Source organism: Vulpes lagopus, chromosome 1 (assembly GCF_018345385.1).
Source record: "Vulpes lagopus strain Blue_001 chromosome 1, ASM1834538v1, whole genome shotgun sequence".
Taxonomy (NCBI): Eukaryota; Metazoa; Chordata; class Mammalia; order Carnivora; family Canidae; genus Vulpes; species Vulpes lagopus.
Window position 1 is genome coordinate 15757786 of NC_054824.1, and position 144179 is coordinate 15901964.

The following is a 144179-nucleotide window of genomic DNA, read 5'->3' on the forward strand; positions in this document are numbered from 1 at the left end:
TGTGAGCTGCTCTAGATAATTGATTGACCCCAAAGAGGGGGTTGTTGGAATTGGCCATCTATAGCCACTTGGTCAGAAGCAAAGGTGACAGGGGCACTTGGGTGGCTCAGTGGTTGAGTGCCTTTGGCTCAGGTCATGGTCCTGCGGTTCTGGGATGGAGTCCTGCATCGGGCTTCCCACAGGGAGCCTGCTTCTCCCTCTGCCTCTCTCTCTGTGTCTCTCATGAATAAATAAATAAAATCTTTAAAAAAAAAAAAAAAGAAGCAGTGCAGGAGACAGCCTGGACTTGCAACTAGTGTCTGAAGGGGCAGGGGTGGGGGAGAGAAGGAGAGTATATTCTTGTGGGACTACTACCTTTAACCTGTGGGCTCTGGGATTGGATATTATCTCCAGGTAGATAGTGTTAGCATTGAGTTAAATTATAGGATAGCCAGCTAGTGTCACAGAGAATTTCTTGCTTTTGTGGGGAAAAATCTCGACACATTTGATGACCTGAAGTGTCCAGAAGTGAAGTGTTCTATGTGAGTAGTAAAGGAGACTCCCAAGGGAAGGCACTGGGTTTTTCTCTATTTAAGATGGTAGAAAACCGAGTTTCTCCAGTGCATTGTTGAACTGTGTTTCATCTTTGTTGATCTTATTCTTGGACTTGAACTCTTCTTGTGGTTGTAAGCTGGCTACCAATTGCCCTTGGGGAATAGTCTTCATGGCTCACGCCTACCAGGGAAGTATGAGAATATTTGTTCCAGCATTTTCATTAAAAGTCGTGACATTAACTCTGATTGGACCAAGTGAGGTCATGAACCCACCTCTGAACCAATCACTGTAGTCATGAAATTTGATCTATTGATTAGTTTAGTCCTGAGTTTACCCCCTCGGGCCAGGAGAGGTCTCATCTGTCCTCTGATAATAAAAACTAAAAGTAGAGAAGAGATGCATCATTAATCAAAAATTATCCAAGCAGTGGATACACGTCTACTCTGTCTTTCTGGCTACTTTCATTTGCAATGATCAAGAGAATATTTACTGAAGCCACAATGTTGATAGCTGTCTTATGACTCTCTCAGCATATGCCTGAATTAACTTTTCTGTGTTAGTGACTATGATTTTTGTCATGAAGAGTTTTAAATGTGTGGTTTTTAAAAAAGATTTTATTTATTTATTCATGAGAGACACACAGAGAGAGGCAGAGACACAGGCAGAGGGAGAAGTGGGCTCCGCATGGGGAGCCTGATATGGAACTTAATCCCAGGACCCTGGGATGACGACCAGAGCCAAAGGCAGATGCTCAACCACTGAGCCACCAAAGCACCACTAAATGTAATTTTATTTTCTAGAAATTTCTTATTGTTTAGTGTGTAGCATCTTGAGTCCCTGTTGCAGGTTTTTGTTTTTTTTTTTCTATAAGCCTTCAAAAATGGAACACATATATGGTCAGTCTACTTTTTTCAGAGGGTTAATTAACAATGATAATTAACAATGGTAATAAACTCTTCACAATCCAACAATGACTTTTCTATCCTACATATATCTTCTTATAAATCATGATAGAAATTTTAGGTCACATTTGGCATATTTAGCTAAAAGTTTTGACAAGAGAAGGAAATGCCCAACTTATTCAGATATCAAATTTAATGAGGTTAATGCTTAGAAAAATCAGCATATGTACTCTAGATGCTTCTAGAAGTGAATTTTTAAAAACAGCAATTCATTAAAGTGCATGTAGGGCCTTGTAAACCATGGAGACCTGCTAAATCAACTTTTGATAGACCTATAATGTGAGATTGAACATGCACACAGGCCATGGCCAAGCCATACGTAAAAATATAACTCTGACCCACAATGTGCAGCAACCAGCCCAGGCAGTGCATCCATCACCCACAGTAACTAGCCTAGGAAGTTAATCTGCCCTAAATCAGACTTGTGGAAAGTCAGACCACTCCCCTTAGCAACCTATCCAGGAAACCAAACAATCATGTCTGTAACAAAGTGGCTGGGACTTGATTAATAACTGATAGCTTCCCTAATTTTTGTCTCTGCTCCCAACTAAAGGCCAACCAGAGAAAACCAAATATGCACTATAAACAACTCCCTTAGGATGTTCCACTTCTAGTTTGCCTATAGCTTCCCGATGTTAACAGCCTCCAGTTAGAGCACACCCAGAAGTTCTCTTCTTTCTACTATGGCATTTTCCCACTCTTTTGCTTGCCTTTGAGTCTCTGCCACAATGCAAGTGATGGTGGCTGACTCCCTTGTGATAGCAAGTTCTGAATCGAGAGCCCCTGTTTGTTTTCATTTGGGTGGTCTTTGGTTTTTTTTCCATAACAGTTACTGGAGAAGTCACCTGATTGTCTAATATGCTAATGCATGTATCCTATCATGTTTTCTATGCATGCTGAAAACTGTAATTATGTTCACTTAACTTATATTTTTCAGTTGCATGATATCAGATGTTCTTAAAATATTAATTAATTCTACCAGGATCCTTATACAGGTATCTCTATTTTACAAATGGAGCAACCTAAAACCACTAAATTGAGTAACCTGTAATAAATGAAAGGCAGAGTTAGAATTCAAACTTGACATTTCCGTTTCACAACTGATCTTTAAACAAACATGTAATAGGAATTGTAAGAGAAAAATATAGCTAGAACTGGATTTCATTTTTCTTAAATCAAAGTCTGAGGAGAGACAAGATTGAAGTTTATAAAATAAAGAAAAGTCTGTTTACCATGGGCATCCTCTGATATTTGAAAGGCAACATAAGGACAAATGAAAGAAATTGCTATTTTATTTGACTGCTTATAAAACATATTTCTTAGTTGCTGTGTTCTTTGGACTGGTAAAGCATAATAGGCAAGTGGAAAAATTCTGTAGTTAAGTAAAAATCAAAGACCTAAATCCTGTCCCAGGACTGATCATATCTGCCTGAATAACCATGGTCATGAAACTTCACCTCTCTGGACCTCAATTTCCTTGGCTTCTAAAATGAGACTTATAACCTCTATCTGCGAGGCTACTGTAGGAATTAAATGAGATAATGTGTAGCTTCTAATGTATAGTGGTTCTTCTTTCCTCTCTATTCAGAGTGCTCTGTCATTCTCAGAATCATAGCTGTATACAGATCCTAGAGTATCACTGTTATTGATTTGCCAGCCATTTTCTCTCCAGATCGAACCCTTCCAGGATAGTGATAAAGTCTCACTCATGCTTGTGTACCCAGTTATACTTAACTGCAAAGGCTATTTAAATATAGATGAACGATTTCAAACTTTAGGAAGCACATACTCTATGAGAAAAGCGTAACATGCATGATGCAATAAAGGCATGACACAAGATAGCAAATACTCAAGGGATAAAATGTGTGGCCCTCAGTGAATGAACCAAAATAGGTAAGTGAATTTAAGGAAAACATCACCAAGGATAGATGAACCAAGAGGTAGACCTTAGCGAAGGGGAGGATTTTGCTATCGGAATAAAGGTACAAAATGTGGTGCCATGTGGAATGTACAAAGGCATAGAGGTAGAAGTAGACAGGAATGGTTTAGCAGGATGGTGCAAATAGAGCTTAACAAGCAGAAAACTCATTTGGGAGATGAGAGAGTGAAGAAAAGTTTGCATAGGAATCAAAGGTCAATTATAGTTTGGAGTTGTCAACAGGTATTTCAGAGTACCTATCCATGCTTATGCTTGCAACAGCCTACATTTTCTGCTAAACCCCCTAAAACCTCCCTCCTTGCTGCTTCTGGAACATTCTAGGCAGCACTCAGTCTTAGGGCCTTTCCCTCTTCCTGTTCCCTCTGGCTGGAATGCTCTTTTTCTCAGTTATCTTTCTGGTTATTTCCCTCACCTCCTTCAGGTCTATTCCTCTGTAGCCTACTCTATACTTTTCTTGTTCTCAGAGAACTAATCACCTCCTCACATACCATAGATATGCTATTATGCTTATAATTTTATATCCCCACTCAAGCATAAGCTTTATGAGTGAAAGGTCTTAGTTTTTAGTTACTGAAGTATCCCTAATACTGGGCGCACAGTATGCCTGAAAAAGGAGTTATTGAATGAATAAATGAAGAGGTGGAAAATATTCAGTTTTACTCAAATGAAAACAACATTGAGGTCTCAAATTTAAGTAAACCCTCTGTCGGCCAGTGTTGGGATGATTGACATTTTACCTTCCCAGTTTATGACTCTGACCATTTTGGCAATATCTACTAAAATCTAAACACAATCTAGACTTGTATTTATTCACCTGAAAGTCAGTTGAACTTTATAGAGGTCAGAGGAAAAAAGAGAAAGCAATGGATAAAGAGTGACAGACTTCACACTGACACTGGGTGAAGCTGAGGAGCCAAATGCAGAACAGAAAGCTCTCAATCAATGAGCTTAGTTTCAAATGTGTATTAAGAAAGCTTGAAGTCTTAATTTCTTTTCTCAGAGATGTAGAAAGGTCAGGAACCTTTGTGACAGAATTTTGTTTGATCTCCCAGCTGAAGTTTCCAAATGTTTTTCAGATATTTAAATGTGGATAAAAGGTCAAGCATCTCCAACCAGAAGTTACAATCAGGCTTTAAAACTTGATGCTTTAAATGGTTACACAAACTAAATCCCCATTCATCAGGGAGCAAGAGTAACCTAGAAACAAAAGCTATGGCACTTAAACATCATCAGCCCAAACAGGAATTTGGCAATCAGCTCAGTTCTGGGCAAGAAAACTTTTTTTCCCAATGGGGATAATGGTTGTAAGTATAATGAGACTTTTCTGCCAAATGGAGAGAAATGATTTAGCCATACAACAAAATTCAAATTGAAGTTTCTTATTGGAATTAATAATATCATTCATCCACGGGACTCCAGTCATGTAACTTTGCTGCTTTGCCAGGAATTAAAAGTTGGAAGTGTGACTCATCCTCACTGCCCCCCACCCCCCTTATACATTGTATTCTACTAATCAATCATCAGAACTTATGGATCTTTCTTTTGAAAGTTCAGAAGTGCTTATGCCTTCTCTTTCTGTCACACCCGAATCAGGGGCTCTCAAGTTTTGATTTCACCTCTCTCTGGGGTCTGGGACTTAACTGCTTTCAGAATAATTTTCCTAAAATTCCTCTTCCAACAATCAATAAAGATGTCATTAATCCCTCCTATGTGTTGTCCACCATGCAGATGTTACACCTTCCTGTGTATTCCCTCCTGGAAACCCGAGACTAAAGCATTCTCTGTCTTTCTCTCATCTAACCCAGAATGTGGCCATTATGCTAGATGCTTTCCTGCACATCAGTTTTACTCTCTGAATATCTCTCCTCCAAACTCCTCTCCACTCCTACGGTTACTGTCTTTGTTCAGTGCTCAGTGTTGGCCTTAATTAATGCAGCAACCTCCTAAATTGGTATCCACTCCTGTCTCCCTCCATCCTCATTGTGTTCAGAGCAATATTTTAAAAATATAAACCTTAGTCTGCTGTGGCCCATGTAAATTCCTCCAATAACTTCTCACTAACTCCAGGATAAATCCAACGTCCTTAAAATGACACACACTATTTTTCTTGGCCTGGCCTTGTCTAACCTAAAATATCGAGGGTGGGCCTTAAGGGGTCATTAAGAGTGGCATCATTCTCAGCCCCAACCAAACTTTTGTGTCCCGAACCCAAATATTCTGGTTCTGAGACAGATGGGGTATTGTCAACCTAGAGTACATGCTTCTTCGTTCAGCAGGGTCAAATCCTACTTGGCCTTGCAAAGGATCTAAGGTAGTCTAGTTCAAGATTAATATTTTGATTAGTTCCAAAGAAAGAATTGAGAGCGGGTTGTTTTTTTCTAACCAGATGGATCTTTTCACAAGAACTCCAACTCACCAATTCCCAATCAAACCCAGGCAAGCTTCTTTATGGCTTCCCTGGGCCAAGGGGATGAGGAGGGGTTGCATTTCTAGCCCAGAGGAGAGTAGAGGGCTTCATTTTGTATCTCTCCCAGCAGGGTACAGTGCTAACTAGAAGTAAGGATGAGTTGGGGGAGTTGGAGTGATGCCACCCCAGGAATAATGAAAAAACCTAGTATGAGCAGAGAAGGGTCAGCATTTTAGCCACTGGACGTTTCCTGTTACTTCAGACTGCCTGGGAGAAAGAGTGCTCTTTTGCTTCTCATACTACTTGGTTGTAGGCCAGGTACTTACCAGAGCAGCTGGGTGCTCAGGACTTGAGCTATGGGAGCAGAAAAGAGTTAACTCAGCAGACCTCATGGTTCAAACTCCGCACATTCCAAAACCAGAGCTGTCTTCAGGGCTGGCCCTTGGCTAACTGCTGGGAGATAAACTCTGACACCTTAGAATAGTCTACCTAATTGGAGTGTTTTTTGCATGCCCAAGGCCTTGGGCCATGCTCTACCTGTTTGACCAAATAAGGTTCCTCTAAAAGTGTGATTCCTATAAGGACCTACAGGAACTCTCATTCCTTGCTGGTGGGAAAGCAAAACCAAACAGCCATTTTGAAGATGGTTTGGCAATTTCTTACAAAACTATACATATTCTTGCCGTGCAATCCAGCAATTGTGCTCCTTGGTATTTACCCAAAGGAATGGAACACATTTCCACAGAAAAACCTATACGTGGATGTTTATCACTGCTTTTTTCATCATTGACAACACTTTGAAGGAATCAAGATGTCCTTCAGGAGGTGAATGGATAAATACACTGTGGATCATCCAGATGATGGAATATTATTCAGTGCTTCAAATAAATGAACATGCCACTAAAAGGTATGGAGGGAAGTTAAATGCATATTATCAAGTAAAAGAAGCCAATTTGGAAAGGATAAAGCCAAATGGTTCCAACTATGTGACATTCTGGAAAAGTCAGAACTATGGAGACAAGTATAAAGATCAAAAGTTTCCAGGGGTTAGGGAGACAGAGGGATGAATAGGCTGGAAACAAAATCTTTAAGGCAGTGAAACTACTCTGTATGATACTATAATGGTGAATACTTGTTATTACACATTTTTCCAAACCCATAGAGTGTACAACACGAAGAACACATCCTAGTGTAAACTATGGACTTCTAGTGTTAATGGTATGTCAATATAGATTCGTCAATTGTAACAAAGGTACCACTGTGCTGGGGGGGGTCTATGCACATGTGGGGCAGGAAGTATATGGGAAATATTTACACCTTCTATGCAATATTGCTATGCTTCTAAAATAGCTCTAAAAAGGGGTGTCTGGGTGGCTCAGTTGGTTAAGCGTCCTGCATGCCTACATGACTGACCTCCAGTAAAGACACTGGACACCAAAACTCCGTTGAGTTGTTTACTTGAGAACACTTCGTAGGTGCTGTCAAACATTGTTGCTGAGAGCATTGCATGTGTCCCTGTGCAGTTCCACTGGAAGGGGACACTTGGAAGCTTGTGTCTGGTGTCTCCCAGACTTTACCTTACGCTCATGTTCATCTTTATCTTCTCACTGTAGTAAACCACGGCCATGGGTATAAAAGCTTTCTTGAGTCCTGTGTGTCCTTTCAACAAATTGTTCAGCCTGACAGTGGTCTTGGGACTCTTGAAATAGCTGCTTCTGCATGCAAACCACGAAAGTGTATATAAATATAAATATAAATATAAATATAAATATATATGTATATATACATATATATTTAAAGATTTATTTATTTGTGTGTGTGTGTGTGTGTGTGTGTGAGAGAGAGAGAGAGAGAGAGAGAGAGAGAGCAAGGGGAGGGGCAGAGGGAAAGGGAGACCAGCAGATTCCCCACTGGGTAGGAAGCTGGCCACGGGCTGGATCCCAGGATGCCAAGATCATGACCTGAGCTGAAATCAAGAGTCAGGCTGCTTAACTGATTGAGCCATTTAGGCATCCTTCAAAGTGTAATTTTTAAAAATTGTATTTATTTATTCATGAGAGACAGAGAGAGGCAGAAATACAGGCAGAGGAGAAGCAAGCTCTCTGCGGGGAACCTGATGCGGGACTTGATCCCAGGACCCTGGGATCACAACCTGAGCCAAAGGTAGACGCTCACCACTGAGCCACCCAGGTGCCTCCCAAAGTGTATTTTTAAAAGGTAATCACGTGCTTAGATTTCAAGCATCATCTTGTCACTTCGATTTATATTCATTGCATTATAAACAATTTTAATCCTCTACTATTAGTTTAATGCCTGCAGGCTCCACTCTAAGGCTGCCTTTGCTTCTTATACCGTCCCCTTCCCCTGTCAGCCGCTGCTAGAGTGGCAGGTGGCTTTTCACCTGAAGCCGGAGGCACATCTCATCCCAGTGCTTGAAGAACGAAAAAAACAAAAACAAAAACAAAAAAACAAAGCAGTTCAAGAGACTCTCCTTAGGAAGTGGCCGTGTACCTGCAGGCCCCAAGGTCTTCAGCACATCCCTTTCTCTTTACCTTACAAATTCTATGATGAACTGAATTAGAAATAAATATCCCAAACTAACACGCAGGCCTAGTGTGGTTCCAGGGGTGGCTAAGGTAATGATTTTTGTCCTGCCACACTTTGGATGCTCTTCTTATACTGAGCAGGATCAATGCCTTTTTTTCCATGTCCCACTGTTCAGGTCCTCTCTCACCTACGCTAAGGGATCACCTCTTCACACCAGAACTGTAATGTCAGTTCCAGAGGATGAACAGTTCTTGCATTGGCATTTGCTCCATCAGTTGTATGTCTCCCTGACAACATGCTCATTAAAATGCCTGCCGATCTTCCTGCTTTCCCCGAGTGGGGTTTTTCTATGTGGCCGGTGTTCTGTGCTCCCTGCATCATCTATACCCACTGTGCTCCAGGGCAGTGCTGTGCAAGGGACTTTACCTTTCAGTTTCCATTTCTGGGAGGAGAGAGTTAGAGTTGGACTGAAACAGCCTCCTCCCCTGCACAGAATATATGAAGTTTATGATACCTGGTGACATCTCAGGGCATCTCCCTTAACTATTTCATACCCATTTTAAGAGCAGGTGATAATTATGCCAAGCATGGAGTATCTGTGCATTTTCTAAGTTCAAGTTTATAAAAATAAATGCCTCTTCTTTTTTTTTTTTTCAAGTACAGGATAATAATATGATTTTCCTTTTGATCTATTAATATATTTTCCACTATTGAACTATCCTTGCATTTTTGAAATTAACTTTGTGGGGTCATTCCTTAACATTTAAAACATTTAACGTAAATGGGTTTATCTTTCACTTGGGAGTTTTGTGTCAGTTCCTTCAAGGGCGATTGGTCTGAAGTTTGTGCTCTCCTTGTTAAATGGATGCTAACTTCATATAAGGAAAAGAAACAGTTTCTTTCTTTATCTATGTTCTGGACCAGTTTATATAACATAGAAACAATTTGTTCCTGGAAAGTTTGAAATAATTCATCTGTAAAACCATCTGGGTCCTGCACATTTTTAAGTAGTAGTTCTGTGACAACTTTATTTTTTTCCATGAAAATTGATTTATTTAGATTTACTACCTCTTCAAGGGCCAATTTTGGAAATTTATATTTTCTTAGACTACTGTTCATTTCTTTTAGGTTTTATTATTATAGAGCTGTGCAAAGTATTTTCTTGGTGTTCTTTTAATATCTTCTTTGTTCTCTTTTTCATTTCTAACTTTGTGTATAGGGCACTTCTGACAGCATAATTGGTTCTTATATGATTGCTAGAAGTCGAGTCATTCTTAGACAAATTCTTTTCATCTTATAGATCTAACATTACAAATCAGAGCTCTAGTCCTCTTTATACTATAAAAATACCACTGTTAATCATAGAAGTAAACACCAGGAAAATACAAAATATAGTTGTTAACTAGAAGCAAATATTTATAAATTTAAAAAACAAATATTTAGAATAAAATATAGGTTGGAAACATCCCTTTTGGAGGATGTTTTCCCTGTGGAATTATACGAGGTAAACTTCCTTTTCTTTCTGGAGTCCAATGCAGGGCTTGAAGTCAGTCTCTGAGATCAAGACCCAAGCCAAGTTCAAGAGTAGGACACTTAACACTAGGTAAACTTTCTTTAAAAGAATAGAGAAAGTTTTTTTGGCATAGTTTCTTTTTTGTTCTTTGAAGCCGATAGAGATGGTCTTTGTTGATTAGGTTAAAATCTTCTGCCTTAAAAGTTCCATTGTGCCAAGGTTTTGAATGATAAATTCTGTGAGGGGGGGGGATTATTTCATGATAAATCCGTATGACTGATAATAGGGTACGAGGGGTAGAGATGAATCTGGAGAAAGAAGCAGTGAATACATCACAATATGTCATATATGCTGTGTACTATCTATAGAATTTTGGGCTAGATCCTATAGATCATGAAGAGCCACTGAAGAGTCTTAACCATTTGTGCAATACACTCATATTGCATTTTACAAATGTAATTCTGGTAGCAATGGGTTAGGAGGGAGAAAGCATGAAGGCAGAGAAATCAGTTATAAAGGCAGGGAAATGAGTTAGGAGGCAGAAGGGATGGATTAGAATAATATTTACAAGGTAAAATGGCGACTCTTAGAGATCAATTAAATGTAAGGGGTAAGAAGAGACATTTAGGTTGGTTTCCAGATCACCCATGGCCTGAATGATTGGGTACATGATGGTATCATTAGTTACAGTAATTGGGAAAGGAACAGGTGTTAGTGGGAAGATGATAAATTGCTTGGCACACAGTGAATGTTCAATGAGTGTTGTGTAGAACATTCAAGAAGAGCTGTATTTGGGACCCAGCTATATATACTAAAGCTCAGCAGAGAGCTCTGAGCTGGATTATGAATTTTGACATGATTAGAATGTGCTAACCATAGCCACAAGATGGGTTTATACAGAGGGATTGTTTGGGGGAAGAAATGCAGAGGGCTCATGACCAAATCCTGGGAAATATCAAAGTTTAAAAAACATTTATATTTAAATAAAGCATTTTCATTATTTCCTTCCCAAATAGAGTTCTCTCTTCTGAAAAATGTCTTTTTTTTAAAAGATTTTATTTATTTATTCATGAGACACACACACACACACACACACACACACACACACAGAGAGAGAGAGAGAGAGAGAGAGAGAGAGAGAGAGGCAGAGACACAGGCAGAGGGAGAAGCAGGCTTCATGTAGGGAGCCTGATGCCAGGATCACACCCTAGGCTGAAGATGGCACTAAACCGCTGAGCCACCTGGGTTGTCCTCTTCTGAACAATTTCTTTTCAAGTACTCAGGCTCAAACTTTGGGGTCAGAGTCCTCACTCTCCTTTTGTGTACAGTTTTCAGTTAATATTGAGTTTCCTTCTATTAAGTCTCTTTTTAAAAAAATTTTTTAAATTTATTTATGATAGTCACAGAGAGAGAGAGAGAGAGGCAGAGACACAGGCAGAGGGAGAAGCAGGCTCCATGCACCAGAAGCCCGACGTGGGATTCGATCCCAGGTCTCCAGGATCACACCCTGGGCCAAAGGCAGGCGCCAAACTGCTGCGCCACCCAGGGATCCCCTCTATTAAGTCTCTTATCTTACTTTCCATTTTCCCTGCCTCTGCCGTAGACTCCTAGCATCCCTCACCTGGCAAGAGCCCTCCAGATGGAGAAGGATCTCTTATCTCAGATCATTGGGACTAATGGCTTGTCAACGTTGTTTATAAGTCTGTTTCAGCAAAGAATTATAAAAAAAATGATACACTTATACCTTGTGAACATATGATAATGTAGCCATAGCATTTTCCTGAATTGATCCATTTACTGGTGTTCTGCTTTTATTTTTTAATTTTTAATAGATTTTATTTATGAGAGACAGAGAGCCAGAAAGAGAGAGGGAGAGCAGGAGCAGAGGGAGAATCAGACTCTCCCCTGAGCCAGACACCTGTTGTAAGGCTCATTTGCAGGATCCTGGTGCCATGATATGAGCCAAAGGCAGACACTTAATCCACTGAGCCACCAAGGCGCCCCTGCATTGTCCTTCTTTTAAAAGTCATATTCACAGTGCATAATAATAATTAATAATAATAGCCTTCTTTAATGCTTTCTATATAGTGGATATTCTTTTATGCACTTTATTAATTTTAACTCTATTAATCCTCATACAAACTATGAGATAGGTACTATTAGTAATTCTGTTTTATAGATAAGGAAACTTATCTATATACAAAAAAAGGCATATACAAAAAAAAAAAAAGAAAACTGAGGCATATAAAAGTTAAGTAAATTGCCCAAAATCATATAGATAGTAGATGATAGAATTGGAACTGGTTTCACTAAATTTAGCTTTATGGGCTCTTAACCACTGTGCTATACTGTACCATCTACTCTGAAAGACCAAGACTGGCTATAGAATCTTTCCAGGTTTTCATTTTTCACCTCAATTTTTTACCTTTGCTCCATCTACCCTTAGTCCTACAGTAATTAGTAAACCCTTTTTTAGTCTTTCCCAAAGCAGATAGTTTGGTTTTCACAGAACAACAACCTTCCTTCCTTTCACACCTATCATTACATTTGTTTTAAAATATTTAATTAAATTATGTAATTGAAATTAAAGCTCATAAACAGATTTGGGAACAAACACCCTGACTCTTGGTAAGCAAGCAACTCATCTGGAAGGAGTAGGAATACAAAGGAGTGTTAGGGTATGTCTTACTGGTCTCAGCATCCAGAGTGTCCTGCAAATCAGTCCATGGGTTTTGGAGACAGCATTGAGAACTAGAATCAGTTAGGCATTTCTGTTAAGAGGAGGTCAGTTAAGGGGCACCTGGGTGGCTCAGTGGTTGGGCATCTGCCTTCAGCTCAGGTTGTGATCCTGGGGTCCTGGGATTGAGTCCCACATCAGGCTCCCTACAGGGAGCCTGCTTCTCCCTCTGCCTATGTCTCTGCCTCTCTCTCTGTGTCTCTCATGAATAAATAAATAAAAATTAAAAAAAAAAAGAGGAGGTCAGTTAAAAGAATTTCTGTTTTATTTTGGTGTGGTCCCAACAGTTTAATTTTGCTTTTGTTTCCCTTGCCAGAGAAGACATATCTAGAAAAATGTTTCTATGACCACTGTCAAATAAATTATCGCTCTGTTTTCTTCTAGGAATTTTATGGTTTCAGGTCTCACATTTAGGTCTTTAATTCACCTTGAGATTTTTTTTTCTGTGTGTATGGTGTGAGAAAGTGGTCTAGTTGTATGCTTTGGCATGTAGCTGTCCAGTTTTCCCAAGAAGACATACAGATGGCCAACAGACATATGAAAGGATGCTCAGCATCATCACCCATCACCAGGGAAGTGCAAATCAAAACCACAGTGGGATATCATTTCACACCTATCTGAATGGCTAAAATCAGAAACACAGGAAACAACAGGTGTTGGCAAGGCTGTGGAGAAAAAGGAATACTTATGCACCGGTAGTGGGAAGATAAGTCAGTGCAGCCACCATGGAAAACAGTACGGATATTCTTCAAAAAATTAAAAATAGAATTACCATGTGTTCCAATCATTCCACTCCTGGGTATTTGCCCAATGGAAACAAAACACTAATTTGAACAGATATAAGCACTCCTATGTTTATTGCAGCATTATTTACAATAGCCAATATATGGAAGCAAACCAAACGTCTATCCAAGGATGAATGGATAAAGAAGATGTGGCTATACACCAAAATAGAATATTACTCAGCTATAAAAAAGAATGAGATCTTGCCATTTGCAACAACATGGATGGATCTAGAGAATGCAATGCTAAGTGAAATAAGACCGTCAGAGAAAGACACTGTATGATTTCACTCATATGTGTATTGAAGAAATAAAACAAACAAATAAAGAAAAAAAGACACAAACAAAAAACCAGACTCTTAAATATAAAGAACAAACTGGTAGTTGCCAGAGGGGAGGTGGGGGGGATGGGTGAAATAGGTGAAGGAGATTAAGGGCACACTTATCATGATGAGCACTCAGTAAGGTACAGAATTGTTGAATCACTATATTGTACACCTGAAACTAATACAACACTGTACTAATTATACTTGAATTAAAAAAAGAGAGCTTCTGTTTTCTCTCAGTTTCTAATTTCTTGCCATCCTGCCCGAAGCCTTAAGAATGTCTCATTTTCCTAAATGATTATGTCACTCACCTGATCCAAACTCTGCAGTCAGTTCTCCACTGCCACAAAACAAAGTCCCAAGTCCAGTGTAAAACCTAAATTCTCAGCATGACATTTAAAGTTCTCAATGATTTATCCCAAGCCACCTCTTCAGATACTTTTATCCTTCCCATGCTCCAGGAATATTAATCTATATTGAGTTTGAATTTTGAAAACTCATAATAAGCTAATAACCCATAATTCTCCTAAGCAGCATTATTAATCCTCTGTCTCTCTCTTCATTTAAGAAACCACCAACAGTTACAAAGGTATAAGAGAGGGAAAGAGAGGGATGGGCAACAGTATTTGTTCTATGAGCTCTGTAGGGCCCTGTGGCAGATCGTATCTTCCAAATATGACTATAGCAGTGTTTCTGGTTTGACATGCTCTTCAGAACCTTGCCATTCTTCCTCCCAAGAGGTGGTGTCTCTGTTTTCTCACTTTGGATTTGGGCAGGAGCTTGCAACCACTTCCACAGGTAGCATCACAGAAGTGATGCTATATGACTTGCAAAGCTAGGGCGCATTAAGGACATGTGGCCATATGTGGCTCTGTCCCTTAGGATGCTTGCCCTTTAAACTCTGCCACCATATTGTGATGAAGCCAAACGAGCTTTTTTACAGACACCACAGGTGGAGAGGAACTGTCCGGCCAACAGCCTGCGTAAATGCAAGCTATTTGAGAGAATGAGCCTTCAGCTGATCCAGTTAGTCCTCTGCTTTCAAGTCTTCCAGCTGAGGCCCAGATAGTATAGAGCAGAGGCAAGCTAATGTCAAAAACTTGACCCACAGAATCTGCGAACATAATAGCTATTTTTCTCCATGAAGTTTTAGAGTAACTTGTTTTACAGTCACAGTAAGTGGACTAGGCCCTTTGAGCAAATAAGTCAATAAATAGTATGTTTGAGGGTTTTCTTCCCAGAATCTTGAGTTAGAAATGGTTGAAGAAACACCTTGGTTTCAGCAATATTTGCTCCATGCCATCCCAAACTCCCAGTCCCCTTGACCACAGGGCTTCAACTGGAGTATGAATTGATACTTGGTGCCTGGACTTGTGTCTCAGTTGGCAGATTCTCATCCAGTGGCCTCTTAGGCTTTGCCGGTCATCTTCTCTGTGCACTGGGTTGGTCACATGGTTGCCAACATCATATTATCAGATGATTCTTTTTTCCTTTTGGGTACTCCCTAGGCCCCCATGAATGTTTACGTTAGGTAATGCCATCCTCAGTTGTCTTTGGCGATTCAGAGCAGTGAAATTATTGTGTATGTTCTCCCTGGGAAATCACTTTCTGCTATAGAATTTCTTCACATATCAATCTGTATTCAAAACCAATTCTTCACAGCATTGATGAAAAGGAGGTAAGATTATCACAAAGTGCTCTGTGTAGAAAAGAAGTAGGAGATACCTGGATAGTCTTTGCAACTCTCTCTCATCACCAACCCCAAAACACTTCTTGCTTTTTTTTCCCCCTGCAAGCTTTTTTTTTCATGTTGTTCTCTTTGCCTGGAAATCCCCGGAATTGTTTTGTTTTTTTTTTTTTTAGCCCAGTTAACATGCCAACTCCTTTAAGCAGCCATGCTTAGTGACAGTTTTGTTCAACTTTATGCTCACACAGAATTTTGTTTATACTGCTTCTAAGCTGTCCTCTTGTGATTAAGATATTTGTACACATGGATATTTGTACATCTAGATAGTGAGGTCCTTGCTGGTTTTTATTTCCTCCACAACATTTAGCAGAGTGCTTTACACATTATAGATTGTGATATTATAATGTCACAATATGATATTATTGAATTAATTTCTTTTTTTTTTTTTTTTAAGAAATTTCCTACGAATGTCTCCTCTGCAAACCATATTTTCTTTTTATTTTCTGTTGGTCTTTATTTCTTTTTTTTTTTTTTAAATTTTATTTATTTATGATAGGCACACAGTGAGAGAGAGAGAAGCAGAGACACAGGCAGAGGGAGAAGCAGGCTCCATGCACCGGGAGCCCGACGTGGGATTCGATCCCGGGTCTCCAGGATCGCGCCCCTGGCCAAAGGCAGGCGCCAAACCGCTGCGCCACCCAGGGATCCCCTTATTGAATTAATTTCTAAATGAAAAGGAATGGCAAAATATACATATATAATGAAAAGCTTCAGAAATGTAAAACTGATTAAAGGCCTCAACTTGAGTCCAGGCTGTGTGTGTGTGTGTGTGTACACTTATATATAGGAATACATATACATACATATATATGTACATGTGATATAAACTGATATCTCACTCAGAATTTCTATAAATTATTGTTCCCACTATTTGGGTTTACTTTTGCATATAAAATCAAAAAGGGTTCTGAGATACCTACCTGAAATAACTAAGGGATTTTAGTGATGGCAAGCTATCACACACATCTAGTAGTATTTTATCCGTATAGTTAGTGAAGTGTACTCTAATTATCCAGTTCTGATCAGGAATTAATAAGACTGACAGTGATGATGTGAAAATTTGAACACAGGAAGTGATAGAAAACACAGTAAGAAAGGGTGAGGAAGACATTTCAGTGTTTCAACATAGTTTTTGCTTTAAGTTAAAAATATGCTAGCATAATTCCATTTCAAAATATTTCCTAGATACATTGAATAGCTTGTATTTTGGAAGTGAGATGAACTACATAAAATAATTGTTTAGAATGAGCACATGTGAATGAATTATTTCTTACTAACAATATGATATACATTTTCCATTCAAAGATATTAATATCAATCCTTTCATTATGCAAGATTTTTTCCAGCTACAGCATTCCAATTAACATACCCATCTATTTCCATATGAACAGGGATCTGTGCTAATTTTACACTAATTCCTAAGATGAATAATTGAGATATTGGAGTCAATGCCTCAAAAAACTGAATCTTGTTTGGTGTTTGAAGTAACAAGTCCTGAGCCATGAGTTAATCAAGAAAACTATACATAGGTCTTCATTAACATACTAAGAATCAGCCTACCAATAAAGAAATCACTGAACATGCACATTTAATGGTATAAAATTCAATCAAACTCAACTCAGCCTGAAAATATCAGTATCTTAATAATTCCTTATATTTATATAGACTAGAACCTTTCCTGTGGAGAGAGCAAAGTTCTTTTGCATATCTTCTTTGATTAACCACATTTAAGAGGAGATGCTATTATCCACACTTGACAAAATATCAAAAAGGTGAAGTAACTCAGCCAAGGTCACATTGCCAGAGAGAAATCTAAATCAGCTCTAGACGTCTTGGCTGCAATTAGCACTCTCCTGAATCTAGAAATAAACAGGACAAAATATATTTCTATCCTTGGATGCTTCCAAGATATTATAAGGTCTCATTTGGTCTCACCAACCTCTGCTTCCCTCCCAGTGCTGTTTGTGATGAATGAGGAAGTGTGAAAAGAGATGAAGGAGGCACCTGACAGGAGTTTTTGATTCTGGAAAAGGAATTAACTGGAAACCAGAGATTTATCTATGTGTCCAACTATTGTGAGCTGTGGCTTGGTCATAAATATTTTATAGTATGGTTCAAAGGTTGCTGTAACATAATCATTCGGGCACAAAGCACCCATAGTAATATGGACACCTTTGGAAATGCTAGAGGACAAAGGCTGCTGTGGAAGTGGTTCTGAGGAGCCCCAGGTGCTTGGTTAATAATGGAATAAGTAGTAGAAGAAGTTTGAAGGGAAGGTGAAATTGATAGAGTTGTCTTAGGCTCTTGATATGACCCTAATCCTTCCTCAGATCTAATTTTGAGGTCTGGTTGGTACTTGTATCTAGGTAGAGAGTGTCAGATAAAGAAGAAAGAAAGAAAAGAAAAGAAAAAAAAAACAAGAGAAGGGAAGCACGGACTAGAAGTTAGGGTTGTTACTAGTTCTCTATCAGAAAATAAAAGGCATATCTGCTTTCGTTCCTCTGTCCTATGACACTAGAAGTGAAATCTATGTGATCCTGGACTAGATGCTCTTTAGAAATCCTTCTAGTTATATCATCATCTTATCCTGCTTAAGTAAAGAGCTTTAAAAAATGATAGAACAAAATTTATTTCCCACATGCTATATTCTGTTAATTACCCTCCCTGAATGCCCAGAAGTGCGCTTTTTTCTTAAGTGATAACTTAAGGCAAGTGAAGTACTACAAAGTCATCTCAGCAGCAACAGGTAAAAGGGCAAGATGTCCTCTATTTAGATATGTCAACAGCAAAGCTCACGGAGAACGTGAACTGACTGATTCAACACGTCTCCAGAAGATGAAGGTATATTAAAATCCTGAAGAAAACAAGGCTGAGAAAACTTTGCCCATAAATCAGCAATTACTGGTAGTTAGTCAATATCACAGGTTTGATAAAGTGCCAGAGCCCACTAATGGTATGAGAACATTAAGTCTTTGGTCACAAAGTCACAGCAAGACCTTGCTCAGATTTACTTTGAAGCTGTCTGGGCTTGGAGCTGTTGCTGTGAATAACAAATCTGATGTTTTTCTTATGCCCTCATTTCCCTGCTGCACTTGAGCTGGGTGAAAACAAAGGCACGGTGGAGCAGAACAGCAGCTGGAGACATGACATTACTGGTGGACAACTTTGACGTATAAAAAGTTAAATTGGTCAAGCTCATGCAGTGTTGGCATATGTCAGAATTTTACCCCCAAACTGTTCTATTATTGGCTGTTGGATTTCTCAATTACCCTGTAAGATGGGCTCACCACAGTCTTCTGAGCCTAAAGGGATGCCCGCTTATGGCAACACTTCATAGATTTTTCTCTTGAACCTTACTTTTCAGTAAAACAGAAAGAGAATATGGATCACCTGTCCCTATTCCCAAGGAAATCTAAAACCATCTAAAGGAGTCAACACAAATGTTTAACAAGATTCTATCCATTTACTTTATTTGAGTCTCCAGTTGAAGTTGAGGTATTGCTTTGTAATCTTAGTACCTATTCATGGTAAGTCTTCACAGTTCAGATATAATCCTCTGCAGGTGAAATGGCCTAAAGCTTTCTACTGAAAGTGTATGGCATGTTTCAGTAGCATCTGGATCATCTGGGAGCTTGTTATAAGTTTAGAACTCATGCTCCATCCAATGAGAATCATATGATTCTCAGGAGATTCATATGCACATTTAAGGGTTTTTTTTTTTTTTAATGGATGAATTGGATATGTAACATTGTGTGAGTTTAAGGTATACAACGTGTTGACACATTTATATATTGTAACAGGATTGCCAGTGTAGCAATATTTATGGCATTACATAATTATGGTATAACACTATTATCTGTATTCATGATACTGTGCATTAGATCTCTATGGTTTATTTACTACCTGTTAAAAGTTTGTTCTCTTAAACGTCAGCATTTTAATCCTTCCCATTCCATTCCCTGGTAACCAATATTTTGCTTTTTTTTTTTTTTTTTACAGGTTTAACTTTTTAAAATTCCACATGTAAATGGGATGATAGTCCTTGTCTTTCTTTCTCTGTCTGACTTATCTCACTCAGCATAATGTGCTCAAGATCCTTTCACGTTGTTACAAATCAAAGAATATCTTCCTTTCTCATAGCTGAATAATATTCCATTGCACATTAAAGTTTTAGAAGTATTGACATATAGGACCATTTTTACCTAAATTGTATTTGTCAAGTATTCCATGGAAAAGAATGCTTGCTTAGATTTCTGTTTGTAATTGGAGGCACAGACAAAATTGGAATAGAAAAAAACATCAAGTACAATTCATATGTGAATTCCAACTCTCAGTCTAAATGAACATAAATTATTTGAAGAATGAAAACTAATATTGCTCATAGAAATATTAAGGTGCCTCCTCCCATCCTCAAAATATGACCTTCAAAGGAAGTAGCTCAAAGACCCACTCTTCTAAATTTCAAATACTTGTGTTGGTTCTCTGAAGAGGTACTTTTGAGCAATTGCATTAAGCTTGTTTACCAGCTGCACTACAGGCTATGGAAAAATATTCATTATTAGGGAAAGAGGACATGCAAATATGAAATTAGCTCAAGATATCTTATCCTATAAAATAGCCCAACACTATATGAATAGCAATCTACTTAGTAAATAGTAAATAAAGTGCCCAGTTCCATAACAGATCGATCCCAACTGACCATCGTTAAATCTCATCTGGCCCATCTCCAAGTTGTTTGTGTTGTGCTGGCAGCCACAAGCATTCTCAGGGGGCAGGAGGCCAGGAGGCGAGCGGAAGGGGGGAACACTGCCAGCAGGCCATCCTGGCTTCTCACCCTCTTCTCTCAGTGACTTGCTTTATGACTCATTTGATTTAGAGGAAAAGACCCCTACTCAAAAGCAATCAAATTTCTCACCATTAGAGGCTGAAATGATAAGCAAGAAAAAAAAATAGCTAGAGAATAGTATATATTAGGGAGCTTTATCTGAAGTAACATTCTGAGAAACCTATTAAGGAAAAGTCAATTTCTCCTGGAAATTCTGGAAACCTTCTACCAATTTATAATGGGGGTTGGGGGGGGGGGGGTTGGGGAAGGCAAGCCTTATTAGTAAATTTGTTTTCTGTGTTTCTTTTTAAATAACTTTGAAATATAGGGATTTTTCTCAGTAAGGCACTGAGGAATCTAACCAAGAAATCCCAAATGGAGTATCTCAAAGAATGTTATTTATTTAAATATTTTATTTATTTATTTATTTATTTATTTATTTATTTATTTGAGAGAGCGAGTGGGAGAGAATATAAGGGGGTATTGGGGTGGAGAGAGGCAGGGGCAGAAGCAGACTCCCCACTGAGCAGGGGGGCCACAGGACAAGGATGATGAGGGGCTCAATCCCAGGACCCATGAGATCATGACCTGAGCCAAAGGCAGCTGCTTAACTAACTGCGTCACCCAGATGCCCCCTCCAAGAATGATGCTTAAAGATGTACTTTTAGGGAGCTTTTTGCCAGATGACCTTTGTTCTTTCATACACTGTCCATGAGAGATGCAGGATTGCTGGGTGAAAGAAGTGCCTCAGCAAAGAGTACTGGGTTTTGTGGAAGCTTTATAATAAAAGTTCAGCAATTGTCAGGATTTCATTTTAAATTATGCTTAATAAATTATTCTTGAGTCATTTGTACTTACTATATACATTTTATTTTATTACTCCTATTAACTAGACGGGGAACATATTTATGGCTTAATAACAAAAATAGGATATACTTCTTTGTATTCCAAAGGATTTGGGTTACCCAGAAAATAGCATTTTCCATTTTTTGTTTTAAATATACAGCTTATATTACGGTGAGGAAGGGACATGCACAGTTGTGCAAGGGCATGAATAAATAGGTGAATGATACGTGTTTATCTGGATAATCCAGTCCCCTCAAATCATCCATTGAGGACAAAATAATTCTGAGGGATTGAAGACTGAATTATATGGAACATTAACATTGAAACTCTCAGATATTTGTTTTACCTGTATGGACAGAAAATCTTTGCTTTTTTTCTATTGATCGCCATGTCACTCTGTGACTAGACCACAGGGTTCTGCCTAATATAAATACACAGGAACTCTTTCAAAAGCACCTTTACTTAAAAAAAGAAAAAGTAGGAAGAAGAGAGATTGTAGCCTCAATTGGCCTTACCAGAGCCCCTGCTCACAAGCATCATTTTCGTGGCTGTGTTTTCCATCCTCATAGAACAATAGGCAGGAAGTTACCTCAGGAAGAGATTCGATTTGTCCACTGTCTCCAGGTGGTCTTTCTCAACCACCAATACTTTTTTAAAAGTTTTATTTATTTATTTGAGAGAGAGCGTGCACAAACATGGGGAGGGGCAGAGGAGGGGAAGAAGCAGACTCCCCACCGAGTCAGAAGCCCAACTCTGGGTCACCCAGGTACCCCAACCACCAACGATGTTTTATTAATGCTAAGTTTTTAAATAAATGACCCAAGATACAGGAAAAGGAACATTACAAGGCAAAACAGCATAGACAGTATGAGTTAGACAAGCATTTATTTTTAAAATATATTTAAAAAATACTTTTGAAAAGTATTTCAAGATATCACTTCTAGGCCTGTGTAAATTCAGTCTTAAATTTTATCAGGTTGTTTTAAGCCATCTTACTGATAGGTACTTAGTGTTCACTTATCAAACACATTAGAAGTTCATTGAAACTGCACATTGGGAGACCTAATTCAAGTCTTGGTTTGCCAGCAACTTGCCTTAAGTCTTTGGATAAATTATCCAGTCTTTCTAGGCTTTTCTCTCCTCTGGTAACAATCGAAAGGATTAGACTAGAATGGACGTGAAAGTTCTATTCTGACATTTTGTGCTGGAAAGATTCAATTTCTTATCTTCAACATGTTTTAATAAATATTAATAATATTCATGCATCTGCATACTACTTTATAGCTCACAAAGTGCCTTCATATATATGATCTCTTTTGAATCTCTCCAGTGCCTGTGAGTTAGGCACATTTCATTGAATTGAGAACAAGCTCAGAGAAGTTGTAACTTATCCGAGATCACAGAGTTACTTACATAGCAGAGCTGGATACACGGGTCTTCCTACTCCCAAGTTCAATTTTCTTCTACTGTATTCAGAGTACTTCAAGGTTATGGTAATAGGACTAGTTAAGGTTCTGTTAAATCATAAAGTAATGCTGTATTGTTAAAAAAGAACCGTCCGCATGTAAAGTCAGAGAACCAGGTGTCATTGACAGTCTGATAGAATGATTTGGAGAAGTCAATCTCTCTGAGTCTTAGCTTTCTCATCAGCAATACAGGGGTTTGGACTACATGACTTTTGGGCATACTTGCTTAGATCACTCTTAATGGCTCTTATTCATGCTGTTTGGTCCATGGCTTAATAAAAATCTTGGCTAATGTTACTCACCAAAAGCCACTCTTCAACAAACTAGTTAACTTCAGATTTCACAAAGAGGTAATTTTTTTTTTTTTTTTGGCTGAGTTAGGCAGAAAATGTATAGAGTTGCATTTTCTGAGAGATCTTGACTTGACAGGAGACCTTACTTGGTACCAATGATGGAAAAACATTTTTGATTCTCTCTGCAGTGTGCAGAATAGATGCTATCTCTGCCCCTCTGATCCAGTGTTTTATTGCCATGCATACTCCTCACCCTGAAAGTTTATAACTGGTACATACTTCCTTTTAAGATAAAGACAAATCACTTGAAAACGGGAGAGGCTATGATGGTGAGTGTTTTAAGAGTTAAGAGACAAAGAAGAGTTTTGAACCTGCTGCTTCTTTGCCCGCCTCCCCATCTGAGTAGAACATTGTAACTTTTGAAGCAAACATAGAATGGATCATAACCAGCTTGCTGAGCTGGTTCTTTATGCACAATTAAGCTTTGTTGGGACTTTCTTTATTTGTAATAGTGCTGTTATGGCGTGGGATGCTATTCAGCTCCAAACAACATTCCATTTAATAACTAGTTCACCCATTAAATCAGCGCCATCACTAACTGATAAGTATCGCCCCTTTCCTTGGCCCTACTTGGCTCTTCTGCTCAGCAAATGAAGCAAGGCAATGTTATGGCACTTGAGACGAGAAGGTTGGAGGGAGGGTAAATTGAGCAATGATGACCGAAACTCTGGTCACAGAAATGGAATTTTGCCCTAGTCTTTCACTTTCCTAAAATATAAACTTTTATACTTTCCAAGCAGCACCTTAAGTGCCTTAAAAAAAACCAAACCAAACCAAACCAAACCAAAACACTAAACAAATAATAGCACCAACTACTATATCTCTTATACATCAAGGAGATTAAAATGTATGGGGGGCATGCAAAAGATATGCAACAGAAGATATGAATAAGAATGTTCATAACAGCATTGCTTGCAATAATCAAAACCAAAAATAGCTCAATGTTCACCAGGAGTAAGTTATGGTATATTTATACAATAAAAACTCAAGAAACCACTACTACACACAGCAACATGAGTAGCTCTCATAGACCTAATGTGGAGAGAAAGAGGCCAGGCCCCACAGAGTATATAATGTATGAATGCAACTACATAAAGGCAAGAATCAGTCTAGTATTATAAGTCAGGAAAATGTTTACCTTTGGGGAGGAGTGAAGGATAGAGATTTAAGAAAATAAGTTGGCGTTTCTTTTTTTTTAAGATTTTATTTATTTATTCATGATAGACAGAGAGAGAGAGAGAGGCAGAGACACAGGCAGAGGGAGAAGCAGGCTCCATGCAGGGAGCCTGACGTGGGATTCGACCCTGGGTCTCCAGGATCGCGCCCCGGGCCAAAGGCAGGTGCTAAACTGCTGAGCCACCCAGGGATCCCCCATAAGTTGGGGTTTCTGAGTGCTAGTAATGATCTTTTTTTTTTTTTTTTTAAGATTTTATTTGGTTGAGAGCAAGAGAGAGCACACAAGTAGGCAGAGGGAGAGGGAGAAGCAGGCTCCCTGCTGAGCAGATAGCCCATTGTGGGGCTCCATCCCAAGACCCTGGGATCATAACCTGAGTTAAAGGCAGATGCCCAACCAACTGAGCCACCCAGGTGCCCCATGATCTATTTTTGGATGTTAGTGATGAATACATGGGCATGTTCATGTTTCATCAAACTTGACATTCATATTTTGTGTTCTTTTCTGAGTATATTTTATAAAAATTATATTTTTATTAAAAAATTAGAAATAATATATTTTTAAAAATTAGAAGTAAGAAACTGTTTTTTTTAAAACCTTTATTTATTTATTTTTTTAAATTTATTTATTATTTATGATAGTCACACACAGAGAGAGAGAGAGAGGCAGAGACACAGGCAGAGGGAGAAGCAGGCTCCATGCACCGGGAGCCCGACGTGGGACTCGATTAGTTAGACTGGGTCTGAGTGCCTAAAGACATCAACTCAATTAAGTCTCATTGGCAATCATAGAAGAGCAGGTTTTGTTTACTCATTAATAATTATTTGTAGTCCACTTGTGATTTTAGAACAGACTTGAGATTTGCAGAAAAGTTGCAATGGTGGTACAGAAGGTTCTACCACTCATCCATTTTCCCTTTACTTATTAACATCATATATTGTAATAGTACATTTGCTACAATGAAGAAAGCAACATTGGTACATTACTATGAACTGAATTCCTATTTCACTAGTTTTGCTACTACCATCCTTTTCATGTTCTAGGATCCCATTCAAAATACCATGTAACATTTAGTGGTCCTATCATGCAAATCCCCATCTGGTCTGTGACAATTTCTCAGTTTTTCTGTTTGTTTTGTTATATTTTTTCCATTAACCTGACAGTTTATTCAGGTATTTTGTAGGTTTTTCTGGGTTTTCTGACGTTGTTTTAAGGCCAGACTAGGTTTATGGGTTTTGAGGAAGAATATTATGGAGACGAAGTGCCTTTCTCATCACACCATATCAGAGTGCATACTATCAACTTGGTTTATCATTGATGGTGTTAACTTTCATCTCACCAAGGTAGTGTTTACCAGGTTTCTCCACAATAAAGCTACTTTTTCCTCCCTTCCATATTCTTTGGAAGCAAGTCACTAAGCCACCCACACTCAAGGGAGATTGGAGATTAAGCTTCAGTTCTTTTTAAAAATGTCCAGTTTTGTGTACAATTTTTATTGCACATCATATATCAGCTCAGTTCATATGTGTGCTTTATAAATAAGTATATTATTTTGCCCCTTTAGGAACAAATAAATAGCAAGTGATGTGTTAACATCTCTTCATTTTTCAATGTTTTTACGTCTTAATAGAAATCTTGTAACAAGATCAGTATAATGCAAACTTTAAAAAGTTGATGTTAGATACAATATCGACTGAATTAGATACAATATCTAACTGTATCTAACACTGAATTAGATACAATACCTACTGAAAAGAAACAACAGTAACTGAGTAAGGGAGACGTGAGACCATCTTGTTCATGGGAGGTTATGGACAACTGTTTCCAAATGTGAGGGAAATGAGCTTGCAGGATGGATTCGTATCTGGGGCAGAAGAGGTTTGCAAACTTGGTGAATCAGGCCCTCCAGAGCACCTATAATTTTGTTTTCCACTTTTGCTCTGAGGAGCTTAGGCATCACCCGGCTCGCCAACTCTGGACTGCAAAAGCCTTGGCAGGACTACACTACAGTCGGCAGCCTGGTGCAAGGAACGCGTCACTCCCGCAGTGGATTTCAACCACTGCCTGCTGGGTAGTGAGTGAGCGATTTACGGGGCGCGGCTGGGGCTGGGGAGTCAGTAGGAAGCTCCTCCCCGCGGCCTGGGAGGGGGCGGTCCTGGAGGACGCCGCGCGGAGCTCCAGCTGCGGCGGCGCCCCGCCTCCCCTGGCCCCGCCTCCGCCCGGCCCCGCCTCCTCTCGGCCCCGCCCTCTGGCCCCGCCTCCCCGCTCGGCCTCGGCCCCGCCCCCTCTCGGCCCCGCCTCCCCGCTCGGCCCCGCCTCCCCGCTCGGCCCCGCCCCTCCCCGCGGTCTCCGCGTCTTCCTTCCGGGTCGCGCTGGGCCGGCCTCTGAGCCGTCGCGCCGCAGCGCGGGACTCTGGGAGCCGCCCCCGCGCCCGCGTCTCCCGGTGCCGCCTGGGTCGCTGGTGAGGCCCACGGCGTGCACCTCTCCCGGACCCGGCAGGGTACGGCCCTTCCTTTACCTCTTTTCCCCCGGCGGGTCTCCGTCTTCCTCCCTGAGCGCTGGGGCGGGGCCGGGCCAGGGCGGAGCGCCGCGCTTCGGGGAGCCTGGGCGCGGGCCGAGGTCCCCGCCGGCCGCCCCTCCCCCCCCCCAGGCCCGCGCCGCGCCTGCCGAGCTCGCTGGGCGCCTGTGAGCGCCTTACGCGCCGTGTGTGCTGCTTCTCTGCCCCAGCGTGTCCGCACGGCGTGCGGCGGCGGCCCCGCAGCCCCCCCGCCGGGGCCTGTCTACCCCGCGGCGCCCCGGGCCGAGCCGTGCGTGCAGCCCGCGGCGGCCGCCTGCCCGCCCGTGTGCCTGTTGCCCCCGTGCGTGTTGCCTTGATTTCCCCGTAGCATCGATGCTTCGCACTAACCAGGCCCGAGGTTTTAGGACCGCCGCAAGATAACGGGCGGCAACCCCGTTTCCAAGTGCAGGGGTGTCCCTAGGGCGTCGTGTTGGCGGTGACCGCCCCCTTGGCCTCCCCATCCTCATGTTGGCAGTGGGACAGGTTTGGGGTCGCCTTGATGGTTCCAAGGGCTTGTTGGCACGTAGCCTTGGGTCGCAGTCACTAATCGGGATTTACGAATAAATAGAAGGTCAAGGTGATTAATAAGCCTGCGGTCAGGTAGCGGCGTTGACGGGACGCCGTGCTTGGCACCTGGCCCTGGAGGATCTGACACCAGGTGCGGTGATGCTGATTGTCCCGCTTGGAGGACAGCAGCTGCCTTTCCTGCTTCCTGCTTCCTGGCGTGCAGTTCCTCGGGTTCAGGCACGCTGCATCCCTTAAAGAGCTCACTGAATGCCTCTGTAGAGGGAGATTTTCCTAATGCACCCCCGATCCTGCAGCTCCTCAGTAGCTCCTTTACGGTCCTGGGGGCAAGACACGATGTGCGTCATCACCCTGGTGGGCACTCTCGAATTGCTCATCGGGTTGGATTCTTCTTTTCATACCTCTTTTTTTTTTTTTGAGTACCAACTTTTTAAGCTCCGATGTTGGCTTTTCTGAGCCCTTCAACTTCCGGCGCTTCTCTCCCGGTTTTACGGAGTCGAAAAATCAGAAATCATGTGAAATGGTTAACTTTCTTCTCTGTAACGCCGTGATCGAGTAATGCAATGATAGTGCTCCTCTCACCGTGGCATCTTAAAATATTGCTAACTGCTGTCGTTTACTTTCAAATATAGTCAGCAAAAACTGTCCCTTTGTTCTCTGCCGTCTTAGTCTCTGCCTCGTGCTCTTAAATTCCCTGGGATCAACATGCTGGTTTAACTTCATGGAGCTGTAGCCTTGGAGAACTGCAAATATATATGTATCCATCCACCTGTTTTCTTCTAGTGCTTTTAAATTTTTATTTTTTTAAAGATTTTATTTATTCATCATAGACACACACAGAGAGGCAGAGACACAGGCAGAGGGAGAGGCAGGCTCCATGCCGGGAGCCCAACGTGGGACTCGATCCCGGGTCTCCGGGGTCACGCCCTGGGCCAAAGGCGGCGCTAAACCTCTGAGCCACCCAGGGATCCCCTGTTCTAGTACTTTTAATGAACTTAGTCATCATCCAAAACTCTTTAACTTGCCTCACGTATAATTTAGCGTGAAAAAGGAAGTAAGGCGCTTCCCCCACCCAAAATTGTGAGCCATGGACCCCATCATCATTTGTAGGATTCTGTTTTTCCCAGCTGATATCAAATACTTTATTTATCCAAGGTCCTTCCTCATTCTTGTGTGTTCTAAGGATGTTTTCTGAACTCTTGTATCGTGATCTCTGGCTTCCTGTACTGATCCCATGCTGCTTTTCTTACTCTAGCTTTACAGTGTGTTTAATGTCTAGTGATTCAAGCAGTGTCTGGCCTGTTGTTGACCACTAAATATTTTTGGAATGATGACACTTAGTGGGGTTAAATTGATTTCCTTTTTTTATATACCCCCTTTATTTTAAAAGAATTTATTTATTTATTTATTTATTTATTTATTTATTTATTATTTATTTATTGTGGGAGCAGCGCTCTGGCATATTGTTGACCACTAAATATTTTTGGAATGACGACACTTCGTGGGGTTAAATTGATTTCCTTTTTTATATGCCCCCTTTATTTTAAAAGAATTTATCTATCTATCTATCTATCTATCTATCTATCTATCTATCTATTTATTTATTGTGGGAGCAGCGCTCTAAATAAATAAATAAGGGGCAGAGAGAGAGAGAGAGAGAAAATTCAAGCAGACTCTACACTGAGGGCAGAGCCTAAAACCAGGGCTGGATTCCCAAAACCCTGAGATCTGAGCCAAAATCAAGAATTGCTCGCTCAACCTACTGAGTCACCCAGGTGCCCTGCCCCCCTTTAAAGTTTCTTCACTATTCTTGAAATTATTATTACTTACTTTTAGGTAACCTATTTCATGGTACGTTGAATCATTAACCATTGCTAAGTAAATTCCTTCTTTTGATACCTCAGAACTGGTGCCGCATAGAGTTGCTCCTTAGAGTTGTATGTAGAAAAGCAGCTGTTCAAAATCGGCAGGTCTTTTAGCTTTGCGTTGTGTTGTTCAGAAGTGTAGGCTCTCCTCAGCCATGACTCAGGACTTTCTGTACGTGGTTTCAGCAGCTCTGAGGAATAAATGCAGATAGAAGTAACATCCAGGACAACCCCTTGTCCATTTGTATTTTACTATCCTAACTGTACGTCTTAGGTGTAAAAACTTAACAGATACTTAGAAACTTTATTACATTATAAAATGTATACATTCTTCAAAAAAAAAAAAAATAAATCAGGTAATACAGAAGTAGCCAAAGGAGAAAGTTAGTGTTGTGTGCCCACCTATCTCACCTAATTTCTCAGAGATCATCATTAATCATTTGTTCTCCTTTCAGAGACTAGAAATACGTGTGTACAAATCTCCATTTGTTTCATAAATGACGGTGTACTCTGTGTAATTTTCTATAGCTTCCAGTTAGTAATAATTGATGAGCATCTTTCAGTATCAGCACATAGAAAATTGTTTTTTAAAGGTCTTTTTTGGTATTTCAGTGTAGGAATAACCTAAAACGTGTTTAACTGATTCCCTATTGATATGTAAGCCATTTCAAATTTATTTCTATTACAGACAAACTGCAGGGATCATTTTTGTATTTATCTATTTGCACATTTGCTTATTTCCTTGGTGTAAATGCTTAGACATGTAATTGCTGGGTCAAAGGCTATATATATTTTAAATAATGATAGATCGTGCCATATTGCTTTTCAAATGTAAAATTTGAGTGACTTGAGTCAATTTTTACACTTTATAAGAATGCTGCCACTGCCATATCATTGCCAAGAATTGTCACAGATCTTGAGATTTAACCCTACTTGTAAGCCAACAGTTTCATGGACACTGGCAGAAGACATGAAATTCTTGGGCCAGAGACAAAGCACAGCAACAGCGGTAGCCAGAGTATCATCATTTTCTTATGCTGCTTGCTTGAACTCCAATTTCTTCTGGGTGATGTGATAAGGACAAGATGACTCCAGCACACACAGTAGATTACAGGACAGGAACCCTGAGTTTGGAGAACCTGAATCGTTCATAGAGGGCTGCAAGTAAACTTGCTTAACCTTTTCCCTACAGAGAGGCATTATATTTATAATGCTACAGACTTGCCCATTACTCTAATGGGAAATCTCTCTTTATCTACCATGGATGTTTGCTATTTAGACATCCTTGAAAAGATAGTCTGGAACAAAGGCTATCAGTGCCCCCTGCTTATAAGATGTGCAGAAACATGAGAGATCTGTCAAAAATTGTATCAACATGATACAATCATTTCTTACATTTTTAGAAATTTTATGGATGAAAAATGCTATGTTTTTACTGTTTTGATTTTACATTTCTATTGATAGAGTTAAAAATCTGTAAATGTTTATCAGTCATTTCTTTTTTAACTTATGTGTTCATCTTCTCAGTTTTCTATTGAAGTGTATCTTTTTCTTATTGGTTGTAATGGCTCTTTATGTGTTGTGGCTATTAGTGACTTGGTACACCATTTAATAGTATTTTTTTTTTCATGGTCTATTGTTTTAATGCTGTTTCTGGGAACTTTACAGAAATTTTTATAATATTAATGTTGTCCTATTATTCTCTTCCTTTATACCTCTTAAGTTTTCACCTCAGGATTATTAAAATACTTTGTACATATTCTCTTAATTTCATATTTTGTATCATAAATTTAGATTAAAAACGGTTGCTATGGTAATATTCTAAATTATTTTACTAAATGTCTGGATATTTTTCTAAAACATTAATTTTGATAAGCCATCCTTTCCCTGTTGTTTTCCCTGACACACTTATTATACTACATTATTTATTTCCTCAAAACTGACAAATCAGTAAGCAAAATATGTTGGTTTCCTACTGTGACTATGAATTTGGTTGAATTCATCCTATGTGTAATTATTTGGATTTTATTCTTACAAAATATAATATACCATTTTGCCATGCTTAATTTTTGCCTTGGAGTCTATACTGTCTGATATTACTCTTGCCATCTCTATCATTTTGTGTATATCAGATCTTTATTGCCCATATTTTTAATTTTAGTCATTCTACATCATTTTACTTGCCTCTTGTAAACATCAAACATCATATACCTGGACCTTTATTTCTCATTCTAGTCTTCCCTCCTCCTAAATTGAAAGTTTGTCTTTGGGTTTTTTTTTTTTTTTTTCATTTTAAAACTTTTTTTAGAAAGATAATTATTGAGGGGTGCCTGGGTGGCTCAGTCATTTAAGCGTCTGACTCCTGATTTCAGCTCAGGTCCTGACCTTAGGGTCATGAGATCAAGGCCCTTGTTGGGCTCTCTGCTGAGTGTGGAGCCTCCTTAATAGTCTCTCTCTTCCTCTCTGTCCCTTCCATCCTCTGAAGGAAAAAAAAAAAAAAGAATTATAGATTCACATGCCATTATAAGAGAGAATATAGAGAAATCCTATGTATCCTTCACCTAGTTTCCTCTTGTAATAACATCTTGTATAAAACTACACAGTACAGTATTTTACCCAGGAAATTGACATTGGTACAATCTACAGACCTTATCCAGATTTCATGACTTTTACATGTGCTTGTGTGTGTTTGCATTTAATTCTTTGCTAAGATAATTTTATGTAGATCTTGTGACCACTACCTTGGCCAAAATATAGAACAGTTTCATTACAAAGATCCTTGTGCAAAAGGCTTTATCTTTTAATAGGAAAATTTAACCTATTCATATTTTCCTTTTTTTCCTCTTCCTTGCAATTTCAGAAATTCTAAAATCATCTATAACTATTTCCCTTATACCTCCATTCAGTAGTGACTCCTTGCCTTCCCTACATTCTTTGGGTTTATTGATTGATTTCTTTTTTACATATGTTCCCTCCCCCCAACCCCACACCTCCCACCCCCAGCCATCTTTTTCATCTTCACCAGTACTATATGTGTAAAGATTTAAATTTGACTGTAAGGTCACTAGTTACTTGAATATTACGTCTTTCCTTTTAAAAAATAATTTATTTTAATTCCTTTGTTTTTTGACTGGAATACTTTCTTCAAGATATTTCTTTTTTAAAAAAATTTTTATTTATTTATGATAGTCACAGAGAGAGAGAGAGAGAGAGAGGCAGAGACATAGGCAGAGGGAGAAGCAGGCTCCATGCACCGGGAGCCCGATGTGGGATTCAATCCTGGGTCTCCAGGATCGCGCCCTGGGCCAAGGCAGGCGCTAAACCGCTGCGCCACCCAGGGATCCCTCTTCAAGATATTTTTTAAGAAGAATTTGGGAAGTATGTTTGTATGTCCAAAAATATTTTTCATTGTGTTGTTTTTCCTATGTGAATAACAGTTTGAGTCAGGTTTTTTCTTTAGAATTCCTGAAATATACATTATCTTCTAGCATTTCCTTGAATTTCCATCAGCTTCAGTCTCTTGCATTTATATAGGCATTAGGTTTCTTGCATCTGTCTTCTAAGTCACTTATTTTTTCATTTAAAATTTTAATTTACTGCAGCCACCATGTTTTTAATTTCAAAGACCTTAAAATGTTTTTAAATTAGTTTCTACTTATTTTATGAATTCTATATTCTATTAATTCACACTAAAGATAACAATTATAATTTTAAAACTACTCTTCTATTGTTTATTAACTTTTATTGGAGACCATTTGCTCTAATTGCCCAACTTATTTCTTTGTCTTTAAGATGGATAATTCTATGCCTACCTATAAATGCAGATCTATGTTGGCTGATTTGTTCCTGGTTGGGAATCTCTGTGAAGTCATGAAGGTCACTGTTCTCTCTTCTAGAAAGGTAGTTCCCTAAAGCCAGGTGAGTGGAAGAGTCTCTGTGATCAGGCTTTGTCCTAGACACAATGAATGGGCAGGACATGTCAACTAATAGATATCTTTCAGAGTATGCTGCTCAAGAACAGACTAATGAAGTAGGACCATAAATAGGCCAATGTGGGGATATTAAATCTCTAGCTTGATTTTGTTTGGTCCAAAACAAAGACTGCAATCAACAGCATACAGGATAGTCCTATCACCCTAGGAATTCCTTTGTATGGACCCTTTGTAGTCATTGGAGTTAACCCATCTTTTCCTTTGACTTCCTGGCAATCCCTGATCTGTTTGCCTTCCCTATAGTTTTGTCTTTTCTAGAGTATCATATAAATGAAGTTATACAATATGTAGCCTTTAGTTGTAGCTTCTTTCACTTACAAAATCATTTTAAGATTCATCCGTGCTATTTGCTGAATCAGTGGTTCATTGTATGGATAGATGTATGATGGTTTATCCTTTCACCTGTTGAAGGACATCTTGGATGTTTCCAGGTTGGAGTGATTATGAATAAATAAACATTTGTATATGGGTTTTTGTTTGAAAATAGATTTTCAATACACTTGGACAAGTAATATAGGAGTGAGAATGCTGGATGGCTTGGTAAGGGTATGTTGAGCTTTATAATAAACTGCCAAAGTTTTCAAAAGTGGCTATACCATTTTGTATTCCCACCAGAAGTATTTGCAACATCCAATTTGGTATCATCTTAAAATTTCATTAATCTGTAATTAACTCGTTCCAGGTTTAAGATATTAAATATTACCTGTCCCAGAGTTACCCTTTTGAAATTATGCTTGACGTTGCTCTCAAGTAAAATGTTTGCTAGGATACCCAAAAATATGCCATAAAGGGAAAAAATGATAAATTGGACTTAATAAAAATTGAAAAGGTTTTTCTTTAAAAGATATTATCAAATAGGGATGCCTAGGTGGCTGAGTGGTTGAGTGTCTGCCTTTAGCCCATGGCGTAATCCTGGAGTCCTGGGATCGAGTCCTACATTGGACTCCCTACATGGAGAGAATGCTTCTCCCTCTGCCTGTGTCTCTGACTCTCTCTCTCTGTGTCTCTCATGAATACATTTTAAAAATCTTAAAAAAAGAAAAAAAACGGTATTATCAAACAGATGAAAAACCAGGCACAGACTGGGAGAAAATGTTTGTAAAACATTTATCTGATAAAAACCTTGTATGTTGAATGTGCAGAGAACTCTTACAACTCAATAATAAGAAAACAAAAAAACCTGATTTTTAAAAATGGGCAAAATATACATTTCACTAAAGGAGATACAAATGGCAAATAAAGACATGAAAAAATGCTCCACATCATTACTAGTCAATTGATATTTACTACCCACCCGATGGAACGGCTCAAGACTGATGATGTTAACTGTTGATGAAGATGTGGAACGACTAGAATTTTCATATATTGCTGATGGAAATGTAAAATGTTGCAGACATTTTAGAAACATTTTGGCACAAGAAACAACCCAAATGTTTATAAACAGGCGAATGGGTATGTCTGTATCATGAATATGATTCAACAATAAAAAGGAGCAAACCATGAATATACATAACAACAGGGATAAAGATAGGCTGTGCAAAATAACCTAGACACAAAAGGACACATACATATTATTTCACTTATATGTAACTCTAGAGTAAAGTACAGTCTGATTTATAGTTATATAAACTTCTTGTTATCTGGTGCAAGAAGTGGCTGGACGATTGGGAGGGGGCGGCAGTGAACCTTTTGGGCTGATGGAAATATTCTCTATTTTCAGTTTTGGAGGTGATCGCATTGGTATATATCTTTGTCAAAACTCATTAAACTATATACTAATTTTTTGGGGGGGAATGTGAATTGCATACTAAAGTTAATTTAGCAGTACTACAACATTTTAGTTAATTGCTCTTTTAGTATGAATGGTTAGCTGTGATGTACCTATGATCTTTTAATTGGATTTTTGTTAGGAAGGCTGAGTATAAATTCAATATATTTCTATTAGGTAAAATGCTCTATTTTACTGTCCAAAAATGTATAGTTAGTATTTGAATAAAGTAAATTCAGTATACTTTATGGTTTTAGTAGCTAGAGAGATTTTTTTTTCCTCTCTTCAGTGAGTCCATTTAAATTGCCCTTAGCCAAATATCCCTAATATTTTAGATTTTAATTAAATAATACATTGTGATTCTGCCAAAGTTTTAGGGTTATTCTAAATTCACAGTTCTTCCCATTCAGATGATTTATTCTTACCCATCATTAACAAGAGAATAAAAGATAAAAATATAGATAATATGGCATGGTGGCAGCTTATCTAAAGTACTTTATATATCATACCTGTGTTATTAGAAACACATCCTTCCTTGTCACTTTGTGAGATGGTGCTTTGGGCAGGAAGAGGGTTTTCAGGTCCACTGTGTTAAATCACCAAACATCTTTCCCTACAGCTCTGCTTTTTAAAAGAAAAGAAAACATTGACTCCTTGATTCGTTTCTCTACTAAAGAAAGTTCATGAAATATTTCATAAGTTAAGATATGCTTGTTGTTGTTGTTGTTGTTTTTAAGATATGCTTGTTAAAGAAAGTTTAGGAAAGAGGAGAGAGAACTAACCGTCATCAATTTCTAGGTTAAATTGATTTTAAATCTAAATTTTTTTTAAAGATTTTATTTATTTATTCATGAGACACACAAGATAGAGAAGCAGAGACACAGGCAGAGGGAGAAGCAGGCTCCCTGAGGGAGCCGATATGGGACTGTATCCCAGGACCTCAGGATCATGACCTGAGCCAAAGGTAAACCTTCAACCACTGAGCCACCCAGGCTCCCCTTCTCCGTTGTTTTCTGACAAGGTTATTCTTGACTTGATTTCTTATGCACTTCTCTTAACATGGTCCTCACCATTTGTTCATGAACTCAGCAGAAGTTTGGAAATGCCTGCTGCTGCCATACTTCTATTTTTGAGTTCTACTTTGATTCCTGGAAGAGAAAGAAGTACTCTTGGTCTTTTTGGTTTTCAGGATTTTTCCTTGGCCTTTAGGTTTTTCCTTCCTGAGTGGTTCAACTGCCTTTTTTTACTCTATTTGTCTGGATTTTCAAGAAGCTCTGAAGTGGGCTAGGAGGCTCTATTTTCCCTGTCCATACACATAGTTCAGTTAAGAAGTTTATTCTATATCAGAGTCTTGTTGAATAAAAACTGTGATCAGAATAAGTGTTTTAACTGGAGGAGAATTTACTTAGAGGAGGAGAGATGCATGTAAAATCGTAATATTCTACTTCCAATAGTCTCCTTACTGACAGTGGTACATTATTTTAACATAGTACATTGAAATGTAAATAATTACTGTGAAGAAAAAGAGCTGCTTTGCTACCACTCAGCCTTTGCTCCTCCCTAGCTCGTCTAATACCAGAACATATCAACTTGTCTTTTTACCCTTGCTCTTTTATTATTGCCTTCCCTGTCTGGCTTCTGCCCTCTTGTTCCTAGGTTATCACTTTTTCTAAGAACTTCTTTTCCACTCATAGTTTTTCCTGTTCTTCTTAATCATTCTATGGTCTTAACATAGATTTGGAGTGTTAAAAAAATTCATTGTATTTGAGAAAATAGTTTCCTTTTACCTCTCCAATCATCTCTTTCATGAATCTTTCTTTAATTTCAATCAGAGTTTCTTTGTAGCCAAGGTCAAGTCTCTTTTATGTGTTCAGGGGCTGCTTTTGTACTAACGGAGGTTACTACTTTTTTACATTCTCTTTGAACAGTAAAATTTCAATATGTATACTATTCCTTATTGGATGGCTTCAAAGAAGGTCATACATTTGATTCTTACCTATTGTGTTTCGGTTTTTATTATCCACTTTTCCCCTCTTTTGCTCTGTATCAAGATATGGAATTTTTTTTTGCTTCATTTTTCGGTCGACGTGTTCTTATCTTGAAGAGTCCCTGGTTTCATTTCTGTGTTCATTTCTGGCCATCTTCTCTGCCAGTCTTCAAAAAACAGAACAAATGCTTATTGAGCATATATTGGCATGTGCTAAGCCCTAAGGGTCTAGTTATGATTAAGTCACATTCTCTGAACTTGAGGAATTCATAGTCTGTTAGGATAGAAAAAAATCTCTCACCATGTAAGAAATGGCACACAAGAGTGTAAGAGCAGAGAAAAAGTGAGTGGTAGACAAAGTCTGGACCTGACCTTAAAGGATGAATAAGAGGGTGCCAGGTGGGAAAGAACAAGTCATTCCAGCCAGCAGCCCAGCCTCAGTGGAAGACTTGAAGATGCTGAGATGTGCAAGCACACGTGTGGTTGGGGTGAGGCAGATATTCTACAGCAAGGGTGCTGAGTGTGGAGAAGTGGAAGGGAAGGGGAGAAGATAGGTGCCAAGGTAGTTGGAACATTCTTGGATCTCATTTTATCAAAAGACAGCCTTCTCTTAATGGTACCTCTGTCTATTTGAGAATGAAGAGGAAGAAGGCCCAGGGAGAAGTTATCAGACAGGCAGAGGAGACCTAAAAGCATGTGGTGTGTGTGTGTGAGGAGGCAGGCCAAGAAAGAAGGCCGGTTGTGAGTGGCAGCTCTTGCACTGGATTCAAATATAATTCCCTTCTTGATATTTTCTCCATTCACTGATGTCTTGATTCCTAGACTTGTCCAGAAAAGTCCTTTCCTCAAAATAGTGTCTCTTGATCAGTTTCAGCTGGATTCAGAAATGAGAACATTACCAGGTTTGACCTTTTTTTTTTTTTTTAACTGATTTCTTACCACATTATGCAACCCTGTTAGGTTTGGTGTGATGCTGTGGAGCTGCCTAGGCCCTCGTCTTTCCCCTTCACTTCAGCGACTTGTCTCTGGGTCATTCTGCAACAGGACTGTGTTGTGGCTTGCCTTCAGTATCTGGCCATGCCTTGTTGCCTGTCCTTTTTCCTTTTCTAGATCTTTTCACCTTAAGTTGAGAATCCTCTTGGAGTTGTAAGCTTGTTTCTAGGTTCTTTCATCGCACTGTGAACCTAGCCTTAGCGTGGTCCTGGCTCGAGTTCATTCCGATGGCCTCCTTTTGTTTATTTTATGGAAAGTCCTTTTCCTTCCTCCTCTTTCCTGTGCTGGAGCAGGAGCCGTCTTCTCTGCAGTTCCTGCCATCCTGCTTCTCTCCGCCTCATCGACTCCCCATCTCACTTCAAATCTCAGTAGAAAACATATGTTCTCCCTTGCCTATACCTCTTAATTTCTCTTTTCCACTGTTATTGCTTGCTCTGTAATTGTATTATTTAACTTTGTTAAGCATTTTATAATATGAAAGATGTAGTTGAAAATAAAGTTGTATTATAATAAAATCATGTCGTGTAGAGCAAGTTGTTTCCCAAGGAGTATGAAAGTCTCAGGATAGAAGTTAAGATGACTGTTGTTCTGTATTCCTTGATTGTGCTGGTATAAAGGTTCCGTGTGTTGCGGAGAATTTTTCCCCTCATAGCCATTGTTGCTAAGTAATTGGATTAGACAGCTAATAAAATAACAATCACCCTATTTCTAATTCTGATTTTTTGTTAAATGGAAAACAGTATTTTTATATGTTGTGAGGGTTTTAAAAAGTAAAGTAGCCCTTTGAATGAACTGAAAAAGAACATATCTCTCGAAAGGTATATTTTACAATCACCCCTTTGGACCACTTTAGTGTACCAGGCTAATACTTATTTATTTGCGCCAGGTGGGAAAAGTCATTTTGACTTTGAATCCCATTCTCCTCATAAAGTAGTTATTGTATCTTTTGCATTTGGTTCATTGCCCATTGGGATATTCATTGGTTATCACAAATTGCCTCTATGCCTTGGCAAAAATCCAAACAGTACTTGGACAATTTGGACTTCAACATTGGCTGTTGCTGCCCACATGAGTCCTGAGACTATGGCTCTATTCCCCTTTTCAGCTTCATTTCCCAGGGAAAAGTAGAGTGAGCTATTCTTTCTCCTCCATATGTTCTTCCCCACCCCACCCCCAAACACTTTTATAGTGTCATCTTAGTTGATTGGAAAGGAGTTGAGAATCAATGAAGGGTGTTAACAGTGGGTTTGCACACTTCCTGTTCATATTTCTATGCCTTGTTTATTTTCAAAAACAGTTTTTAACTTTATTACATTTTTCTGAGCAGTATTGCTGGAAAAGAATAAATATATTTGCTTGTTCAGTGTACTGTACATTGATTTTCCTTCTTTCAAAAACTTGTCAGTTTTAGCTTTATCTTACAAAAAATAATGATTTTTTTATTCATAGTTGGAAAAATCAAGCATCCATTTATATTGCTCTTCTACTCTGCAGAAGTTTGAATATATAATACATACATTTACAGTTTATAACTCACTTTTACATATGTTGCTTCAGTGTAAAATTGTACTTAACTCTAACGCAGCTTAAAAATGATATTGTTCGTATGGCATTCTTGCTACTTTTGATATTATCTCATAAGTTATAATAGTAAAAGCTAGCTGGGAAACAAAGTCCATGGCTTGGTATGTCAATTAGAATTTGACTTTCAAAAAAAAAATTGACATTCACAACTTGTCTCCATCTTTTTGGCAAGAATGGTTGTGAAAGTTCACACGAATGATGATATCTTGTTTTGCAGGTATTCCTTTGGTTTTACAAAATTTTTACTTTCTGATAAATGCAGTTTTATAAAGAAAGTGAAAGCTTACTTGAAGCAGGCCATAGACTGTGGAGTGAGAAGTGATGTCCAAAGATTATATAGCCAGGGGGCTTGGGTGGCACAATCAGTCGAGCTTCCCACTCTTGGTGTCTGCTCAGGCCATGATCTCAGGGTCATGGAATTGAGGCCCCCTTCCATCTCTCTGCTCTGGCTCTGTGCTCTGTGCAGAGCCTGCTTGGGACTCTCTCTCCCTCTACCCCACCCTCCGCATATCACCCCCTTCAAATAAATAAATAAATCTTAAAAAAAAAAGATTATAAAGCCAAACTCATCCATCCACTTTGGCAAATGGAATTCTGTCCTTCTCTTGAAGATTTCCAGGAGTAAAATAGGCAGTCTTCTGTCAGTTGAGTTGGATGCTTACAAATTGCTTTTTATTTCCTAAATTTCATTTTTGCAGTTTATTTTATCCTTTTTCTTTTAAGAAAGAGAAGGACCAAGTAAATTCTTTGGGCAATTACCCATGTTAATATACCTGCGGGCCTGTTCTGAAATAAAGTGTATATGGTAAAAGGTGTATCATTTTAAATTTTGACATTAAAGATTTGAGATTAATGCATTGGTAATTTGTGACAGATTTATACTTGTGGTAGGTGAAATATTTGAATAAAGAAGTGATATACTAGATTATTTCTTTCCCACACTTATAACATGATCTGTACTTTAGCACTTGGTGTTCTATTTCCTGAGGAGAATCTGATTCTTGATTCATGGTACATAAGCACTAGGAACGTGTGCTGCAGAAACACCTTATTTATTTTAATACATATTTTGTTACTCTTCTCTAGAAAATGTCTTGTTCAGACTGTTCTATTATGTCTTGTTCCTGGGGTGCAAGTTCCTCCATTTCGTGAGTCTGCCTACTGAGTGTCCTTTATCGTGGTTCCTTTTCTCTTGTAGTCTGTGAGTTTTTACTGTGATGTATCTTTAGTAAGGGTTTAGTCTGTCTTGTGTCATGTGTCATGAAAGTATCCCTGCAAAGAGGTTTCGTATCTACCCCTAATAGGTTCTAAAGTTTTACCAGTTCAGGACTACTTTATCTTTTTAAATGTTTTTGGCTTGGGGATGGGGTGGAGATTCTAAATCTCATATGAAAGTAGTGTGAATTTAGGTCCATGCTCTGTGCATGATATATGCCTAATAGGATTCTGTTTTCCCATTGGTGACTTTTCCCCATTATCTAAATTGATGTCATGTCTCCTTAGGCTTCCTGGGCAATGAGTTAAGTTTTCACATTCCTGGTTTCATAGATAGGATAATCAATCTTTCCTGATTTTTTGGCTTTATGAAGCTCTTTCCACATGTGACCTATGGCTTGAAATAACCTTTTTGCATGGATGTTAGAAAGTCCCCTTGTAACCATTAAGGCCTATCTATCTATACCTGATTCCAGGAGTTGTATTAACTTCAGCTCCTGCTGTGCACTTTGACTTTCCTTTGTTTCTTATAACTATGGATTTTCCTCACTTGTTTCAAGCTCAGTTCTTTATTTACTGTTTCACTGGTTATGTTTTGTCAAGCATTTCAGTGTGTTTGAATTTGGCTGGGATTAAGAGGCACAAGAATGCTGTTATATAATCCTAAATTATTTAAGACTTTTATAGTGTTTTTTATTTGTTCATCACCTTTCTATCAACACATCAACTATTATGTGCCTACCACATACTGAACACTTTGAGAATTGAAGATCTTTGGCTAGATCCTGCCTTCAAGAAACAGTCTGATTAAAAAATGTGCAGAGGACCTGAAAAGACACTTTTTTGAAGAAGATACACAGATGGCCAACAGACACATGAAAAGATGCTCAACATCACTACTCATCGGGGAAATGCAAATCAAAACCACAGTGAGATATTACCTGACACCTGTCAGAATGGCTAAAATCAAAAAGACAAGAAATAACAAGTGTTGGTGAGGATGTGGAAAGAGACCCTTGTGCCCTGGTGGTGGGAATCTAATTGGTACAGCCCCTGAGGAAAACAGTATAGAGGTTCCTCAAAAAATTAAAAATAGAAATATCATATGATCCAGTTAATTTCACTACTGGGTATTTACCCAAAGAAAGCAGAAACACACAAAAAGATGCATACTCCTATGTTCTTTGCAGCATTATTTACAATAGCCAAGATATAGAAGCAACAAGTGTCCATCGATAGAGAAATCTATAAAGTAAACACACACACACACACACAGGAATATTATATGGCCATAAAAAAGGATGAGACCTTGCCATGTACAGTGATAACATGGTGGGACCTAGAGCACATTATGCTAATTGAAATTAGAGAAAGACAAATACCTTACGATTCCACTTATATGTGGAATCTAAAAAATGAAAAAAACAATCAGACTTATAAATACAGAAAACACTGATATTTGCCAGAAGAAAAGGGGGTAGGGAATAGGTAGAATGAGTGAGGAGTGAGAGACATGGGCTTCCAGTTATGGAATGAATAAGTCGTGGGAATAAAAGTCACAGCGTAGGCAATGTAATCAATGATATTGTAATAGGGTTGTATGGTGACAGATGGTAGCTGCACTTGTGGTGAACATAGCATAATGTGTCGAGATATTAAATCATTATGTTGTACACCTGAACCTAATGTAATGTTGTGTGTCAACTGTACTCAGAAATTTTTTAAAAATAAAAAATAGGGCAGCCTGGGTGGCTCAGCGGTTTAGCACTGCCTTCAGCCCAGGGCGTGATCCTGGAGACCTGGGATCGAGTCCCACATTGGGCTCCCTGCGTGGAGCCTGCTTCTCCCTCTGCCTGTGTCTCTGCCTCTGTCTCTCTGAGTGTGTGTGTCACAAATAAATAAATTACAATAAATAAATAATAAAACAATGAGATCAACAATACTGTTTGGTCCCTACAATATATGTCTGCCCACACACTTGGATCCATAAGCTATAGGTTTGTGTTGTTTATATAGAAAGGGGTCATTATGACGTTTTTATGACATTCCATCATGAAATTTTAAAATTATAGTAGTAATTCAGAATTGTCCACAAAGTCAGAAATATGTGACCTGTTCAATTTGAAAGTTCTGCTTAACAAGTAGCTGTTTATCTGTGTTTATCTGTTTATCTAAAAGGTGATCTATAATCCTTTTGGGATATTTGACTTCCTAAGTTGGAAATAAAAATATCTTCTAAAACTGTTGTCTTATAGGTAAAAGAATGTGACATTTCAACATTTGAACCTGAAATCAGCATGCAGATTTCAGGCCACATGGATGAATGCCAACTTTTGCATTTCCTGTGTGTATCCTGTGACCATTCTTTCTGGGGTGAGTGATTTCTAAGAGTATCTGGCAGCAAACCAGATGCCAGCCAGCCATGGAAAGCCCTAACAAATACTGCTAAGAGTTATAAATTAAACACTGTCTGGTGATCTGTGATGTGTAAGGCAGTTAATTTAGTTGGTCTGGATTAACTGTCAGCTCCAGAAAACTATATTCCCATAATGTGAAATCTATACTTAGCATGTTTGGAGGTGAGTAATAATTAACAATAGGGCATCATTTGTTAAAATGTGAAGTTATAAAATGCCTTAAGGTTCTTTTGGATTTACAGTAGTGTTTTAGTGGTTGGCCATATTTTTGAAATGATTTTCATTTTAAAAGTTCAAGGATTTTAGTGTTTTCTGAAAGATAGTTATAATTTTGTATAAAACAGGGTTTTTTTGGGTCATATACTTTCCATTGCCATATATTACCAGTTTCGCTTCCCAAATAGCATAAAATTGTATACATTTTCGATATTTAGGTTTCTTGAAAATTTATTTGATAAATTGTACCAGAGATTTATATTTACAATGAATTTTGCTTTTTCAGTTTCATTCTGGGGGATTATATTGGGGGAAAAACTTGATTATTACCTTATCCATGCATTTTTCTGCATATTTAAATTATTTTACTTTACCAAGCCATTCATTTTTTTAGAACATCCTTCAAAGAGTTCATGCGTCTTACTGAGGACACCTGACCTTTTGAAGCTTCATAATTCACACCTAGATGTCACCAGTCTTTCCCATGTTAACAGTTCTGACTATGTTTTATTATATATGCCTTCGGCGCCGAGCCAGGACAGCTGCAAGAGGAGAAATGATGAACAGCCATAGAACTATAGAATCAAACAGCCGGACTTCCCCTCTCAACGCAGAGGTGGTCCAGTATGCCAAAGAAGTAGTGGATTTCAGTTCCCATTATGGAAGTGAGAATAGTATGTCCTATACCATGTGGAATTTGGCAGGTGCACCAAATGTATTTCCAAGTTCTGGTGACTTCACTCAGACAGCTGTATTTCGAACTTATGGAACGTGGTGGGATCAGTGTCCTAGTGCTTCCTTGCCGTTCAAGAGGACACCGCCTAATTTTCAAAGCCAAGACTACGTGGAACTTACTTTTGAACAACAGGTGTATCCAACAGCCGTTCATGTTCTGGAAACCTATCATCCTGGAGCAGTCATTAGAATTCTGGCTTGTTCTGCAAATCCCTATTCCCCAATTCCACCAGCTAAAGTAAGGTAAGACTCATTTTTTTTTAATGACCATGGTATATGGCTGAACGGCTTTGGTTGTTTTACTATTAGAAGTCTTTTTGTATTCTTTTAAGTAATTTAAGTAGTTTAGACAAATTGGATTTTTAAAATTTTCCTTGATTTTCTAATAGGGAAAGAAAGATCACATGTTTAAAGATGTAATGCATTCTTTACACCTTGTACCTTAATGTTCATAGATGGTGAGATTTGTGTGTCACAATTTACTATAAAGAAAATGTGATTTGTACTAATTAGGATGTGGGCAAATCTGTGAAGTTAGTAGGAAATATGACCTGTACATATTTTCAAACAAGCACCATGTTATTGCTTTCACATACAGTGAGTAACTCAAAGTAGATCTATAAAGTGATTGTTTTAGGGAGGGTACTTAGGGAATTAGCTTTAATGTTAGGGGAATATCTTTGTAACAAGCATATTCATTTAAAAACAAATGTTGCTTTCAGAAATTCATGCATTCTTTCTAAAAGCCTATTTATTTATATAAATTTGGGTAGCAGTGCCTTGTTCTGTCTCTTTTTCTCTCTCTTTTTTTTTTTTTTTTTGTAGTTCAGCCTCTTCTTTTTCAAAGAATATAATCATTGACCTGGTAGTATATTCACATGGTTCAATAATCTAAAAAGTACATAATGCAGTCTTGTATGTTCTCTCTTCTCCATATGCCAATGACCCCAAACCGCTTTTATCCACTTATTTTTTTTTTACAGTTTCTTTATGCAGGTATAAGCAAATACAAATATATTTTTATTTTCTTTATATGCAAAAATAAGCATACTATTCATGTCATTCTATATCTTGTTTCATTTAGTAGAGTATACTGTATCTTTCTATGTAAGTGCAAAGAGAGGTCCCTCATTCTTTTCTGTGGTTGCAAGTAATGCACAGTGTATATGTATCCCAACTTATTAACAGTTTCCTTTTGATGGGTACTTAGTTTTCCCATACTTTTGCTACTATGAACATTAATGCAATGAATAACCTTGTTTGTCATGAATCAGTTCACACGTGTGTGGGTTGGGTTCCCAAAAGAATTGCTGGGCCAAGGGGTCTATGTATTTGTAATTTTGATATATAGTGCCAAATTTCTCTTCAAAGAAGCTCTGCTTATTTATATTCCTGCTAGCATTTTTTATGCATACATGTTTTGTCCAAGCCTCACCTATAGACTATGTTGATAAATTTTAATATTTTTGTCATTTTGATAGGTGAAAATATTATCTCATGTAAACCTTAAGTTAAAAGACTATTGTTATCTCTAAGGCTGAATATGCTTTCATGTTTAAGAGCCATTTATGTTTCCTTCTCCTTGAACTATCTGATCATGTTATTTGCTCATTTTTTTATTATTTGTTGATACCAGTTTTTAGATCTATCACTTTACTAATTCATTCATTCATTAAAATACATGTGTGTCCACCATGTGCTAAGCATTGATTTGGGTATTGGAGATACATCAGTGAACAATGAACAAAATAGACAAAAAGCCCTGTGCTTTTGAGCTTATTCTAACCCCAGAGCCGTTGGTGGGCACATGTTAAACTGTGAGTCCCCAGCTGCCACTGGAAGAGGAGTGGGGACAGGATCAGTTACCACCTGATACACTGCTTCCCTGAAGTCCTTTGTGCCTTCAACATTAAGGGAGTATAACTCCCCAGGGTCAGGAAACATTTGCAGAGTACAGCTCAGCTCAAGCTGGAAACTGCTGGAATAATCTTTACTCGTTCTTTTCAGAATGTCCTTGATAATTTATCTTGCATAATAGTATTAATGAATCTATTCTTTAAAAAACCAGAAAACTAGCATCCTTTAATATACAGATTTTTGGTGTTTTTTTTTGTTTTTTGTTTTGTTTGTTTTTTTCTGAGAGAAAAGGTGCTTTGGGCAGGATCCTTTCTTACGAGAAAATTGTTTTATTAGATTCTGTCATTCTTTGTCTTCTAATGACAAATTTACACACTTTTTGCCTTAAAAAGCTAGTCAAATTTGGGAATGAGATCTATGAAACATGTAATATCTTTAATCTAAACCCTAATGTCTGCATAACTGATTTTAAGTATAAATCATGCTCTTGGATTCCTAGCTGAGAGTTGTAGTATATGGTTTAATTAAAGCGACAACTTTATTTACAGAGTATATCTAATTTGCTTAACTGATTTTTAGCTATATTCCATGGAAAATACCATCAAATTTTAAGAGAAAAAGAATCTAACTAATATATATTATTGCAGGATAAGAAAAGGGACTTTTAAATTTTACTGATTATGAGATCAATAGATATTTCATTGTTTTAAAAAAGCTTGTTATAAAAGATCAAGAAAGAAAATACACACAAACCCCCCCCCCCCACAATTCTTCCCAGGTTCAGTAACTGTTAATATTTGGTGAATTTCTTTAAGCAGTCAGAAACACCAAACACCTTCTCTGTCAGTTCACTGCTGGGAATGGAACAAAGAACCAGACAAACATGGCTCTTGTTCTTTGAGCTTTATAGGCCAGCCTGGAAGAAGACTGGGAGATGACAGGGAAAGTGTGCTGGTGGAGGGAAAACCTAATCTGTGGGCCTCAGACAAGCCTTCCCTGAGGAAATGACTTAACTGAGACCTGAAAGTTGAGTGAAGCTTTAGTTTGGGTGGGAAAGGTGGAGGGAGAAGAACACGTGCAAAAAGATGAAATCATGAGGTGAGGTCTTGGTGTTTAAAGAAGTGAGAAAGGTTTGAGTGTAGAGAACAAGCTGGAGAAGGGCCACAAACATGGAAGTGCCATTCTTAAGATTTAGATGACTGGTTTCTAGACTTTGGGAATCCCAGGGCTTTTGGAACCAGTATCCCAGAAACAGACCTTGAGAAGGTTGTTGTTTCACAAGTGATTTGCCATGAAAAGGCTCCTGGAACCAGTAAGAGAGTGGGGTGAGCGCTGTAGGGAAGGGAAGAAGTCCCAGCTAGCCTGGAGGAAAGGTTGCCAGGGAGCTGGGCTCTTACACTTCTGTACCCGTCTCTTTTGGACTGTGGGCTGGGGGAGTGGGAAGGAGAATGGGAATGGGGATCTTCCAGGAACATGCCACCCTCTGGATGAAGAGACTCTAGGAGCCCAAGTAGTTCTCTGAAGAAGGCTGTATGTAGGTGGAAGCCCTTAGCAGCAAAGCAAGGAGATGTGGAGGGTGGGCCCACAGAACTGACCAGGAGGTTTGAGTGGAGTACAGTAGAGAAAGTTGGCTATCATAAACTAGTGAACATAATAATAATAATAAAAATTAGAGAACTGATATAGGTTGTCAGATTATTTACATTGCTAAACGAGTACGCACAAAAAGACAAACAAATGAAATACTAACATAATTTATCGTCACCATCACTTCATAAAAGAAACCTCAGTTTATAGTGGTAAATTGGCTAGATCAGATCTTAAAGAATGGTTGGCAATTTTACATGTATACGTATGCATATTTTCATGTATACCAATACGTTCCTTATTTTTCACATTTAGTCGTGGAACACTGCCACACACAGTTGTTTGGGAACCATTGGACTGTACTGCCTGTGATTTTAATTGAGCACATGGTTTTATGCCCACCTTAAGAGTTAGCAAACGAGAGAGTGTGTTGGAGTGGCTTAGGAATTTGTTTGCAGGAAATGGACTTGTAGTCCCAGAGCATTCAAAATTTAAAAGCAATCTTTCCCTATTTTGTCTCGTTGCATTTTTTTTGTTCAGTAAGTGAAGCAGACAAGTTACAGGTAATTCTATAAGATCTCACAGTCTCCTGACTTCTTGCCTAGTGCCCGATTAAGAGAAAAGAAAATAGATAGTATACATGTCCTGGTCCTGAGGATAAGATCTTAATGTATGCTTGTGTAAGAGTCAGAAGTTAGGCTAGCACAGGGTTACACATTGGAAGGAGACAGGAAAAGAGGAGAAAGAAAACAATAAAATGAGGTCATATTAAAGGAACTGATTGGAATAAAGTTATTTGGGGATAAAACTTAGTGTTATGGATTTTTGAGTGTGAAAGCACTTAATTATATAATACTGAAGCCAGAGAAAGCAGGGAGAGAAAAAGTGGCTGTCACAGAGGGAATTTGCTGCCAAAGGAAGTTGCTTAAGCAACAATTTCACAAATTGGTCATGGTCTAGTCCTGACTTTGTAGGCCAAGAAGCATAATTTTGTTAAAGCAGATGCTAGTCAGTTCCAATTAGAGATGGGCTGGGAGGCAGGGAGTGAGTAGGTGTACTATGGAAATACTTTTCTTTTGTTTCTGTTGGTGTTCCTCTTCTGTCTCTTTACTTCCAGCTGATGAAATGAACAGTGTTGGCAAGAGAACCTTCTTTGTGCTGGCTACTGGGTACGCTTACTAACCAGGCAACATCTTGGTTATAGAGAAGTTTTTTGCATCCATGGGCCTAGCTTCCCACCTAAATGCACTGGAAAACTTGCTTTCTCTGGTTTCCATTGGTGAATGTCTCTCTTTCTCTATTTACCAGTTGCTTCTGGGGAGCCCTAGAGAAACTCTCTCAATGGGGAAGCAATAGTTCAACATCACATTTGTTTCTTTGTTTCTAAGAACTGGACACATAGTAGGCATTCAGTGCAACCAACAGAGAAGTAAGTGGGCTGATGGAGAGAATGCTGTTGGTTACCATCCCAGAATTAAGTGCTGGGAGGTCACGGGCACATGGGTGGCTTAGTTTTTTATTAGGTGTCTGTCTTTAGCTCAGGTCATGGCCCCAGGATCCTATGATCCCTGCTTTGGGCTCCCTGATCAGCAGGGAGCCTGCTTTTCCTGCTCCCTCTGCCACTCCCCTTGCTGTGCTCTCTCGCTCTCTCTCTGTCAAATAAGTAAATACAATCTTTAAAAAGAAAGGATTTTTTTTTTGAAATTCCAAACTGAATTTTACATATGTGATACTGTAGATTTAAAATACACAGGACATTGGAGTTTGTCAGATTTGTCCCACATACATGTAGAGAGTGTGTGTGAGCACATATAGTAAACAGTTTAGTAGCATGACTTAAAGCAGTTTAATTTCATTAACACTGCCCTGGGTCTAGAGGATTAAGAGACTTGGAGCCATCCCACAGAAAAGTGTGTGTGTGTGTGTACACCCACATGTGTGCACATGTACATTTGTATATTTGCTTGCTTGTTTTCAGTGACTAGATTTTAAGATTCTGACTTTAGTTTTCTAGAATAAAATAATATGGGCATATTCTCTTATTGAATAAAATAGATATCTTTCTCGTTCTGACTTTGAAATAATATATTCTAGTTCTATTAGGAAATTTTAAATAATTCATTTTACTGTAGACACCTCAGGATCAATTTGTATTGGTCTTATAGTTAATGTTAGTTTAATTCAGAAGGCCACAGACCTATAAAATAATTTTTTCTCTTTTTATAATTTTTGTTACTTTTCAGGTTATCAAGAAAAAATAAAATATAAATAATTCAGATACATGACAGCTTTTCTATTTAGATATATTTTTAAATATTTCTAAAAACTGATGATGTTGATATTGTTCTTTATGTATGCTGTCATATTTACAACTTCAGATATATGTATAAGTAAGTATATAATATTCATGCTACATAGAAGACACAAAAATGTTGTTATGATAGCATTAATCCTGGTATGTTTAAATAAACTAGAAAGATTAAAGAAGTCAACTTAAAGCATCATCTAACTTTGTGCATTTTGCAAGGTAGGTAGTGAGGACTTTAGTAGATTAATTACCTTATTATAATTAACCTTATTAAAATAGAATATTTCTGCTCTAGTCAGTGCTTTTCTTTAAGCTTACATTTGTAAATTTATAATTAATTTACATGATAATACAGTTCAAAATAAACATGAAGAACACATTAGTTGTGTATTTATTTATTGCAAAGGACCTGGCAAAGGTGATTTCTACGTCACGTTTTCAGTGTTTCTGTTAAGCCTCATAAAAACTCCCCACTGAAGCTAAGTAATAAAATAGACTGGTTTAGAGCATGTGTGTTGTAAACCAGTATGGGCAATTATTTCACAGGGTCCTATTTGGTCCTTATTTCCTAGACACAGGACATTCCTCTAACATTCTCTAATGTCATTTTACTGTGGCAACAAGTAGTAATAGTTTACTATTTACAAATAGTGAAACCATTTACCTCATGATTCTTGGAAATATACTGTCTGAAATTAGGAATGCATTTTCCCTTACCAACATGGTTTTAAATGATTCATACCTCAGTTCCTTGTACCTGTATGGGTAACTCTATTTAACTGCATAGATTTACATAAGAGTGTTCAAATCAATTCTATTGTTAGAAACCCTCAAGATTTTTGCAGTTAAGCTCATGGGGTACTTAGGTCTAGCCTTCTTTTTGTCTGATGGGTTTTATTCCTCATTGTCAGGAGAGAATCAGCAACAGTAGCAGATACGAGGTAGTTATAAAGATTCTAGTGATTCCAAAAGTTCCTACTATAAGGATTAGTGATATCCTTATATTCCCATGAGCTTCTGCTATATGCTTTTATTCCTAAAGATAGAAATTACTATACTTTCCTTTTGCATTCTCCAGGATGATGCTGTCATCTTGGCCTAAAGACCATTAGGGTATGTGCATGTTGATGACTTCTGTAGTTTTGATTCACACTCTTCTATCTATTTCAGTTTCTTAAATGCCTTGCTGTAATCAGTGTTTACTTAAATCTTAATAGGTCAGGCCAAGGAAATGAACTGGCAATGTATTAGAAAAAAAACCTCATATGATTTGTAAGTTTATGGAAACATTTTAAGTGTTACTAATAATCAGTGAATTATAAATTATGTACCATGGCGATAGACTTACCATGAAATTACATATTATTTTCAAAGATAAATAATGCTTTCAGTAGTCATTCTTTTTCTTTTTTTAAAGATTTATTCATTATTTGGGGGAGAGAGAGAGCCTGTATGAGAGGGGAGGGGGAAGATGGAGAGGGAGGGAGAATCTCAAGCTGAGCACAGAGCCAAAGCAGGGCTCAATGTTAGCACCTGGATATCATGACCCCAGCTGAAATGAAGAGTTGTGGGCTCAAATGACTGTGCCACCCCGTCACCCCTCAGTAGTCATTCTTATATGCTATTGGCATAAACTTTGAAAGCAGTTTGTATTGAGAGACTTAAAAACACTTAGTCTTTGACATAAAATCTGTATTAAAAAAATTCTGCTAACTAAAGTAATCAGTAATGGAAAGATGTTTATTGAAGTATTTTTTTGTGTTTCTAATTTTCTCTGATATATCTGGAAACAATATTAGAGAAATGGTTACTTATAACACATATATATGAATATTATATATCTAACGATGCTATGTTATGAAGAATCTTTAAATAATTTTGGAAAGTAGTTTTATAAGGAGACTTATATGAAGAGATGGAATGTGAGTTGGGCCATGAAGAATAATAGATGGGCAAATAATTGCATATTGGGCATTTCATTGTGGGGAGACAGCATGAGCAAAAACACAAAGGTGGAAATAAATTTATTATCTGGAAGATAATGATTAATCTGACTGGAAAGTAAGGTTCAGTTTGGAGAAGTAGGAGAAAATGTTATTTACCTGATATGTGTTAGGTACTTGCTAGATAACAGAACACACACAGATGACTAAAAGAGAAAAAATGGGAATTTAGAGGAAGAACATATAAAAGCAACAGCTTCATGAAAAATTTGACAAAACTTAATGACTGGATAAAAGAAAATCAGAGATAGCAAACGTTTTCAGTTTGTATGACACTGATAACAGAAGTGGAAAAGCTGGAAAAGGAGACTCTGGTGCAACAAAGTGCTCGGTCTAGTTGGGTTAGGATATATGCACACAGCAGAGCTTTATTCATTCTATATGTCTTGTTTTGACTTTGAGTTTCTTTTTTTCTGAATGATGTTCTTCATGTAGCTCTAGTTATGCCACTTTCTAACTGACCAGTGTGAAATTTGCCAAAAGGAACTTTCTAGGAAATTATAAAAATAGTTTAAGTAGTCCACATTCTTTCAAGGTCTATGACATTTAATTAATTATTTTTTTAATGTACTAAAAACAGTACTTGTGTTTGATTCTGTTCATCTTATTTAATACTTTTGTGCGTCGCACTGTAACATATTGGGCATGGGGCCATATCAAGATGACAGTAAATCTCATTCCAAAGTGTATTATAGGTAAGTTTCTTTCTTTGGCAGATGGGAGATTCTTTGGTCAGAGACACCGACGAAGGTGAATGCTTCCCAGGCTCGCCAGTTTAAACCTTGTATTAAGCAGATAAATTTTCCCACAAACCTCATACGGCTGGAAGTAAATAGTTCTCTTCTGGATTATTACACTGAATTAGATGCAGTCGTGTTACATGGTACGAAGGACAAGCCAGTGCTTTCTCTCCAGACTTCACTTATTGACATGAATGATCTAGAAGATGATGACTATGAAGAAAAGGATGGTTGTGGCATGGACAGTCTTAGCCAAAAGTTTAGCAGTACTGCCCTCAGGGAAGGGCCAAATAATGGATATTTTGATAAACTGCCTTATGAGGTAAGCCAAAGGTAATCAGCAGCAGTACTGGACATACCACTATACATTTTAAATGTTCAGATATTAATGTTTATTTTGGTAGGTATCAGAGAAATACAAGCACTGGTAAAGGGTACATTATCTAATGTGTTATATACAGTTAACCTTTGAACAACACAGGTTTGAATTGTGTGGGTCACTTATACGTGTTTTTTTTTTTTTTTGATAGTATAGTACTGTAAATGCATTTTCCTTAGGAGTTTAACATTTTTCTCTTCTCTAGATTAATGTCATTGTAATAATATAGTATATAATAAATATAATACACAACTCTGTTACTCAACTATTTGTGTTAGTTGTATGGCTTCAAGTCAACAGTGGGCTATTTGTAGTTGACTTTTGGGGGAATCAAAAGTTATGCATGAACTTTCAACTGTGGAGGGGGATGGTGCCCTGACCAGAAGAGGATTGGAGAGCAGAGACTATAAGAGATGAAATTGGATGGAGGCTCAGAGCTGCCTTGATGCCTGACTCCACAGAACACTATTCATGTAGATGACAGTGATTGAGACATCCTACCATTGACAGTGCACAGCCTGGATCAGAGAGGGCTTGTGGGTTTTACTGAGAGATTTGCATTTTATCCCTTCAGCCAGTGTTCCTCAGGGTATTCTGTGTCTTCAGGACACAGCAAAATTAATCGGGGGTGGGAGTGTCCTAGGTAATTGAGACCTTATATAAATAACTTTCGGGAAAAAATTGGAGCAGATCCAAGACTATAGTTTCACACTCACTATCTTGTGTTCTCTTGTAGTTTTTATAATGCTTTTTTGAGTGGGAGAGAAAGTTGTGGCATAGCTAACATTCCAGGAACTACCCATAATATGTAGTCATTTTTTGCACATGTCTTGGCTCACAATTAGAAAAATTGTCCAGGTGTTTGGCCTTCATGTAAATTTTGTCTTTTATATGGGTCATGGTATAAAAAGGAGACTGTACACCTTTTCTGCAGTCAGTAGGGAAACATCAAAGGTTTTATTTGTTTTAAAAATGAGAATAACACAAAAATGAGGCTTCTGACTTAGTTTACTCTGCTGGTAAATGAAGAGTAGACCAAGAGGAGATCAGGGTGGGAGGCAGGGACACCAGTCAGGAAACCACTGCTATAATTGAGGGAAGAGATGATGAAGCCTGGATATTGGAAGATTTGGAAAGGAGATGGATAGGAGAAATATTCCACAGATCAGAAGGTAGAAATTGAAAGTAACTAGTAAATGTTCATTTCTAGATGAAGCAGAACATCAGAGAGACTTTCAGTTTTCTGGTTAAAATGACTAGGTGGAGGGACATGCCATTAATCATAAAACAGTGAGTGAAGGTGAGAAGGATATACTGACTTTGAGGTGCCTGTGACTCATCAAAGCATCTCAACTGGTTGAGGGCAGTAGGCAGTTAGTATTTCAGTTTGAAATGCAGGAGGAAGATCTGAGTTTTTATTTGAGGGAGTCTACTTGAAAGAGGGGAGGGGCACCATGATAGATAAAATTAACTGGTGAAAGACTGTAGAGTATGAATAAAGGGTCAAGAGCAGAATTCTGGGAATACTAACATATAGGAGTCCCATAGAGGAAGACCCATCAGAAAAGGTGCTTGGAATAAAGATGAGAGAGTCTTAAAAGCAAAGCAATAGGAAGCAAAAGAGACATAGAAAACATAAAAAGGACATAGTCCACCCCGTTGCTGCAGAGAGCTAAATTACAAGTGCCCACAGGTTTTGGTTTTTGGGAGTCTTTGATAATCCTTTATGATTATCAGTTTAGTGGAGCCATGAACATAAGGTAAGGGATGAGAAAATCTTACCAAATTTGGTTAAGGCATGAAGGAAGGTGAACGAAAGTGTTTATTCTGAGTGTAAGCAGAAAAAATATTTTTGCTAATATACTCTATGGGCTGTACCATGGAGAAGACTGACTATTCACCAGTAATGAGTTATACTTGTCATCTTGACTAACACTTCACCCCTTTGTGGTGGCACTCAAAAAAGGTATATCAAAATGAGGGAGAGTGAATTATAGGAATTATCTGTGCTAACTTCCCTTCTGAAAGGAGAAAAGAATGGTGGAGGAAGCAGCAGCAGGGTAGTAAGGTTTTTGTTTGTGATGCAAGTTGGGAGAGATTTCAGCATGTTTCTATGCCAAAAGGAAGGAGGCAGTAGAGAGGGAAACCTTCCAGTACAGGTCAGGGGTTTGATCAGTATAACAAAGGAATATGGAAGAAACCTGGAGAAAGAATCTGTAGTCCTGAGGACTTTAACTGGCTCTGACAAAAGCAGAACACCATATGAGTTAATGCTGCAGGACACTGAATGATCTCTCAGTGACTCAAAGGAGAAACTTAAAAAAAAAAGTTACCCAAATTCCTTTAAGATAATCCAAATTATTTAAAGTGAAAAAAAAAAAACCCACCCCATATTTAAATATGTCAAGTGACACAGTGTTTCCATAGTTGAAAATAATTGGATTATTGGTAGAGTGGGTTTTGAGGGTAGATAGATCAATTACGTTTTGGGAGTCCTATATTCACTGTAGTATCAAATGGTTCTTCATGCTAGGATGCCCCCATGTAAAAACACATTGTGATAGATACTAGATACTAGATATGTAATGATTAATGGATATTGTCTTGTAGGCCTGAAACCAGTTATCTCTTGTTTAATCAAAATCCCAAAGTGTTTTTTCACACATCAATGTCATGGTCTCAGTGACTTTTCGTTATTCCTTTCCTATTTTAATATTTAATTAAAATGTAATATTAAGTATTATAGAATGTTTTCACACAAAATACACATCTTTTAACATTGGTGACTTCTGTTTGGAACAATGCCAGAAGTTGCTGGGTGTTATTTAAATTGCAAATCATCTGGAAAAAGTGAATTATTGATCCTCTGATACAGGGATATATTTAATTTTTAATGCTTTTTGCACTAAATGCTTAAAAATTCTCCTGATATAACTTTTAATATTGAAGTTAAAACAAAAGGATTTTAATTCATTCTACAGATAGTTAAGGTCCTACTGTTGCCAAGCCTGGATGCCTCTCATAGGTTCTTTCAAACATTTAAGAAACAGATAAATCTTGTATTATTCAGACTCTTTCATGGTATAAAGAGAAGGAAAGTTTTCAGTTTTTTTATAAAGCCAGCATAATATTGTGGCACAAAAAAAGACTACAGGACCAATTTTACTTCTGCAAACAAATACAATAAATAGAATTATTTTGAAAGATAATACAACAGAATCATTCAGGATGTATTCCTGAAATTCAAGGGTGTTTTGGTATTAGAGAGTTGTTTTTGGTATTAGAGAATTATAATACCATAGTACTAGGTCAAAAGGAGAAAAATCCTATCTCATCATAGCAGATACATTAAATTGGTTGACAAATGACAGCTGGATAGATATCCAAATTTGTTATCCATCTCTGTTTAAAAAAATACCTAGTTAAGCCATTCAATAGTAATTGTCTACTACCAGATATTATTAACCAAAAGCTAATATCATATCTAATTATCCAACACTAGAAGTGCATTGTCCAATGTGGTAGCCAGTAGCCACATGTACTATTGAGCACTTGAAATATGGCTAGTCTGAATTGAGATGTGCTGAAAATATAAAATACAGGATTTCAAAGACTTCATACAAAGAAAAGAATAAAATATCACAGGAGTTTTATATTATTACATGTTGAAATGATCATTTTTAATATATTATTAAACTCTATTGAATTAATATCACTATTCTTTTGCCTGTATTTTTAACTTCATTAAGGAATAATTGACACATATAATTGTATATATTTAAAATGTACAACACGATTTCATATATATATATATATATATATATATACACACATTGTAGAATGATTACCAAGATTGAGATAAGTAATACATACATTACTTCATATCACTAATTCTTTTTTTTTTTTTTTTGCTTAAGATCTACACCCAGCAACTTTCAAGTTTACAGTACAGTATTATTAACTATAGCCTTTTGACTTTTTAAAAAATCTCTTTACATACATACATCACATTTGTGGCTCACATTTAAATTAAAGTAGGAACAAGACAGTAATGTTACTTATCATTGTTCTAGAAGCATTAGCCAGTGCTGAAAATATGAGAAGGAAAAGGAATAATTTTTGGAAAGGAGGCTATAAGATCAACATCGTTTGCAGGCAATATGACTATGTACTAGAATTCTTAGGAGAATAGACTAAAACTATTAGGAACAATAAGTAAGTTAGCAGGTTACAAAGTTAATAGATAAAAACCATTAGTGTTAGGAACTCTAGGAACATAACTCATTTATCATTAAATGATAAATCATACCATGCCCTTGTGTAAGAAGACACAATAAAGTAAAGGTGTCAGTTTTCCCTAATCTATGTATTCAGTGGAGTCCTAATTAAAATACAGAATTTTTAATTGTTTTGTAATTTAAAAGTTTACCTGAAAAAACATGAAAATACTCAGGAAAATTCTGGAAAAGCGATGGAGGGAGCTCTAGTCCCACCAGATAATAAAGTGTATTCTGAAGCTGTGGGACTGATATTTGTGGGTCAACAATGAAGATAGATTTTCATTTGCAACCAAACATTCCAGAGCATTTCAATGTGTAAAGTCTATAAAAATTAGAACAAAACTCATTTGACTCAGAGTTCTATTGATATGAGAGAAATAATGGATAAATAAATGCAACAGAATGGAGTCCAGAAACAGATCAGCATAAAAGAAAGAAACATTGGCAACTCCCTTGGCAAAGGGTTATATTTCTATAGTTAAAAAAAGAACAGCAATAAAAAAAAACACAACAGTGCTATACCGTTTTTTTGTCTTTTTCTGCTCTCAGAATGAGGAAATTTGTTGATACCAATGCTGTCTAGGCGACAAGAGAATGGATCCTTTTTTTTTTAATGGATCCTTTTTTTAAAAAAAAGAGATTTATTTATTTATTTTTGAGAGAGAGGGCTCGGGGAGAGGCAGAGGGAGAGAATCTCAAGCAGACTCCCCACTGAGCAGGGAGCCTGATGCATGGCTACATCCCAAGCCCCATGAGATCATGACCTGAGCTAAAGCCAAGAGTCGGTCACTCAACCAACTAAGCCACCTAGGTACCCCTAAAGGGGTACTTTTTTATACTCTGTAATAAATTGATGCAAACACTCTGAAGGGCAATTTTGTGTTTAAGTCAAAACTTAAAAGCATGTTAGTTATACTAAGGTATATTTACATCATTTGTGAAGATATATGTACATGTACATATGTGATATTGCAGTATTATTTGAGACAGGGAAGAAAAAAACCAGGATCTACATCAGTGAGAAATCAGTTGAGTTGTATATATACCACATCTATAAGAAGGCATGGGCTGGATTTCCCTGTGCAGATAAAGAGGTAACTACAAGATGGATGCATCATTAAATGAGAAAAGCAAGGTATAGAACAGTGTATATAGTATCATTCTTTTAGTGCAAATCCAAAATGGGATTTCCTAAGTATTTATCGGAAGAGATCAGAAGAATGGTAAATGCTTACCAATGGAGAGAGGGTTCATTAGATTTGAGGATAGAAACTTTTCATTTTCTGCCTTTCTTCAGTGTTTGGGTTTTCTAATGTTTTTGCCCGTTTTCTTTTGTTGTTTGTATAATACTTTACATTTCAGCAGTTTACATGTCATCGAAGTGATGAGGTTTTAGACTAATTTTTAATTTCCTTTTATTTTCCTATTATAACACATATCTTTAATATTTTTTAAAGTCCAGTTCAGTCTTAAGAGCAAAAACACCCCAAGCCTTACTGAACACAGTCTATGTATTAGTGAGCAATGCTCATATTTTATGTACCTTTTAGGCTTATTTTAAATATCACGTCACTGTTTTGTAATTTTTTTGGCTAAAACAGTGAAATTCTGTCCTGAAATTAATATTGGGCTTACATGGTCAAATAAACTGAAGAGCATCATTTAGGTTAAAGGGCATATTTGCAAAACAAAAAGCGTAGCTAGACAAATACACTGCGTTAAGCAAGAAATGCAGTATTCTCTTTCATCTGAAGATCTTTAACATTTAGCAAACATTTGATCTTTTTTTCCTTTGTTTCTTGGTCCAGAATAGGCTATTTTTAGCAGTAGTTCTAGAAAAGTTAGTTTAGACGCCCCAACCTGTTCACCATCAAAAACAAACAAACACCAAATCTTGGACTAGTTCAAGGAAACTATTTTAATTAGAGCTAAAAATAATTTAGATTCCTCCTCTTACTACTTTTTGTATCTGTCTGCTGTTCCATCATCACTGCCAGCAGGCCCCTGTTTTCTCTTTCCTCCGGGAATTCTGTAACAGCTCCTTGACTGGTTCTCTTTCTGCCTCCCTGCCTCCAGTGGTATCCCCTGTGATGAGCTTTCCAAACACAAATCTGACCGTGTCATTCTGCAGTTTAAATCCCTTCAGGGGATTTATTGCCTTCGGAATAAATTCAAGCTCCTCTGTGAGGCTCTTTGTAACCCAGTCCTTAACCACTAACAAGTCTTTCACTTAGTTTGGCTCTCACCCTTCAAAGCTGAGCCTTCCTGGTACAAGTATACTCTCCCTTTGCGGTTAGGCTGGTATCTTCCGGAGCAGCCTCTGTTCTTCTCTTTCAAAGCTATTAAAACATGTCATTGTACTTACCAGGTCCCCCCTGGACTCTGCAAAACTCTGAAAATGGGAACTCTCATCTATCACCATGTTGGAGGTGTAATAGATGTGCAGTTGTTGTTGAGTCTATGAAAAACTGTATTAGATTACCAAAATATATGTTTGTACTATAAAAAATGGGTCAATATGAGCCAATATGCTTTAAACAGTTTGAAATGCAATATATATTATCTTATGTAAATATGGTTTCTTCTGATTTGGATAATTATGGGGAATTGTGATTTAGTATGTAAAAATATTGTTATAAAATACATGATACTTTTGTTCTTTATTAGACCATATAATACACTTAAGTGATACTGTTTTTCAATCTCTTTGATGTAGCTCATTCAACTGATTCTGAATCATCTTACGCTACCAGACTTGTGTCGATTAGCACAGACTTGCAAACTACTGAACCAGCATTGCTGTGATCCTCTCCAATACATCCACCTCAATCTGCAACCGTACTGGGCAAAACTGAATGACACCTCTCTGGAATTTCTGCAGGCTCGCTGCACCCTCGTTCAGTGGCTTAATTTATCTTGGACTGGCAATAGGGGCTTCATCTCTGTTGCAGGATTTAGCAGGTGAGTGCCAAGCCTGGTTGCACATACTTTACCAGCAGGCAGTACTTACTATGGAGTAGTTTCCATAATAAGAGTGTGAAAGTATCTACCATATACTTTACACAAATAAAAAGGAAATCCATTTTGTGTATCATCATGTTCAGAATGCTTCTGTTTATCAAAGTGAGTGAGTTTCATCATCCTGTTCAGCTAAACTTCACAATAATATGAAGGGAAACTTTGCCCTTTACCTCCTTTTATTTAATTTTTTTTAAATCCTAAGTAACTTTCAACAGAGCTCCTTTTTTTCTTTCTCATATTTTCAGCACAGATGATTAACACATTTTAAAAACTATTTCCAAATCAAAATCCACCTCTCTAATGTGATTTGTCAGAAATGGAAAACAATTTATTATAGAACATTTTTAATTAAATCTTAATTACATGTGCAATACATCACCCAAATTTAGAAGCTCATTTAAACTAATTATGTTGAAAATGCAATTGCATGCTAAGTAGGCGACCACACTTGCAGACCTGCCCAGGTGTTTCTGCTCCTTTCTATTTAAGCATTTCGTTTTCTTACTATTAAATGTCACCTGTTAAACATTTGAAAGCTTACACAAGTGCATATTCATTTAGTAATGCTGTATTAATTTTGCTTATGATACAAACAGGTGTTTTTCTCTTAACCTTGATGAGGGTTATTCTCATTGTACATTACAGTATAATCCCATCATTTCATTAAGTTAAATAATGAAGGAGTAGAAACTTTGGGGAAATTACCTGTTATTTTTGATTAATGAATAATCTTCTATCCTGTTTTTAGAAGTTAAAAATGAGCAACAGCTCTCCCTTCACACATCCTCAGTGGATACATTCTTGCACAGTGGTTTATGAATTAGAAATTAGTATATTGAGCCTTGTTTTCCCTTGACTAGACTATAAAAATAAAGATGCAGTTCCAGAAATAAATATTTGATGCCATAAGATTCGGATGAAATAATAATGTTTGGGATAGTAACAGTGTGTTCCAAGTACTAATATTGATAGTTTCTGTATCAAAATAAAAAATAAACACAAGCTGTAATGGCTTACAGCACGTTTTGAAATGTGGATGCACTGAGTTTCTTTCTTTCCCGCCAAAAACAGCCAGGGAAAGGAGTTCTTAGATAAAGCAGTATGGTATTGTGGGTCAGAGAGTACACAGATTTTTTTTTTTTATAGCATGCTATGTATATACAAAATGTTTTCTATTATGTAAATTTGCTTAAGAGGAGATATCTATGGTTAAAAAAATAGGCATTTCTTTTTTAGCTTGTGATTTTGGTGAATTTTTATAGAATCCACATTTTTAAAAATTGCTTGACATTTGACAGCTACCAATTGAAACAGAGCTTAATCCTTTCTACTTCCCCTTGCCATCCCCCACCCACTTCATTTGAAATTTTTCCTCTCTGCTAATAGGGCCAAGAAGAAGTGAAGCTAATGATGACTGTGGGTATTTAGAGCATGCGCTATGGATCATATAAGTCAAGACTGACTTAGAGTAGCTATTGTCAGTAAGCATTATTTTACATTATAAGGACCTTCCAGGTATTTTAATTCCTCTTATAGCTCCTTCCTCAATGTTCCACAGTTCTGGGAATTTATTGTTTATTTTCACCCTTCGTGCATAAGGAATTATAGTGTGTCATTGGCCATGTAAAGAGACATTTAACGTAGTTCCTACATCAGGCTACAGAAAAGATAAAGATATAAGGATAAACATGTGAACATCCTTCCTGTATTTTTATTAATAGAATAACAGGATGACAATTAATGAGTGTGGACTGTAAAGAAAACGTTGTAGTGAACAGCTGAAGTCCAGCTTCTTTGGCAAAATGTTGCATGTGACCGTGATATGATGACTTAAAATGTAACAGTAATATTAAATCATTGTTTCAGAACTCCCTTTATTTGACTCATTCTGGTGCAGGAACTGAGACCTAACTTGTGAGAAGAAAGTTTAGTAATGCTACTTTTTAAATTTTAGACTCATAATGGATAAAGATCTTCTTTTGCAAGATTAAAGCTCCAATCTACTTTCTCACCAGCAATTTCCCTTCCATTTTCAATTCAGCCATGTTAGTTGCTGTTTGAATAATCATAAAGGTACATACATAAATTTAACTTTTCCATATTTTATTGTAGTATTTCAGCCAGTAAAACTATGAATCTTGATAGAATTCCTTTATGTATAGTCCTCATTCCCATTAAGAAAATAAAAAGTTTACATACCAGGGAGAGAGAATTCTTTTCTGGGTGGGAGACATTGGAGTTTCACCTACTGATTGCTGGTGGCCCCCTTGACTTGACTGCTGAATCGATAGTCATTATGGCTTGTAGGCAGTGTTCCCAGAATAAACAATAAATATTCATGGCTTGATTATTAATGAATAATCTATGAATAAGTATGGTCTATTTATGCTCATTACTGTGAAGAAGACTTATTTATAATATTTTAAAGAAAAAAAGTACATTTTTAAACTAGAGCCCAGTGATGATGAGCTGCTGCTTTTGAGCAAGTCTTTGGGAAAAGTTTGATACAGTTTTATCTTTGTTGCCGAAAAACCTTTCCTCACAAGTTGGAACTGTTTAACTGGATTTCAAAGAACTTTTAGGAATTTATATTATTCAAAATAGTAGGAAAATAGGCTGAATTGGAATAGCAAGAAGTTAAAGTTTTAATCAGTTATTAAAATCCTATTCTATCTCCAGATTTGTGATTTGCAACTTCAGGTACTGCTCATGCATATCATTACTCATTAGAATCGCATCTTTTATAATTCCACTTTTCTTTTATAATACAGTTCCCTCAAGTCTTGGGTATTTCTTTGCCCCCCTGCCTGTTTGTGCTTTGAGGTTTAATCATATCACTGATGCTCAAAAAGCCTTGGGTTTATTTTTCCACTACTATGTTTCTTCGGAGAGTTGCCCAAATTAATCACTTTGATCTCTACTTCAGTTATGTAGATATTCTTACCCTTGACTCCTCTAATTGTTTCCTTATAAAACATTCTTGGATGCTTTTTAGATTCAGGAACTTTATTAGATGTTTTGACACAGAGCTAAAATTTTATAGGATAAAGAGCTTATTGCTTATTTGTTTATTCAATTGCCTACCCATGCTTTATACAGTTGTCTCTTTTAGAATATCAGTTCCCAGAGACTTGAGATATTTAAGACTTTCTTTCCCCTGCTAACAAAGAGTTTTGTTTTTAATGGCTTTATTTTGAATCAGATGTATTAAATAAAATTCCAAATTTTATGAGATTAAATATTGATCTTAAATATGCTGTTTTATAAAACAGTCAGCTGACAAAATGTACCATTAGCAATCAGAAGCCATAGATGTTTATGTCTAATTCTCCCCTTACCTTTTATTTTCCCCCTTACCTTTATACATCACGCAAGTTGAGAGGATTGGTGTCTTTTATTTTGATGAGTAAACTCAGATTAAATAATTTATTCATATGATTTTATTATTTCATGGTGCAAGTTTACCATTTAGTAAATTACTTCTTATGTACCTATATTACTCTGGACAAATTAATTCACCACATAAAGATAAGCCATTTATTTCTTTCCCATAGCAAGAGACCTAGTTTGGGATTCTTCATTTGAAGTTAGATCTTCTCATAATACCCTCAATATCAAGAAATACATTGTGAGCATTCATACCATGGAAAGAATAGGCTGTAGGAAATGAAGCTGTAGTTCTCCTTTCAAGTGACTAATACCACAATTGAGATGAATTAATGGATGACCAAGACAAAAACATGCATGTAATTATGCATTAAAATAAGACTTACAAAAGGAGCATTAAGAAACGAGTTGTGTTAAGCTAATTGAGTCTGCTGTTACTTCTGCCTTCTTGAACTGTAGATCATGAAAAAGTAGATAGTATAGATCCTGTAAGTTTAGGAAGATGCGGTATGGGGATATTGACCAAATAATCTGCTCAGAGTAAAAATATGCAATATTGAAAAAGAGAGGGAAAATCAGAAAGGTAGTATAAGCATGATCATTATCTTTATTGTGCTTTCAAATTTTGTCATTTATTAAATCAATTTGGGAAGTTTTCTTTTTTTTAAGATTTTATTATTTATTCATGAGAGATACACAGAGAGGCAGAGACACAGGCAGAGAGAGAAGCAGGCTCCATGCAGGGAGGCTGATGTGGGACTCCATCCCAGGACTCCAGGATCATGCCCTGGGCTGAAGGCAGATGCCCGACCCCTAAGCCACCCAGGCGTCCCAGTTAGGGAAGTTTTCTAGTCTGTTAACGAGTTGCTTTCTGCTGATTGGCTTGACATCACTCTGTACATTCTTTAGAGGAAAAAAGTTCAATAATGAGAGTAATGAGAAAAGAGGTGTTAAAGTATTCCAAGTCCAGCATGAGAAATAATTATAGAATAAACTGCTTAGCCAAATAGTGAAGACCTTCAAGAGATAAGGTGCCTGAAGATTTTAAGAGTTAATATACTCACTTAATTTTTGTAATCTGCAAATACTTGTAGAAGTATCAAATAAAAATAGAATAGTCTTTAGTTCTCTGAAACTCTACATCCATTTCTAGGTTGTAGCTTACAAAACTATGAAGAAGTACCTATAACTAATGTTTATACTCAAAGTTAGGTAAAATTGTTAATTTTGTCATATTTCTTGGGAGTAGTTTAACTGTAGTAAGGAAAAAATACCCTGAGTCCATAGAACTTAGTCTCTTCTGGAGTAGAGGAAAGTTAAATTTGTCAAGTGAATTTTCATAATTGAAAGGTACATTCAGTAAACTCTCATCAAATGTTTTTTCCATTCCTGACCTTGTGCTGTGTTAGGTTCACCAAAAATCTGTTTCAGTTGCCAAAGGATTTGAGGCAGCTTATAAACTCAGTATAAACAAATTAATGGGGAAGGAAATTGTAGTTAAGAGGGAAAAAAAAGTAGTGGTTGAGGAATAGAGGAGTCTGAATTCAGTTCAGTGTAGAGAAGATATGTCATCATTTAGTATACATTGCCTACCTTTGAAATGGATCCAGAATCCAAATATTGTGCACCACATTCAGTACTACCACCTGGATCCAGTGCACCCTCTTCTCTTTCCTGAATGTTGTAGTGATGTCCCGACTGTCCCCCTGTTTATACTCCGCTTCCCCTTCTGTCTGTTCTCTACACAGAAACCAGAGTGATCCTGCTAAAACACAAGGAGGTTGCATTACTTGTCTGCTCAAGACCCTCTAATGATTGAGAATGCCCAAAGCCAAAGTGCTTATGGGACATATACTGTATGAACTGCCTCTTCCTCCTCTGACCTGCTCCTCATCTCTCCCTTACTTTGTACCTCCTGCATTAATCTCTTTATATTTCCTCACTCTATATAGTGTCCTGCCCCAGAGTATCCTGCACCAAAGCTGCTGCATTTACCCTTCCCTCAGCCTGGAATGTTCTTTCCCATACTTTGCTTTGTTTACCTCCCATACTTGCTTTGGGTCTTGCTCATCTTCTCAGTGATACCCTTGATACTTCCTATTGCCTTGCCCTGCTTTTATTTCCTCCTCGACACTTTTTACTTTCTAATATAGTATTTGTTTTACTCGTTTACTTATTTATAGCCTGCCTCTCCTACCAAAATATAAGTAAGTTCCATGAGACCAGGGACTTTGTTTTGTCCACTAACTTCCATCAGAGTAATGTCTGGGTCAAAATAGGAGCTCAGTAAGTATTTGTTAAATGAATGAATGAACATGCTTGATGCAAACTGCAATTTAGCTAATTCAACTTAGCAAAGGTAACAGTAGTGAAACAGGTGGGAAGAAATTCGGGAGAAGGAGTAGCTTGAGGAGTGTTGGGGAATTTTAAGGAAGGGGTAGGCAGTTGTGTGAAATGCCACAATAAGTCAAGTAATTCAAGCACTGAAAAGAAAGGGCATTGAATTTGGCATTTAAAAAGAAAGGGCAAATTTTAGGGAGAGCAAAACACATATTGCAGTGGATTAAGGATAAATGGTTGTTCAGGTATAAATAAGATATGTGAGTAATAGTTATTTTCAACATTTAAAATAAATTTGTAGCAATTGAATTTTTAATTGTATAATGTGAGTTGTCCAAGATTCAACTTTTATGTTTGTGGGGTGCTTTGACCTTTACCAATAGCTTCACATATTGTTTGATGTTCAAAACCATGAGGCAGCGTGGGGAGTGCTATTGTGTAATTCTAGTCTGCGTTTTACAGCCGAGAAAGTGCTGAGACTTGGCAAAATGCCTTTTCCAAGGTCACATGCCAGGAAGTGGAACAGGGCAAAATATTAATCTTTTGACTTAGAAGTCCAATGTTACTTCCCTTATGTTCATAAGTGATTGATTTAGTCAATTTTACTTTATATGTGTACTTGAAAGCTAATTAATCCATTCAGGAAAAAAAGATGTGGCATAAATAAACTAATGGCATGTTACCGATGTGGCCCTGTGATAGGCAAGAAAATGTCAAGAGACCTAGACAGGGATGATTGGTGCACTTAAGTGTTTAATATTCTTAACTGATCAAGTTTCATGGATTCAAATATTCCTAGACTCACATTTAGTTTTATATTATTTTCAGATGATGATTATGGACAGGACTGTTGCCCTCATCTGTACTGCAACTAAGATAAATATTGTTATTACTATTCTGATATAGAGTTTTATGTCTGCCATGTTGAATTTTTCTGTGAATTATTTTCTGTGTATTTCTGCAATTGAATATCTTGTATTAATTTCAACATCAGTCTAGTAAATAGTAACAGTTACAAGGAACGTTACAGTAGTACAGTTAAACCAGTTCAGATATTTCTTTAGTTGAGAGGAGGCTAGTCTGATTTATTTTAAGGTCATTTAATTAAAGCTTTCACCTTCTGTGTCACATTCAAAATAAGTTATCCAGAACTGGATGGATATTGTTTAGGGGAAAATATCTTCTAAGAGTTTTGTTATGTTTTTGGTTTTTGACCTTACCAACTCAGATGTGAATTTTAGATAGAAGATATACATTCTCTGCTTTCTTAATTTTTCACTTAGCAGTAGCTCACTTTTTATATGATGGAAATACATCTTATTGTATCAGAGTGATTTATTTTAGCCTAATCATACCTATTTTGATAGATAGTAAATAAGAATTTAAGTGAAACAAGTTTAACATTTTCTCTAATAAAAATGCATTCTTCTGAAGGTGTCTACTAAGAGTTGAGGTAATTCAATGTACTTGCAAAAATATCTTTTACTGTGCAAAATTCACACGTAACATTATTTTTACAGGTTTCTGAAGGTTTGTGGATCTGAATTAGTGCGCCTTGAATTATCCTGCAGCCACTTTCTTAATGAAACTTGCTTGGAGATTATTTCTGAGATGTGTCCAAATTTACAGGACTTAAATCTCTCATCCTGTGATAAACTACCACCTCAAGCTTTCAACCACATTGCCAAATTATGCAGTCTCAAACGACTTGTTCTCTACAGAACAAAAGTAGAGGTAAGAATATCACCATTCACATCTTTGCTAGTGTGATAGCCAACTCAATATTTAGTTGCCTGTAATTGCTCATGATAATATGCTTTCTGATTCTTAAATAGATTTTGATGCCACTTGAGTATTCTAAAATTAATAGAGCTGATTTAGTCATTTCAAAATTATTTAGAGTCTAATCTGTTGTTTTTATAATTACAGGAAAATGTTCTTCTCTATGTTCTTAAAATTTTTGTAATGTTGTTCATGTTTCCAGGAAAGAATTAAGCGGTGAGCTGAGGTGAGCTGAAATGCTGACAAGGAATGAATTAGAGAAGGAGGTAGAATGATAGCGTGCAGGAGAGAGGAAACCCAGTGGAATTTATCCAGGGCCAGACTTAGGAGTTAAATTAATTCTCAGTACCATAGTTTAGGAGTCTCATTAATGAAAAGTGGAATCTTTTCATGTATATTGATCTACTTCCATTTTCACCAGTATCTCTAGGACTTCTTTCCAGGTCACTACATACAGCATTTGACTCTTCTCATTAACTGTGTAGTATAGGTTATACCGTAATCTGTTCCACCATTCCCCAAGTGAACAACACTCAGGGTTTTCCAGTTCTTTTCCTTTTATAAATTATCTAGCAATAGCATTCTTTTTTGCAGAGTTTTTCATACACATACTGCTATTGCTCTAGAATAGAGTCCTGTAAGTGGTATTGCTGGATCACAGAGTGTGTGCCTGGGCCCCTGTAGTAAAGACTCAGTTGTCATATACTCGTTTCCTTTACTCCAGTCATGTTGACCTTCTTTTTATTACTTGAACATTCTAATCTGGTCCCAGCTCATGGCTCTTGGCTTTTCTGCCTGCCTAGAATGTTTTTCCAGCTTATTATGTGGCTACCCTTTTCTTAGCTCAGTGTTCAATTCAAGTATTTTTTTTTTTTTTTTTTTAGAGATCACTTTTTGGACATTTATAAAAAGGTAGCCCTCTTTCTGGTTCCTTTCATATTATCCAGTTTTATTTCCTTCTTAGCATCTGTATCACTCTTAAGTGATTTTGTTTTCTTGTTAATATCTGTCTCCTTACACTGGGATATAAATTTCAGGAAGTTAGGAAGGAGCCTTGTCTGTCTTTCTCATTGCCATTTTTCGAACATCTAGGATGGTACTTGGTAAGATTGATCATTTGGTAAATGAAATGAATGAGTAAAATAACCAAATTACTTTTCCAAAATGGTATACCAGATACTTTCCCACTGTAGTGAACCCTTGACTGTCTCGAATGGTACCTTAGTCAATGTATTTAACCTGTGGTATTTCAGTTTTCTCTAAAATAGGATAAAAAATACAGATCTCAGGGTCGGGGCATTGTGAGAATTAAATTACATGTAAAATGTTTAGAGGGTGCCTAGAATATAGCAATCTCTCAATAAATACTAGCTGCAAAAAATAGTAGTTGGTACAAATAGTTTCATCATGGGGCAGTTTTGTGGTATGTTTCACTCTGTGGTAGGGAAAGTCTCATCTCCATTTTTACACGTTTGTTAATCCTTGTACATTCTTCTTCCAGTTGTATCTTTCAGCAAAGATTTTATTAAAAGTACATTCATTTGATTTCATTTTGCTCTTTAATAAGGCTTCCATCATTCATGTATGCCTTGTTTTACATCCAAGAGCATGTTATAGTTTTCTTCACTTAGGTTTTATATCTTTCTGGTTAAAAGATTTCTCTCTTGCATTTTATAGTGTCAGATAGAGTTTCCTCTTCTATTTAATTTTGATTGGTTATTGCTAGTTTAGAGTTTATTGTTTTTTTGTATTTATTTTGTATCTGCTTACCTTACTGAATCCTCATAATTGTTCTAATAACTTTTTATTTATGCTTTTGTATTTTCTAATACAATTACAGAATCTCAAAATTAATACTTTTTCTTTGTTTTTCAGTGATTAAAGTGTTGCTTCGTTAGATAGAACTTACTAAATATAGAGTCATAGCAAGTATACCAGTCTTATTTTTTATATAGTAGGAATTTCTTTAATGTTTCATTTTTAAAATATCTATACAACAAATATTTGACTACCTATTGTGTGCCAGGCACTGTTTTAGGCACTGGAACCTTAGTATTGAACTAAAGATACAGTCCCTCATGCAGCTTACTGATTTTATATGTTTGATACTGCTTTCTGATAAGTAGTTTTTATCATCCTTGTTTAAGAATATTTTATCAAAAATATGTATTATTTTTAAGGCTCCATTAATGCATTCATCTTTTTTCTTCTTTTACTTATCAGTATGATGACTTATGTTGAATAGTGACTCTTGCATCCCTACATGCTTTTAATTTAATACAACACTAAGCTAATTTCCTAATATTTTGGAGCCAAATTGCATGAATTTGAACTCCAGCTCTATCATTTATGAATTATTACTTTGAGGAGGTTTCTTGACCCCTTATGCTTCAGCTTTCCCTTCTATAAAATGGAGATAAGAATAGTATGCATCACAAAGAGTTTTTGTGAGGATTAAATGATTTAATATTCATGAAGCATCTGTAACAGTGCCTGGTTCATTGTAAATATTCTTTAAGGATTTATACTTAAAAATAATTTTTATATCTGCTTTCTTAAGAGCTGTGGTTTTCTTTTTCATGCTGTTTTTATCAGGTCTGAGGCTAGGATCATGACAGCATAGAACAGTGATTTGGGAAACTCCCATTTTTCTTTCATCTGGCATCACTTGAGTAGATGGAAATTAACTGTTGCAGAATTTACCTATAAAACCATCTGGGTATATAGCCTTTTTAGTGGTAGATCAGACTATATACCTTTTACAGACGTGGTGTTTTTTTCTAATCTATGGAAGCCTGAAAGTATGAGTATAAGAGCTTCTGTTTAATACAATATTTTCAATTCGGGGGCAAAATGTTTAGCTAGAGTTTAACTGGTGACCTGGTCATGTAGAAAGAAGACTGATTTTAGTTCTGGCCCCATGACAAACTTAACGATCTAGGTTGAGTCACATAGTCTCTCAAATTCCTAGATGCATTTTTTTTTTTTTGTAAAATGAAAGGACTATTGTCCCTGAATGCCAGTTTAAAGACAATGTTAGCATATGTTTTCATTGGTCTGTTGTGAGATGACTTACCATTTGTGAGTATAAAATTGTCAGCTGTCTTTTCTTGGGTAGGTCCATCCATTCTTAGATTATACCATATCTTATTTTTACTGATATATTTACTATTTTATTGGCCTATGTATTATAAATCTGAGGTCCTCTGAGCAAGATAATGCCACATTAAAACTTTTTTTTGTTATATTTAACTTTAAGAAGAAATATAGCAAAGTTAATTAAATGAATCTTCAGGAAGAAAAATAGGGGGAAAACCCAAGAAATTATATTAATTTGCTATGTACCTTATTTAAAAAAGATATCCCATGGGATACTTTTGAAATGTTCTATATTAACATGATCCAGGTTTTAGGAAATCATTAAGTGGTCCAGCTTTCTTTAATTTACCTTAAGAAACTGATAGAATATAACTATATAGTCCTTAAATCATTTTCTTTTATTTTTTATTAGTTTCAGGAATACAGTTTAATGATCCAACAATTCTATACATTAGTACTCATCATGTTAAGTGTACTCTTAATCCCCCTTTTCCTTTTTACCCATCTTCCCATTCACTATCCCTCTGGCAATCCCCAGTCTGTTCTTTTTATTTAAGAGTGTTTTTTTCTTTGTCTTTTTTTCCCCTTTGTTCCTTTGTGTTGGTCCTTAAATTCCACATATCAGTATATATATTTTTTTAAAGTGTGGTTTATAAAAGACTGAGAAGATTTCCTATCTCAAGAGTGGAGATCTATATATATGTATCTAAGTCTAGATAACATCAGCTCCAGCTTCCTTCAGTTACTTAAATATAGATGTAAAATCATATGACTCCACTAAATAAAACTTGTGTTGTAACCTACATTACTACCTATTAAAGTCTATTTTTATTAGTCCATTTGCTATAATATTACAAAAATAATTTATAAATTTATACAATTTTTCTGACACTGAATATGTAAAAAATTCATAAAATTAAATTTTAATGATTTACAGTTGACTTACAATAACATAAAAAATAATGCCATTTTAGTGACATAAGAAATTCGAAACTGGGAAAAACTTAGCCAGGTAGTGTTCTCTTTTCCTACTTCTGAAAGTCTGTATTCAGTGCTCTCTACCTACACTCTGTTCACCTCTGTTGTCTTCTCATCCTTGAGCTCAATATCAGACACTGACATGGGTACTCAATAGCCGACAGGAATAAAGGGAGAAGGCAGCACGATCCGCTGGGCTCTTAAGCAGGAGCTACTACAGTGGTATTCATATCAATCTGCCAACACCTCCCTTGTCACTTAAGCAAAGCATCATGTCACTACTTTTTTCTTCAGTGCATGTATATATATTTCCTGTCCTGTTCTCAGTTGGTGGATGAAGAGCAAACAGGGAATAAGAAGACACAGTTAAGGGGTCTGGATTCTCTCTAAGCCTTCTACATAATTGTTGGCAGTACATTTAGATGTTATAAACTATTTTGAAAAAAAGGAACAGCAATTAATTTTAAATGCCTCTGTTGGCTTTAAGGAAATATACGAGAAGAAAAAAAAGATACAAATTTGAACTTCTTCAGAGAGTTTTTTTTAAACAAGGAATACAAATTATCCAGTGCCGCTTTTACCCATTTTTCTCAATTCTACAAAGTTCTAAAATAAGCAAAAATTATTATTATAAAATGTTGAGTCTGTTATAGCATTGAACTTCAGAGAGGTCAGATTTATGATTTGGTAGAGTTACACTTTATGTGCCTGTATATAATTTACACTAATAAACATACATCTGTGCCATTTTGTAAGACTTAAGTCAGTCCATGTGCATAGTAAACAAAGATTTAGGGGATATTGGAGACCTGGGTTTTAGTCTCAAAGTTTCGGAAAGCTTCCTAGTATATTATTTGCTGGCCTAGACATTTTGCATGTAATTTAATTCCTTTTTTGGAAGATTTTATTTATTTATATATATATTTACTTATTTATAATTAATAAAAATTATTAAATATTCATTTATTTATATGAGAGAAAGAGAGTAGGAACAGGAAGGAGGAGTGAGGGAGAAGCAGATATCCTGCTGAGCAGAAAGCCCAGTGCATGGCTCAATCCCAGGACTCTGGAACCATGACCTGAGCCAAAGACAGACACTTAACCAACTGAGCCACCCAGGCATCCATATAATTTAATTCTTTACACTAGTCCAATGAAAGTAGGTGTCACTCTCATCTTACAGATGATTAAATGAAGGTCCCAAAAGATTAGTAACTTTCCCAGTGGCACAGGGTGATAAGTTAGAATTGGGATTTGAACCCAGATTCAGTGGTCTCAGTGTTAAGTTAAAATTATAAGATATTTAAAAGCATAGAATGGTAGTTATTCTAATAACTTGGCTGCCTCTTTTTTTTTTAAGATTTTATTTATTTATTCATGAGACACACAGAGAGAGAGGCAGAGGCATAGACAGAGGGAGAAGAAGGCTCCCTACAGGAACCCTGATTTGGGACTCGATCCCAGGACTTCGGGATCACACCCTGAGCCGAAGGCAGACGCTCAACCACTGAGCCACTCAGGTATCCTGGCTGCCTCTATTTAAAGCAGAGAGTTTATCTTACTACCTATTCCTTTTCTAGTTTGCAATTGGTAAGGAAGTATAACATTAGAACTAACATATACAATGTCATGATCCAGTATAAGATATAAACTATTAATTTATATTCTATAAATATTTTCTAGTTGAAACTAGTACAGGGAAGTGGAATTTTGGTCTTTTATTTTTATTATGAACAAACTTACCTTGAAGTCTTAGTTTTGCATTTATAAATAAGTTATCTAAATTATATTTAGAAACATTTAAGTAATAGTTTGTGGAATCAGTACATAATAAACTGCTTTAAGAAAACAGTTTATATAGGCCAGTTCTCAATATTATACCATAGTGGACAGTAGCACTGGGACAAATAATCCCACAAATAATTCTGGTTTATAAAATGATGTGTTGTTGTTGATATCTAGTGGTGTGTTCTTAAGTGGTTAGGCATACCAGGCATGTTATAGGTCTGATTACTCAATAAGACTGAGGACCCAGGAGGATGAAAGTATAGTAGGGTCAGAATTGCCTTACATGCTGGTAGGTGTGCTGAGCCCCTGGTGAAATAGGCAATGAGCACAGGGCAGTGGGCTTCTCCCTACCTTACACATTTCACCATCAAGGCTGCCGCATTGACCGGTGAGCCTCGTGTGTCACCTTGTCAGAAACTGGGGTTGTATCCTCTCTCTCTCGCTTTTTCCCAAATAAATAAATAAAATATTTTTAAAAAAACAAGGGGATCCCTGGGTGGCTTAGCGGTTTGCCACCTGCCTCGGCCCAGGGCATGATCCTGGATCGAGTCCCACATCGGGCTTCCTGCATGGAGTCTGCTTCTCCCCCTGTGTTTCTGTGTCTGCCTCTCTCTCTCTGTGCCTCTCATGAATGAATAAATAAAATCTTAAAAAATAAAATAAAATAATAAAAAATAAAAAAAACAAGTTTACCCTGTCACATTGGCTATTGAGAAGACCAAATTAAGGTTATATGTTTAAAAAAACTACACACCTTGTGTAGAAATTAGATAAACTTGTGTAAATGTGAAAATGGTAGTATAGATTTACTCAAATAGATTTGCTCAAGTATTTCCACCTCCATGAAGTATTCTTATAGATCTTCCAAAGTAGGAGTATCTTTCCCATCATGTGCTAAGGGAAATTTAGGCTAAATTCTCTCTCACCTTTTTGATTTATTTCTGGCACAAGGAATGTTGATTCCTAAATTACGAACTCCATAATTAGAAGGACCATGTTTGACTATATACTTCTTCATGACTAGTACATAGAACGGTGTCTGGTGTTTACTGTAGTGAACATATTAGTGGGTTTTCAGTACATTTGTGTTGAATGAATGAGTAATAGCTAGCTCTTATCGGTTCTTTTTTTTTCATTATTAGATAAGCACATGTATTAAGCAGATGGATAGGTAGATCTGCAACTTGAAAAACTTGTAAGAAAATATTTGAACTGTATTTGTTCAGAATTTTTAGCTCTAAAAGATAGTGAAATATAGTTCAGCTTGTTTTATTCATTTATTTCATGAGATCTTTTTCATTTTTTAGATGTGTTTGTGATTGAGATGAAAAATTGTTTCATCAGAAAAATAACCAGTGTCTTCTTATAACTCAACCAAAAAAATCACTAAATAAGCTATTTGCTGAGTTAGTGTTATACATTTGTTGAACTTCAGTGGATGCAGAGCAGTAAACGTACGCCTACTAAAGAACAAGATACTATTATGATAAAGAGAGATAAAGTAGACTGGTGTGCAGTAAGCCCAAATGCATACTAAGAATGTCACCGGTTTGTGCTTCGTTGAAGAGTGACCCTTGTTGGGCAACCTTTTTAGATGCAGTGGCCCTTGAGCCAAGACTTATGCCTTGTTTTACTACGTGATACCAGAGAAACTAGTGAAATGGATTGGCAAATAGGGTAGTTTTCTTTTTAATGAATTTGATGGATCTTCTAGGGTTGTATAGACAACATTTTAGGCAAAAGATGGAAACTTAGAAAAGAAACTTCTATTGAACTTAGGTTCTTCTGCTATTTATGATGAAGAGATAATTGTAATAGACTTGGATATATAATGATGGAAACGGCTTTGTTTTGACCCCACTGGTCCTTTCCCTCTCTGTTCACAAGATTCTTATTATGTATGATAAACATTAATTACAAGTACTACTTCTGCCATATGTGATGATGTATTTTCACAAGAGGAGGGCTGTAAAAATTTAACTCATTAAATAGACTTTTAAATACTTAAAAGTAAACATTTTATTTCAAAGTGATTTTAGACTTTAAAAAAGGTAGCATAAAAAGTAGATTCTCATACCATATGCATATTTTTTTCCTGAACCATTTGAAAATAAGTAGAAGATACATTACTTCTAAAGGGGCATATATCTGCAACTACTCTTAAATACTTGTGTTCTGAGCTGAATTGTCTCTCCCTCAAATTCATATGTTGAAGTCCTGTCCCCAGCACCTTATAATGTGACTGTATTTGGAGGAGGGGTCTTTCAGGAGTTAATTAAATTTAAATGGGGTCGTCAGGATGGGTCCTAATCCATTATGATTGGTGTCCTTATAAGAAGAGGAGATTAGGACACAGATATACACAGAAGGAAGAGCATGTGAAGACGGGAAGAATACGACCAGTTTCAAGCCAAGAGGAGAGACTTTAGAAGAAACTAACCCTGCTGACACCTTGATTTCAGACTTCTAGCTTCCAGAATTGTGCAAAAATAAATTTCTATTGTTAAAACACCTAGTCTATGGTACATTGTTCCAGCAGCCCTAATAAACTAATACAGCTTGTAGAGGATAGCATAACAATAACTTTTTAACATATTGCATAAAAATATCTTTAAGAGAAATCCTGTGCATTTACTAAAACAATCTGGATTAGTGTTAGAAGTTTGAGTCTGTTTACCTTTTCTTTGTTTGTAAAAAAAAAAAAAAAAAAATCTGGAATGGGTGTAAGATGGGGCATGATAGTAGCTCAGTAAGAATGTCATTCTGTTGCTTAGCAGCAGACAAGAAAACCAAGTGTGTTTTTTAAAAGTTGGAGTTATAAATGGAACACCTGCATCCAGTTTTGATTGCCTCACTTCAAGAATGATAGAGCATAAATTGAAAGAATCTGAAGAAGTGAAAAAACTGATTATAGGTATTGTGGGGGACTAGTATATGACAGTAATCCGCAAGTCTGGTTTGGCAGCTGTTGACTTGGCCTACTAGGCAGGGACGACAGTTTCAAGGACCCCACTGCCTTCATCTTCATCAACTAGAAGACAACAAAAGTAGCCGATCTTTACTTCTGTTGCTTGTCAGCACTCTCCTCATATTTTCTGTCTTCTGTGCCAGTTTATTTGGCAAAGGAGATACATACATGAAAATGCATACCACCCTGTGCCTCAGCTGTCCCACAAAGGATACATATACTGTCTTTTGAAAGCAGTATGATTTGATTTAGTGCCATGAATTTGCTTTCTGACACAGAGATAATGGTGGTCTCCTTACCACATTCTTATTTGATTTAAAGAACATGTTATTTTATACTGGTAAGTAGAAGTAGAGATGGCCTTGCCTTGAAGGGAGTCAGTGCAGCTAACAAACTTAAATGAAAGAGATGGCCACTCACTTAACAGAGCTAGTGTGGGTAACAGACCAAGAAGAGAAATCGAGATAGGAAAAATCTATGTTGGTCACCTAAATCAGCTAATGCAGGTGGTCACTGGCTAACTGCCACTTAAATGCAGTCCACTTCAGACATACTAATATGGCTAGATAATGTATAAAACAAAAGGATATGAATAATTTCTTCTTACACAGGATTAAGAGTTAAAAATTAAAGTAAACAACTTTTAAAGTCTTTAATATATGTCTCCAGACAAGAATATATCTATACTTTTTTTTTATCCTGATAGGCTTTATAGAAGTGCCAGTGGGAATGTGAATCTTTTGGTGGGGTTGATTGTATGTGACCTGAGAGAATAGGCTGTGGTTCTTTCAGGGTCAGGGTTCATTTAGGGTCAAGAAGCCTGACTTGTCAGTGCAGTGAGGTGGGATGTGGGGGTAGTGTCATCTCCTGGGGATCAGACTCATTATCATCTACCAGTAAATCAGATATAAAAAAATCTACCCGGACAGGACATCATTCATTAGAGATAGCTGATTAGCACATTCTCTCACTGTTGGCATATCATAAGGGAAACCAAATTATACTTATAAAACTTATTTGGTGAGTTTAGAATGAGAACACTGAGAATTAGTTATGTGACTTAAATGATTAAAGGCATCAGCACAGAACAGGTTGACACTTTCATCCTAACAGGAAAGAAGATAGATAAAGTTTTTGGACTAGTGTGCTCTTTTTCAATGAATAGTGTCAACCAACATATGCCTCAGACTCCTCTTACATGCTTCTTTGACAATCCAACCCTTACTCCTCTGACTATATATATGTATATATGTATATATACATATATATAGTCAGTAAGGTCACTGTCAAGTTCAGCTGGTATGGAAACTGCCATGACTTTGTAACTGCAGATCTCTGCCATCATCTATTATGGGCTGATATGGAAATTTGTCAGTGTAGTCATCTGGGAGCAAAGCTGTGTTCAACTGTATGATTACAAAAGAGATCCACAACAGTGTCAAAAATAGGTTTTGAAATGAGGCTTCAGGGCAGGGCCAATGTCTGTGATTTAGTCCAAGATTTTGTTCTATCATACATTTGACCTTTGGGAATTTAATAAATTATTTGAACCATATTCTGATATTCAGTTGTGATTATGTGTCATTATATAACCTATATCACACTGTATATTTAAACTGTATAAAAGAGAACAATTTGTTGTAGATGGTTCATAGCAAATCTCTGTAATTAAATTTAAATATTCTAGAATGATGATTGTTTCTATATATAGTTTCACGTACTTTAATCAGTTCTCAAAATACTTCAACTTTTATTCTATTTCCCTTCCTCAGATTTATTGAGATTAGAACATTGGGGCAAAAAAAATTAGAGAAAGATTCCTACATATATGTGGTTTTTTTCTTTTCTTTTTTTTTTTTTTTTTTAAGTAATCTCCATGCCCAATGTGGGGCTCGAACTTATTACCTGAAGATCAAGAGTCAACATGCTCTACCAACTAAACCCATCAGGCGCCCCCAAACATATGTTTATTTTAAATTATGCTAATTGATTGTGTTTTTGGATTTCTTTGGTGGAATCTGTTATGCAAATTTATGAATTTTCACATAGTGAATATACTATTATAAAATCTCATTTCATTACTTGTAGATATTCTGATGTTTTTGAAATATAATGATCAGTGAAAGTGCATTTGTTTGTGATCAGGTGATGTCACAAGTCTCTATTTAGCTAATATATTTCTATAATATATAAACTTTTAACGTTCCTTTAGAATGGTTTCTAGGAATCATTTTTTAGAGTAGAGAATACTGATTTGGAATCCTACCTTCCTATATTAAGAATATTATAATTAAGGGTTACATTTTTTATTACAGATAAGCAACAATTAATTTTAACTGAGCAACAAAGGTCATAAACTAGTTATAACAACTATAAACCTGTATTAATATAAAATGGTGAACACAGTCCTGCACACATTGATTAAACAATGTCTCACTGTATTATAAAATGTACATGCCATGCATAAATATGACTCTACTAAGCCATAAATCTGGACTGTCTAAAACTTACATGTGAGTGTAATAAACTTTAGTTATCATCTTATTAAGTATTGTTGGTTAGGACTTTAGAAGTCTGGAGAATGGAAGGTTATGTAGTTTATAGGTTGCATTTCTTTAAAAACTGTGAATGAAAATTTGAATTTCCTTCTTTTACCTCTTAATAAATTTCCTTATAATGAGAGGCATTAATAATAATTCTCTATGCCATATAGTTATCCATTGGATTTTGAAGCTGGTTTGTAGTTAGATTTTAGGTGGAATGCAAAAGGTTTCTTTCTTTAGGAGCATATATTCTACTACTAAATGCCAGCCTTCACCTACAGTATGTTTTGATAATTCTTTTTTGTTGTTGTTGCTGTTTTAAGATTTTATTTATTTATTCATGAGAGAGAGAGAAAGAGAGAGAGAGAGAGGCAGAGACATAGACAAAGGGAGAAGCAGGCTCCATGCAGGAAGCCTATGCAGGACTCAGTCCGGGGAACCTGGGGATCATGATGTGACCCAAAGGCAGACGCTTAACCACTGAGCCACCCAGGCATTCCTGTTTTGATAATTCTATAGGAGAAATTAACATGGATCCAGTCACTCCTTAGTGAATTCCTTTCCATGGTGATTTAAATAAGGTTGGGCCTTTGTTTGAAAATTACAAACTCAATTGAAAATGAATCAGCTGTTTTGCATTATTAAAGCTGAAAGCTATTTAAATTGTATTTTAATTTTATAGAGCTACTCTTGTGCTTCTATTGAATTTTACAGAACTAATCAGCAGAATTTGTGGACTTGGGGACCTAATAGATATCTTAAGTCTTAAATAAGAGATTCATACAATTTTTCACTTTTTATTTCTGAATTCCTTTTCTATAGCACATTTGATAATGTAGCTTTAATCCATCCATTTATGTGTTCTAGACCTGGAGAAATGCTGAAAGCACTCATTACGGTAGAATCATTCTCTTAAGTAGTGGTGGACAAACTTTTTTCATGAAGGCCCAGGTAGTAAATACGTTAGGCCTTGCAGGCTATATGGTCTCTGTTACAACTACTCAACCCTGCTGTTGTAGTGTAAAAAACAGCCATAGACAATACATAAATGATTGGGTGTGCCTTTGTTCCAATAAAATTTTATTTACAAAAGCAGGCAGTAGACTGGATTTGGCTTGCTGGCAATAGTTCGTCAGCTCCTGCTCTAAATCATTGAATCTGTGGTCTTCCCCAAATCGGGCCCTTTTATATCTGGAAACAAAAAGTTCATTTTTCTTTAGTTTCTCCTAGTTTCTCCTCTTCGTTTCAGCATCTCTAGCAGTCCTTTGATTCTGAATTGCATAGAGAAAGAATATCCTAAAGATACTCAGGGAGGAAATTGGTTAATTGGACTTAGAGAAATTGCAAACTATTGTTGTATTCTCTAAACCTGGGTACTCCCACAGTCTCTGGCTTCTCATGAGCTCTTCTGGAGAAAGTCATGAAACTGTAAACTTGTACTTGTTCACCTCAGTGCTACCTGTCTGTCCTTTTGTTTATCTGTTTTTGACTCCTGGTTGCATTCTTCACAGCATCTCTCCCAAGGTCATCCTTGTTTCCCGTAGCCATCACTTCCATCCTCTTGTATGGGGGTCTCAGCACTTCATCTCCCGTCTCTTATTTAGCAAAGTTGTGTAATATCATTTGACATGAATCTTTTTTATTCTGTGTTCCTTCTTTAAGACGGGCATGAAAATAATAGTTCTCTCTACTATTAAATGAATTTTTAATCCCCAATTTGTGCATACTGTAAGTTATTGTAAAATATTTGCATAAATATGTATGGTATGCCATGAATTCCTCTTCTGTGGCTTGAAATTCATCCAGAATGCATCTACCCTTACACAAAATATTTTCTAAATATATAGTTATGGGAATTTTAATTCAAAAGTATGTTGCCTGTGCCTCAAAGTCACAATCTTTAAGCTAGACAGTAAGCAATAGATAGGCTCCTCTAAGGAACAGTCCAGACAGGTTGATATGCTGTTCTTGGCAACACATTTTTTTTTGTCTTACTCTTAATTTTAATTAGAAGAACTTATTTAATAGTAATGTACCTCAAACTTCTCAAGAGAATCTTCTTGTCCCAACATGGGGTAGTTGGAGCTAGGTGAGTGTGTTAGATGGCTGTCCAGGCCACCCCAGGGATTGGATGGAAATCTTAGAGAAGGGAGGGATTTGGACCTGGGCACATATACCAAAAAGTATATAGTACCCTGGCATCCTTTGGACCTTGTGGTCAGAACTGAGCCAAGCCTCTCCTGGTTCTGCACTATCCCTAGTACCGCTGCAGAGCAGGACCACTGCACTTTCAGTAGAAGTGCTAGTTCTGGGTGGGGGCAATCTGCAAGACTATTAGACAAGGAAGAATAAAAAGAGTGAAGTCAGGGAATAGGAGTTCAAAGAAGTAAATGAAAGCGTCTTTTAAAATGGAGCAAGAGAGATGCCTGGGTGGCTCAGTGGTTGAGCGTCTGCCTTTGGCTCAGTGGCCCCCGGATTGAGTCCTGCATCGGGCTCCCCATAGGGAGCCTGCTTCTCCCTCTGCCTATGTCTCTGCCTCTCACTGTGTATCTCACAAATAAATAAATAAAATCTTTTTTTAAAAAAGGAATAATAAATTATAGAACATAGACTGAAATAGCAAGAACAAATAGTTGTGGAAAAGAACTAGTTAGGGGCACCTGGGTGGCTCAGTGGTTGAGCGTTTGCCTTTGGCTCAGGTCAAGATTCCCAGGGTCCTGGGATCGGGTCCTGCACCAGGCTTCTTGCAGAGCCTATGTCTCTGCCTTTCTTTGTCTCTCATGAGTAAATATATAAAATCTTTAAAAAGAAAAGAACTAGTTAGAAATGTAGGAAATAAGCGATAGTCATTGTAATAAAAATTGATTAAGTTCTACATTGAACAGAGAGATAGAATTGCTAAATTAGAAGAGAGGTTTGAGGAATGCACTTAAACCTAAGTGCATTCAAAAGCTTTGAATGTCAGGCACCACTCTCCATTGTTTGTATAATACACACACACACACAGTTAATCATCATCATAATCCTATTCATTGATTTAATAAATATATATTGTGTCTACTCTATGCCAGTCACTATATTATTTACTTATTGTTGTATATAGATTACCCCCAAACTGAGTGGCTTAAAACAATTGACATTCATGATGTCACACAGCTTCTGTGGGTCAGGGTCTGGGAGCTGTTTGGCTGAAGAGTCTTGGCCCAGGGTCTCTAACAAGGTTGCAGTCATCTCAGAGCTTGACTACAGCTAAAGGACTAGCTTCCAAGCTTATGTGCATGGCCATCAGCAGACTTCTTCCTTAGCCATTGGTCAGAGGCCTCTGTTGCTCTCTATAGTATGGGCTTCTCGATAGGCTTTCTGCGTGTCCTTATGACATGGCAGCTGGCTTCTCCTGAGTGAGCATTGGGGGAAGGTGGAACCAGGAGGAGCCATACACCTGTTATAACAGTATGAGGGTTCTCCAAAGACACAGTAATAAGAGGGGTGTGTGTGTGTGTGTGTGTGTGTGTGTGTAAGTGTGTGTATGTGTGTGTAACTTTATTCTAAGGAACTGGCTCACATAATTATGAAGGCTGGCAAGTCAGAGGCCCACAGGGTGAGTAAGCAAGCTGGAGACCCAGAGGAGCCAGTGGTGTAGTTCAGTCCAAGTCTAATGACCTGAAAACCAGGAGAGCCAATGTTTCCAGTCTGAAGGCTGGCAGACTTGAGACCCAGGAAGAGTTGATATTTCATTGTCAGTCTGAAGTCAGGAATAAGCTTATGTCCCAGGTTGAAGGCCATCAGGCGGGAAGAATTCCCTTAACTTGGAGGACGGTCAGCCTTTTGTTTTATTCAGATCTTTGATGCTTGGATAAGGCCCATCCACATTAAGGAATTGCCTGCTTTCAATCTACTGATTTGAATATTAATCTCATCTGAAACCACCCTCTCAGAAACACCCAGAATAATATTTGAGCAAATATCTGGGCACCCTGTGGCTCAGTCCAGTTTCCTATAAGTTAATCACCACAGTAACCTAACATACCATCATTCCTACTATGTTCTTTTGTTGGAAGTAAACCACTAAGTCCAGCCCCCACTTAAAGGGAGAAGAACTAAGGAAGGAAGAAGTATAGAATAATTTGTAGACATACTTTTTATTTTTATTTATTTATTTTTTTGTGGACCTATTTTTTAAACTACTGTAGGCACTGGTCTTGGGAGACTCCAGTGTTCATTAGTAGGAGTTCCAGAAGGAAAAAAAAAAAAGGAACAAATGATAGAGAAGCAACATTTTAAGAGAAAATTGTTAAGAATCTTCATCTTTCTTGATGAAAGATGTAAGTCTTTGAATCAACAATGTTTTCTCAGGATACCAAACAATAAGTGAAAATAGATCTTTAGATACATTGTGATGAAACTGCAGAATATGAGATAAAGGGATAAGAGCTTCTAGAGAGAAAAGAAATATTACCTACAGGGGAAGACAAGGCTGATGATAGACTTCTTATCAAAATAATAGAGGCTAATAGATAATGGAGTAATACTTTTAAAGTAATGAAAGAAAGTGAGTATCATCCTAGAATTTTAAGTCTGAATAAATTTCCATTTAAGATTGAGGGAAAATATAAAGACAAAATAAGGTATTTAACTTTCTGTGACTTATAGGAGCACCCGGGTGGCTCAGTCAGTTAAGCATCTGACTTTGGCTCAGGTCATGATCTCAGGGTGCTGGGATCGAGCCCCTCACTGGGCTCCATGCTCAGCAGGGAGTCTGCGTATCCCTTTTCCTCTGCCCCTCCCCCTGCTCATGCTTGCTTTCTCTCTCTTTCTGTTTCTCTCAAATAAATAGGAGCCCCCCGGGTGGCTCAGTCTGTTAAGTGTCTGCCTCAGTCTGTTAAGTGTCTGCCTTCAGCTCAGGTCATAATCCCAAGGTCCTGGGATCAAGGCCCACTTCGGGCTCCCTGCTCAGTGGGGAGCCTACTTCTCCCTCTCCCTCTGCTGCTTCCCCTGCTTGTGCTCTCTCACTCTGTCTAAAATAAATAAATAAAATCTTTTAAGAAAGATATAAATAAATGGGAATAATGATATCTACCTTATGGGTTATTATCTGCTGTGTTTACTGATATATCTCAAGTGTCTATACAATCCCTAATACAGAGTAGACATTCAATAAATATTTGTTAAATGAGTAAATGAGTGTGTAGGGTTGCTATGAGGACTAAACATAATAGGGTTGTCACAAAGATTAATATATATAATTATAACAGTACCTAACATGTTAATAATGACTGTAAATGTGTATTAAGATTTTACCACTCGCAGACACTAAAAGAACTATTAAAAATATTCTTTAACAAGAGAAATTCAGTGAGAAGTTTTCATATATAATCAGTTGTGACACAGAAATTATTAAAATGCCAATAAATCAAATACAGTTGACCCTTGAAGAACTTGGGTCGACTTATGTGTGGATGTTTTTCAGTACATATAGTTCAGTAGTCTGCATGCATTTTTCTCTTCCTTATGATTTTCTTCATAACATTTTCCTATATCTAGCTTGCCTTATTGTAAAAATACAGCATATAATACATACAACATACCAAATATGTGTTTAACTGACTATATTATTGGTAAGGCTTCCAGTTAACCATAGGCTAGTAGTAGTTAAGCCTTGAGGGCATCAAAAATTATACTTATGGGTTTTTGGCTGTGCAGAGGTCAGCACCCCTAACTCTCATATTGTTCAAGGATCAGCTATAATGACCATGGGGGAAGAAAGTAAAAAACTAATCTTTTCTGTATTTTAAAAGGCAGGCTGAAATCTTTAAGATGATTCTAAAATTCATACAAAAGAGCAAAGGACCAGGAACAATTAAGAGTTTTGAAAAATGAAGAAAAACCTTACCACATTTATAGACTTATTATAAAGTATAATAATTAAGATGTAAGTGTTGGTGCAGAGAGAGGCAAATGGACAAAAGGAACAGAATGACCCAGAAATAGACTCATTCACATATGGAGATGTGAAAATATGACAAAAGACACCACAAATGGGTGGATAAGGTAGAAGTAGAATCTTCAACAAATTGAACCAGGAAAAGTGGTTATTTTTAAAGAAAAAAGTGAAATTTGATATCCTGCCATGTATAAACATCCATTACAGTTGGGTTAAAACCTAAGTGTAAGAAAAAGAAAAACTTCAATGCTGTCATTTAAAAAGAAGAATATTCTTCCTTGGATAACGAGGAACTTTTTAGAAAAGACAACAGAATACAAACAGAAAGGAAAAAGATTGACATGACTATATTAAAACTTAAAATTTCATGTCTCAGAAGCTTCTGTAAACAAAACAAAAGCCAAGTCTCACATTTAGAGAAGATACTTGTAATGGATAGAGCGGACAAAGATTCATATCCAGTGTAGAAAAAAATTCCTACAAGTCAAGAAGGAAGAAGCAGCCTAATGGAAAAAATCAGCAAAGGATATGATTAAGCAATTTATGGAGCAGGAAATAGGAGTTGCCCATAAACATATGAAAAGATCTTCAACCTTGCTAGTAATCATACTAATGCATATCATACCATTCCATGCTCATCAGGTCGCACACGTTAAAAAGGATGAAAAGACTATGTTGGCAAAGATGTGGAGACCCAGCACTCTTGCTTTGCTGATGGGAGAGTAAATTGATGCAGGCACTCAGGAAAGCTGTTTTGCAAAATCTAATAAAGTCAAAGCATACCGTAAACCTAGAAATTCTTCCTTTGGTATGTGCTGTAGAGAAATATTCTTCTATAAAAAGCACAAGAAAGCACTTATAAAAACGGTTATTTTAACATTCTTTGTTATGATGAAACTTATAAACTAAATATTCATCAAATGAGCATATATGTTGTGTAATATATTTGCATAATGGGATAGTATACAACCACTAAAAAGTCAGTGAACAAAAGCTGTGAGTAGCGACATGGGCCTCAAATACTTGTGAGGAAGATGCAAAAGTATATGTGCATTTGTATAATACCCTTTGTATAGAAACCATGTAGAACATATGTGCTATTTATGGATCCATAATGTATAATAAAATTATATAATTTTCAAGCATAGTTTTAAACACCAAGTCATGATAAAGGTTGCCTCCAGGGAAGTATGTGAATGGTTGTAGGGATTCACAAATAGAGAAGGGTAAGCAAACAAAGTAAAATGTTAAGGTTTGATAAATCTGAGTTACAGCTAAATGGGTATTCATTATATTGGATTCTATTCTTGTCTTGAGATTTGCCATTAAAATAGTTTAAAAATAAATTCCCAACAGGTTCCTTGAATGAGATGTGTGTATATATATATTTTTGTGAGTCCTCATCCACGAGAATATATGGAATTCTCTAAAAATTCTCTAGTATGTTCTAGATCTTGCTTATGAGAAAATCTTTTTTTTTTTTTTTTTTATTTATTTATGATAGTCACAGAGAGAGAGAGAGGCAGAGACACAGGCAGAGGGAGAAGCAGGCTCCATGCACCGGGAGCCCGATGTGGGATTCGATCCCGGGTCTCCAGGATCGCGCCCTGGGCCAAAGGCAGGCGCCAAACCACTGTGCCACCCAGGGATCCCGCTTATGAGAAAATCTTAACAAACAACCTTGTCATACAGATCTGGTATTTTAATAAAACAAACCTAATGTCATTTTACCATCTATTAGTAAGTTAAAATAGCTAAATATTATAGGGAACCTGAAAATTAACTTATCTTCATAGATCTAACGTCAGCATTCTGAGAGCTACATGGTTATTAGCTACATGCTTATAAATGTGATAAGTGGTATTGAAACTCAAGCATAAAATCATAAAATCAATATAAGCTTTTTTTTTTATCTTTTTTTTTTTTTTTTTTTGGCTAAATTTAAAGAAATACCCAACAGTGAAACAATTAGCCTTGAATCTGGTTTTGTTCTGGGACTGTTTGAACTATTATTTTATTTTTGCCTTATTTACCTTATCTGTATTTTATATGAAATAGCTCATTATTTTGTCAGTGAGAATCTCATCTGGGTTTGAACTCCTGTTTTGTATTGTCACTGACACATTCTTCATCCTTTCCCTGACCAGTACTTTTCAGTTTCTGAACTGAACAGATTAAACAGAGGTGGTCCATTATCATTTTCATTTTAATTGGATAGGATTTAGTTAAAATGTTTAAAGTGAAATTTTGCCACATAAGTTTGAGTAGGTTTTTTTCCTACAGATTAAGAAAAAAAATGAATGCTTTGCATTTTTTTTTTTTTTTTTAGTAATTTTTCCTGGCAGGCATTCCATCGAGATATTTTAGGTACATTGATTATGTAGCAGTCCAGCATACCTTTGGGTTTCTTTAGTGGTGAGACCGTTTTCATTGCATAGAGCAGATGGGCTTAAATGGCAGGAACATGACTAGAAAGTGCATGTTATATATGTTCCGGTCAGCATGTCGCTGGTGACAGGTGCTCAATGGTTGTTGGTATCATTGTCAGCAGAGAGAATCCTTTGACATTAAAGTCACCAGCTCGATCCTGATTTGGGGTGACTCTATTGGCAGCTCCATCAGGCAGCAGCTGATCAGTGAATGTCAGAGCTGCCGCTGTTCTTCAGAGTGGCATGAGCCCTCTCTGGGTTTTGGCTTTTTTTTTTTTCCTTTTTTTTGAGGACGGCCTGTTTAGCTTGTCTTATTGTACAATCTTAAGGAGACTTTCGAATTGCTTACCTTTGGGAAATGGGGTGAGAGGTCACAGAGAATTATAGGTATCGGTGGGGCATGCAAAACCATATACGAAGTGGCGACTCTCATGGAAACTGTAATGATTACCTTGACTTCAAGCCAATCAATGGTGGGAGCACCTGGGGACTCATTAAATGGCAATTGTGGTATCTGTAACTTAGGTTTTCAGCTCTATTCCAGGAAAAGCAGTGACAGCCTTTAATGTCTAATTGACCTCTTCTCTTTGTTTCACTTTCTTTCACCTTCCATATTTGCCACCAACGTGGTCCCCGATGGCAGCAAACAGCGCTGCTTAGCATTTTGAACTTCTGTTCAGAGCTTCAGCACCTCAGTTTGGGCAGTTGTGTAATGGTAAGTATTTGACAATTCTTTTTGCTCCATCGCTTGTTCTCTTTCTCTTCCTTTGGGTGAATTTTATCCTGACCCACCCACTCTGCACTCACCCACAGCCTTTCAGATTTATGGCGAACTACTGTGTACCCTGCTTTCAAACATTTGTCTTAAATTGGAGAGTATGTCTTTGAAACATTGACATTATTTATCTAGGAGAGCAAGGAAAGAAGTGTATGTGGCAAAAAAAAAGTTTGGTTCTGCCTCAGGCCAGATGTTATTTCAGACAAGCTGTTTACCTCTCTGGGTTTCTTTACAAAATATCAGTTATGCCCAGATGACAGGAGCTCAGTAAGTTTGTCACAAAGCTGATTTTAAAGTTCTGAAATTCTTTCCTGGAAATGTCGATGATTTAGGTACACATGGTTCCTGTTTTTGTTTGTTTGTTGTTGGTTTTATTGTCGTTATTGGTTAAGATAAAAAGGATGGATACCCTATGTTAGAACTCAAATTTTTTTGAAACGTTACTGGTCCTTTAAACCCAAAAGCATAGGGACGTTGGACTAGATCATCTTTAAAGTCCTTCCGGATTTAAAATTATGATTTGATGTGCCATTGAATGATATAATGGAATGAGCTAATTTTTTTTCATCTAAATTATGTGGCTTATGAATAAATACTGAGACTCAAGGGACAGTAGAATTTTTGGTATTTGTATGCACACCCTTATGAAGTGCATCTCCCAGTATAACCAACCCTGCAACAACAGTCCATCCCTCTTTACTTTCTTTTTTTTTTTTTTTTTTTAGATTTTATTTATTTATTCATGAGAGACAGAGAGAGAGACAGAGACAGAGACAGAGAGAGGCAGAGACACAGAGGGAGAAGCAGGCTCCATGCAGGGAGCCCGATGTGGGACTCTATCCCGGGCCTCCAGGATCAGGTCCTGGGCTGAAGGCAGTGCTAAACTGGTGAGCCACCCAGGCTGCCCTCTTTACTTTCTTACAAAAGTAAACCAGATTCAGGAGATTCCAAACCATTCCAATTTTGTGTTCACTTATTAGGAAGACAGACATGTGTAAGCAGGATGGTTGCTAGATCAGAGAAGTTCTCCTGGAGTCCTGAGCTTGGATTCAACCTAAAAGAAATCCCATGTGAATACCTTTTAGAGCTCAATAATGGCTTCTGAGATGCTCCAGGATTTGGCAGTGTAGGCTGGAGAGGCATGTTATGGCCACTTGTTTATCTCCATATCCCCATGTGAAAACCATCCTGTTGGTCAGGCCTGATTAAACCCCAGGTATGGGCTCAGGCTGACCCCAGTATCTGGAAACAGTCTTGGGAGCCCACTAACTCAGCATTAGGCTTTCCTTACTTTTGATCAAATTCTTACCTTTAGCAAGCCATTTCATGGGCTACTATTGGGTCCCTCTGATGACTCTTCTAGATGGGCCTGGTGACATTCGATGGCACTGTCTATGATTACAGACCAGCCAGTTACTGCCACTTGGATCTTTGCTATTGTTCACCCACCCATTTTAGATTGAGAAGCACTTTGCTTAATCATGGCTAGAGATACTTTTTCTGCCTGTCATTTACCTCCCCTTAAACTGGAGCAACATCCTCTAGAAAAGCAGGCCTTTGGCCACAGACACTTTGGATTTGGAATTATATTTATGTTTGTCTTTAGAATGAGATGTATTTTAAGTCAGCATTTTCAAGTTGACAATGGAATATTAGTCCTAAAAGATTTTTGATCAAGAAAGGATGTATATTAGGAGGCAGTGAGGTAGGGATTCCTGGTCAAAAATAGGAAATAATGCTCCTCTATTTTCCTCCTGGAGTTTTCAGTGGTATGTCCTACAACAAAGAAACTATGCCTTTGTGTAAGCCAGTGTTTTCCAACTTTACCTGACTACTACTACTACTAATCTTTTAATATATGATATACTGTAGAAAATGCTACTTGAGCATTACTTTTCTTAAGCATTAAGATAAATAGGCTATTTTATTGGTTTATTTATTTTTTAAAGATTTATATATTTATTAGAGAAAGAGTGCAAAACTGGGAATGCAGAGGGAAAGGTAGAGACAAACTTTAGTAGACTCCATGCTCAGCAGGGAGCCCAAAACAGGGCTCCATTCCATGACCCTAAGAGCTCCACCTGAGCCAAAACCAAGAATTGAATGCTTAACTGGCTACACCACCTAGATGCCCCCCAAATTGGCTATTTTTAAATTAAAGTATGTAGTTATCAGTAAAATATGGTTGCTATTGATATTTGGTTGTCAGGAAATTAAGTTTTAAGGACTTGACATTGAAGTTCAGAACTACTACTAACATTGCTGATCCCATTACTAGCATTGTGGCTGAAACATCCCGCACCTGTCATAGAAATACTGTTCTCATTTCACAGCAGGTCCAGGGTTCACCAGAACAGTAACACACAGATCTTTGTTGACACTTTAATACCGTGTTTATTACAGTTTCTCTTTTGTCAGTTGACCAAAAGGGAGGAAGATTCCTTTAATGTTATTTTTGACTATCAAAATAATAGCAATCAGAATTATGGGTTTTGGAACGTTTTAAAATTACTTCTTTATAAAGAATTGGCTGCACTAATTTTCAAAGCTACAGGTTTGTATTGTTTGGGTACAGTCAAGTAGTTACATTCCCCTTAAATCTGTTACTCATGGTCTTTTGCCTGATTCTCCCATACACAGTTCCTGGAGACCAAAACCTTAGAAATCATCACAACGACATCAAAGCCATCAGGCCTTAGTTCTGACTCAAAATCTAGCCCCAAATCTGTCCAGCAATTTCACTGCTGCAAGCTTAATCCAAGCCTTTGCCTCTCTACACTAAGCTCATGCAGGCCTCTTCTCTGGGTTTTTTCGATTCTTACCCACCATCGACCATCCAAACCATCGACCATTAAACCATATGTTTTAATGTAAATCATATTTGTCTCAAATCCTCTATTGTTTTCATGACCTGATCACCTGGCCCCGGCATAACTCTCTACCCTCACCACTTCTCTCCTTACTCCCCTTGGGTCTCCTCACTCCCCTTGGGCCGTACTCAGTCCTATTTCTTTTCCTTGAATGCACCAGGTTATTTTCATACCACTTATCACTCTCTGAATTCATTTTGCCCATTTGTGTACATCTTTCCCCAAAATGTGTACAAAGTCTTTGTGTTTTGGCTCACTGTTGTTCCTAGCCCCTGGAGTGGTGCTGGCACATCGTGGTTGAAAATATGAATAAAAAATGAACAAAAGGAAATAACAATTGGACATGTTAGCTGTTTTGTTTCCTTTTGACTTCTGGTGATAATTTTGATTCCTGATTATAAAACAATCAAATGAAACTCTTAAACCTGTTTTGGGATGCCTGGGTGGCTCAGTGGTTGAGCATCTGCCTTCGTCTCAGGACGTGATCCCAGAGTCCCAGAATCGAGTCCCACATCGGGCTCCCTGCATGGAGCCTGCTTCTCTCTCTGCCTCTCTCTCTCTCTCTCTGAGTCTCTCATGAATAAATAAATAAAATCTTTTTTTAAAAAAAGAAAGAAACCTGTTTAAAGAAGCATTACTAAAGCATATAAAGCCCGTGAACTAAAAGGTTTAATCCTTATTTAGTAGAGGATTATCCTGTGATTGTGAAGGAAATTAGCGGACACCTGCAATAACTGACACCAACCTATCATAATCTAAATTATTTTTGTGTTGCATATTCAGTCCCCAGATGCCTCATTTAACCCCAAACTAGTATCATTATTAGTACTGTCAGCATATTTACATACTACTTTAGAGCCTGGTGAAGGGCACACCCTCATCAGGGAGATCTTCTATACCTACCAAAGCTGATGGATTATATATATAAAATAGAAGAAATGAGGCCCTGTCATCGAGGAGCAGCAGCAAGGTGAAAATGTAAGGCATACAAGAACAACACAAAATCCTCAAATCCTTTATGAGGGACTGAGGATTTCATACTACTTTGGGATGTAATTCATAAAGTCCTCTGTCTGGAGCTGTGGTAAATGGATTTTTAAGTAAGTGATTATTCTTGCTGTTTTATGAAACAGTGGCAGATCTGTGAGATGAGTGGGCAGATGTGTATTAACAAGAATATGGGTCTGTTTACATGGAAGCAAACAACAGGAGATGATTAAGGATGCTTCAATTTAAAAAAAAAAAAGAATGTTTTAACTTGCTCTACACAGTTTGTATTTCTGAGCATAATATGTAAGAGACTGGAATGATTTGATTTCCAGATTGAAGACTATGATGTGATAGCCAGCATGATAGGAGCCAAGTGTAAAAAACTCCGAACTCTGGATCTGTGGAGATGTAAGAATATTACTGAGAACGGGATAGCAGAACTGGCTTCTGGGTGTCCGCTTCTGGAGGAACTCGACCTTGGCTGGTGCCCCACTCTGCAGAGCAGCACTGGATGTTTCGCCAAACTGGCACGCCAGCTCCCAAACTTGCAAAAACTCTTTCTTACAGCTAACAGGTCTGTGTGTGACACAGACATTGAAGAACTAGCGTGTAATTGTACCAGATTACGGCAACTGGACATACTAGGTAAGCATACAGTATATAAATTTATTTTAAAGCCTTGATGTAAAAGCTAATCTCAGACGTTTTGCAAGGAAAAGACCACTTCTTGGATACAAGAAAATTTCATCCTGGTGAGACTGCTTGGTTTGAGGAAGTGCAAGATAGGCCAATTGATACGGAGAGTAATTATATCTGTACTTAAGTAAAAGGGTAAGGATAATAACAGAATTTTGCAGTTGAACTAACAAGAAAGCTCTAAATAAACATTAATTCTTGGTCTGCTAAGAAGAGTGAGAATTTATATGAGCTGTGTTCTGCATTTTTATGAAAGAAGAAATTAATCCATTTGTATAATGAATTTTATATATATGCATAAATAGATACATTTATGTATATACAAATACAAATGTACATAAAGCTTCTTGATGTTAAACTTGTGATTAAGGAAAATTGCCAAATCTTCATTCCTGATAATTCTAGATTTTAGGAATAATTCTATACCAAGGCAGATCTATTGAGAAGCCTTCCCAGTTTGAGATTTCTTGTGTCCCTATTGCAGCCCATCAGCTGGGAGCCCAGTGAGGTTATGTTACTTCCTACTTTAGCCAGGAGTGCTGGCAACACCATGGCTCAATCGTGCATACAGTTGGTACTTTGTGAACTCACATATCACTTGCACTGTGTTCTCTGGTCATCTCTGAGTATTCACAGGTTAGCCCATGAAGTGCTAATTATATCCTTTCCTGTTTATTAAACATTCAACAACAGGAAAACCTGAAGATTTTCAGCATCTGAATTTGTGGTTTCCTTGAAAATGCATGGTCCAGGTTTATAATACATTTGTAGGTGTTGCTTATATGGTTGCATGTTTCTTGTTCAAGCTACTTGTAGGCAGAAATTCTTGCCTAAAAATTTAGGGGAGGAATTCTTGCCTGTTACATATACACTTTGGGCTAGATAGATACCTCATCTGTGTTATATTTTCTTTGTTCTTTATAGCTCAGGGAATTGGATATCATCTTTTTTTTCTTTTTTTTTTCATTGAAGGGGGACTGAGCTCAGCAATTAGTATATGGCAGAGCGGGGTTGTTCAAATGCCAGATTTGGGGCCCCAGCTGGTACTGTCTTTTCATACCACCACAACTGCTTTTCTTATTTCTTTTCCCTCCTACCCACATTCCACCTTGAATTAGTCTAGACCTTTCATAAGGGGAATATTCTGGGAAGTTCAAGAAAATGAGAGAGAATGAGGAAAGGGGACTGAGGCCTTTATTTTTTGTTTTTAAGATTTTATTTATTTATTCATGAGAGACACAGAGAGAGAGGCAGAGACACAGGCAGAGAGAGAAGCAGACCCCATGCAGGGAGTCTGACATGGGACTCGATCCTGGGTCTCCAGGATCAAGCCCTGGGCTGAAGGCGGCGCTAAACCGCTGAGCCGCCCAGGCTGCCCCGGGACTGAGGCCTTTAAAACTAGATCACTAATTGCATTAGGCTTCACTTCAGAGGATTGGTGGTATTGTTGGTTAGTCTCAGTTTTACAGTACTCACACTCAGTAGAGATGAAGAGTAGCCAGCCTCTGAAAGAGATGCTACAGAACCACAAAGGTAGTTGGTAACACTGATCCTACAAGGAAAGCACAATTGTGGTGAACAGGGGGACTGGTTGTCAGGCGGCCTAACTTTAGCCAACAAACGTATAAATTACTTGGCAGAGACATAAAAGAAAAATAAGTAAGAAGTATAATGGCTTCTTCTTGAAAACATTTGTAACTTTCCTAAACATAAGAGCAAGGAAATATGGAAGGTTCCAGTCCAAGATGGCAACATAGGAAGACCCTGAACTTCCCTCCAGGGAACACAGCCGTTTCTACCTATTTATAGAACCATTCCTCCTGAAGAAGAACTGGGGGCTGACTGAACAGCTTCTGCAGGACCAAAGATAGAACAGCAAAAAAAAAAAAAAAAGAAAAAAAAAGAAAAAACTGAAACACAGTAACAAAAGGAACCCCGCCCCTGACAATGCCAGCTGCAGTGGGGAGCAGTCTATCCTTGGGCACAGATAAAAGGCCTCTAAATAGCATATAAATGAAACAGCCCTGAAACTCCCAAACTGCATTGGAGCTGCGTGCTTACTCTCTGGGTCAGAGGAACTAGATTCCCACCCCGCCTCCAAAGCCTTGACCCCAGCAGGATCTGGACCAGTGGTTGCAGCTGTCACAGTAACCAGGTACCGCAGTGAGACCAGGGTCCACAGGCCACACCCGCCTTAGGGGTGGTGGTGCTGGAGCATAGAAAGTAAGCTGTGGGGGAGTTTTTGTCTGGTTTTGTTCTTGGTTTAAAGAGTCAGCCCTAGAACTGCACCCAATATTTTGGGGCGGGGGCTGCTAGAATGCTCTCAGTGGGCAGAGCTGACGGACATAGTCTACACACCCTCTCCCCCTTAAAAACATAGACCAGTACACGATCTGGGCCCCCTAAATGGCCTGGTGCCTCAGTGAGCCCTGGGCCCTTAGCCCACACCAGCCCACCTGTCCTACTAAGGCGATCACAAAGTGGTGCACACCAAGGACACCCCTGGTCAGTGCTCACTACAGCCCCGGCCTTCACACCAACATGACACAGGGGCACAGCACCCCAAAACACTCCAGGCCTATACCGCTTTGGCTTCAGATGGCTTGCTAGGGTACCCACAGTACAGAGTGGTTCAGACCATCTTGGCTGGCATCTGCTTCACACCCAGCCACTCTGCCAGGGTACCTCCTATATGGAGCACCCCAAATACCATAGGCCCATGGCTGCATTGATTTCAATCCAGGACACACCCTGTGTGGAGCACCTGGAACACTTCCACCTTTGCCGGGCTCAGCTGTGGCCACGCAACCAGGGCACTTGCTCCATGGGATACTATGGGACAACCCGACTTACACCCAATTCAGTTTCAGCTGTTCTGCCAGGACATATTTTGTGTGGAGACCCCAAGGACTGCATTTTAGTTTTAGTTGTCCTGCCAAGATGCCCTCTGTATAGAATGCCCCAGAACCTCTCAGCTCATACCCATCTCAACTACAGTCACCATTCAGGGCACCCTCCATGTGGAGAATCCAGGAACACTCTCAGTTTATATCCATTTCTGCTTCAGCTGTCCTCTGTGTGTAGAGCCCTGTGTGCCCCTGGCTTGTGCCCACTTTAGTTTCAGCTATCCTGCTAGGGCCCCTCTGTGTAGAGAGCTCAGGACCTCCTGGCCTGCATACATCAGTTCCAGCCACTCAGCCAGGACAGCCCCTGTGCAGAGCACCCTGGGACACCCATTTCAGCATTAGCTATCTTGCTAGAGTGCTATCAGTGCATAGAACCCTGGGACACCCTGGCCTACATCTATTTTGGTTTTTGCTGTCCTGACAGGGCACTTACTATGTGGAAAATACCCCACCTCCCAGCCCCAGTCCATGCCAGCCACAACCCCAGCCAGCCAGCAAAGTCATCAAGCACACAGTTTACATAGGGAATGACCAAACACAAGACCATTCCTTCAAATTTAGAAGTAGCTGTTCAGCCTAATCCATAGAAACAAACACAGAAAGCAAAATGGGGAGACAGAGGAATATGCTCCAAAAGAAAGAAAAAAAAAAAAACTCAGGAAAAGGACTAAATGAAACAGGAATAAACAGCATGCCTAAGAAAAATTTAAAGTAATGATCATAAAAATACCAGGCTAGAGAGAAGAGTGAAAGAACCCAGTTAGAACTTCAATAAAGAGATGCAAAATATAAACAAGAACCAATCAGAGTTGAAGAATACAATAAAGTACAAAACACACTAGAGGGAATCAACAGATTTCAGATGCAGAAGAATGTACCAGAGATCTGGAAGACAAGGTAATGAAAATCACCCAAGATGAAGATTAAAAAGAGAAAAGAATTTTTTTAAAATGAAGATAGATTAAGAGATCTCTTGGACAACATCAAGCAAACAAACATTTGCTTAATAGGGGTTCCAAAATAAGAGAGAGAAAGGAGTAAAAAACTTATTTGAAGAAAGAATAACTGAAGACTTCCCTCTTCTAGGGAAGGAAATAGACATACACATCCAAGAGAGTTCCAAGTAAGATGAACCCAAGGAGGTCCATGCTACAACACATTATAATTAAAATGTCAAAGGTTAACAATAAAGAGGGAATCTTAAAAGCAAGAGAGAGATAAAAAGTTGTCTACAAGGGAAAACCTATAAGAATATCAGCAGAAACTTTGCAGGCCAGAAAGGAATGACATGATATCGTCAAAGTGTTGCAAGGAAAACACCTATAATGAAGAATGCTCAGCAAGGCTGTCATTCAGATTTGAGGGAGAGATAGTTTCCCAAACAAAAAACAAAGGAGTTTATCACCACTAAGCCAGACTACAAGAAATGTTAAAGGGACTTCTTTGGGTGGAAAAGAAATGACCATAATTAGACATAAGAAAATTATTAATTAAAAGATACAAAATAGGACAACATATTCATAAAATGGGGGAAAAGAAAAAAAATGTTCTGTTTTGTTTTTACAATCTGTATGAACTTAAAGATCATGAAATTAATATAAACTGCTATATACTTAAGATGCTATATATGAGAATCATCATGGTAACCACAAACCCAAACCTATAATAGATACACAAAAAATAAAGAGAAAGAAAGCCAAACACAACACTGTAGAAACTCATCAACATAAGAAAAGAGAGCAAAAGAAGAAAGGAACAGAGGAGAACTACAAAAACAATCAGAAAACAAATAATAAAATGGCAATAAGTACATGCCTATCAATAATTACTTTAAATGTAAATGGCCAAAATGCTCCAATCAAAAGCCATAGGGTGGCAGATGGATAAAAAACAATACTCATCTTTATGGTTACAAGAGACTCCCCCTCAGAACTAAAGAATAGATATACTGAAAGTGATGGGATGGAGAAACATTCACTATGCAAATGGAAGTGAAAGAAAAGGAGAGGGTAGCAATACTTATATCAGACAAAACGAACTTTGAAACAAAGACTGTAATGAGACAAAGAAGGGCATTATATAATGATAAAGGGATCAGTCCAACAAGAGGATGTAACATTTGTAGATATCTACACACCCAACACTGGAGCACCTAAATACATAGAGCAAATATTAATGGACATAAGAGACAAATTGATGTAATACAGTGTTAATAATTCCACTTATATCAGTAGATAGATCATTCAGGCAGAAAATCAACAAGGAAATAATGTGTTTGAATGACGCATTGGACTAGATGGACATAACAGATATATAGAGAACATTCCATCTGAAAATAGAATACATCTTCTTTTTCATTGCACATGGAACATTCTCCAGAATAGATCATATATTAGGCCACAAAATAAGCCTCAATATATTTGAGAAGATTGAAATCATATGATGCATTTTTTTCCCAATCACAATGGTATGAAACTAGAAATAAATCACAAGAAAAAAAAACTTAGAAATAAATCACAAGAAAAAAACTAGAAAAAGATGCAAACACCTGAAGACTAAACAGCATGATACTAAACAACCAATGAATGGGTCAATGAAGCAATCAAAAGAAATTTTTTAAAAATGGAGATGAATGAAAACAAAAACATAAATCTTTGGGACATGGCAAAAGCAGTTCTCAGGGAAATATATAGTGATACAGGCCTACCTCAAGAAACAAGAGAAATCTCAAATAATCTAACCTTACACGTAAAGGAACTAGAGAAAGAAGAACAAACAAAACCCAAAGTGAGTAGAAGAGATAAAAGAAAGATCAGAGCAGAAATAAATGATATAGAGACTTAAAAAAAAAGTAAATAAAATCAAGAGCTGACTCAAAAGATAAATCAATGAATGCAAAGCCAAGACTCTTCAAAAATAGAAAGGACTCAAATAAAATCAGAAATAAGAGAGGACCAGTAACAACTGACACCACAGATATAAACTGAGAATTAGAGTATGTGAAAGCTTATAACAAACTGGACAACCTAGAAGAAATGATTAATTCCTAGAAACACAGTCTTCCAAAACTGAACCAGGACAAAATAGAAAATCTGGACACACCAATCACAGATAACAAAATTGAATTGATAATTAAAAAACTACCAAGAAAAAGAAAGTCCAGGATCAGATGGATTTATAGGTGAATACTACCAAACATTTAAAGAGTTAATATCTATTTTTCTTGATCTGTTCCAAAAAATAGAAGTAGGAAAGTTTCCAAATATATTCTATGAGGCTAGCACTACCTAATACCAAAATCAGACAAAGAGAACATGAAAAAAGAAAACTATGGGCCTATGTCCCTGATGAACATAGATGCAAAAATTCTTAACAGAATATTAACAAACCACATACAACAGTACGTTAAAAAGATCATTCACCATGACTAGGTGGGATTTATTCCAGGGATGTAAGGATGGTTCAATATTTGCAAATCAATCAATGTTATGCACCACATCAACAAAACAAAGGATAAACATCAAAATTATCACAATTAGAGGCAGAACAAGCATTTAACAAAATTTAACATCCATTCATGATAAAAACTCTCAACAAAGTGGAATGAACGTACCGTAACATAATAGTAATTATTAAGTGGGGAACATATCTCAGTGTAATAAAGGCCAATATGAAAATCCACAGCTAACACCATATTCAATAGTGAAAAACTGAGATACTTTACTCTCATATCAGAAATAAGACAAGGATGTCTTGGATGTCAAGGATGTGTCTCACCACGTTTAACATAATACTGCAAGTCCTAGGCACAGCAATCAGATAAGAAAAAGAAGAAGTTGAACCCTCGCTATTTGCATATTTTATATAGAAAGTCCTAAAGATTCCACCAAAAAACTAGTAGAAGTAATACATGAATTCAGTAGAGCTGCTGGATATAAAATTAGTACCTAGAAATGAGCAGTATTTCTATGCACCAATAATGAAGTAGCAGAAAGAAAAATTAAGGAACATCATCATTGACAGTTGCACCAAAAAGAATCATACCCCTAGGAATAAAGTTAACAAAAAAGGTGAAAGAACTGTACTTTACTTAAAAACTATAAAACACTGATGAAAGAAATTAAAGATGACACAAATAAATGGAAAGATATTCCATGCTCATGAATTGGAAGAATTAGTTTTATTAAAATGTCCATATTTCCCAAATCAATCTGCAGATTCAGTGCAATCCCTTTCAAAATACAAACAGCATTTTTCACAAAACTGGAACAAATAATATTAAAATTTGTATAGAACCACAATAAACCTCAAATAGCTAAAGCAACCTTGAAAAAGAACAAAGCTGGAGGTAACACAATTCCAGATTTCAAGATATACTACAAAGCTGTAGTAATCAAAACAGTGCATTACTGGCACAAAAATAGAGACATAGATCAATGGAACAGAATAGAGAGCCCAGAAATAAACCGATGATTCCATAGTCAATTAATTTACAACAAAAGAGGCAAGATTATACAATGGGGAAAAGATAACCTCTCAATAAACGATGCTGGGAAAACTGGACAGCTACATGTAAAAGAATAAAACGTTTTAATACCCTACACAAAAATAAGCCCAAATGGATTAAAGACCTAAATGTAAAAACCTGCAATGACATAAATCCTAGAAGAGACCATAGGCAGTAATTTCTCTAACATCAGCTGTAGCAAGACTTTTCTAGATACATCTCCTAAGGTGAAGGAAACAAAAGCAAAAAAAAAACTATTGGGACTATATCAAAATAAAAAGCTTTTGCACAGCAAAATAAGCCATCAATAAAGCAAAAAGACAACCTACTGAATGGGAGGAGATACTTATAAATATCCTGTAAGGGTTAGTACCCAAAGTATAGTAAAGAACAATACCAAAAAAGCAATACAGTTAAAAAATGGGTAGAGAGTTTGAATAGACATTTTTCCAAGGAAGACATACAGATGGCCAACAGACACATGAAAAGTCTTCAACATCACTAACCATCAGGGAAATGTAAATCAAAACCACAATGAGATACTACCTTACACTTATTAGAATGGCTAAAATCAAAACCACCAGAAATAAATATTGGCAAGGATGTGGAAATAAAGGAACCCTCACGCATGCACTGTCACTGGGAATGTGAATTGGTACCGCCACTGTGGAAAACAGTATGGAAGTGCCTGAAAAAATTAAAAATAGAATTACCATATGTTCCAGTAATTCCACTATTGGGTGTTTACTCAAAGAAAACCAAACTACAAATTTGAAAAGATATATGCACCCCTATGTTTATTGTCGCATTATTTATAGCAACCAAGATACAGGAGCAATCTATCAACAAAAAAAAATGAATGAAGAAAATACTGTATAGAGATAGACAATGGAAAGTTACACAGCCATAAAAAGGGATGAGATTGTGCCATTTATGATAACATGGAGGGCATTTTGCTAAGTGGTGACATGTCACACTGAGAAAGATAAATAACATTATTTCACTCCTAAGTGGAATCTTAACAAAAACAAAACATGAATAAACAAAAAGCAAAATCAGACCTCTAGAGAACAAACTGATGGTTGCCAGAAGAAAGGGCGCTGGAGGGATGGGCAAAATGGGTGAAAGGGAGTGGGAGGTATAGGTTTCCAGGTACGGAATGAGTAAGTCATGGGAATAAAAGGCACAGTATAGGGAATGTAGTCAATGATACTGCAGCATTGCGTGGTAACAGGGGGTAGCCACACTTGGGGTGAATGGAGCATAATGTGTAAACTTGTTGAATCACTACCTTGTATACCTGAAACTAATATAACATTGTGTGTCAACTCTACTCAGAAAAGAAGAGCAAGGAAGTGTCATTATTATGCCAAAACAAATTTTAGATGGGAGAGGGCCGTCATGCAAATATATTAGAACATCTTAATTCAAATGTGATGGAGTCCCGCATCAGGCTCACTGCAGGGAGCCTGCTTCTCCCTCTGCCTATGTCTCTGCCTCTCTCTGTCTCTCATGAATAAATAAATAAAATCTTTAAAAACAAAACAAAAAACCAAAGCCGAGTTAGATACAGTCCCTACCTTCAGAGAGTTTTTAACGTGGCAAAAAACAAACAAACAAAAAACAAAAAACGGGAAAACAATATATAAATAACTTTAATGGAAGCCAGAAGCGAGTCCATTTGGGGGCTCAAAGAAAAGAGAGTATCTATAATTAGAGAAATAAGAAGTTTAATTAAAAAGGTTAATAGGTATTTGAAAGGCATCATTGAAAAGTGAATAGGAACTAGGGGGAGGGGAGCATTTTAAGCAGAATGAATAGTATGAAACAAAAGCATAGGAATCAAAAATACAGAGTATCTTCAGAGAATAGGCAATCTAATTTGACTTAGAATGTTAGTATAATGGAGGCTTTCACAGAGAGTTTTGAACACCAGAATGAGGAATCTGCACAAAATTAAACAAGGACGAGCTATTATCAGGTTTCAATTCCGGGCATAAGTGATATATTTAGAGCTGTGTTTTAAAGATATTAATCTAGAAACAAGTGGTAAGTGAATTGGAGAGGGAGGAGATCAAAATGAGGGAGATTAGCTGCAGTCATCCATCTGATAAGGAGCTAAGCCAGGGTGATGGCATTGGGAAATTAAACACCATCCCTTCATCCCTTCATTTATTACACACTTATTGAGCATATACTGTGTCAGGCATTGTTTCCAACACTGGAGATAGGCCCGTGAACATGAAGGAGGTGGCCCCTGCTCTGAAGGAACTGAGAACACAGTTGTGTCATAAGTGGATAAGAAAACAAAAGCACACAGTGCTGTGGAAGAGAAGACAGGGTGCCCTTGTCTAGTTAAATTTTCATCACCCAACTTCCTTCCCTGACATTCTCTTAGGCTTTTAGGATCTCCTAGTTAATCAGGAAACTCAGATTGTAGGACGCCTGGGTGGCTCAGTGGTTAAGCCTCTGCCTTTGGCTCAGGGCCTGATGCCTGCGGAGAGCCTGCTTCTCCCTCTGCCTGTGTCTCTGCCTCTCTGTGTGTGTGTCTCTCGTGAATAAATAAATAAAATCTTAAAAAAAAAAAAAAAAAAGGAAAGGAAACTCAGATTCTAATGACCAAGTCTGGCAAACAGAAGATAGCTACAGCCGTGGGTGAAGAACACCACATAGCCAAGTGTCTTAGTTGAGGTCCTCTGCGCTTCTATAACAAAACCCACTCAGGCTAACTTATACATAAGGGAAAGAAAATTACTATGGAGATAGAGGTGTCTCTCTGAGATCCACAGGCAGAAGCTAGCTATGGTCAGACCTCAGGACAGACTAGAAAGCCATCAAAAGGCAAGGAAGCTGTTTTCTCTTTTGTTCTTTCTTTTCCTGTCCTTCATGCTCAGACACCTACACCCCACCCCCTCTCTCCCTGTACACTCACAGATGCTCTTAGGTCTGCTTCTCCCTTTGGCTTTGCCTTCTTCTTTTCTTGTCATGCTGGCCATCTCTGTCTTTCTAGGTACAGGTGGCTAAATATGACAGCCCCAACCAGATTCTCGCGTCTTCAGTTCAAGAGATCTATGGACAGTGAAGGCTTTACTGAATTCCCATTCTAAATTCCCAGGAGGATCCGGGGGGCCAGCCACAGTCGAGATGGCAGTATAGTTGCCACTGCTGGAGCCCATGGCAGAGAGGGGGAGTAGAAGGGATTTCTCAGGGAAAAGGCAAAGGTTAACACTACCAACACTTCGGTCCCCGTCACAGTAGATGTGCATGTATATGTGATATGATTGTGATATTTTTTCTCTCTAGAAAACCTATAGTTAAAGTAAGGTTTGTTTTATAACAGATGATACCTTAAAAGCCTACTGATAGGTGATATTTGAATACCTGCTATATAGCAGGTGCTTTTCATAATGTATATAATTTAGCTTCTATCTGAATGTCCCGTAGTCTCATCAGATTTAACATGGGCTACACAGTACTCATCATCCGTCATTTGACTTCCAGTAATGCCATTTTATACCTACCACTTACTGTAAAACTCACCAAACTGTATTGTAGTTATTTGTTTCCAACTTTGGTCAATGAGCTCCTTAGGGCAGACACGTGTCTTACTCATCTTTGCATCTCCAGGGCCTCACACAGAAGTTTCTGCAGGGGTGGTTGCGTAGTAATTGCACTGCATGGAATATGAGGTGGAATCACTGTAAGCCCTTCTGTCTGATTTGACCTATGGGTTGAGGAAAAGTTGGGTGACAGAAATAGGAAGGTGTGGAGGAGCTGATTGGAAAGGGTAGGAGGTAGGAATGAAGATAGTGGGTAGAGTATGGACAAAATCCAGGTCCTAGATACCAAATTGGCTAGTCTCCTAGTCTTCAGTTTGTATTTTTTTACAAGACTGTTTCAGTATGTCTTTTGTTTAAAGAAATGCTTTTAATTTTTAAAAGGCAATTTATTTTAAGTGCATTTTAAGCAATAAATAACAAAGGGGTTTTTATCAGGACATCATATAAATATTATATTGATGGTATTTTATTTTGTTTTGACAGGAACAAGAATGGTAAGTCCAGCATCCTTAAGAAAACTTCTGGAATCTTGTAAAGATCTTTCCTTGCTTGATGTGTCCTTCTGTTCACAGATTGATAATAAAGCTGTGATGGAACTCAATGTGAGCTTTCCAAAAGTGTTCATAAAAAAGAGCTTTACGCAGTGACTTAATATGTGTTCTATAATAAAATCAATGTGCTTTTGTAGGGTTTTATTTTAGAGTTGGTTTTGTTTAGTTTTTATGATGGTGGGAATGTCTTAATATTCCATTAAGGCATTTGTAGATTTTTGAAGAAAAAATATGAAATTGTCCATTAAATCAAGTAAAAATGTAAACAAGTGTTTTGAGAAGATATTGCAAGCACTTTTCTTGAAGAATATGTGAGTGGCTCACATTAAGTGTACCTTATGTTAATCAGTAATATTATTCTTTAGTCAGTAATTACATGTGTAATAAAAGAATAATATGGAAACCTTTTAACTTCTTTTTAAAGGAACATGTTGAGCCAGAAAGTATCATGATATTTAAAAATAAAAATAATTTTTCACACCTCCATGTAAGAATGTCTTATTAATAAGCCTTATGACCTGGCCAGTGTTCTGTTTGGGTGTATACAGAATTTCCAGAGTTAACTGGAGAAATTAATTGTGCTATGATTAATTTTTAAGCTGATAAATCAATTCTTCAACTTGAGAATTTTAGTTTTTCCATTTTTCTTCTGACATATATATTTTACTACTGGATAATACCAGTAGAAAAATATGAGCATAATCAAGAACAGAGGTAAACTACTAAAGAAAACAACTTTCTAACTGTTAAGCTGATGCCTTAAAAATTTGCCAGAGAGAAAAATTTAAGACTTCTGAAATATATGTGGATTTCATTTATTTATATATTTTTTTCCTGTGCCCCAGCACCTTAAATAATTAGAAAGCTGTTACAGCAGATAAAAAAACAAACAACATTGTTTTGTTAAATAGTGAACTGATTTAGTACTGCTGCTCTGAAAGTAAACAGAAAAAATTTTGTGGCATAAAATGACAAGGCCATTTTGAGTAGCAAACTAATATTAAGGATACAGTATACCAAAATTTCTTTTCCCACATAGGGCAATATGTTAAATTCCAACATCTGCACACTCTAGAATAATCCAGTATGGCAGCCACTAGCCATTTGTGGCTATTTTATTTAACTGCAGTTAAATGTAATTAAAAATTCCATACTTCAGTTGTGCTAGCGTTCAGGAGTCACCGGGGGCTGGTGGTTATCATATTGGACAGCATTACTGTAGAATTTCTTGGAGTCATTTTAAAAAACACACACACACACACACATTTAGCTAAAAAAAAATTAGCATGATTAATATTTGTCTCTAGGCAATTTTTGAGGGTATTCTCAACAGTATACATATGAAAGCATCCCCCCCCCAAAGTACTTAAGCTAGTGAATTTATACATATGACAAATATTAGTCATTCCGTAAATATTTATTGAATAAGAATATATTATTGAGTTAGGCCATACAATATGTCAAACTTTAAAAATGTAAAGGTTATAAATTATTACTAGTAGTAGTGCTGTGTTTATTCTTTTATAGAATATAAAGAATGTAATATCATGACATTTAAAATATTAAAATAGTAATACAGTCTCCTCCATGTAAGAGACCATCTGTATGAGGATTGCCGTCACGTGTATGGTACGCCCTATTTTCCAGTTCATGGCAGAAGCAAGGGGCAGTTGGGAAAGGGCTGGGTTGACCTACATTGTTACCTTCATGCACTTGGATTTGCTTTTCACTGACAAATGTATGTCAACATTTTAAATGTTTAATCTGGTGGAACTTTTAGGAGGAAGAGACTTATAAATTGACTACCAACTGGGTGAAATAGTACTTTTATCTTGAATTAGCAACTGGCATGGAATTAGTGCTTACTTTTGTGCCAGATGCTCTGTGTGCTTTGTGTTTACTGAGTCACTGAATCTTCACAGCTGCGCCATAAGGTAGATACCATTACTTACACCAACTTACAGGTGAGGAAACAAAGAAAGATCGAAGAACTTACTCATGTCCACATAGCTGCTAGTGGCAGAACCATTATACATGCCTCGGACATCTGGCTTCAGAGGCAGTGCTTTCACCCTATGTTTTAAGTGTCCAGGGTGACTTCTGATTCTAGAGCGCAGGTCAAGCGAACATTTTCTGTAACGGACTAAGAGGCAAAATTGAGGTTATTATATAGGTATTATAGTAATGATAGAGAAAGTGAATTTCCACAAAATTTTGAAGGACAGAATTCAAAACACAGTAATTGAGAAAATTTTTTGTGATATGGTTCCACTAACAAGTAGAATGAAATACTCTTGGGGAGGATAATATTTCACTTAGTTGGGATTCAGAGTTACTATTTCCTGTCATCAGAATTGATTGTAAAGTATTCATCTGCTAATGTTGATCTCTGGTATGATTTTACATATTTTTGTCTTTGAAAATATCTTTTCATACAGATAAGTATTGCCAAGTACATATGTTAATCCATGAGAATATTTTCACTGAGCATATTTATCGCTTGGAAGGCATTGATAGAATTCTATTAGATTCCTTCTTCTCTTGGTATTTTCCTTTTAGCATGCCATTACCTTGCAGATTAATCGCTTCCAGTTGAAGGTTGGGTGGAGCTCCTCAATTGCACAATTGAATGGATTTGAAAAATGGAGATTTCCTTCATATTTGCATCAGGGTTCAAAAAAACCCACTGCTGGACGTATGGTTTGAGCTCAGAAAAATACATGCTGCAGATTCCTGTGAGAACGGAGATATTGCTTCTTGTCTTACCTTTTGGTAGCACAGGAAATGTATAAAGCTGCTTGGTGTTACTTTGTGATTCAAATTATATTAGTTGTCATCAAAATTACTTTAGTGTAAGTTTCGCAGATGAACACGGTTTTGCTGGCTTCACCTCCAGACCTTCTGATTCAGTAGAATTTGCATTTTAATGAGCAGCCAGTGGATGCTGACTGCTGCTGGTCTGAGGGCCACCCTTTGAAAAGCACCACTCCAGAATGCTCTTTGAGTCCGGAGGAGCCCTTTCCTGAATCCCACATACAGTGGGAATAACTGTTCCCACTGTTTTGCAGTGTTTCAATTTTGGGTTGAATTCATTACAAAACATGATCAACTCTGCAAGAAAAGCTACGTTCCAAAGCCATTTGGCGTTCTGTAGTTGTGGTTGAGGGTATTTCTTCTGGTCCAGAAAAATTGCAATATCCGTTCTGAACTCAAAAACTCACGATGAAACTACCACTGTTAAGCCAACAGACTGCAGTGTGGTAGGAGAGATCCGAGTATTCAGCTTCTATAGCTGACGGGTGACAGCTGAGGATGGTTCAGTGGCATCCACTGCCTGCCGAGAGCACTAGGTCATTAACACAAGGTCAAGTCACATATATTCCACAACTACCTGCCATAAATAGTACAGTAAATAACCTTAGGTTTTCAACACTTTACGTTTTCACAAGTTCTTCTAAATTTGACCAACTAAGTCTTTTTTTGCTCCACATATATATATATATATATTTTTTTAACACATCTTAGCAGATTCTACTTCAGGGTACACCAAGGTCCTATTTTCTTAACTTCTGAGAAATGCTCTTGCCTGAAGTTGCTCCACAAGACTGTTTGTAGAATATCACTCTCCCGTCACTTGAGCCTTAGCACTGACTTATCCAGTAAACAACAATAATGGGGCAGTAGCAGTAACATCTGTTGACTCAGCAAGAGCCAGGGAAAACCACTCAGAATCATGTGCCTTGTTTTTTGTTTTTTTTTTTTTATTGACTATTGATGTTGTTCCCAGTGTTCTCAACTCTTCGAGCCACTGTCCTTGCCAAAAGCCTAATTACATAGTCTAAGCAAGTTTACTTTGGACACTTTTCTTTAGCTGATGAATCAAAAACAATTTAACTCACCATTGGTAAAAGGCTTTCCTCGCGGGGCTAATGAATGAACCATGCAGAAGCTTGCTTTGGCTGCAGCTTTTTCATTTTTTTTTTTTAAGAAAGAAATTCTGTAATGAGATACCTTGTTTCAAATTTCCTAATTTTTCTGGCCACTGTGATCATTCCATTGTATGTATAGTATTTTTCCGGAACAGCGACAGTGTCATGGCATGTTAAACACAACCTTTGCCATCTCATGTGGCAACAAAATTATCCATACTGCCTTAAACACAGGAAACTTGGAAGTCCACATTTCTTTTTTTCCTTTTCCTTTTTGTTCTGGCACAATGGGTGTCCAGTGGTAATAAGAAAACATTGTGGTATGGCAACATGTGTGGCATGCAGAATACAGAAGAGTCGTAACTGCATCCCTGCCATTTGTAACGTGCGGAGCAGCAGTGTGGACCGCCGAGAACCCGGTATGTGTGTGCTGTGGCTACTCACCGCTTCCACTGCAGGCCAAAGCAACCATAGACCTGAATGAATGAACGTGGCCACATTCCAATAAAACTCTTAGTTGCTTACGGACACTGAGAGTTTAATTTCATGTGATTTCCGTGTGTCATATAATACTCTTCTTTCTTTGATTTGATTTTATTGTTTTTACCATTAGAAAATGTAAAAACCATTTTCAAGTGGCAGTCTGAATCTGGCCGGTGGACCAAATCTGTGAACACTGTTCTGGGATATTTGCAAGTCGTTACTGAGCTCAGGTTTGCCCATTTCTAATTTTATACACTAGTCTCAAACCTGTTCTCAGCCTTTATCTTTCTCACTTTACCACTTAGATTTTAATATGAAAAACAGTATTTTATTGACTTAGGAAAAAATTTTTACCATTATAATAAGAGAATTTTGGATTTTTTCTTTTTTTCTGAAGTGTATTTGGCCAGTAAGAATTGTGTATATTGAAGGTATACAATCTGATTATTTGATACACATATACATTGTAAAGTCATTACCACATTCAAACTAAATAAGGTATCTCTCTTCAGATAGTTACCACTTTTTTTTTCTGATGGTGACAACTGAGCACATTTCAAATACACAATAAGTTTTGTCAACGACAGTCACATTGTACATAGATCTCCAGAACCTATTCATCTTTCATAACCAAAACTTTTTACCTTTTACCCAGCATCTCTCCCTATTTCCCTTCCCTTAGTTCCTGGTAACCATTGTACTTTACTTCTATGAACTTGTTATTTTTAGATTCCACATATAAATGGGATCATGCAGTATTATCTTTCTGTGTCTGGTTTGTTTGACTCAGCACAACATCCTCCAGGGGCCTCCATGTATTTGCCAATGGCAGCATTACTTTCTTTTCAAGGCTGAATACTATTGCATTACCATATGTGTGTGTTATATATGTTATAATATAATAACATATATACGTGTGGGCTGTGTATATATAATATATACACACACCCCACATTTCTTTATCCATTCATCTCTTGACAGACATTTAGGTTGTTTCCATATCTTGGCTATTGTGAATAATGTAGAAATGATTATGGGAGTACAGTTATCTCTTTGAGATCCTGATTTCATTTTCTTCAGATATATACCCAGAAGTGGGATTGCTGGATCATATGGTAGTTCTATTTTTAATTTTCTGAGAAACCTCTATACTGTTTTTCATAATGGCTGTACCAATTTACATTCCCACCAGCGATGTATAAGGGTTCCCTTAACAAGAGAAAATATATAGACTGTCCATTAAAATTTGAAGCCGAATGACCCATCATTATTAATATTGTCAATTGACTTAAAATTTTTAATATTAGCACTTTGGTAAGATAAATTATCTTCCCAGTGGCTAGTAATAGATAAAGATATATCCCTAACTCTGTGAGCATAAGTAAAGGAGCTTCTTAATTTAAACTGCCCTGAAATAAGACCCTAAAAATACACAATATATAGAAAAACATTTAGCTAATATTCTTCCTTTCTTTCGGGGTGATTAATTTTCAGCCAATATGTAGCAAAGAAAAAAGTGAATTTTTAAAAGAAGTGTTTCTATTTTTTTGGTGTTTCCCAGGAATTAACTAAAGACTGAAAACTCATATTTACAAGTATAGTAATACTAACAAAGAGATATGAAACCAAACAAAAAGTTCACTTGGTTACCATGTAAATTAATAATGAATGTTTGACTTTTCATTTTTTACTTTACAATATTAAAGGACACCATTTCTGACACAGTAATTTTCATTTTCAAAGCCATTTATCACAGTTTTCAGTGTTATTTCTAGTTTGTCCCCTTTCTTAGCACATTTAATACTAAATTAATACTTCAGAGGAAATTTTTTTTCAGCCATTCTGAAAATTTTGTCAGTGACCCTTAACACAATGTTAGCTATTGCTAAAAAACTATTCTAGCAGCTGTGATTTTATCCATGCAGCCCAGTTCTCTAGCAGTACATTAATGTCAATAAGCAAAAGAGGTGATGATTGACAGCAATAGCAACAAGTCAAAAGGGAAAAGATAAATTACTTTAATCAGGGATCATGATTTATTATATATGTTTTATAAATGTGGATAGAAGCCAAGATTTTTCCTTTGGCACAGCGGGAAGTGTATTGAAGATTTTTGCCTATAAGTCTGAATTTTGGGCTTGAATTTTTATACGCATGAATACTATTAATGGTTTATTACGTTTTGAAAGGAAAAAGGTAATTATGTTGAAAGTGACACTTTCAGAGGAAGGAAGATTTTTATCAGTGTATTTGGCGAAGTAAATTGGTGCAGTCCTAGCTATAAAATTTTCAAGGAAAAATTTAAAAGCAAAGCAGTCATATGATCAGATAAATTGACTAGATTACACCAAAGATAAAACAGCTCTTTCTGTTACAAATGAGAATCTGTGCAGACAACTAACTGAGATGTTTTAAATTTTATTTGTATAAAAATGCTGTTCAATGTCTAATGATTTTTATTGTTTGTATTATTCTGTACTTCAGAATAATAAGATAAGCTTGAGTATCTCATTAGCTCACTTTCAAAACTGATCATTTCAGGACACTGCTGAATATAATGGAAGGTTTGGGTAAATAGGTTTGTGTCACAGCCTCTATGAAATTAGACGAGGATAAGCCTGGTAGATGAACCATCATCTATGTGCTAAACACTCACAATCCATCCTTATGTTATGAAATGACATCAGCTCATTTTAAACTCTAAAATGACACGAATCTGCAATTAAACTGCAGACTGCATTCACACTGTTATTTATTTCTCTCTCCTTTCTCCGTAATTCCCCCAAATACGAATTTATTTAAAGTTTGTTTTGTTTGTTACTCAAACCAGAGTTTGATACAGTGTTTTCCTGCTTTTACTTAGAAGGTATCATGTACTGTGGCATTTGCTTTTTCTGAAAGCGAATCCCTTCATTACTAATTAGCCCCCAGATTCTACAGTTCTTGTTGCACCCCAACTATTTTTGATGAACTAGAATGGAAAGAGTAACACAAGATAAGACATGTTCATCCATCCGCTTAGTCGACAGTATATACAGATAACAAATATATGTGGAGATCTCTGTGCTAGGCACATATTCAGGTGGGAAGGACCAGATGTATGGAATGCACAGAAATAATCACAGAGCAATTTTTATTTTTATTTATTTTTATTTTTTAAAAAACACCTAATTTTATTTATTATTTTTTAAATTATTTTTTTAAGATTTTATTTATTTATTCATAGAGACACAGAGAGAGAGAGAGAGAACACAGGCAGAGGGAGAAGCAGGCACCATGCAGAGAGCCTGATGTGGGACTCGATCCAGGGTATCCAGGATCACGCTCTAGGCTGCAGGCGGCGCTAAGCCGCTGCGCCACCAGGACTGCCCCACAGAACAATTTTTAATGAGTGGTCAGGTGCCAAGAAAAAATTCTGTGGTGAAAGAAAATAATGAGATCCTATGGTTTCAGCACAGTTAGGCAGATTTCTTTACTTCTGAACTTCAGAACCTTTACTATCTAGTGGAGGTGAAGAGGTAAGGTGAGATGAGGTAAGGTTTGTAGTATTTCCCAATTTTCCATGGAATACTGGTCAATGGTATTGGAAGCGATAGTCTCTCAGGGTACAGTTTAGAAAGTACTAAAGCAGTATTATATGGTGTCTTACAGAAAGTATCCACTACAGGGGCGCCTGGGTGGCCCATTCAGTTAAGAGCCTGACTCTTGATTTCTGCCCAGGTCATGATCTCATGGTTGTGGGACTGAGCCCAGCATACGGCTCCGTGCTCAGTGGAGAGTCTGCTTGAGATACTCTCTCTCCCTCTCCCTCTGCCCCTCCCCCCGCTTGTGTGCTTTCTCTCTTTCAAAATAAATAAATAAAATCTTTTTTAAAAAAGTATTCACTACAGTAACTTTCAATATATTTCCTCAAGATCATGCATTATAATTTATTTCTAATAAAAATATTTTAAATGTATCATTTAAGAGAAAGATTAGGAAGTTGACTAATGCTTTGGTGATGTGATTTAAAAAATTTCTGGCGGCACCTGGATAGCTCAGTGGTTGAGCATCTGGCTTTGGCTCAAGTCGTGATACCCGGGGGTCCTGGAATCGAGTCCTGCCTTAGGCTCCCCACAGGGAGCCTGCTTCTCCTTCTGCCTATGTCTCTGCCTGTCTCTCTGTGTCTCTCATGAAAAAAATAAATAAAATCTTAAAAAAAAAAATTCTGAGCATGATTACTTTTTATTTTGGCCAATAATTTCTAAGTTAATTTTTCTTCCTTTATTAGATCTTTGGAATATGTATTTATTTTTGGTATCCTAAAATTTTGTGAACATGATAGTCTAGTCATTGGGAATGGCTAAAGGAAATACTTTACCATCTGAGGATTTTTAATATTTGTAGGATTTTACTGTTATGCTCCTTATTCACTATTTATATGTTGTGCTACTCCATAAACTATTCTAATCATCAATTCTGTAGCAATAGAAAAAGAAATTCTACATTAACTCCTGATCGGTGACTACTTAAAAATATTGAATATAGTATGTTTGTTTTTTTTAAAGTTAGAGTAACAACAATTCACAACTAGCACCTGTTTTGCTAAAGTCTATGAAAGAAGTTGGTAATTTATTACAAGATCAGGGCGCCAGGATGGCTCAGTTACTTAAGTGTCTGCCTTTGACTCAGGTCATGATCTTAGGGTCCCGGGATTGGGGCACATCAGGCTCCCTGCTCAGCAGGGAACCCACTTCTCCCTCTCCCTCGTCCCCTACTCCTGCTTGTGCTCTCTCTGTCTCTCTAATAAATGAATAAAATCTTTAAAAAAATTTTTATTACAGGACACCTGGGTGGCTCAGTGGTTGAGCATCTACCTTCGGCTCAGGTCATGATCCTGGGTCCTGGGATCGAGTCCCACATCAGGCAACCTGCACGGAACCTGCTTCTCCCTCTGCCTGTGTCTCTGCCTCCCCCTCTGTGTCTCTCATGAAGAAATAAATAAAATCTTAAAATTTTATTTTAAGATAAATTTTAAATAAATAAATTTTAAAAATTTATTACAAGACTGTTTCTTCCCAAAGAGATACTTTCATGTGAACCTTATTGTATGTGTATTCACACACACACACATGCACACACACATACGCACATACACATTTCAGTCTCCTAGGTAAATAGTGTTTAATTTCTTTAACTTTTTTTTAGTGGGAAGTTATGCTTCCTCCTATAGAATGTTTATAAATTGCTGCTAAGATTACAACCACAAAAGCTAGAGAATTACTAAGGCTAACACAGAGTCTGGCACACTATTGTTCTTATTTGAGATGTTTTTGCTGACAAAACCCCCAAGTACAGGATTGATAGTGCTGAAGCCCTATTTCCTCTGTTTAAAAGTTCTAAAAATTATTCCACCCAGTCAAACCTAAAATAAATATTCATAAGTCCTTATAATCAGAAATATTCATAAAATTGAAAGACCTTAAAATGTGTGTCTCCAGCATATGTTTCCTTGGCATCTGTCCGCAGTGTCTGACCACATGTAGCTAAGAGAAAAAAAAAATCTTAAGACTCTTTGACAACTGTTCTGCTTTCGTCTTTCAAAATATCTGCTGATCGCCCATCTATGTACACGCCTTAACCAAAGTCAGGGGTCCCGTGTCCCACCCTGTTCCCTCCGTCGTACCACGGTGTCCAGTCTGAGCGGAAGGGCCTTCCTGGAGCATCATCAGGCCCTATTCCTCAGCACCGACAGTCCTAAACTGTCAGAGCCACTAGCTCCAGTTTCCACCCAGTAGCCTCACATCCTCCCTCAGAAATCAAATTAGACCGTCTATTTTCTGATGTTTTGAACATTAAAGTATCAAGTGTTAAAGAACTTTTTAAGCCTTTTGATAAATGTTTAACCACTAACTCTCTGGTGAGGGGAGAAGCCCTGATTTGTAGCACTTTCCAATTTTTGTCATGTAAATATTCCCAGCGTGACCCATTTCAAGCTTTCCATGTGAAGTCACTGGGTGCTGAGTTAGGAGGAGATGCACACTGTTCTTTTGAGTTGATGTGAACTGCCTCCAGCTCTCGGCTGCCAGACAGAGAAACAGGCATCAGAAGCTAGAGCTAGTTTTCCCTCAGAGGCTGTGTCCTCTGTGGTCAACTGGTCCTTCAAAATCTATGAAGTTCTTCCTTCCACTGAATACACCAAAAAAATTAAGTTAAAATAGATTTTCCTAAACTATTATCAGATCATCACTAGTCAGAGAATTAAGAATACTAAAAACTTTGCAAAAACTTATAAGGAGAAGCAAATTCTTGTTGCTGATGTCAGTCTGACACTGGTCATGTAAATTGATAGAGCAGTGTGTATTTGTGGGATTATAATAAAAAAAAATACTCCCCTGTATTTCCATGGACTTTGAAAATTATATCCCCAGATAAATTGTGACATTTCCCTTCTGTGTGTTGCTGCAATTTTACATTACGAAATTGTCATGGAGATTCATTACACCTATTTTCCAAACACAAATGACCATAACTCAAATATGTACCTATCATATACTGAACTCTAAACTGCGTAAAAACGTACTATCCCTAATGGATATGCAGGCACGCTGATGAGGATACATCTACATTTTTATAACAAAGATTCTTGGGGCCTCAGAATTTTTACTTTTGATATCTTCCTGCCTCAGATACTGGATTTTTGACCCAGAGTCGGAAGCATTTATGTATTTGCCTTTATCAGGCTACAGTGAACAACAACCTCAAATGTGTCAGTGGCTTCCAATAACACATATTCCTCACTCATGTGGCGTGTTGGCTGCTGTGAGTTGGATGCCATAGCTGTTCTCCAAGGCTTGGTTCAGGTTCACGTCTGCTCCAGCCAGAACCCAGCCGAAGAAGACCCCAACTGAGATGTGCCCCTCTAGTGGCAAAGGACACTGGCGGAAGGGGGTTGGCAGCAGGGTGAAATGCATCTCCAAGTGTTCCGGTAGATATACTGCTCACTGAGCCTGCTCACATTCTGTTGACCAAAGCAAGGCATGTGGCCAAGTCCAGTCATAGGGCAACAACACTACTCTCCTTCCAGGGAGCCCTTATACGTCATGGCCAGAGGTGCTGGGAACAAAGAATTCTGAACAGTAATAGCCCAGGTACCACAATTTCCCACAAATATTTGAGTTCACTCTAGCCAAAGTAGGTCAAAATAACATAAAAGGAAATAACATCTTAATTTTTTAAAAAAGGAATCTGTTGGTTTAGGTTGAGAATTTTTAGAAGGATCCTCACTCTTTGTATTTCATCCTTTAAAAAATAAAAAGATTCCCCCAAATATGACCTAATTGTGTGGGAAATAAACAATATGATAAACTAATTGGAGTGGCCCTAGCTAATTGATGGGGTAGTCATGGGAACAATGGAAAGGAAACAGGAGGGAATCCCTGGGTGGCTCAGCGGTTTAGCGCCTGTCTTTGGCCCAGGGCGTGATCCTGGAGTCCCGGGATGGGGTCCCACATCAGGCTCCCTGCATGGAGCCTGCTTCTCCCTCTGCCTGTGTCTCTGCCTCTCTCTCTCTGTGTCTTTCATGAATAAATAAATAAATAAAATCTTAAAAAAAAAAGAAGAAGAAACTGATTTTAAAAAAAAAAAAAAAAGGAAGGGAAACAGGAGTCCCAGGGAACCCAGGGTCTGGACTGTGCTACTTTGTGGCCGTTACTTAACTCTTCTGCCTCTCAGGTTCCTCATGTGTAAAATAAGAAAATTGTTCCACAAGCTTCCTAAGGTCACTCTTACTATAAAGCTCTCATTCGAATGCTTTTTTATTGTCATCTAATTAACAAAGCATATCCTTCTGCAATTTATATTATGGTTTAACTCGTTGTTTTTCCTAGAATTATAGCAGAGCAATGGAATCTTAATTTTCTTTTATTCATATCCCACCCTATTAAAAAAGGGATTTGAGATAACGTAATAGAGTACAACTCTCCTTGTTTTTAATCTTAATATTCAAACTGATATAATTCCATTACTCTGAGCTTTGCTGGTTTAGGCAACATTATATGTAAGAATCATTGGGGAGCTTATTTAAAATGTAAATTTCCAGCCCCCAAACCCCCAGGGACGCCAATGCATCCAGAACACTACATTTCTAACAAGTACCCCATAGGTAATCGCACGCTTCTCAATTCCTTGTCTGGTGGTGGTATTTTGTGAATTTAACTTAAAAAAAAAAACAACACATTTAGCATATCGGACCTCTGTAAGTGATAGGAGTATGTTCAGAGAGAAATTTTAGAAACTTGGAAACCAAGTATCTTAATATTCCTTTTAAAAAAATTTTTTTAAAGATTTATTTATTTATTCATGAGAGACACACAGAGAGCTGCAGAGACTTAAGCAGAGGGAGAAGCAGGCTCTCTGCGGGGAGCCTGATGAGGGGCTCATCCCAGGGCCCCGGGATCATGACCTCAGCCGAAGGCAGACGCCCAACCACCGAGCCACCCAGGTGTCCCTCTTACTATTCCTTTGAAGTGAAAGTGCTCTGATTAGTATTAGATTCTCCAAATCCATAGGGTAGACCCACCTCAGGTTGAAATACTGCAAAATTGGAATGGCTGTTAGATGGTGACGTGCACTCTCCCTGCTTCTTCCCTTGTTCCCTCACAATCGAATCTCCACATCCACATCCTCACATCATGTCCTTTCTCTGCTTAGAACCCTCCAGAATAAAAACCAAAACCTTTGTCCTCTGGGATCTTATCTCCCCAACCTCCGCCCTTGCCTCTGCCCCTGCTCCTTGCTGCAGTGCTCTTCCCCGTGCACAGCTTGCTTTCCTCGGGGCTCTGCTCCACTACTGACTGCAGAGAGAGCCCCTTATTGACACTCTGCTAAAGTAGCATATTCTCCCCCACCCATCAATCACTAGCCTTTACCCTGCATTTTTGTTTAGAGCACTTATAACAATTTGACATACTATGTGTTGATTTATAACCACCCCTCTATGATTTTTATCTCAATGAGAACAAGAGCTTGGTTTGGTTCTGCTCTGTCCCTTGGGAATTCAAATAATACCTGGCACAGAGTAGGTACTCAGTAAATATTTGTTGAACAAATTCTGGAGATTATACACAGCTTGGCCTGTCTCCAGTATAAGCCAAGACTATTAAGATCCACGCTTTATAAAACAGGAATGTTTTTAAAGGCAGTTTTATTTTCTCTTAATTTCCCATCTATTTTGAAAGTCATTTTAATTTATTACTTTTAGATTTATCATCCCTTTTGCAAACTCTCTTCTTTCCATCTTTCTTCTAGTCTATTTTTTAATTATGTGTGATACTTTATTTTGAATTATGGCAATTTAAAGATGATATTTCATTTCAACAAGTTTTAATTACTTAATTGAAATATGAAACTCCAACTATGAATTCAATGCTGGTGAAAGGCACCAGATTTACATTCCCATAAAACTGAGCACTTATCTTCATGTGATACATATATGGGATAGGTATATGAATGTGTAATAGCACTGAAGATTTCCTCTGAAAACTAGAAATCTTCTTGATTAAAAAAAAAAAAAGAACTAAAAGGATAACTGATTTCTCAGCATCCTCTGATACATGCTCTCTAAAACCAACATATGTACTGGTAGAGGCTTTTATGCCATAAAAATACGCCTGACTGGGGGCAGCCGGCTGGGTCAGTCCATAGACCATGTAACTCTTGATGTCAGGATTGCAAGTTCAAGCCCACACTGGGCATAGAGCTTACTTTAAAATAAATAAAAATTTAAAAATAAATAAATAAATAAACAGATAAATAAATAAATAAAATATAAATAACAATAAATGCCTGGCTGGAATAGAACTGAGGTTATTAAGACAAGAGGTCCAAAGCACTTTGAAACTGAAAAAAAAATAGCTGTTGCAATGCTTACATTTTTAGTAAAATAAGATTAGACCAGGGGCACGTGAGTGGTTTAGTTGGTTAAGCGCCCAACTCTTGATTTTGGTTCAGGTCATATCTAGCCCTACATGAGGTTCCATGCTCAGGGTCAGAGTCCACTTGAGATATTCTCTCTCTCCCTCTCCCTCCCCTTTTGCTCCTCCCTCACTCATGGGTTCATGTTCTCTCTCTCTCTCTCTCTCTCCCTCTAATAAATAAAATCTTTTTAAAAAAAGAAAAGATTAGACCACATTGAAACAGTCCACTTATTTGGACATTTCTCCCTCCCTGGCCCAGATTTCCCTAATTGTTACCTACTTCCTGGTCTGGTGCCTAGAATTTCCTGATGTGCCAGTACACAGTCAGGAATGAAGGTTTGGGTCACCTTATCACATTAATAACCAAGACCAGCAGAGGTAAGGGGGAAAGCCATCGGGTAGAGGAAGGAGGTAGTCATGAATCCCAGCTATGACCACGTGACCAGTTACGGAAATAAGGACTGTAATTGTCATGAGTACTGCCTCTTTATTTCATTATGAAAATGTTTGTGTGCATATTTATAAAGCATATAACTTTTTTTTAGTCTCTCTTATCTCCTTATCATGTAATATAAGCTTTATTGACTTTATATCATGGTATTTAAGTATTGCTAATTTTACATCCTAGTATTTATATTACAGGATTATTAGGAAGAGTAAACATCATCTAAGAACAGTGTACTTCTCTTTGGGGGAAACGGTTAGTGGGTTTTGGTTGTATGCAGGAGAGTTGCATCATGTGAGGTGGAATTTCGACCTCATTTTCTTTATTTAGAGATTAAGCATAGTTTCAGAACACGTGTATGGATGCCAAGTGTATAAGGGGTACACTTGTAATGGTTAATTTTGTGTGTCAAAATGGCACCACCAGGTGCCCAGATATTTGATCAGACAGTATTCTGGGTGTTTTCTTTGTGTTTTGATGAGATTAACATTTATACTAGTAGACTTTGAATAAAGCAAAATGCCTTCTGTAATGTAGGTGGGCCTTATCCAATCAGTTGAAGGAAGGCCTGAATAGAACAAAAAGCTCAGCTTCCCCCAAGCAAGAGAGAATTTCTCCAGCATGCTGCCTTTGAGCTTTACTTGCAACATTGGCATTTCCTTGTTCTACAGCAAACTGTCTTTGGAATCAAACTGGAACACTGGTTCTCTTGGGTCTCTACCCTGTCATCATTCCCTGCAGATTTTGGGATTTGCCAGCCTCCATAATACCATGAGCCAACTCCTTTTACTATTGTACAAATATTTATACATATATACATACATACATATCCTGTCAGTTCCATTTCTCTGGAGAGCCCTGACTGATATGCTTCCCAACAAGACCAAAAAATCTTGTAAACTACAAATATCGTATGAGAAAATAAAAACTTTTTATTAACTGGAATCAAAGAATTGTATACATACTAACGACCATGTCATATGATCATTTAAAGCTAGCGGCAGTTCGGATTATATAAATTTTGTTGGAGAGATCTAGTCATTCACTGAGTTTAAATCACCATGCACTTGCCTATCTTACAAATATCTATTTTAAAATAAACATCATTTTTGTAGGACTTTTGTTTTTTTATGAACCTGAGATCCAAAATATTGAGGTTACTTTATCACTGCAGACATTTTTTGTAAATTCTGCAAGTTAACACTGATGCATAACAAAATCTATTTTCAACTTTATGTATTCTCAATACTGGTAACTTAATTTTTTTCTTATAAAATAGTAGAAAGTGTTTTTATTGTGTATGGTCCTACCTACTACTTGTAGGGTAAATACAAACTAGGAAGACACATAAAAATCAGATTTAAATATGTTGGCTACTATGTTCTTTAAATCAATTACATGTGAAATTGAACCACAGAAAAAGGTAAAACAAAACAAAACAAAAACAAAATCCTGGGATATGTTTTCTGAATCATTTCAGAAACTTCTGTGAGATACTGAGGCTCTGTAGGACAGTTTACAAAACAACATACAAGAAATTAGAGTATTAGCATTAGGAGGCTTCCTACAAGAAAAAAAAAGAGCAATTTTTGAAGTTCCTTCAAGGACAAAAGATAATGGATGTTTTTATAGTTTGCATCTGGACTAACTCTATTAGCATCATTAGTGGTAATGTATTCCAGAAGCCATTTAATGTAATTATGCAGATAATATTTTTTCGTTAAGAATGTTGTGGAATTTCAAATAAGTACATTTTTTAGATGAAATCTTTTAATCTTCTAAGAGTAGTTTCTTAGAAAAGTCTATTCTCTCTACAGTAAGAAATGAGGAAACTATAGGTTAAGAGAATAATAACGTTCACTTTTGTAACTCACTTAAATTATGATATAACCCAGTTTTTTTAAGTTGCTAAGTCAAGATAGAAAAGTAAGAATTCTGCAAGTACTTTTACTTTTAGGTCTTAGCCTAGAGATGCTTAAAATATAAGCATACCTGTATCAAAAGTACATTTATTGTAGACACCTTTTTAAAAAAATTCCTTTTTTTTCCTGTTCACACTACCTTTTAACACTTCTTGCACTACCACCCTGACTTTCTTTGGGAAAAAAACCCATCTCAGGCTCTAGGGACATATGATTTAGATGGAGCTGATTCCTTGGTTTTAGAAGTTATCATGTGAACTCAGGACTGACCTATCAGAGCACTGCAGCTCTTTTTACACATGTGCACACATGCACACACACACTACACACTGACTGTTTAAAAAGAATGAGCAGTAACACTAATTCTTGGCCTCAAGTGGAACTTTTCAGGATTAGGCTCTTTGTTGTAGTACCGGATACAAACCTGACTTCTATCCTCAAGCCAGCAGTTTTGGTCACCAGAATGAGTTCACCTGCCAGGAGATGAAGAGAGCCTGACTCAGTGCTGATGATGCCATTGGTCCCTCTGAGTCAAGTCATTTAGGAAGTTTTATGTTTTTTTTTTTAAAGATTTTACTTATTTGTTCATCACACACACACACACACACACACACACACACACACAGAGGCAGAGGGCAGAGGGAGAAGCAGGCTCCCTGCTAGGAGCCCAATATGGGACTCGATCCTGGATCCCGGGATCATTCCCTGAGCCAAAGGCAGACGCTCAACCACTTAGCCACCCAGGTGTCCCTCAGAAGTTTTATGTTGCATGATCCATTAAATTCCTTGGTGTGTGTGTGTGTGTGTTGTGGAGGTGGTCAAGCCCACTTTATTTAGTTTCAGTGACTTGCAAAAGGAAGAGTTCTAATAGTCAACTACTAGTACTTTGAAGAAAATATTCTTACAAGGAACTACTCCTCCCACCCGGTTCCTATAAAGGGCAAGTGTCCTTTGCCTTTTCCAGGTTTTCCCTCTGTAAAGTATCAGCCCACTTCTGCCAAAGTACATCACCTCATCTTCTTAAAGACTGCTAAATTGTTTTCTTATATTATTCTTCTTAGCTTTGAATGCTCCTCCAACTAAGACTCCTGAATCAGCTTACACATAAAATTCTTATGCTTTCATTGTCCTGGAAATTGGTCTGGATTCATGTCCTCAGATGCTACACTCCTTGTGGCAGTTATAAATACTACTGATGCCCGAGTAGTTCAGGGTTCCCCACACATTTAGCAATAAGTGCAGTGCCATTTGGACTGGTTATTTGAAAATTTTCATCTATGATAAGTCAAGTCTCTTTCGCTCACAACTGACATACCTCAGAGGACTGTGAGTTGGGCGGAAATGGCACCCTAAGAATTTTTTATTTTTTTTAATTTTTATTTTTTTAAGAATTCTTTAAATATTTAATTTCACTAAGATACAGAACTGTTAAGACTTTGTCTTGTGAGCACTTTTTATGACTTCCCTCTACAGCGCAAATATGCCAGGCCTATAGCACAAACCCATTCTCCTATTACTCTCTCTTTTAGTTATTTATGGCTGCATTGTAGTTACTTCAAAATGTATGGCTTGAAACAATAATGATTTGTTATCTCTCAAGAGAGATAAATAAATAAATAGATAAACAAACAAACAAACAAAGAAGTCTGGACTGTTTGGCCAAGTCTTCTGTTCTTGCCTCTAGTCACTCATGGCTGCATTCAGCTAGCTGACTGGGCCGGGCTTGGGTTCAGCCAGGTTGTTGGCTAAGGCACCTCATCTCTCCTCTCCCCCGGGGGTTCCAAGAGCTCAAAAATAGGAGTTACAGGGACTCTTAAATCTTAGTTTTGAAAGCCATGTGGAGTCGTTCCCATAGTCGCATTTTCTTAAGCAAAGCCAGGGCCAGCCCAGCTCAGATAGGATGGTGGTAGGGGTTAGTAACTCCACCACGTGAGGAGAGAATGGCAAAACCTCAGTGCAGAAAGTGTGCAGGATGGGGACTATGGTTGGGGCCATCTCTGGAAACCACCTGTAGTTCTCATTCATAATTGGAGAAACTACCTCTCATATCTGAATTCTCTTAATACATGCAAGTAGGAGCCTCCTTGAACCATTTAATACTTTTCAAAGTACTGAAAAGGAAAAAAATAATACCTCCATTGGGAAATAAATATTTCTGAAGTGACAAGTATTGGGGCATATAGTTATTTGCAAGTTCACACATATGGTAGTATTTGGCTTAATATACACGACTAAGCTGATAATTTATAAAATATGTAGGTTTTGCTTATTGAAAAAGGCAAAACATAAATATTAAAATTGCTATTCATTCTACCTTTTACAATATCGTATGGAGCTTCAATTTTTAAGAGCATAAAAGTGGTTGAATGTCTGCCTTTGGCTCCAGTTGTGATCCCGGGGTCCTAGGATCGAGTCCCGCATCTGGCTCCCCAGAAGGAGCCTGCTTCTCCTTCTGCCTGTGTCTCTGCCTCTCTGTGTCTCTCATGAAGAAATATATAAAATCTTAAAAATTAATAAATAAAGTAAAAGCTGAACTGGTTTAGAATAGCCATACAGGCCTTTGAAATAATATATTGCATTATGTAAGTCTGAAAAGGAGAGCAGTATATCCGAAGATACCTGTCTTTTGCATTTGAGATCTTTAACATTTATTCTACAAAGTGTGGTGTATTCAAAAGTTTAAAATCATTTATAGAAAGTTTTAAAAACATGAAAAACTCTTAAGAATTAAAATATACTTTGGGGCACCTGGCTGGCTCAGTTGGTGGAGCACGTGACTCTTGATCTTGGGGTCATGAGCTCAAGCCCCAGCCTGGGTGTAGAGACTACTTAAAAATAAAATCTTAAAAAAAAAAAGAATAAAAACGTATGTGTAAAGACATAAAGAAATTAACGGGCGGAAAACACTAAATTCAGGATAGTGGTTACCTCTGGTGGAGAAGAGAGGAGAAAGCCACCAGGGAGTCATAACTGAGAGGCAAATAACATACAGAAAACGTTTGATTTCTCAGGGTGCGGGAGGGATGCGGGGATTTGTGATGTATTTCTTTAGATTTTTCTATACGAAATACTGAAGAAATTATAAAGAGAATTCTATACTTTATCATCTGATTAAGATACCATTCAAATCTACACTCCCTGAAACTCAGAAATATTTGTTTAATGGGTTTCTAAAACCTTGCTTCACTCTCCAGGCAACTCTAAGAACTCAGCCCCCATGCTGCACTGTTTAATAGTAGCTCTTTCTCTTTTTTCCAAATTAGCTGTGTGCTGATGACAGGCAGAGGGGACAGACAGGCAGCATGGGCAGCGTCTGTGCTCTACACACACATCCTCTACCTCAGGACCAGTCGCCTCACCTGCTCACTGCGTTACCCCTGAGAGATTTTTACAGGATGCATTTGGTGAAGTGCTTCAGAGGGTGGCGTGGGCTGCGAGTAGAACATCTGAAAAAGTGCTTGGGAAAGGACTCTGGAAACTTTAATTCTCTTAACAAATTAGGATTAAATCTTATTCTGACAAATATGGCTGAAAATAGTGTCTCCTTCCCCCCTCCCCCATATCCCCCAAATATTCATTTCTAACAAACATGTTCAGGTGCAAAGTTCTTTTCTGAAAAATGGAGCTCCCAAGGGGAAAAAAAATCAAGGACATCTTGATTTTACATGGGAAGTGGAAAATAAAAGCAATGTAGGTTGACTGTCTGTGGTATACAAAAGAGGAAGAGAAATTTTATGAAGTCGGTTCATGTTCTGTCTTTTAAGGCAGGCAGTCTCGGCTGCTGTACACCACATTGGAGGGAATATTGGCGGACTCCTGGGCCACTGGTGTCTATTCACATTGCCCTCCCTTCTTCCTAACGCAGACTAATCTAGTACACCATTCTCAGTTTTTGCAAGGCTAGGAAATCTTGGAGAGGCGTTTGCCCACTTTTATTGGGGGGATCTAGCATTAAATGTAAACAAATATGTTACCCCCAAGTCTAACCCCCATTGTTTTAGATACTTGACATGTTAAATAAGGGAAGTTTCATGTACGTCTAAATTTCTTCAAAACAGACTTCTTTAACTCCCTTGGAAGCAAGTAAGGATTCAGATGAAAAATATGTGGTAGAAAATACATGAAAAAAAAAAAAAAACAAAAAGGAAGCGACATGGCTTACGCAGGCCTCCTTCTGGGAGGTTACAAGAACCCTGGCTGTGGTCTGTCTACAAAGGTTTCTACACACGGTTGGCACCTTCTATGTACGAAAAACTTGACCTCTGATATATGTTCATTTTTCTCTCCCTTCCTATTCTTTCCAGCTCGGTGACAGAGACGTCCTTTAGGAAAGGGTCTAACATCTGAGAGGCGCTTCATAAAAATTTGCTGAATTGAAATTAAGTTGATTTAACCAGCTTAGCCTTAGAACCTACCTTACAGGTAGGTTCAACACATAGATGAGTATTGCTGCAAAACCTGCTACCCTGATGGCTTTGTGATACTGTGTGTGTGTGTGTGTGTGTGTGTGTGTGTGTGTGTGTGTGTGTAAGAGAGAGAGAGAGAGAGAGAGAGAGAGAGAGAGAGGACTAGTGAAACTAGTACCTCTCAAACTGAACACAATTTCTTTGTTCCCGTCTGTCTCTCCTTGTCCATCTGATCCCCCAAGAATGTAATCATGGTCTGGCAATTTTTTTTTTATCTCCCCTTTTAGCGCCTCCAGCCATGTCAGCACCATCATCTGCCTGCCTGTCTCAGACTTTGAGTCAGGACTGCTCCCCGCAGCCCCCTCGCTAACCTCCCCGCTTTTCATCCTCTCCAATCTATCTGATGCACGGGCGCCAACTCTCTTCCTCTCTGAAGCATTATTTTCATCGGATCACTCCTCTACAATGGCTCTTAATTGCCTTTTGAATCTAATTAAAACTTCTTCAAGACCCTCTACCAATTAACTCTGTCTGCAGGCTCCTTTAGCAGCCTTCTCATGCCGGCGTGGGCTCCTGTTCTCAGGCCCAGCAGACCAAACCTGCTCACCCTCTGCCTTTTCCTGCTCCCCCAGCCGCCTCCTACCTGGAGTGCCCGCTCCACTTGCTGCTTCTTTCTGCCAATGCACTCACTCTCCACCCCCCCCCAAAAAGAAAAGAACAAAGAAAAAAAAAGATTGCTACATTACCTTTCCCTTCCAACTTGGATTATTCTAAGAATCCTAATGGATTGAACATGGGTCTAGCCTTTGGGAAAGGCGAGTGTTCTCATGCACCTGCGCTATCAACGCCTTGTTGCAGGGAGCAGAGCCCACACATCTTGGCCCAGGGACTCCACGCCCTTGGAAGAAGTCCTGCGGCTCTCGGGCTGGTGGCTTGGCTTGTCCCACCACCAGGTGAAGGGGCACCTAGTGTTCAGCCTTTGGCTCAGGCCGGATGGATGGGAGCGATGGGGACGTGCTGGTGCCACCTCACTTCTCTCCTTCGCCTCCGGGGGCCTTGGGCAGCCTGGGCCTCCTCTCCCTCCCCAGCCCCGTGAGCCAGGACAGGGGAAGCCTGGGGGCGGGGGGCTGGGGCGCTCAGTAGGTAACCGTCTAGGCGAGAGCCCCGGGAGCACCGCTGGGGCCCCAGCGCGGCGGATCGCAAGGCGCAGGGCTCCTCCCGGTCGGGCCACCTCCTGGTCAGCGCGCGGTGTCTTCGCCGGGTCCCGGGGGTGCCCCGATGGTGGCGCCCGGGGGCCGGCGACAGAGGAGACAGAGGGTAAGAGCTGGCCGTGGCACGCCCCGGCTGCCCCGCGGTGCCAACAAGGAGAAGGCGGGGGAGGTGGCCCGGGGCGCAACCCTTGCTCCGCCCGCGCCTTCGAGTCGCCAGCGCAGGGACCCGCGATCGCGCCCCGGGGACACCGGCCCAGGCTTCCGCGCGGGCGGGGAAACGCCCAGAACCTGTCCCTTTACCCCGGGCCGGCTGGGCGCCCCAAGGGGCCGAAGGAGGGACTGGCCGGGGCCACAGGGAGGCTGCAGAACGCTGCGCGTGGGGTGGATCTGCGGGGTGGCGAAGGGTCCCCCGGAGTGTCGGGCCGGCTCCCTCCACAGCGCCCCTCGGGGGCGCCCCCGGGGTCGCCGAGAGCCTGCGGGATCCGAGCTGTCTTTATTCCCCAAGCCCGGGGAGCCCTGGAGCTCTCCACAGGTGGGAGGCCTGCGTGGGCTCAAGCTAACCTGCGGGTGGTTGGTGCCCTCGCTGCTGGTGCTGCTTTATGTGGATGTGGGGCTGGTTTTAAGTCTATGATCCCAGTATTCTCTTCTTGGCTAATGCAGGCTGCTCTAAATGACACCCAGAGAAGGACGCTGTAAATGTCAAGAGGTTGTAAGATGTTAAAGTGGGGGTGGGGGGTGGAGGGGTGCTGCTGGAGTACTAGGCTGGCCCTGGCACCACAGCGGAGCTACAACCCCCTGGGATTGCTGTGGTGTGGCGCTGGAGGCCTTAATGATGGTTTTTGCCAGAGTCTGAACATCCTAAATTAAAAAAAAAAAAAAAAAAGTCCCATGCAGTGGAAGTCCTGATTTAAACCTAATCAGTTCAGTAGTTCCTTTCCGAGATAATGCAATTGAGATGGCCATCCCTGCTTTTTTTTTTCTTTCTCCACACTGATGAGACCTAAAGCTACGTCATTATTTTTAAGCTAAAAACATTTTTTGCTGGACAGTCACAGCAGGGGCTCCAGGGGAGTTGGCGACAACAGAAGGTCACATTGGTATTGCACTTTGTATGCTTTCGGGTGCGTTATTGCATTTGAGCCTTACTTAGAACCTTGTTGGAAAGAAAGAAGTGGTATTATTCACTTCTGAGGTTTGAACAACTGAGAGTTGGGGGTGTCTACTGACTTCTGGGTTGCTCACGCATAAGGGCAGAGCTGGGACACAAATGCAGGGGTTCTGAGCACAGGCCCATTTCCGGCTCCAGGAGTACTGCTGCGAGCTGCTGCTGCTCCTTGTTCTCTTCTCCCTTCTTATAATGCTACTTGGGATAAAAGCAGAGGGAGAAATTATCATTCATGGCGAGAACGGTCTATCCTGTGGGACAAGGACTAACTCACTGGGCTCTGAAGGAAGCAAAGTTCAGCCCCCTATGCTGAATTGATATTCTTGGTGGGTATTTTTCAGGGGACGGTCCCTATTCTGGAAGGCTCTTCCATGGATAGGTCTCTGTTCCAGCAATAGCTAGAAATTCACTTTTGAAACCTAAGACTGAACAAACCTACTATGTAGGAAGCAGTCACAGGTGTAGCCTGGGCGGGCGCATTAAAATAGCCATTTACTGGGCACCCTTCCTCCTGATGAAGCTTCCTATTTAATTTTTCTTTCCTATTTAATTATTAACCATTGCTTCTAACCTCCTATTCTGGTCTGGATGCCCCTGAAACCCTGGGGGCTTCTCTGAGAGGCTGAAGACTTGCCAAAGTCCAAACGTGTAAGGACCAAGGGTTGGGGAGGAGTTCTTTCTTCTTTCCTTTTTTTTTTTTTTTTTTGGTGGGGGGAGAACCTTTCCGGTCCTGAATGTCTGATCTCTCCAGGTGAAGCAGTTCAAAACCCTACTCAGGAACTACCTAGAACTGGATGTTGAGAAGAAACCTTTGTATGTATAAAGTCACCTTCCCAAGTATGTGGCTAAGAGCAGTTGAGGGAAGGAGAGCAGAGCGAGGAGGGAGAGGAAGAGGAGGGGGGAGGCCTCTGGAGCTGAAACAAAACCCTCGCACAGATCGGGAGGCTGGAGAACCGAGAGTAATTCCGAGCCGGTGCCACTGTGGGGCGCCAAAGTTCTACTCGGCCCAAGCCTGGGCCGCGGTGCGAGGTGCGAGGACACAAGTCCTGGCGAACAGATGCACTGGGGGAAGAAAAGAGGGGGGAAGGAGGGGAAGGGACAGGAAGGGAGGGGTGGGGCTGGGGTGTCCTTTATTCTCCAGTTAACTCGCCGGGGAGACTTTGTTACATAACACGTCCGTGCGTGGTGTTAGAAGACTTTGTTGGGAGGGAAGAAGGAGGGTGCGAATGGGGCGAAGCTCTTAGAAAAGACGACGGTCCCGGACCACTGAGCTGACCCTTGGCACACACGCTCCTCCTCTCCAAGCCCCTGAAATCCTCGGGCTTCTTCTCAAACTGGGGCCGCGACCTCTTTTAAGGGGGAGGGGGCGGGGGCTTGGAGAGGATGTGCTCCCCACAAACACACCGGCCACCCGCCCCACTTCCTCGCCCCCACCCCTCCCCACCCCACCCCCGTCTGGGGGCTGCAGCCCCGGGCCGCGGGGCTCGCTCTCTCCTCCTGGGCGCCGCAGGGTTGCCCAGCTCCATCTGCAGCCCCCCGAGGACGCCTCGGCCCCGGGATAAAGGGCGGCCTCGCTCAGCCTGCGAGCGTCCTGGATGCTCAGCCGTCAGCTGCCGGGAGGCGCTGATTTCATTCCCGCGCGGCGGTGGCGGCGGGGGGCGGGGGGCGGGGGGCGGGGGGCGGGGGCTGCAGGGGGGGCGGGGTGGCTGCGGCCGAGGCCGCGGAGGCTGCACCGCCCGGCCCCGCCTGGGTTTATTACATCCCAGCCACCCGCAAAGGTTAGGAACGCGCGTTTAGAGACGGGATAATCCGAGTTTAAATATTAACAGTAAAAGCAGAACCGGTGGAATATTTACCCAGAAACTGAGCGGATCTCCCTTTTGCTAGGGGAGAGGAGCGCCGAGGAGGCCCGGCTGCCCGGCCTGCGGGGCCCTGGAGCGGCGCCTTCCCGGGGCGTCGCCGGCGGCCGGGACCCACCTCGGGAGCCTCCTCGGGGCGCTGCTGGAGGGGGGAGGCCGCGGACCCCCGGGTTTTGCAAGTCGATCCGAGTCTGCGGAACTCGGTCCAAGTCTTCTGCTTTGTCACAGTCTCCTTTTTAAGGGTCTCCCCGACCAACACAAAAGGTGGAGGAAAGTACGTTGGATCAATAGCAAAGATTGTTATTTAGATAACGAATTAATCTCCCTGTTATAATACTTTTATAGTGAACTTTGCACCCCTTCCATAAGAAAAAGGAATTTAAAGGGGGGGGGGAAAGTCTCAAACAGGATTAAGGTTTTAATTACAATTCCCTATCGAAATAGTATGTTTGATGAGCTGATCTTATCAATTAATAGTAACATTAAAGCTCAAGAAACAGATTCACGGAAAATATGCTTAAGGGCGTCTTTTAAAAGTAATCGCAGCCGGGGAACTGGCGGGGCAGCGGGCCCGGCGCTGCGGCGTCCAGGCGGGTTTCGGATCCGCGTCTGCTTGGGCTCGGCCAGCGCGGGGCGCGCATCTGGGGCTCCGCATGGGGCGGGGGCGGCGGGCCTGGGAGACTCGGGCCGCGCGGGGGGCGGGGGTGGTGGTGGTGGTGGTGGTGGTGGTGGTGGTGGTGGTGGTGGTGGAGGGAAATAATAAATAACAAACGCCTCTTCCAAGCTGAGGCCCACATCAAAGTTGGGGCCCCCGCGAGGGCCGTGCAGTTCACTGCGTTTGGGTCAGCGTTATATTCCAGGGGCAAATAAAGTAATTTGAACATGCACCAACAGTTTTCCATAAAATACGAGTTAAAAGAAGTAATAGAACTAATCACTGTCTCCTCAAATCAAGTAGAAAACATTTCAATGCACTAATTAGAGTAATTAGAATAATAAGCCTCTGCCTATATGTGGTAAGACAATGTGTACAAACAACTTTATTTAATGTATACTGGTAATCAGCGATGCGTGCCTGCTTGAATGCTTAGCGCAATAAAACTACCCTCCGTCCGCCCAAACAATCAAATACAAATTAGTTTAATGATTGTGCCTGCTGAATGTCTTAGAAATCCACAGGCAGAGGCGAGTAAATAGAAGCATCCTTGTTTGCGTGCGTCCCCGCCCGGGCTGGCCGCGGGGCGCGGAGAGTGGCCGCGGGCCGGCGCGGCGGGAGCGAGCGGGAGGCCCAGCGCGCCCGAGGAGCCCGGGCCCGGCGCCAGCCCCGACCTGCGCCCCGCCACAGCCCCCGCTGCCCGCCCCGGCCGGCTCCCCACCCCTCCGCGGCCAGCCCACCGCCCCCGTGGCCCCGCCGGCCCCCACCCCCCCAAGAGCCCCTGTTCCCCGCCAGGCCTCACCTCCTCCGGAGGCAGAGGGCCGCGTTGGAACTCGCGGCGCCCGTCTACGAGGCTTTTAAGGATGGAGTGACTTCCTCCCCCTGGGCGACTCCTCCCAGGCGCCTTGGAGGGTTAGGGGTGGGGTGGGGGGTGAGGGAGTGGAGGGGGCGTCCCCCCGCGCTGCACAAGCCCGGACTGCAGAGGAGAACCCCAGGCCTCCGGGTGGGGGGGTGCGCGCGGCCCCTCCCCGCACGTCTCCGACTTGGGAGCCTGGGGTGCCCAGAGGGGCTCCCTGGTTCCCTTCGCTGGGGAACTGCTTTTCCTCCCGCGTAGATGAAAGGGCGACCTGAGGCCCAGCAGGGAGCGGTCGGGGTCCGGGGTGGGGGGGTGCTGAGAGGTCAGCTCTCTTCCAGGCTCCAGCTCTTGGCGGGTAGGGTCTTCTTCCCCGGAGGCCGGGAGCGGGGGTCAGAGGCAGCCAGAAGTTTGAGGGGTGTGGGGTGTGGGCTGGAGGGAACGTGCTTCAGAACTTCGCTCGCCAGCTCGGGGCTCCCTGGCTCCGCCGCTCCTGCCCCCGCCCCTGCTCGCCCCCAGACAGATCAACGAGAAAAGGCCAAATTACAGCCCCGGGCCTCCCCAGTTTCCCTGCGCGGGGGGGGGGGGGGCGGGGGGGCTGCCCTCTTCCCTGGGGCACCTTCCCCCGCCACCGCCTCTGTGGTGCAGGAGCAAGCGGGGGGCCGGGCCCAACTTTGCAGAGTCAGGCGGAGGAGCCCCGCGGCCCGAGAGCTCGCAGATGCGCTCGCCCCGGAGCCCGCAGCCCCCTGGGCGCCCCGCGCATCTCTGCCCCCGCCCGCACGCGCCCCCAGAGAGGCCCCGGCAGCTCGCCGCGACCGTCCCCAACTCTCCCAGGGGCCGCAGCTGCACCCAAGGCATCTGCCCTCCTCCCCTCAGCCCCCACCAATTGTCGGCTGCCCCCCCCCCCGGGTGTTCCCGGAGAGTGAGAGTGATGGACTAGCCCGCGACGTCGGGGCTGCGATCCCTGCCCCTAGAGATCCGAGGTGGGAGCCGCGGAGTCCCCGGTTCCGGGGGCCGCGGCGGGGCTGCCCGGGGTCCCGGAGCGAGGGCCGGGCTTGGGGTCCGGGCCCCGCCCGGCTGCCGGCGCCCCTCTCCTCCCGACGCCGGCGAGCGGGGCGCTGCGGGCCTTCCTCGGAGCGGCGGGGCCTGCGCGGAGGCGGGGGGCGCGGGGGGCGCGGGGGGCGCGGGGGGCGCGGGGGGCTGGGGCGCCGAGCACAGGCCCTCCTCGGCCGGCCGCTGGAACAACTTTGCAGGAATATTTTGTTAGGGGAACAAACAGACAGAAAGTTATTAGTGTCAAATCACGGTCTCCAGAGTCGTGTGCTGTGGAACGTAAAGATTCTTCGGACGGACTGAGATTTCCAAAACTGGGAGAGGGAAAGACTCTGCACCCTTTGCACGAGGATTTGCCTGAACCTCCAAGCCCAGGGATTTACAACAGGCTAATTTGTGTTACAGACCCGCGAGAAACTTTTTCCTTTTCTCCACCCCCACCCCACCCCACCCCCCCCCCTCCAACTCTCCTGCCAAACTCTGGCCGTATTTTTGTGCGTGTGGCTCACCCCCCTTTAAACAACAAACCCAGAGGAAACACTGGTGGGAGGAAAAATATATGCCCCAAATCAAAAAGGATGCAGATTCAAATTTACTCCACAGCGAGGTTTCCTATTGCCGTCGTTCTGCACACCGAGAGTTAATCGTATACAATTTATAACAATCAAAATCCCCTCCATATTGCTCAGATGGGGTCCTAATGCTCCCCTGTCTTTCTAAAATCAGTGACAAGTGAGTCTTTGTGGGGCATTTATTTCCTTCTTTTTTTCCTAGATGACAGCTCCCCATTCTGAGAGCAGGGAGCTGTTTGCCGCCAGCTACAGACCACTCCAGAGCCCAGGCTCTTCACGTACCAATCGCATATGGAAGTTTTTGCCCCCCTCCCCCCAAATCCCAGACAAAGAGCTATAAAAACTCAGAAAGACGTGAAAGGAATAAACTTTAAGATATAGATGCACTTTTACTGGTGTATTAAATAACATTTCAGACATTTTTTTTTTAAAAAAAGAATTACATCTTCATGTTATCAACAACCAGAATTCTAACAATAAGAGGCCAGGGTTGTTTTGATGGGATATGATATTGTTTCTAAAACCTCTAACAGCTAAGCCAAGCAGAGTTGTTATTAAGGTAAAGGGAAAGTACTACGTGGTAGAGTTAATTAACTTTCTTTTTCTTAAAAAATAAAGGAGGAAACAAATTTCCTAGCTTCCCACAAAACACAAGAACAATGTGAAAATATTCTGATTGTTTATCTCCATAACCAAGCGAAGCCTTTAAGAAAACTAAAAAGCCATTTTTCTGGCACTCCTGTACCCGCCTCTAGATGAGGAAGCATTGAAATAACTCTGGCCCAAGTTCTACAGAGGTGGGCAAGTTTATTCCTTGATTTTTCTAGCTAAGTGGCAAGCCCCTGCCACTTTTGCATTATTTCCTGTACCGAACCAAGTGGCCAGAATAGGTACCAGGAGCCCTGGTTCTCTCCTACCACCCTCTGCCCCTAGTTAAGAGATGATGCGTCACTGAAAAAGTAAACTTTCTTGAATAGGGATACTGTTGGTATAAAATTTAGCTGAACATCCCATTTAGTCATATTGTCAGGATTCACTGCTAGTACCTCCAGGTGCATTCTTCACTTTAAATAGACACTGTCCCCTTTGCCTCGTTGAAATATCCAAGCAGACCCAAAGAAACCCTTTTACCTTTGACCCTCCCTCCCTTCACCATCCTTCTTTTCCTGTTAAAAGCTCCGTTCTTTATCTCATTCTTTAACTTGTCTAGGAATTCAATAGAATCTAGAACACAGTTCTATAAACTGATTGAAAAATCAACAAAGACAAATCACAGAAACCAGTGACAAAACGATCATTTCTCTCACCCAGCACCCCAGCACTACAACAAGCTGCTTCACAGTAAGGCAAATGAGAGGCAGAAGAAGGCAGCATTTAGACAGACGTGCACAGGTACCAAAGCACTCACTTGCCATATTTCCCCATTGTTGCTGTCGCATCTCTTTACTAGTTGCTCTTGGGAGAAATAAGAAGATGAGAAAGGTGAGTGCCTTCATTAAAGCCATGTCATCGGAAAACCCTGCCAACCAGTGTGTGGCCTCCACTGGTAGGAGCAGGAGGTGAAGAAGAGTGCTTTTGTTGCTGCCATCTCAGATATACAGGAGGTAACTTCTTGGGAACCGAGAAATGGCTACAAGTGCCAAGCATAATATTATTTGTGGCCATTCCCTCTATCTGACCTTCACATAACTCTCCCACATGATCGTTTCTCCCCCATCTTATGCCATAAATTTTAAAAGGTGACACATTTTGAGGAAACACAGGAGCTCTTGCAGGATGGCCGCATTCTGCATTTATTGTCTTTGGGGGGAAAGAAAGGGTTTGTCATCGTGGCTAGCCAACATCTTAGGGATGACTGCCCCACACATTTCTCCCAGTGGCAGTGATAGAGGTTTTCACTTTGGCCTTTGGCGTGTAATGCATTCCCCCAAACCGGCATTGAAACTGCCTGAGTAGCTTTAGGATCTGAACGGCAAGCATGGGTCAAAACCATGGCGTGTCCGTTTAACACGTGATGGTTTCCAGTCAGTAGCCCCTGTGGCTAAGAACAAAAACCGCCTTCTCAAGGTCCACTAAAATGCCCTGCAGAGGGCAGATGCTGCTTGTTTTCTGCCTACAATGGAGGAGGATATTGACCCAGAACTCAAATCTATACCCAGCTTAAACATTTTACCCATCAGCATGTCTGCGGTCACAAAACACTTCTTCTTTCTGTCACTTCTCCTTCAGACTATTGATAAGATCATTTGGCTGAATCTGTTTGGGACCTGTGTAATATTGACTAGGAGTTAGAAAAGATGATCAGATGTAATAAGCCCAGAAACTGCCTTTCAAAATGGACATTTATACTTCAACCAGTGTTCCAAGGAGGACTTTAAATACATCAGCAAACTTGTAAACTAACCCAACACTGCTTGGATGTGGCACTAACCTTAAGCTGATTTTGGTAAGTATACTGTTCCCTCTAAGAATATCTGAAACAATCTGCTATTAGCATCACAGCCTTGAGTGTCTTCCATACATTCTTTCTTTCATTTTTTTTTCTTTTTTTCTCTCTCACCCTGCTTTGGAGCCTATTTGCTTGCCTGAAGAGAAAAAGACACTAGTGTATAAACCATTGCAAAATCAATTTTTTTTTTCTGTAAACCTAACAGGCATCATACATGGGACCCACCAATAATCACTTAGTAAACACACATCTTGCACATTGTCAGAGTTATTCTTTGTTGAAAGGTATTTGTTAATGATTAAAAAGAATACCTTTAACTAAGCTTTGCTTTTAAGATCCCAAATTTTGTGAGAACATGTGGGCAAAGATTAAAGTCCACCCAGTTCCATTGATGCTCTCCAAAAAAAAAAAAAAAAAAAAAGCACAATCAGAATCAGTCAAGGTAAAGGTAACCTGGAAAGAAGACGTAGGGATATCTGCATATATTTAAAGGGGACAAACATCTCTTTGTCGGACCATGAAATGGCAAACAAATCGAGGCTCAAACCCAATGACCATTTCAATTTAATGCTATAGGTGTAGTGACTGAAAGGTCTGGAACTGATAGTTTTTTGCAAAGAAAAGTGAATTAGAATCAGAACAGTAGTCTCTTAAAAAAAAGAAAAGAAAAGAAAAGCTCTGAAAGTTATAAACATGAAACCTGGCAGTATACGCATAAAATTTATTCCAAAACTTTATGAAGTATAAAGGAAGGGAAGTATTTTACACACAACTCAACTCAGTCAGTATAAGGTCTAGGGTTTTCTCCCCCCCCTTAAAACTTGGCACTATCTTTAAAAATAAAATAAAGATATTTCAATAATTAGAACAAACTATGAAGGTATTGTGCATTTCTGTTTTATGTAGATAATAAAATATTACTTTAACATAAATATATAAGGATCTCTGCGTTTTTATTTTCCCCACAAGCACAACCAAATGTACCAAAACAAAGTATTCTTAAAGAGACTGAACAAAAAAAAAAATTACATCCCATATAGATTTTGCTCATCTACTCATTTAAAGCTACAGAAAAACAGTTTCCAGAACCTTTTTGCTTTAAAAGAAATAAATATACATTGAGGCAGGCCACTTAAAAATGATATGAAAATATTTCCCTGGGTAGCATTAAAAAAAAAGAAAAATAGACAAAGAAACATTTAAACTATTTCTGCATTTCAAAAGACAGATATTAAACATATATACATCGTGGTAAGGTTCAGTGGTAACTTTCATCTTAGTAAACCTATGAGAGTTAGAGGAGCTATAGACTCGTCCCCTGAACTCCAGCATCTGACCTTACCCACTTGGTAATAAGAATCTGAAAATTCATTTCCTCCCTTTACCATTGGCTATCTGCCCTGCTCTGGATTGCTTCACTAAAGGCCAGTCCCCACACCTCAGGAACAAGCAGCGTGATGCACCCCGAAGCAGCAGCTCCGTGCCCATCTCCTTGTGACATTCGTTGGGGGAAATGAAATACAGGCAAATAAATATGCCCATTATAAGTCATCATTTATCTTGCAAAAACATTGAAAATGAAACAATCACAGGTGTTTGAAAAGACAATATAAAGCATATTTCCTAAAACCTTAACTACTGAGTGCAATGCTAATCTGATGCTGAACCATAATTTTATGGTATTGAGAATTTAATGTCTTAAAAGAAAAATTTGCCTAATATTTAACCAGAAAAAAGCCCCAAACTTTGAAGATTAATAAAAAGTGTTTTCCCTTTGAGCGCCCTTTTGTGCTGATTATTTTTAAATGTTTTAACTGATCACAGTTTAATGGTATTTATTTTCAATACAGTTAGAAGTTTTTTTTTTTTCACCTACACTTCCCAGTAGAGTCTTTTGTTATGGGAGTTAACCATTTTCCATCAAGATAAGGTAAAAAAACGCACTTAAAACTATTAACAAAGGGAGAAAAGGAAGGATAGAAAATAGCAATTTTTTTTTTCCCAGTTCATTTGGCTTCCTTAGTGAAAGAGGGAGAAAAAAGCTGTCCAGGTCAAACTGGTATTTTCTGTAATAAATTATAAGAGAAGAGGGTGTGGGACCTTAAATATGATTTGATAAACAAATGAGCTAGTGAAAACAAAACCAGTCTAGAGTGGAGATATTCTCTGTATGCATGTGGGTATTTGTGTGGTAAGAAACAGTCTATGCATACACCATTAAGTTCCCAGATTATTTTCTTTATGTTAAAAAAAAAAAAAAGCTATTAGAGGAACAAAGTTTAACTGCTGCTGTCAGCACAAATAATTCCTCCTAATTAAGTTATTAAAACTGAAGGCAGAGAACTATACAGGGGTTTCTGAAGATATACATTTCCCTGGTTCTCTTCAAAGTGCCACTTTCTGTTGGACAACTCTGGAAATATATTTAACCTCCACATTTCCTCTGAGCTCTTTCACAATGGGCCCGCCTGATAAAATGAAGCAATCAGTCACTCACTATCGATTTTTCTTTTTCTCCCCTCCTGCAACCTCCCCCAGAAACACTGCCTGAAAATGAAGTTTACTTTGTGGCTGGTAACAAAAACCAATGCTTGACTCATTTTTGTATTCCAAACTGGATTCTTGCCTTGGATAAAGCGGGTAGACCATGCACGTTTCCTGAAAGCAGAGAATGATTTATTTTGTACGAAGCCAATCGTTTTTTTTTTTTTTTTTTTTTTTTTGCTTTGGTAAAAGAAGCAAATAGATGTTACACCAATATTGGGGTGGGGTGGGGGGACCGAAAGTAACCAAAGTTCACAAACAGTAAGAACAAGGGGGCAACGCGACAACGTTAGAAATGGAGAGTAGCCAAGGGCTGGCTGCAACTCTCTCTGCTGGATAAAACAAAACAAAACCAAACCCGGCAATTTCAAAATTAACGGTGGGAGAAAGAAAAATCTGTTCATGAATTTGTTCATGTAAACTTCAATTTTCTTGCAGTGCAAATTTATGTGGTTAAATTTTGACTACATCAAAGCACATGTGTATTTTCCCCTCTTTCCTGATGAGGATCCACATTAAATCAACACAGCAGCATGTGCCAACTCCGAGCATCAGGAAGCTGTTTTGTGTTTATCACGGTTTGGTGGATTTTTTTTTTCCTTTTTGGTTAATTTATTTAGTTTTGCCAGGTATTTAACTCAGTGCTTGCCATCTCTCTCTCTCTCTCTCTCTCTCTCTTGCTCTCTCTCTCTCTCTCTCTCTATTACACACTCTCTCCTCACTCTCTCTCTATGAGACACTCCACTCCATTGCCTGGGTACTAGCCTGTAAAGGTCAAAACACATCATTACACCTGCTACCGTTTAAAGGATAGTCCAGTGCTTTAGTTGCTTTCCTTATTATTATTAATTTTTTTTTCCTTTTAAGGGACGGGGAAATAATAATTAAAATAAAAGAACAATCAGAAGTTAGAGAGGGAACGAGGGGGCCGGGGAAGGGCCGTGGACCGTAGGGGAGGGGGAGCCCCGCGCTCTGCCCCTCCCCCCGCTCGAGTTCACTGGACGGGCGTCTGCACCCCGTGGTGTGGTGGCGTGTCCCTACTCCCCCCGTACACATCCTCGGCGCCCGGCAGAGTCCCTCCGGGAGGGGTCATCCTTTTCTCTTTCTGTCTCCTGTTACAAAACCAAACTCTCACCACCTCCTTCTCCAGCTGTAAGCTGTCCGCGAGGGAGGTGATCTCCTGGGCCGAGGGCTTGGGGCATTTGAGGAAATGGCTCTCCAGAGCCCCCTTGACGCTCACCTCGATGGAGGTCCGCTTTTTCCTCTTGCGCCCCTGCGCTGCGATCTTGTCTATGCTCGTGGGGCTGCCCGAGGACGAGTCCGCCTCCTCCAACCACTTGTTCAACAAAGGCTTCAGCTTGCACATGTTCTTGAAGCTCAGCTGCAGGGCCTCAAACCTGCAGATGGTGGTCTGCGAGAACACGTTGCCGTAGAGGGTGCCCAGCGCCAGCCCCACGTCCGCTTGGGTAAATCCCAGTTTGATCCGGCGCTGCTTGAACTGCTTGGCGAACTGCTCCAGGTCATCCGAGGTCGGCGTGTCCTCGTCCGAGTGCGGGTCGTGGTGCGCGCCGGGGTGGCCCGGCGGGCCCTGCGGGGGCGGCGGCGGCGGCGGCTGCTGGTGCGGGTGCGAGTGCGGGTGCGGGTGGTGGTCGGCGTGGTGCGGCTCGTCGTGCGCGTCCCGCAGGCCGTGGTGGTGCAGCCCCGCCGGCTGCCCGCCGGCGCCCAGCATGCCGTTCACCGTGAAGCTGGGCTGCGAGTAGAGCAAGCCGCCGTTGGACGCCCCCATGGAGGGCGGGAGGTGCGCGGCGGCCGCGGCGCTCCGCCATGCCCCGGGCCCCGGGTGGTGGTTGGCGGCGTGGTGCACCAGATGCGGCGGCCGCGGCTGCTGCTGCTGCTGCTGCTGCTGCTGCTGCTGTTGCTGCTGCTGCTGCTGCTGCTGCTGGTGCTGCTGCTGCAGGGCGCCCGGCCCGTGCAGCTCGTCGCCGCGGCCGCCCTGCTGCACCACCACGGAGGGCTTGATGTCCGGCTGGCCCAGGGGGCTGGTGGACCACGGGGAGCCGTCGCCGCCGCCCCCGCCGCCGCCCCCGCCCCCGCCGCCGCCGCCGCCGCCGCCCCCGCCGCCGCCGTGGGACAGCGCGGTGATCCACTGGTGAGCGTGGCTGAGCGGGTGCCCGTTGCTCTGCAGCGCGCCGTAGTCGCCCTGCACCAGGCTCTGAGCCTCGCGGTAGCCCCCCGCGCCCTGCTGCATGCCGCCCGGCGGCTCGGCGTGCACGATGGAGGCGCTGGAGGTGAGCAGGCTGTAGTGGTTAGACGCTGCGGTCGCCATGACTCTCGGAGCCGGACTGGGCGCTCCGGTTAAAGGAGCCGCGCATTTGACAGTTACTTTTCCGCCTCGGGCTCCTCGGCTCGCTCGCTCCCTCTCTCCTCTCTCTCTCCCCCAGCGGGCAGCTCCGACGCCCGCTCCGACGCCTTCTGGTGCGGCTCCTGCTATTACCGCCGCCGCCGCCGCCGCCGCCGCCTCCCGCCCGCCCGCCCTCGCTCCCTTTCTCCTCCTCTCCCTCCTTCCTGCTCTCGCTCACTCTCCGACTAGCTCCGCTCCCCCCTCTCCCTGCTCTCTCCAGCTCTCTCCCGCTCTCTTGGCAGCGCCAGCTCGCAGCGGCACGCGCCTGGGCCCCGCCCCCTCCGCCCCCTCCCATTGGCTCCGCGCCCTTTGATTTACGTGGATACCGCTAGCAACCTCCCAGGCCGGCGCCGCTGATTGGCGCAGAGGGGCCCCCCTCCCCCCTCCTCCCCCCGCCCCCCCACCCCGGGCGCGCGTCCTCCTGGCCCTCCTCCGGTCCCCCCTCTCCACCCGATTCGGATTCTCTTAGTTCTCACCACCCCAGCTCCCCAACCCCGGGGCTCCTCCGCCCCTCCAGGACGGGCCCCGCCCCCCATCTGTCTCCCCAGCGGAGGAGCTGGGCGCGGGCGGGGGCGGGGGGGGCGGGGGGGCGGCCTCAGCCCTCTTTCGACCACAGCCGCCCGGACCACTTGAGGGTGTGTGGGTGTGGGGGTGCGGGTGTGTGCGGGTGTGTGCGGGTGTGTGTGTCAGTCTACCTCCTCTTCCTATTAGGGCTGCGGCGGAGGGGGTGAAGGAGCGAGAAAAAGAAAGGCCGAGTGCACGGAGCCAGGGGGGTACAGTCCCATTTTTATTCACCTTGGGACGCACACACGCGCACGCAGGCTCACCAGCGTTCCCCAAACCTAGAGCCCGAAGCCAGACTTGCCCCCCCTGTTGAAGTCTCCCTTCGCCCTAAGGTTAGTATTTCAGCATCCACGTGCTCCAAGATGTGCGGACACTTTTGCCCCGAATAAAGGTCCTCCCCTGCCCCCTGCAGCCCGCCGCCAGCGCAGGCTCCCTGCCCTCGAGGGGCCAGGCCCAGTCGCCTCCCCGCCCCCGGGCGAGCACCCCACGCCAGGCAGGCCCAGCCCACGCTCGTCCGCGGGTGCGCCAAACTCCTGGAAAGGCGCGGAACTGCCTGCTCTGACAGCGCAGCGGCCTGGGCTGGAAACAAAACAAAACTCAGAAAGTCTCTGGCAGATGCACACGCTGGGGCGCGCGCACGACTTTCCGTTTCGAAAACCCGGATCCTGGGCGGGCAGACCACCGCCCCGTGCGGGGCCCCAGGAGCGCGGGCAGGGGGTGCTCGGCCTCCGGGGGCGGAGGAGGCGCCGAGGGCCGCTCGGGGGAAGCCGGGACGCGGAGCTGCGCGCGCGCTTCCCTTCGATGCAACTTTTCCGTTAGCTGCCGGGAAAGGGAGGAAGGTTGTGCGAGGGGAAATGGGCTGCGGCTGGGGGGGGTGGGGGGCGTCCTAATCAGTAACTTCTACGGGCGCCAGCGGGTGGGGCTGGTCTAACTCCGCTCTCCGGCGCTCGCTCGCCCGGCTCCCTGCGTAGCCTTCAGCCGGGAGCTCCGGAGCGAGGCTGCGGGACCCGACGCTGGCGCCGCCGCTCTGCAGAGCGCGAGCGCGACGCGCGGTCAGTTCCCCCGCGGCCCGGAGCAGGTGCCTGCGGCGCGCGCGGGGTTAGGCGCCTGCGAGCCGGGGACGAGAGCCTCCGGCGGGGACCCGGGCTGCGGCAGCGGGACCACCACGGAGGGCCAAGAGAAGGGCGCGGGCACTGCGGCGAGAATCAGAAGTTGCTGCCGGGGAAGAGAGAGAGAGAGAGAGAGACCCCCAGGGAAAGTGAATCGCGTCTACACCTCTCACCCTTGGCCCTGCGCGGTAGCGCTGGCGCTGCCGGTGGCCGTGTGTGAAGGAAGCCAAAACAACGCGCAAGGGGAGCACTTTGGGGCCTCCGAGCATCTCGAGCTAGACAGCAAAGTGGCGCGGGCCAGGGAAATCATCACGACTAACGAGGAGCGAGCTCTTCGGGGAGTGGCTGAGTTGTTTATAAATCACCACGCTGAGCACCCGCCCGGGCCAGGCGCTTTGGCTGAGAATTTCCACGTGCCCTGTGTTTATGAGTGTGTGTGTGTGTGTGTGTGAGAGAGAGAGATGGTTAGGGGAGGGGCGAGCCCACAGGCCGCCAACCGGACGGACCTGCATCCCCCACGCGCGCACCCGCGCGGCGAGGCGAGGACGCACACGGAGCGGCGCTCGGCCCCAGCGCACGCGCGGAGCCACTCCGGCCGCGCGCCTGGGGGCTGCTAGGCATCCCGTAACTTTGCCCGGCTGGGAAAAAAAAAATGCAAAAGTCCTAGCCTCGGAGCGCGCAGACTCGGCGGCCGCCGCCCGAGGCGCCTCGACCGGGAGCGGAGGGGCTGGGCGGCGGGCCGGACCGCCTCCTCGCCACCGCGGCCCGGAGTTCCCCGCGCGGGGCGCGCGGCTCTCCCGGGGCTTCGGGAGCGCACGGGCTGCGAGCCAGCCGCGTCCCGCCCGGGCCTGCCGCTCCCCGCTGCCCCGCCCCCGCCCCGCCCCCGCCCCTCTGCTCCGAGAACTCCGAGATCCCCAGATGGAAGAATCCAGCCGCCGCCGCCGCCGGGAAGGGCTGGGTCCGGATCCTCAGCGGCTCACCCCCCCCCCCTTTCACCTCCCCCTTTCGGGGCAGGTGTCTGCTTTTCTCTGGATTGGATTTCACATTTCTCCAGGGACAAGGCCCTTTTGCAGCCCTTGGGGGTGATACACTCGAGGGAAGAAAAGGGTTTCCAGACGCATCTCCGAGAGAACCGGGGGGGGGGTGGGCTGGGCTCGGAGTCAGTTCAAAAGTATCCCCACCTTCCTCTTCTTCGGACGCCCCCCTCCCCCGCCGCCTCCCCAGGCAAAGGGCGCTGGGTCCGGGTGGGGGGCGGGCAAGAATATGCTGCACGTGTACAGCAAAACTTCCTGTCTGCAGTGGGACTTCACTGGCGATTACCACTCTGAGATCCATCCCACGCTGAGGTCCCGGGTCTCTACTCCACCCCGCCCCCCCACCCCACCCCCCATTTCTCCGGCAGGCGTTGGCTCCAAAGCGTTCCCAACAGGGTGAGCCGGGTAGTTCTCTCGGATTAATACACCCAATAAATCCCCGGGAGTACACAAAGCGATGCCCAACCCCCGGGCCTCAGCCTCTGCACCCCACCCCCAGCCTCGGAGCCGGGCCAATCGCCGGGCCGGCAGGGCTGGGCGCGCGCTGGGGTTCCGCGTACCACCTCCCCCCGCGCTCCCCCCGCCTCCCTGCTTGTCGCCGGAGGCCCGGTTGGCGCGAACGCCGGGTCCTGAGTAGCCTCAGCTTCCTGTCTGCCTCCCGGCGCGACTCTTCCCTGGGGCTCCGGGAACCCGGACTCTCCGGGGGTGGGGCTGTGGGGTGGGGGGTTAGCTCCAGATGGGGGGCTTCTCCCTCTTCCCTTCCCCCCTCCCACCGTCGCGGGCTCCTTTCTTTGCGGCTGACCCCGCCGGGGCAGAGTCTGCAGGTCCGCCTGCCTTTCTCCAACCCGCATGAAAGCACGTTGAAGGTGTCTCGGGGAGACACCTCCAGGTTTTGATTCAGCTCATTCCCTTTCACTGTTCAAAGCAGCTGTTCAAATACAGAGGCTGCTTACGTTGACGTGGAGAGGATTTCAAACAACCCTAAAATGCTTTGAACTGACAAGGTGTCTTGATATCTCCCTCACTCCAGTACAGCTCCCTGAGATCACTCGCTAGGACAATGGCTGAGCGCGCTGTTCGTGCGGGCCTCGCTGCCTGGGGGCGGCTGCAGGGTCCCCTGGGCCCTTTGGGCGAGAACAGGCTTGAGGCACCCTAAGAAGGGGTGTTGGCAACAGGCACTCGCCCATACCCTTCCCCCTAGGTCCCAGGGAGGGCTGTGCTCCGTCGGTATCCCGACCTGGGCTGGTTTGAAGAAGTGATGCGGACTCC

At 39.7% G+C, this 144179-nt stretch overlaps 2 protein-coding genes across 4 annotated transcripts; one reads left to right on the plus strand and one right to left on the minus strand.

Annotated features, from left to right (window-relative positions):
* Positions 1 to 26505: 26505 nt before the first annotated feature.
* On the plus strand, positions 26506 to 109551 carry FBXL4 (F-box and leucine rich repeat protein 4). Of its 3 annotated transcripts, none has more exons than XM_041760359.1 (10): positions 26506 to 26658; positions 42900 to 43017; positions 43672 to 44255; positions 52484 to 52829; positions 59883 to 60127; positions 67435 to 67648; positions 88086 to 88157; positions 92413 to 92725; positions 104233 to 104243; positions 108843 to 109551. In XM_041760359.1, the coding sequence occupies exons 3-10, from the start codon at positions 43744 to 43746 to the stop codon at positions 108849 to 108851; spliced, it is 1722 nt and encodes a 573-aa protein (XP_041616293.1). In that variant the 5' UTR covers positions 26506 to 26658; positions 42900 to 43017; positions 43672 to 43743; the 3' UTR covers positions 108852 to 109551. The 3 variants fall into 3 exon arrangements, with proteins under 3 accessions (XP_041616293.1, XP_041616275.1, XP_041616283.1); XM_041760349.1 differs by lacking the exon at positions 108843 to 109551 and adding an exon at positions 32898 to 33023 and having other exon boundaries at positions 26514 to 26658; positions 104233 to 104401; XM_041760341.1 differs by lacking the exon at positions 108843 to 109551 and having other exon boundaries at positions 104233 to 104401.
* A 26413-nt stretch (positions 109552 to 135964) lies between these two features.
* POU3F2 (POU class 3 homeobox 2) lies at positions 135965 to 140315 on the minus strand. The gene has a single exon (XM_041733096.1). It carries the CDS (start codon positions 140126 to 140128, stop codon positions 138797 to 138799), a length of 1332 nt encoding a protein of 443 aa, XP_041589030.1. The 5' UTR covers positions 140129 to 140315; the 3' UTR covers positions 135965 to 138796.
* Positions 140316 to 144179: the final 3864 nt, after the last annotated feature.

Coding starts and splice junctions, on each gene's coding strand:
- FBXL4 (XM_041760341.1), top strand. CDS start 43,744: ATGTCACCAGTCTTTCCCATGTTAACAGTTCTGACTATGTTTTATTAT. Junction 60,128..67,434: donor TCTGTTGCAGGATTTAGCAG/GTGAGTGCCAAG, acceptor TTATTTTTACAG/GTTTCTGAAGGTTTGTGGAT. Junction 67,649..88,085: donor TCTACAGAACAAAAGTAGAG/GTAAGAATATCA, acceptor CCCCGATGGCAG/CAAACAGCGCTGCTTAGCAT.
- POU3F2 (XM_041733096.1), bottom strand. CDS start 140,128: ATGGCGACCGCAGCGTCTAACCACTACAGCCTGCTCACCTCCAGCGCC.